At 30.0% G+C, this 118,302-nt stretch overlaps 2 protein-coding genes, 2 long non-coding RNA genes and 1 pseudogene across 6 annotated transcripts; 2 read left to right on the top strand and 3 right to left on the bottom strand.

The window, feature by feature from the left end:
- Positions 1 to 35,337: 35,337 nt before the first annotated feature.
- On the bottom strand, positions 35,338 to 38,928 carry LOC132936801 (uncharacterized). Its single transcript, XR_009663543.1, has 3 exons — positions 38,425 to 38,928; positions 37,000 to 37,253; positions 35,338 to 36,157 (listed from the first exon to the last, which is right to left on the bottom strand). It is a non-coding gene; the product is annotated as an uncharacterized LOC132936801 (long non-coding RNA).
- A 2,173-nt stretch (positions 38,929 to 41,101) lies between these two features.
- Positions 41,102 to 49,452, bottom strand: LOC132933447 (cytochrome c oxidase subunit 2-like; annotated as a pseudogene).
- A 2,814-nt stretch (positions 49,453 to 52,266) lies between these two features.
- LOC132936356 (uncharacterized) lies at positions 52,267 to 63,853 on the bottom strand. The gene is made up of 5 exons (XM_061003074.1): positions 63,776 to 63,853; positions 63,564 to 63,673; positions 62,921 to 63,031; positions 62,337 to 62,440; positions 52,267 to 54,084 (listed from the first exon to the last, which is right to left on the bottom strand). Exon 5 carries the CDS (start codon positions 54,037 to 54,039, stop codon positions 52,576 to 52,578), a length of 1,464 nt encoding a protein of 487 aa, XP_060859057.1. The 5' UTR covers positions 54,040 to 54,084; positions 62,337 to 62,440; positions 62,921 to 63,031; positions 63,564 to 63,673; positions 63,776 to 63,853; the 3' UTR covers positions 52,267 to 52,575.
- A 5,525-nt stretch (positions 63,854 to 69,378) lies between these two features.
- Positions 69,379 to 70,381, top strand: LOC132936695 (uncharacterized). Its single transcript, XR_009663515.1, has 4 exons — positions 69,379 to 69,576; positions 69,643 to 69,769; positions 69,944 to 70,094; positions 70,173 to 70,381. It is a non-coding gene; the product is annotated as an uncharacterized LOC132936695 (long non-coding RNA).
- An 11,239-nt stretch (positions 70,382 to 81,620) lies between these two features.
- Positions 81,621 to 93,505, top strand: LOC132934754 (PHD finger protein 14-like). 3 transcript variants are annotated; one of them, XM_061001094.1, is made up of 18 exons: positions 81,621 to 81,864; positions 83,481 to 83,642; positions 83,748 to 83,866; positions 83,932 to 84,049; positions 84,107 to 84,235; positions 84,303 to 84,540; positions 85,867 to 85,971; positions 86,177 to 86,355; positions 86,416 to 86,587; positions 86,655 to 86,787; positions 86,873 to 87,029; positions 87,507 to 87,669; positions 87,727 to 87,865; positions 87,930 to 87,972; positions 88,146 to 88,312; positions 88,367 to 88,575; positions 89,330 to 89,438; positions 93,200 to 93,505. In XM_061001094.1, coding segments are annotated over exons 1-18 (2,358 nt in total). In that variant the 5' UTR covers positions 81,621 to 81,863; the 3' UTR covers positions 93,215 to 93,505. The 3 variants fall into 3 exon arrangements, with proteins under 3 accessions (XP_060857077.1, XP_060857078.1, XP_060857076.1); XM_061001095.1 differs by lacking the exon at positions 93,200 to 93,505 and having other exon boundaries at positions 87,936 to 87,972; positions 89,330 to 89,459; XM_061001093.1 differs by lacking the exon at positions 93,200 to 93,505 and having other exon boundaries at positions 89,330 to 89,459.
- The last annotated feature ends 24,797 nt before the right edge of the window (positions 93,506 to 118,302 follow it).

Here is a 118,302-nt window from a genome sequence, read left to right as displayed (position 1 = left end):
CCTATATAATAATATTATATTTGGCATCAATGAACTTTAGCTACACAGCATGTTTTTTGAAATTTTTTTTTAAAACATACGTATTTCAACCTGTCGAAATCTTTATTTTGGGAGTTATATCCTTCCAAAGTTTACGATTTTATATGTTTACGAACAACACTGTACTTAACTGCGCAGTGCCTTTAACAAATTCAATTTTAGATTCTGATCTTATAGATTTCGATTTTCTCAATAATTATTTAATGCCACAGGAAAAACCACCGACCAATTACGAAAACCAACTAAAAATGGGATTTTAATTTCCAACTCTTTGTTTATCGTCAGAGCAAAGAATGAAAAATAATGATAATATCATAATATTAATTCAACTAACAGGCTATAATAATTAATAATAACAATATAAAAAATCCAGACTGACACACCGTCTCAGCTCAGAATCGTTTTTCTTACAGGGCCGGCGTTATACGATTGAGATGATGTGTGTGTGTGTGTGTGGGGGGGGGGGGGGGGGGGGGGGGTGTTCAAGTATTTGCCAACTGAAATATAATTTATGTAAAAATGTCGACCCGTTTATATAAAAAAAACATTATAAAAACTAAAACATTTTGAACAGTGGCGTCATTTTTTTTGGGGGGGGGGGAAGGTGGGCACTTGCCCCTGTCTGATTTTAAGATGACACGTCAAAATATCCCACGTAACTATTAATTAGAAATTTAAACCATTTTATACAAGTAGATTTTATACATAGATATTAATACATTTACTGAATACAAAAAATGAATTAAGACATTTTTAAAAATATATTAAAATGGTATGTTTGTTGTCAAAAATTATTACATTTATTATTATAATATAAGTTACATAAAGATATTAAATTATTTTTATAAAGCACAAGGTTGTCATATTCTCATAAAGAAGACAATAGCATAATAAAATGCATCATAAATAATAACTACGTATTCAATGTATCTTTTGTGTCAATGTGGAAGAAGATAGAACACGATAATGTAAGTTTAATGAAATGTAATTTAAGTTATAACAAAACATTGACCTCTCAAAAAATATTTACTCAGTTCCTTGAATGTTCTATTCTTATTTCAATTAAAAATCTAAATTCACTCTTTCTTTTTGAAAATTGTAACAAAAGTCATGTTGTTTTTGTCTTGTAGGTATGTAGTCATGCAGAATTTGTATGTCCCAATCCATGAAGGAGAGGTATATGAAACTTATCAAATATGATATCGTTGGAAACCAATGAGTCTGTACCTACTCTGTTTCATAAATAATATTATAATAAAAATTGTTTTTTATTAATTTCTTTTTAATTAAAGCCAAAGTGAATATAACAACTTGTACACAAGCAAGTTCATAGTGGACCACTGGATGCTCTTTTAAAAAAAATGTGTTTGTGTTAACATTATAATTTTATACCTACTTCATAATTTAAATCCATTATTCGTTTCGATACAAATCCTAGGCCATTCTCGTCTTACTTTTATAGATTTAATTTTTTTTTCTACAATGATTTAATTGCTTATTTAATTATATGATCAACAAAATTAACTTTTAAAAATTAACCATGTGATAATTCAAATTGTTGTTTGGAATTCATAACTCGTAACAACTATGTTAAAGGTTTAGGGGGCAATATAGAAGAGACATTGCTATGTGCCTTCATCACTTTAACTTTAAATTTTTTTAAAATTGAAAAAAAATTTTTCTTGCAACCAAATCCTTAAAACAGATATTAAAAATGTTCAATACAACATATTATGTATCTTATGTATTTTGTTAAATTTTTCTTATGTTCATTTACCTAGTTTAGTTTGTACTTAAATCTATGCTGTTATCCATCTAATTTAAATATGTATATACTGTATACCATTCTATAAAAGCCGTTTGGCGTTAATCTCATAATAATAATAATACTAATAGTAAAAATTAGTTACTCGGGCAGATCAGGTACATGCTTGCATCAAATGGTCGTGCTTATAGCTTTGAATAAAGAAACTGTATCTTAAAACTAAATGTACCTATGTGTGTAGTTTATACACTCAAAACTTGCTCAAGAGAAGCGATAAATGTATTGGTGTGTAAATACAGTAGGTAAGTTGAACTAATTTTTCCAAAAACAAATCACATAGGTATCTAACTTATATATAAATAATATTATAATATTATTTCATGTAATATTAGTTATTCATAGCATTATTAATTAATAAGTCAATACCAATGTAGTGTAGAATGGTGTAGATAGGTTCATACCATAAACTCTTTTGAAAAGTAGCTAGGTATAAATTAATAAATTCAAACAATATTATTATTGAGTAGGTACAATATGCATTTATTAATAAGCTGTTAAAATGTTCTGGATATTAAAGAAAATAACCATAAATAAATTTTACTTTACAAAAATAAATACATTTTTATATAATCTGTTAATCCTTTCATTTCAATTGATACATCATTACGTCCTCTCATTTAAAAAAAAAAAAACAGCAATTGTTTGGATTAATGTGACAACAAGACAAAATATGGTAAACGATTATGCAATTTCATTAGGCAAAAAATATCTAGCGAAAATAAGTGAATAAAAAACTATAAGTGTGCAATACAAAGTAAAAAAATTATTGAAAAAAAAATATTATCCCTACACAATACAGTATACTGGAAAAAATAATTCAGCAGTGAAAGAGTTATTAATTGTATCTATATAGCTGTCTTGCTCAATGTTTAAGACAACATTTAAACATTCATAATATCGAATTACTTAAATTTATCATTACAGCTAACAACGTTTTTATTCATTGGAATGTTTAGTAATTTGATAATTTTATCTCAATACGCATCTGTTTTCATGTACACACCGCAGATTATTTAATTGTTCTGAACCAACAACTCTGATGTAATTTTTTCACGAGGACAGACGTTTTTACATGCGTACATCAAGCAATCTAAGTGCCGCAGCGTTGGCACACAAACTTTTATCCCATAGCTATAGATTAACCATCGGATGAAAACAAATGTGCCAACGCTGTGGCAAATTGACACTTAGACTGCTTGGTTTACGCACATAAAAACGGTTGTCCTCGGTATAGAATTGCTACAGGAACAAGATAATCACATTTTCTGCAATATGCACAGAAAAATGCATGTATGGAGTATTAAATTACCGTAACCATAGTTAGAGGTAGATACTAAAGATTTTGAGAGTGATTTTTTCATTACAGCCTGCAGTTTGGCGCCATCTCTTGAATTCTATTCAGCCCATATTGATTGATACATGTGAACACTGCAAATAAATAAATAATAAATGCATTATAAGGGATACAATTTTCAATATTATATTAATAGGATGTAGGTATCGCCGATGTCAGCGCAGTATTTTTTTTTTCTATCTCGGACCCACGCGCAACATATAGATAAAACGCTTTCGCTTGAAATATTTATTTAAGATTTTTGAGTAAAATCAAGTATTACAAACATTATGGGGGATAATGTTTTGAGGGTATGACATCGATTTTATATTTTATTGTTTATTTGACTTTGTAATCGACTTTAAAAAAAAACAAAAAAAAGTTGTAGATATTAGTTGTAGGATATTGCTTTGAGACAATATTTAGACAATTCGATATGTCATACCTTCAAAAATATTATTCTCCATCATTTTGTAATGTGTGATTTTACTCTAATATTACTTAAAACATAAAAAAAAAATATGTTTCTGCGTGAATACGTTTTGACTATGTTGGCCCACACAGATAGAGAAAACAAATAGTGCGTTGACATCATCCTATGAAATGCGAGAAGGCATGATTACAGTATTGAAATAAACAACACGGAAATGCATGCTAACAAACGAGACTTACTTGGTTTTGACTTTTGACGTTCGATTTTGGCATTCCGCATATTATGAACTAATATGCGTCATTTGGAAACCCGACCAAGGTAGTCGTAGTACAATAATGGATTGTACAACGACTACCCTGGTCGGAACTGAATGGCAGACTTCAAATATAAAACAATAAATAAACAACAGGAGACAGTCGCAGATAGAACCATGAAATGAAGAAGACGTGTCGTCGTGTCGGTTGTGTACGGCAAAAGAGAGTCCTTCTCTTTTAGGTTAGGAGATTGTGTCTTTGTGTACTTTTCCCGGTAAAAAGATCGCTGAACCATCCTATACTACAAAATGAAGAATTCATGGAAAAAAAGCTGACAGGATTTCCGTGGAGCAGAAAACTAAACACCGCTCCGTTTCTACAGCCCGCCCGGACACTTAGATCCGTCAATCCGTCGATTCCTTAGAGCGTCCAATCGCGAAACTTCGTCGCGGCGGCAGTCGGTTGGTTTTCAAATTTTTCGTTCTGCTGATCGTAAAATTTGTCATGTTACGCACTTGTAAGACAGAGACAACACATGCGGGTATCTCGCCCTCTTAAGAGTCCAGCAATAATTCTAGATTTTAAAAATCAATTTTGGTTTTTGGTGTAACTCTAAAACAAATGACATTTTGACTGAATGTTTATATTAGCATTTTCTATACACCATATCATTTTCAATATATATTAAAATGGTATGTTTTCCGTCAAATTTATTATACTTATTACTTATTATAATACTAAGTTATGTGCTATTGATTTTAAATATTTATTGTTACTAGTTTCGTCATATCGTTTAGTAGTAGTTAGTTAAGTAATAGTATACAGTTGATTAAATATATTGGATACAAATTTAAACGTTTTTGGAGTCATTCAGTATACAGTAGAACCTCGATTATCCGTGACTCGATTATCCGTGTTTGCGATTAACCGTGCTCACTCTTCCAAAAATTTAAAAATAAGTATGGACTGTAGATATATATGTAGTTATAATCGAACATTTTATATTACATAATACACGATATCGACAATTATATTAATGACATTTTTGAGGATAATAATATGAAGATAAGCAATATTGTACATCGATTTTGACTTCCATGACATTATTGGCTTAAGAAAAATTAGAAGTGAAGTAAGGAAAATTATTTCAAACCAAAAAAAACAAAGACTGATAACTTCATATTTTAAGCCCTAATAACTTGTTGTAGAAAATTATTGTATGTATATTATGTATGTATACATATTTCTAATTATAATTGAATCAAATTTTTAAAATTTCATTATTATAAAATTGTACCTATGTATTTCTAATTAAAATTAAATAAAAATTTCATTATTATAAAAAGTCTCGATTAACCGTGATTTTCATTTATCCGTGTGACCCCCTCCCCATCATTACCCCGGATAATCGAGGTTCCACTGTATTTAAATTTTAATTTGTTGTGAATATTAATATTCTGTTATTAATATCCCAATTTTCATTGTCATATAGAAAAAAAGGTAAATTACTTAAGGTTAATGTGTATTCGCTAGGTATAACTAAATAATCAACAGTCACAGGGTTGGGTGGAGGTACATTATTTCGATTTCGAGAACGTTGAATTGTTCGACTAAGCGCAACAGTTGAAGGTTACCTAGCTGCGTCTATTGAAACTTGAAAAACAATATTTTTTACTTTAATATCTGCTAAAAAGTTAACTAGTAAGAGCATCGTAATTTATAGAATATTGTCATAATATTATATATTTAGGTATAGGTACTATTGCATATTATTATAAAAATGTATTGTTGTTTAGTTTAAGTCTAAAATAAGTTAAAATATTTAAAAAAAATGAAAGTACTAAACTGATTATTATAATCATAAATAGGATTTTTAAGATTTAGATAGTTATTTTGTCTTATAATAAATATAACTAAAAGGATAATATACATATAATATTATATTATAACAGTTTATTTAACAAACCCAATATTATTTTCTAAACATAATCAAATTTGTTTTTAAAAACGTTGAATATTCATGGGCCAACATTATATTTCTTTCAAAAAATAAAATTAATGTTCATGATTTATAATAATATGTCCGGTCACAAATTTAAAACTGGATAGGAAAAAAGTATTTTTTAATGAATAAAAAATACCAATAAACGTATTCGAATACTTTACAAGACTACCCCCCCCCCCCCCCACTAACTACACCTATAGCCCCCACAGGTTTTATTTTTTATTTTATACATTTTTAACTACAAAATAATTTATAAATTATAAATTTGATAAATAGTGTCAAAATTTGAACTTTAAATGCTTGTAAAAAAAAATTGTGCCTATGTATTTTTAATATTTTTCAACTGCTATTAGAACGATATATCAGGAGCCCTATATTAAATTTTCACGATTTTTTACTCAACAAATAAAATTTTATTGATATTTATAGAAAAAAAAACTAAAAAAATTGAAAACTGACAATTACCGTAAACAGCTCAAATAGAGTCAAAATATTTTCAAAATTTTATGGTGTATAGAAAATGCTATTATAAACATTCAGTGAAAATTTCAAGTATCTACAGTCATTCGTTTTTTAATTACAATAAAATAAGAAAATTGTTACATGAGAAATCGAGTGAATATCAAATGTTGTAAAAATATAAATTTCAGACGCTCATAAAAATTTAATTTAAGTTTCTTGTAGACATTTTTTTTTGATAAAGGTAGACAAACTTATGAGTAATCTTATATTACATTTTAAAATCTTAGATTTAAAAAAAAAAATTTTTATGGATTCTCAACTCAAAATAATTTGCTAAATTTCGTGATTTTTCCGTTATTTTGTCAAAATTTGAACTTTAAATGCTGATAAATGAAAACTGTGACTAAGGATTTTAAATTTTTTTCATCTGCCTTTGAAACAATAACCTAGGAACCTTCTATTAAATTTTCAAGCTCTTTTACTCAACAGATAAAATTTTATTAATATTTATAAAAAAAAAACTAAAAAAAAAATGGAAATTGACAATGTCCGTAAACAGCTCAAAATAAGTAAAAATATTTGGAAAATGTTATGGTGTATAGGAAATGCAATTATAAACATTCAGTCAAAATTTCATGTCCCTACGGTCATTTGTTTTAGAGTTACACCAAAAACCAAAATTGATTTTCTCAAAAACAGATTTTGCTTATAAATTCCCGTTTTTCCTTAATTTTTCTTTAGTTTTTTACTTTGCTTTTAAAAACTACTGGGAAATTTTTACTTTTGACCCCCCCAAAGTACCAACTATATTCACTTTCCTATCAAAAAAGATACTGTTGAAGAAAATCCAAGCACTTTTACTGCCCTAAAAGGTGATGCCAGACACAAAAAAAATAAAAATAAAACACACATCATTGTAAAATCAATACATTCATCGCTTCGCTCAGAATCTAAAATGTTCAACTTTTATACCTAAGGATTGAAAATTGAAAACAAGGCTCCACGTAAATAGGTTTTATATAAATTACTTTAATCACAATAATATCATCAAATATACTTGGTAATATCCTAGGCTGACTGACCGTTTTCGCTCAGAATCGTTTTTTCTTATACAATGATATTATATTATTGAATTCAAATTTAACACCATACATTACAGTGATCCACTTGTAACCTACTTTCCAGCAGAGCGACATCCACTTTTTTGTTTATTAATATAAATATTGCTATAATAGTTTGTAGCCTTTAACTGATATAGGTATACAATTGTTTTTATAAAATATCTGCTACCTTATATTTAAAAATTATGTTACCTAGTTAATAAAAAGGGTATCATAAAAAAATGTAAGTAGATAATATGTGTTTGCGAGCGAAACGAGCGGTTTTTTTTACCCATTCGGGCCGGTCAACTTTTGTCCCCCCTCTATTGAAAACTGAAATGACGCCACTGATTTTGAACAATTCTACGTATATATAGTCTATTATAATATTTGTTACTTGTATATCATACAGTCGCTATCCGTACAGGTACAGGATTGTCAAGACTATTTTAAGCTCTAAAAAATTAAGTCGTATTCGGTGTTCTAATCTATTAATCAGTGCAGTGGCGTAGGTAAGCCACCGTACGTAAACCACTGCCGTGTAAAAATTGATCAGGAACATAATATATTAATATGTGCGTGCCAGGAGTTGTTTTTTAAGCTACCCATTTGGGCTGGTCGCAACTTTTACCCTCCCCCCCCTCTATTAAAAACTGAAATCACACCACTGACTGTAATAATAACAATATAGGCATACCACCCACATTAGCGATAGCATACCGATAGACGACGGTACTAAAAAAGTTACTATATAGTTATTATATACGTATAGCAATCGACAGTATTTTGATTTCTAAATCAGTAATACTCTTAAATTGTCAAGTGCGTATAGTCAAAGCAGGTGGGAATAAGGATAACAAGGAGTTCTACTTCTCCTCACTTGTATACTAACACTATTGTGGAGTCAATAGTCATATGACTATTGATTAAATAATAAATATGCACTTATATGTTTTAAATTATTCATAACATAGTATACTATTAATATAGTGTCATCAACTGTAATAACCTATTAAGAAATTAAAATACTGCAGACTGCCGAGGACCCGTTCTCGCTTTTCTTATTAAAATTATAACAAGTCGTATAATTTCTGACAGCTCTCTGTTATTAAGAAAATGCCGACTGATAATTACGAAAAATTCATAGGGGGGGAGGGGGGTGTGACGACCCTTTTAGTATGATACCTTTTGTGTAGAGAGTTTAGAGAATAATATATAAATGAATTACTTTTGTTTTTCTGTCAGGCAAATTGTTTAAATATTATATTGACATTTATGCTGAACAGAATTGAAATATTAAAAAAATATTAAAAAATTATTATGTTTTTATATTTAATAATATGAATTAAATTAATTAATTGAAAAACTGAATTCTCGTTTTTCTTATTAAAATTATAACAAGTCGTATAATTTCTGACAGCTCTCTGTTATTAAGAAAATGCCGACTGATAATTACGAAAACTTCAAAGGGGGGAGGGGGGGTGTGACGACCCTTTTAGTATGATACCTTATGTGTAGACAGTTTAGAGAATAATATATAAATGTATTACTTTTGTTTTTCTGTCAGGCAAATTGTTTAAATATTATATTGACATTTATGCTGAACAGAATTGAAATATTAAAAAAATATTAAAAATTATTATGTTTTTATATTTAATAATATGAATTTAATTAATTAATTTATAAATTATTTTAAGGCTCAGGATAATTTTGGAATGGCGACGGTACTTACTTTAGTGTCAGCATTTAGCAGCATAAGAATAAATGGTTCAGACAGTGAAAAAACGAAGAAAAATAGACGATGATAATAATAGACATAAAAAAAATGGAGACCAACCTAGATAGTATTAATTGTATTATTTAATGATTTGTAACACTATAATCTACAGTTAGTTCAATCGACTCTATGTGTTTAATGCGTTCCTTTTTCAATAGAAACATTTTTAAGGCAGTAAAGGTACAACAGCTGTATCATATGTACAACGGAAGTTCAACTTTGAAGAAAATATAGCAGTTTTAAAGAAACAAAAAATGAAGAAGGAAAATATAAGAATTTTGCTCGATGTAAATTATTTATGGCTCATGAATCAAACATTAAATTCATGGAAAAATGTCGGTTTATATTTGAAAATTAAATGTAAACACATTATTCTGGTCGACACTAAAAATATTTTTGAATTATTAACAAAATAATTTTAAACAATTATGTTTTATCATTGAAAAAAGTATAATAAATATCTATAACCTGTAAATAACCCACTACACTTAGATACAATTATTTAAAGTTTTTTTTAAGTTATTTAAATTAAAAAGTAAAAAAACAGAATGTTTTAATGTCTTGTGGAGTTGAAGTGTTCTTAGCATCATAGGGTGCCTATAATGTACCATAATCATCAGATATCTATGGGTTACGACATATTATGTGAACTTTTTTTAGTCATTCTCTGTTGTATTTTTCATTTATAACAATCTATGACTGAGACTGATTTAAATTACTATAAACAAGTTACAGCAATGTTTATTTTTTATTCTTCTACTAAATTGGGAGTCTTTATTTTATTTCCTCAAAATAGTTCATAAAGTTTTTATGAAAATAGTGCAATATTGTTCACAAAATATTAAATACGACCTTAAAATTGTAAATATTATCTAAAAACTGTAAAATGTTAAAATATGGTGTAAAAAAATTGGTATTTTTAATTATAGTTTCATGAAACACATTTTGTACTTACTTGGCATATGTTATTTATTGCCATATAACAATTCTAATTTTATACTTAATATGGTAGGATTTGCCAATAATTATAGAACTTTAGAAATAAGAAATATTTAGCTAATAGTTCTAAGCATCGGTGTTCGCATTACATCTACAGTTTAAAGTTTTTATTATAAAATAATATATTTAGTTTTAGAAATAATGAGCATATTTTTTACTATTTTACATATTTAAAAAAAAAAAAAATGACTAGTGTGACTTGCAATTGTTGTGCGAAAGACAATATTGTGATTTAATACTTTTTAGATTTTAGGAGGGTTGCTGGAGTTTTTTAGAAGTTGTTATTATTATTAGCTACGAATGGTTTAATCATTACTCATTCGGTACTGGTTTATTGACTTTCAAAAAATGTAAAATATTATATTAACTCGGGTAATTAGCATTTAGCACAAAATTATAAATATTAAATTATAATGACAATAATAAATATAAGAAGTTATGATAGGTATAAAAAAAATGTTAAGTAGGTACCTATATAAAATGATATCACACACAAAATAACAATTACCAAACTAAAACATTTTGAACAGTGGCGTCATTTTGTTGGGGGGGGGGGAAGGTGGGCACTTGCCCCTGTCTGATTTTAAGATGACACGTCAAAATATCCCACGTAACTATTAATTAGAAATTTAAACCATTTTATACAAGTTACATAGATATTAATACATTTACTGAATACAAAAAATGAATTAAGACATTTTTAAAAATATATTAAAATGGTATGTTTGTTGTCAAAAATTATTACATTTATTATTATAATATAAGTTATATAAAGATATTAAATTATTTTTATAAAGCACAAGGTTGTCATATTCTCATAAAGAAGACAATAGTCTAATAAAATGCATCATAAATAATAACTACGTATTCAATGTATCTTTTGTGTCGATGTGGAAGAAGATAGAACACGATAATGTAAGTTTAATGAAATGTATTTTAAGTTATAACCAAACTTTGACCTCTCAAAAAATATTTACTCAGTTCCTTGAATGTTCTATTCTTATTTCCATTAAAAATCTAAATTCACTCTTTCTTTTTGAAAATTGTAACAAAAGTCATGTTGTTTTTGTCTTGTAGGTATGTAGTCATGCAGAATTTGTATGTCGCAATCCATGAAGGAGAGGTATATTACACTTATCAAAAATGATATCGTTGGAAATCAATGAGTCTGTACCTACTCTGTTTCACATATAATATTATAATAAAAATTGTTTTTATTAATTTCTTTTTAATTAAAGCCAAAGTGAATATAACAACTTGTACACAAGCAAGTTCATAGTGAATTATATGATCAACAAAATTAACTTTTAAAAATGAACCATGTGATAATTAAAATTGTTGTTTGGAATTCATTACTCGTAACAACTATGTTATAGGTTTAGGGAGCAATGTAGAAGAGACATTGCTATGTGTCTTTATCACTTTAACTTTTAGTTTTTTTTAAAATTGAAAAAAATTTTTCTTGCAACCAAATCCTTAAAACAGATATTAAAAATGTTCAATACAACATATTATGTATCTTATGTATTTTGTTAAATTTTTCTTATGTTCATTTACCTAGTTTAGTTTGTACTTAAATCTATGCTGTTATCCATCTAATTTAAATATGTATATACTGTATACCATTCTATAAAAGCCGTTTGGCGTTAATCTCATAATAATTATAATACTAATAGTAAAAATTAGTTACTCGGGCAGATCAGGTACATGCTTGCATCAAATGGTCGTGCTTATAGCTTTGAATAAAGAAACTGTATCTTAAAACTAAATGTACCTATGTGTGTAGTTTATACACTCAAAACTTGCTCAAGAGAAGCGATAAATGTATTGGTGTGTAAATACAGTAGGTAAGTTGAACTAATTTTTCCAAAAACAAATCACATAGGTATCTAACTTATATATAAATAATATTATAATATTATTTCATGTAATATTAGTTATTCATAGCATTATTAATTAATAAGTCAATACCAATGTAGTGTAGAATGGTGTAGATAGGTTCATACCATAAACTCTTTTGAAAAGTAGCTAGGTATAAATTAATAAATTCAAACAATATTATTATTGAGTAGGTACAATATGCATTTATTAATAAGCTGTTAAAATGTTCTGGATATTAAAGAAAATAACCATAAATAAATTTTACTTTACAAAAATAAATACATTTTTATATAATCTGTTAATCCTTTCATTTCAATTGATACATCATTACGTCCTCTCATTTAAAAAAAAAAAAACAGCAATTGTTTGGATTAATGTGACAACAAGACAAAATATGGTAAACGATTAGGCAATTTCATTAGGCAAAAAATATCTAGCGAAAATAAGTGAATAAAAAACTATAAGTGTGCAATACAAAGTAAAAAAATTATTGAAAAAAAAAATATTATCCCTACACAATACAGTATACTGGAAAAAATAATTCAGCAGTGAAAGAGTTATTAATTGTATCTATATAGCTGTCTTGCTCAATGTTTAAGACAACATTTAAACATTCATAATATCGAATTACTTAAATTTATCATTACAGCTAACAACGTTTTTATTCATTGGAATGTTTAGTAATTTGATAATTTTATCTCAATACGCATCTGTTTTCATGTACACACCGCAGATTATTTAATTGTTCTGAACCAACAACTCTGATGTAATTTTTTCACGAGGACAGACGTTTTTACATGCGTACATCAAGCAATCTAAGTGCCGCAGCGTTGGCACACAAACTTTTATCCCATAGCTATAGATTAACCATCGGATGAAAACAAATGTGCCAACGCTGTGGCAAATTGACACTTAGACTGCTTGGTTTACGCACATAAAAACGGTTGTCCTCGGTATAGAATTGCTACAGGAACAAGATAATCACATTTTCTGCAATATGCACACAAAAATGCATGTATGGAGTATTAAATTACCGTAACCATAGTTGGAGGTAGATACTAAAGATTTTGAGAGTGATTTTTTCATTACAGCCTGCAGTTTGGCGGCATCTCTTGAATTCTATTCAGCCCATATTGATTGATACATGTGAACACTGCAAATAAATAAATAATAAATGCATTATAAGGGATACAATTTTCAATATTTTATAATAGGATGTAGGTATTGCCGATGTCAGCGCAACATAAAGATAAAACGCTTTCACTTAAAATATTTTTTTAATATTTTTGAGTAAAATCAAGTATTACAAACATTATGGGGGATAATGTTTTGAGGGTATGACATCGATTTTATATTTTATTGTTTATTTGACTTTGTAATCGACTTTAAAAAAAAACAAAAAAAAGTTGTAGATATTAGTTGTAGGATATTGCTTTGAGACAATATTTAGACAATTCGATATGTCATACCTTCAAAAATATTATTCTCCATCATTTTGTAATGTGTGATTTTACTCTAATATTACTTAAAACATAAAAAAAAATATGTTTCTGCGTGAATACGTTTTGACTATGTTGGCCCACACAGATAGAGAAAACAAATAGTGCGTTGACATCATCCTATGAAATGCGAGAAGGCATGATTACAGTATTGAAATAAACAACACGGAAATGCATGCTAACAAACGAGACTTACTTGGTTTTGACTTTTGACGTTCGATTTTGGCATTCCGCATATTATGAACTAATATGCGTCATTTGGAAACCCGACCAAGGTAGTCGTAGTACAATAATGGATTGTACAACGACTACCCTGGTCGGAACTGAATGGCAGACTTCAAATATAAAACAATAAATAAACAACAGGAGACAGTCGCAGATAGAACCATGAAATGAAGAAGACGTGTCGTCGTGTCGGTTGTGTACGGCAAAAGAGAGTCCTTCTCTTTTAGGTTAGGAGATTGTGTCTTTGTGTACTTTTCCCGGTAAAAAGATCGCTGAACCATCCTATACTACAAAATGAAGAATTCATGGAAAAAAAGCTGACAGGAATTCCGTGGAGCAGAAAACTAAACTCTTTTGTTGAAAAAATTATTATGCTATTGTCTTCTTCATGAGAACATGACAACCTTGTGCTTTATAAAAATAATTTAAACATTAATCATAATTTATGTATTGTGTTAAATAAATGGAAAATATTTACTGTTATCTCGATGAAGAAACTGCTGTTGTTTTTATTTTCGATGATAACATTTCTTCATAATAATGGTTGTAACTAAAATTAAAATAAATTTTAATCAATAATGTGTGATAAAATTTAATACAAAATACAATTATTACATAGAAAATACATTTATTAGGGTTTTACTAATGTTTATCATAAAGCTATTTTCAATGTCCAAAAATTAATGAATCCTAGTCTGAACTAGGTATATTATGCATACATTACACACTTAAATAAGTACAAAGTACAACTGCAGTATATGAATAAGTATTTTGTTAAATTGTCCACTTATATTTTTATTTATCATTTATTATGGCAGATGACAAATATATAATATGTACAAACATATTATACATTTTATACATTACATGAAAACATTAAAATACAAAGCACACTGTAGAACTGTACAAGAATAAGATTGTCTGTACATTTTTTAATAAACTTTTTTTACGGGACTTTTTTTTCCGATTACCGTATTATGTTAGGGACTTGTATAGGCAACACCTCGTACACATTCTTATCATTGTCTGGCTAGGTCAATAATAATTATTACTGATTAGTGGTTAGTTTTAGACTTTTGGGTTTACAGACTTTTGTATTTTGTAATGTCTATACTCTATTGTCTAACTCGTGTCTCATAGTTGAATGTTTCAAACACGACACACGTAAGTAAGTAGTTGTCTGAGCTCTCTACAATTTTAAATATTTGCTGAAAGTAACTTAATGATTACTATTACTGTTTTTATTTCACACAAATACACATTGTATTATATCATGGTTTTCAAAACTGAAATATAATAATATGATGTAGGTACCTACGAGGAACTAGGAAGTCGAGCCAATGTATTGAACATTTTTGAGAAGTTGATTTTCTTTAAGACAATTCTACAGACCAAGTTATACATTATAAATATTGCAATTCAAGTGAGTTATAAAAACATTAATATTATAGTGAATACTAAAACTTAAAGGTAAGAATATTATCGTGGGCACATCATGGGATTTTATTGATTTATTAATTTATTAGTGAGTTATCTGTTTGACACTATTACTACATTATATTGTCTGTTACCATTATGTTATATTATACAACATAAATATAAAATTTAAATAAAAAAATATGTAAATAAATAAAGAAATCTATTTCTATTTTTATAAGTACCGACCCGTTTTTATGTGTTGATCTACCTGAGACTTCCTCTCACAAACAATAGATTTTCCACAAGGGTTGCAAAATACTATTTTCCTGTCAGTAGTGAAAACCTCGGTGTCTGTGTTTGCTGTGGCAATCCATTTGCGAATTTTGTTACAAATCAAACTCCTTTTTTTGGGCATATTTACAATTTACGGACTGCGACAAGCGACGAAACTCAGTTGTATACTGGTATGTCGATAACTGACTGATACAGGAAGAGCAATTAAGATTATAGGTAGACACACGTTTATTTTCGGCATATTCACGATTTACGGACAACGACAAACGATGTAATCGAATGCCGAGTGGTATGTCGATAACCGGCTGACACAGCAAGAGCGATTCAATTTATGTCGTAATCGATTATTTATCGTATAAAGTTATAAATAAATATATATATATAAATTATTATTTAGTTACTATGAAATTTAGTTTTAATTTTTTACTTGACAAAATATTATTTTATACATTTTTTTAAATTTTCGTTTCAATATGCAATAAATTTTGAATTTTGCCAAAATATAAAAAAAAATATGGAAAAAATATTTCACCATTAGCTTCAAATTATGATGATTTGTGGAGATAACTGACGAAAATCCAAAAATATTAAAAGGAGTTTACATGACCTCAAATTAACCTGATATTTTTCAGTGGCGGAGTTTACATAATCCCAATTAAACCTGTTTTTTTTTACTGGCGGAGTTAACAGTAAAAAAAAATACTTGTGGTAGAGTTTACATACGCTCTATAATATAATATCTAATTGTGTGTGTGTAGAATTATATTTGTGTCCAAAGGGCTCAGTCAGTTAAGTCATAATAAATAATAAATAACTATGTTAAATAGGTTTTTCTAATGTTTATCATAAAGCTATTTTCAATGTCCAAAAATTAATGTATCCTAGTCTGAACTAGGTATATTATGCATACCTTACACACTTAAATAAGTACAAAGTACAACAGTACAACTGCAGTATAAGAATAAGTATTTTGTTAAATTGTCCACTTATATTTTTTTTTATTTATCACTAAGTCTTATTATAGCAGATGACAAATATATAATATGTACAAACATATTATACATTTTATACATTACATTAAAACACTAAAATACAAAGCACACTGTAGAACTGTACAAGAATAAGATTGTCTGTACATTTTTTACTAAACTTTTTTTACGGGACTTTTTTTTCCGACTACCGTATTATGATAGGGACTTGTATAGGCAACACCTCTTACACATTCTTATCATTGTCTGGGCAGGTCAATAAGCGTTGAATGCGTTGTATAGTCAATTCATTTGGATTCTGATCAGAGTGACTAAATTATTTCAAATCTTAAGTAACTACCTATAATAATTTGTAAGTGATTAAATATTATTAATAATTAATATTTTTTTTGTATATTTTGTTGTTTTTATTGCATATTTAGTGATATTTAATGTAATATTATAGAGCATATTTATGCAATTTTAAGTGCTATAAAATCCCAACCCTGACTATGAAGCTCTTGAGTATATTAAAAAAATATAATTATATAAATGGTTCAGTCTTTTGTAGTTAGCCAATTTACACTTTCACAAATACACTGGGGGAAACGTTGAGGGAAGCGTCGAGTAAAAAATCGTGAAAATTTAATACAGGGCTCCTGATATATCGTTCTAATAGCAGATGAAAAATATTAAAAATACATGAGCACAATTTTTTTTTATAAGCATTTAAAGTTCAAATTTTGACAACATTTATCAAATTTATAATTTATTAATTATTTTGTAGTTAAAAATGTATAAAATTTTTAACTTTTATGGCTAAGGATTGAAAATTTAAAACAAGGCTCCACATAAATAGGTTATATATAAATTACTTTATTCACAATAATATCATCAAATATACTTGGTAATATCATAGGCTGACTGATCGTTTTCGCTCAGAATCGTTTTTTCTTATACAATGATATTATATCATTGAATTCAAATTTAACACCATCCATTACAGTGACCCACTTGTAACATACTGTACAGCAGAGCGACATCCACTTATCCCCTTTTTTTGTATATTTTGTTGTTTTTATTGCATATTTTTAGCGCATATTTAGTGATATTTAATGTAATATTATAGAGCATATTTATGCAATTTTAAATGCTACAAAATCCCAACCCTGACTATGAAGCTCTTGAGTACATTAAAAAAATATAATTATATAAATTGTTCAGTCTTTTGTAGTTGGCCAATTTACACTTTCACAAATACACTGGGGGAAACAAATTTCCCACCAAGAGAGTTTGAATTTGATATGGCTGTTTTAAAGACTTTATACCTACATACGTATATAGCGAGCTGAATTGAATCATAATTTTGGTTGTTACTCATTGCACATATATCTACGTATGATAATTTTTAGTTATTTCAAAAAAATGTTTTTTTTTAATAAAAGTCTTTTAGGCTGTCATAAAAAGGCTTTGAGGACGATAGTATAAATTAAACTTAGTGTCGAATGAGATTCACAAAAAATTTGATACTCTTGTTGTATGCGGCCACATGTTTTTATATTTAATTAAAATATCAAACCATACATAATTTATTATTATATAACATATACCATACGATTTGACGTATCATGGAAAACCTTCAAATGAGTCACCTTATTTTTATGAATTTCCAACACAAAATAATTTGCACATTTTTGTGAATTTTACGTATTTTATCAATATATGAACCTTAAATGCTTTAAAAAAATTGTGACTACGGATTTTAATATTTTTCATCTGTATTTGAAACAATATATTAGAAGCCTTTATTTAAATGTTTAAGCTTTTTTACCAAACAAATAAAATTTTATTGATATTTATAGAAAAAAAAAACAAAAAAAAATGGAAACTGAAAATGTCCGTAAACAGCACTAAATCCAAGCACTTTTACTGTCCTAAAAGGTGACGACAGACATAAAAAAAAAATGAAAAAAAAATGAAAAAAAAAAAAAAACACATCATTGTAAAATCAATACATTCATCGCTTCGCTCAGAATCTAAAATTGGAAACTGAATATGTCCGTAAACAACTCAAAATAAGTTTAAATATTTTGAAAATGTTATGGTGTATAGAAAATGTTAATATAAACATTCCGTCAAAATGTCATTTGTTTTAGAGTTACACCAAAAACCAAAATTGATTTTTAAAATCTAGAATTATTGCTGGACTCTTAAGAGGGCGAGATACCCGCATGTGTTGTCTCTGTCTTACAAGTGCGTAACATGACAAATTTTACGATCAGCAGAACGAAAAATTTGAAAACCAACCGACTGCCGCCGCGACGAAGTTTCGCGATTGGACGCTCTAAGGAATCGACGGATTGACGGATCTAAGTGTCCGGGCGGGCTGTAGAAACGGAGCGGTGTTTAGTTTTCTGCTCCACGGAAATCCTGTCAGCTTTTTTTCCATGAATTCTTCATTTTGTAGTATAGGATGGTTCAGCGATCTTTTTACCGGGAAAAGTACACAAAGACACAATCTCCTAACCTAAAAGAGAAGGACTCTCTTTTGCCGTACACAACCGACACGACGACACGTCTTCTTCATTTCATGGTTCTATCTGCGACTGTCTCCTGTTGTTTATTTATTGTTTTATATTTGAAGTCTGCCATTCAGTTCCGACCAGGGTAGTCGTTGTACAATCCATTATTGTACTACGACTACCTTGGTCGGGTTTCCAAATGACGCATATTAGTTCATAATATGCGGAATGCCAAAATCGAACGTCAAAAGTCAAAACCAAGTAAGTCTCGTTTGTTAGCATGCATTTCCGTGTTGTTTATTTCAATACTGTAATCATGCCTTCTCGCATTTCATAGGATGATGTCAACGCACTATTTGTTTTCTCTATCTGTGTGGGCCAACATAGTCAAAACGTATTCACGCAGAAACATATTTTTTTTTTATGTTTTAAGTAATATTAGAGTAAAATCACACATTACAAAATGATGGAGAATAATATTTTTGAAGGTATGACATATCGAATTGTCTAAATATTGTCTCAAAGCAATATCCTACAACTAATATCTACAACTTTTTTTTGTTTTTTTTTAAAGTCGATTACAAAGTCAAATAAACAATAAAATATAAAATCGATGTCATACCCTCAAAACATTATCCCCCATAATGTTTGTAATACTTGATTTTACTCAAAAATCTTAAATAAATATTTCAAGCGAAAGCGTTTTATCTATATGTTGCGCGTGGGTCCGAGATAGAAAAAAAAAATACTGCGCTGACATCGGCGATACCTACATCCTATTAATATAATATTGAAAATTGTATCCCTTATAATGCATTTATTATTTATTTATTTGCAGTGTTCACATGTATCAATCAATATGGGCTGAATAGAATTCAAGAGATGGCGCCAAACTGCAGGCTGTAATGAAAAAATCACTCTCAAAATCTTTAGTATCTACCTCTAACTATGGTTACGGTAATTTAATACTCCATACATGCATTTTTCTGTGCATATTGCAGAAAATGTGATTATCTTGTTCCTGTAGCAATTCTATACCGAGGACAACCGTTTTTATGTGCGTAAACCAAGCAGTCTAAGTGTCAATTTGCCACAGCGTTGGCACATTTGTTTTCATCCGATGGTTAATCTATAGCTATGGGATAAAAGTTTGTGTGCCAACGCTGCGGCACTTAGATTGCTTGATGTACGCATGTAAAAACGTCTGTCCTCGTGAAAAAATTACATCAGAGTTGTTGGTTCAGAACAATTAAATAATCTGCGGTGTGTACATGAAAACAGATGCGTATTGAGATAAAATTATCAAATTACTAAACATTCCAATGAATAAAAACGTTGTTAGCTGTAATGATAAATTTAAGTAATTCGATATTATGAATGTTTAAATGTTGTCTTAAACATTGAGCAAGACAGCTATATAGATACAATTAATAACTCTTTCACTGCTGAATTATTTTTTCCAGTATACTGTATTGTGTAGGGATAATATTTTTTTTTCAATAATTTTTTTACTTTGTATTGCACACTTATAGTTTTTTATTCACTTATTTTCGCTAGATATTTTTTGCCTAATGAAATTGCATAATCGTTTACCATATTTTGTCTTGTTGTCACATTAATCCAAACAATTGCTGTTTTTTTTTTTTTAAATGAGAGGACGTAATGATGTATCAATTGAAATGAAAGGATTAACAGATTATATAAAAATGTATTTATTTTTGTAAAGTAAAATTTATTTATGGTTATTTTCTTTAATATCCAGAACATTTTAACAGCTTATTAATAAATGCATATTGTACCTACTCAATAATAATATTGTTTGAATTTATTAATTTATACCTAGCTACTTTTCAAAAGAGTTTATGGTATGAACCTATCTACACCATTCTACACTACATTGGTATTGACTTATTAATTAATAATGCTATGAATAACTAATATTACATGAAATAATATTATAATATTATTTATATATAAGTTAGATACCTATGTGATTTGTTTTTGGAAAAATTAGTTCAACTTACCTACTGTATTTACACACCAATACATTTATCGCTTCTCTTGAGCAAGTTTTGAGTGTATAAACTACACACATAGGTACATTTAGTTTTAAGATACAGTTTCTTTATTCAAAGCTATAAGCACGACCATTTGATGCAAGCATGTACCTGATCTGCCCGAGTAACTAATTTTTACTATTAGTATTATAATTATTATGAGATTAACGCCAAACGGCTTTTATAGAATGGTATACAGTATATACATATTTAAATTAGATGGATAACAGCATAGATTTAAGTACAAACTAAACTAGGTAAATGAACATAAGAAAAATTTAACAAAATACATAAGATACATAATATGTTGTATTGAACATTTTTAATATCTGTTTTAAGGATTTGGTTGCAAGAAAAATTTTTTTCAATTTTAAAAAAAACTAAAAGTTAAAGTGATAAAGACACATAGCAATGTCTCTTCTACATTGCTCCCTAAACCTATAACATAGTTATTGTTGTCATAGTTGTTACGAGTAATGAATTCCAAACAACAATTTTAATTATCACATGGTTCATTTTTAAAAGTTAATTTTGTTGATCATATAATTCACTATGAACTTGCTTGTGTACAAGTTGTTATATTCACTTTGGCTTTAATTAAAAAGAAATTAATAAAAACAATTTTTATTATAATATTATATGTGAAACAGAGTAGGTACAGACTCATTGATTTCCAACGATATCATTTTTGATAAGTGTAATATACCTCTCCTTCATGGATTGCGACATACAAATTCTGCATGACTACATACCTACAAGACAAAAACAACATGACTTTTGTTACAATTTTCAAAAAGAAAGAGTGAATTTAGATTTTTAATGGAAATAAGAATAGAACATTCAAGGAACTGAGTAAATATTTTTGAGAGGTCAAAGTTTGGTTATAACTTAAAATACATTTCATTAAACTTACATTATCGTGTTCTATCTTCTTCCACATCGACACAAAAGATACATTGAATACGTAGTTATTATTTATGATGCATTTTATTAGACTATTGTCTTCTTTATGAGAATATGACAACCTTGTGCTTTATAAAAATAATTTAATATCTTTATATAACTTATATTATAATAATAAATGTAATAATTTTTGACAACAAACATACCATTTTAATATATTTTTAAAAATGTCTTAATTCATTTTTTGTATTCAGTAAATGTATTAATATCTATGTAACTTGTATAAAATGGTTTAAATTTCTAATTAATAGTTACGTGGGATATTTTGACGTGTCATCTTAAAATCAGACAGGGGCAAGTGCCCACCTTCCCCCCCCCCCCAACAAAATGACGCCACTGTTCAAAATGTTTTAGTTTGGTAATTGTTATTTTGTGTGTGATATCATTTTATATAGGTACCTACTTAACATTTTTTTTATACCTATCATAACTTCTTATATTTATTATTGTCATTATAATTTAATATTTATAATTTTGTGCTAAATGCTAATTACCCGAGTTAATATAATATTTTACATTTTTTGAAAGTCAATAAACCAGTACCGAATGAGTAATGATTAAACCATTCGTAGCTAATAATAATAACAACTTCTAAAAAACTCCAGCAACCCTCCTAAAATCTAAAAAGTATTAAATCACAATATTGTCTTTCGCACAACAATTGCAAGTCACACTAGTCATTTTTTTTTTTTTAAATATGTAAAATAGTAAAAAATATGCTCATTATTTCTAAAACTAAATATATTATTTTATAATAAAAACTTTAAACTGTAGATGTAATGCGAACACCGATGCTTAGAACTATTAGCTAAATATTTCTTATTTCTAAAGTTCTATAATTATTGGCAAATCCTACCATATTAAGTATAAAATTAGAATTGTTATATGGCAATAAATAACATATGCCAAGTAAGTACAAAATGTGTTTCATGAAACTATAATTAAAAATACCAATTTTTTTACACCATATTTTAACATTTTACAGTTTTTAGATAATATTTACAATTTTAAGGTCGTATTTAATATTTTGTGAACAATATTGCACTATTTTCATAAAAACTTTATGAACTATTTTGAGGAAATAAAATAAAGACTCCCAATTTAGTAGAAGAATAAAAAATAAACATTGCTGTAACTTGTTTATAGTAATTTAAATCAGTCTCAGTCATAGATTGTTATAAATGAAAAATACAACAGAGAATGACTAAAAAAAGTTCACATAATATGTCGTAACCCATAGATATCTGATGATTATGGTACATTATAGGCACCCTATGATGCTAAGAACACTTCAACTCCACAAGACATTAAAACATTCTGTTTTTTTACTTTTTAATTTAAATAACTTAAAAAAAACTTTAAATAATTGTATCTAAGTGTAGTGGGTTATTTACAGGTTATAGATATTTATTATACTTTTTCAATGATAAAACATAATTGTTTAAAATTATTTTGTTAATAATTCAAAAATATTTTTAGTGTCGACCAGAATAATGTGTTTACATTTAATTTTCAAATATAAACCGACATTTTTCCATGAATTTAATGTTTGATTCATGAGCCATAAATAATTTACATCGAGCAAAATTCTTATATTTTCCTTCTTCATTTTTTGTTTCTTTAAAACTGCTATATTTTCTTCAAAGTTGAACTTCCGTTGTACATATGATACAGCTGTTGTACCTTTACTGCCTTAAAAATGTTTCTATTGAAAAAGGAACGCATTAAACACATAGAGTCGATTGAACTAACTGTAGATTATAGTGTTACAAATCATTAAATAATACAATTAATACTATCTAGGTTGGTCTCCATTTTTTTTATGTCTATTATTATCATCGTCTATTTTTCTTCGTTTTTCACTGTCTGAACCATTTATTCTTATGCTGCTAAATGCTGACACTAAAGTAAGTACCGTCGCCATTCCAAAATTATCCTGAGCCTTAAAAATAATTTATAAATTAATTAATTAAATTCATATTATTAAATATAAAAACATAATAATTTTTAATATTTTTTTAATATTTCAATTCTGTTCAGCATAAATGTCAATATAATATTTAAACAATTTGCCTGACAGAAAAACAAAAGTAATACATTTATATATTATTCTCTAAACTGTCTACACATAAGGTATCATACTAAAAGGGTCGTCACACCCCCCCTCCCCCCTTTGAAGTTTTCGTAATTATCAGTCGGCATTTTCTTAATAACAGAGAGCTGTCAGAAATTATACGACTTGTTATAATTTTAATAAGAAAAACGAGAATTCAGTTTTTCAATTAATTAATTTAATTCATATTATTAAATATAAAAACATAATAATTTTTAATATTTTTTTAATATTTCAATTCTGTTCAGCATAAATGTCAATATAATATTTAAACAATTTGCCTGACAGAAAAACAAAAGTAATTCATTTATATATTATTCTCTAAACTCTCTACACAAAAGGTATCATACTAAAAGGGTCGTCACACCCCCCTCCCCCCTATGAATTTTTCGTAATTATCAGTCGGCATTTTCTTAATAACAGAGAGCTGTCAGAAATTATACGACTTGTTATAATTTTAATAAGAAAAGCGAGAACGGGTCCTCGGCAGTCTGCAGTATTTTAATTTCTTAATAGGTTATTACAGTTGATGACACTATATTAATAGTATACTATGTTATGAATAATTTAAAACATATAAGTGCATATTTATTATTTAATCAATAGTCATATGACTATTGACTCCACAATAGTGTTAGTATACAAGTGAGGAGAAGTAGAACTCCTTGTTATCCTTATTCCCACCTGCTTTGACTATACGCACTTGACAATTTAAGAGTATTACTGATTTAGAAATCAAAATACTGTCGATTGCTATACGTATATAATAACTATATAGTAACTTTTTTAGTACCGTCGTCTATCGGTATGCTATCGCTAATGTGGGTGGTATGCCTATATTGTTATTATTACAGTCAGTGGTGTGATTTCAGTTTTTAATAGAGGGGGGGAGGGTAAAAGTTGCGACCAGCCCAAATGGGTAGCTTAAAAAACAACTCCTGGCACGCACATATTAATATATTATGTTCCTGATCAATTTTTACACGGCAGTGGTTTACGTACGGTGGCTTACCTACGCCACTGCACTGATTAATAGATTAGAACACCGAATACGACTTAATTTTTTAGAGCTTAAAATAGTCTTGACAATCCTGTACCTGTACGGATAGCGACTGTATGATATACAAGTAACAAATATTATAATAGACTATATATACGTAGAATTGTTCAAAATCAGTGGCGTCATTTCAGTTTTCAATAGAGGGGGACAAAAGTTGACCGGCCCGAATGGGTAAAAAAAACCGCTCGTTTCGCTCGCAAACACATATTATCTACTTACATTTTTTTATGATACCCTTTTTATTAACTAGGTAACATAATTTTTAAATATAAGGTAGCAGATATTTTATAAAAACAATTGTATACCTATATCAGTTAAAGGCTACAAACTATTATAGCAATATTTATATTAATAAACAAAAAGTGGATGTCGCTCTGCTGGAAAGTAGGTTACAAGTGGATCACTGTAATGTATGGTGTTAAATTTGAATTCAATAATATAATATCATTGTATAAGAAAAACGATTCTGAGCGAAAACGGTCAGTCAGCCTAGGATATTACCAAGTATATTTGATGATATTATTGTGATTAAAGTAATTTATATAAAACCTATTTACGTGGAGCCTTGTTTTCAATTTTCAATCCTTAGGTATAAAAGTTGAACATTTTAGATTCTGAGCGAAGCGATGAATGTATTGATTTTACAATGATGTGTGTTTTATTTTTATTTTTTTTGTGTCTGGCATCACCTTTTAGGGCAGTAAAAGTGCTTGGATTTTCTTCAACAGTATCTTTTTTGATAGGAAAGTGAATATAGTTGGTACTTTGGGGGGGTCAAAAGTAAAAATTTCCCAGTAGTTTTTAAAAGCAAAGTAAAAAACTAAAGAAAAATTAAGGAAAAACGGGAATTTATAAGCAAAATCTGTTTTTGAGAAAATCAATTTTGGTTTTTGGTGTAACTCTAAAACAAATGACCGTAGGGACATGAAATTTTGACTGAATGTTTATAATTGCATTTCCTATACACCATAACATTTTCCAAATATTTTTACTTATTTTGAGCTGTTTACGGACATTGTCAATTTCCATTTTTTTTTTAGTTTTTTTTTTATAAATATTAATAAAATTTTATCTGTTGAGTAAAAGAGCTTGAAAATTTAATAGAAGGTTCCTAGGTTATTGTTTCAAAGGCAGATGAAAAAAATTTAAAATCCTTAGTCACAGTTTTCATTTATCAGCATTTAAAGTTCAAATTTTGACAAAATAACGGAAAAATCACGAAATTTAGCAAATTATTTTGAGTTGAGAATCCATAAAAATTTTTTTTTTTAAATCTAAGATTTTAAAATGTAATATAAGATTACTCATAAGTTTGTCTACCTTTATCAAAAAAAAATGTCTACAAGAAACTTAAATTAAATTTTTATGAGCGTCTGAAATTTATATTTTTACAACATTTGATATTCACTCGATTTCTCATGTAACAATTTTCTTATTTTATTGTAATTAAAAAACGAATGACTGTAGATACTTGAAATTTTCACTGAATGTTTATAATAGCATTTTCTATACACCATAAAATTTTGAAAATATTTTGACTCTATTTGAGCTGTTTACGGTAATTGTCAGTTTTCAATTTTTTTAGTTTTTTTTTCTATAAATATCAATAAAATTTTATTTGTTGAGTAAAAAATCGTGAAAATTTAATATAGGGCTCCTGATATATCGTTCTAATAGCAGTTGAAAAATATTAAAAATACATAGGCACAATTTTTTTTTACAAGCATTTAAAGTTCAAATTTTGACACTATTTATCAAATTTATAATTTATAAATTATTTTGTAGTTAAAAATGTATAAAATAAAAAATAAAACCTGTGGGGGCTATAGGTGTAGTTAGTGGGGGGGGGGGGGGGTAGTCTTGTAAAGTATTCGAATACGTTTATTGGTATTTTTTATTCATTAAAAAATACTTTTTTCCTATCCAGTTTTAAATTTGTGACCGGACATATTATTATAAATCATGAACATTAATTTTATTTTTTGAAAGAAATATAATGTTGGCCCATGAATATTCAACGTTTTTAAAAACAAATTTGATTATGTTTAGAAAATAATATTGGGTTTGTTAAATAAACTGTTATAATATAATATTATATGTATATTATCCTTTTAGTTATATTTATTATAAGACAAAATAACTATCTAAATCTTAAAAATCCTATTTATGATTATAATAATCAGTTTAGTACTTTCATTTTTTTTAAATATTTTAACTTATTTTAGACTTAAACTAAACAACAATACATTTTTATAATAATATGCAATAGTACCTATACCTAAATATATAATATTATGACAATATTCTATAAATTACGATGCTCTTACTAGTTAACTTTTTAGCAGATATTAAAGTAAAAAATATTGTTTTTCAAGTTTCAATAGACGCAGCTAGGTAACCTTCAACTGTTGCGCTTAGTCGAACAATTCAACGTTCTCGAAATCGAAATAATGTACCTCCACCCAACCCTGTGACTGTTGATTATTTAGTTATACCTAGCGAATACACATTAACCTTAAGTAATTTACCTTTTTTTCTATATGACAATGAAAATTGGGATATTAATAACAGAATATTAATATTCACAACAAATTAAAATTTAAATACAGTGGAACCTCGATTATCCGGGGTAATGATGGGGAGGGGGTCACACGGATAAATGAAAATCACGGTTAATCGAGACTTTTTATAATAATGAAATTTTTATTTAATTTTAATTAGAAATACATAGGTACAATTTTATAATAATGAAATTTTAAAAATTTGATTCAATTATAATTAGAAATATGTATACATACATAATATACATACAATAATTTTCTACAACAAGTTATTAGGGCTTAAAATATGAAGTTATCAGTCTTTGTTTTTTTTGGTTTGAAATAATTTTCCTTACTTCACTTCTAATTTTTCTTAAGCCAATAATGTCATGGAAGTCAAAATCGATGTACAATATTGCTTATCTTCATATTATTATCCTCAAAAATGTCATTAATATAATTGTCGATATCGTGTATTATGTAATATAAAATGTTCGATTATAACTACATATATATCTACAGTCCATACTTATTTTTAAATTTTTGGAAGAGTGAGCACGGTTAATCGCAAACACGGATAATCGAGTCACGGATAATCGAGGTTCTACTGTATACTGAATGACTCCAAAAACGTTTAAATTTGTATCCAATATATTTAATCAACTGTATACTATTACTTAACTAACTACTACTAAACGATATGACGAAACTAGTAACAATAAATATTTAAAATCAATAGCACATAACTTAGTATTATAATAAGTAATAAGTATAATAAATTTGACGGAAAACATACCATTTTAATATATATTGAAAATGATATGGTGTATAGAAAATGCTAATATAAACATTCAGTCAAAATGTCATTTGTTTTAGAGTTACACCAAAAACCAAAATTGATTTTTAAAATCTAGAATTTTTACTGGACTCTTAAGAGGACGTGATACTCGCATGTGTTGTCTCTGTCTTACAAGTGCGTAACATAACAAATTTTACGATCAGCAGAACGAAAAATTTGAAAACCAACCGACTGCCGCCGCGACGAAGTTTCGCGATTGGACGCTCTAAGGAATCGACGGATTGACGGATCTAAGTGTCCGGGCGGGCTGTAGAAACGGAGCGGTGTTTAGTTTTCTGCTCCACGGAAATCCTGTCAGCTTTTTTTCCATGAATTCTTCATTTTGTAGTATAGGATGGTTCAGCGATCTTTTTACCGGGAAAAGTACACAAAGACACAATCTCCTAACCTAAAAGAGAAGGACTCTCTTTTGCCGTACACAACCGACACGACGACACGTCTTCTTCATTTCATGGTTCTATCTGCGACTGTCTCCTGTTGTTTATTTATTGTTTTATATTTGAAGTCTGCCATTCAGTTCCGACCAGGGTAGTCGTTGTACAATCCATTATTGTACTACGACTACCTTGGTCGGGTTTCCAAATGACGCATATTAGTTCATAATATGCGGAATGCCAAAATCGAACGTCAAAAGTCAAAACCAAGTAAGTCTCGTTTGTTAGCATGCATTTCCGTGTTGTTTATTTCAATACTGTAATCATGCCTTCTCGCATTTCATAGGATGATGTCAACGCACTATTTGTTTTCTCTATCTGTGTGGGCCAACATAGTCAAAACGTATTCACGCAGAAACATATTTTTTTTTTATGTTTTAAGTAATATTAGAGTAAAATCACACATTACAAAATGATGGAGAATAATATTTTTGAAGGTATGACATATCGAATTGTCTAAATATTGTCTCAAAGCAATATCCTACAACTAATATCTACAACTTTTTTTTGTTTTTTTTTTAAAGTCGATTACAAAGTCAAATAAACAATAAAATATAAAATCGATGTCATACCCTCAAAACATTATCCCCCATAATGTTTGTAATACTTGATTTTACTCAAAAATCTTAAATAAATATTTCAAGCGAAAGCGTTTTATCTATATGTTGCGCGTGGGTCCGAGATAGAAAAAAAAAATACTGCGCTGACATCGGCGATACCTACATCCTATTAATATAATATTGAAAATTGTATCCCTTATAATGCATTTATTATTTATTTATTTGCAGTGTTCACATGTATCAATCAATATGGGCTGAATAGAATTCAAGAGATGGCGCCAAACTGCAGGCTGTAATGAAAAAATCACTCTCAAAATCTTTAGTATCTACCTCTAACTATGGTTACGGTAATTTAATACTCCATACATGCATTTTTCTGTGCATATTGCAGAAAATGTGATTATCTTGTTCCTGTAGCAATTCTATACCGAGGACAACCGTTTTTATGTGCGTAAACCAAGCAGTCTAAGTGTCAATTTGCCACAGCGTTGGCACATTTGTTTTCATCCGATGGTTAATCTATAGCTATGGGATAAAAGTTTGTGTGCCAACGCTGCGGCACTTAGATTGCTTGATGTACGCATGTAAAAACGTCTGTCCTCGTGAAAAAATTACATCAGAGTTGGTGGTTCAGAACAATTAAATAATCTGCGGTGTGTACATGAAAACAGATGCGTATTGAGATAAAATTATCAAATTACTAAACATTCCAATGAATAAAAACGTTGTTAGCTGTAATGATAAATTTAAGTAATTCGATATTATGAATGTTTAAATGTTGTCTTAAACATTGAGCAAGACAGCTATATAGATACAATTAATAACTCTTTCACTGCTGAATTATTTTTTCCAGTATACTGTATTGTGTAGGGATAATATTTTTTTTTTCAATAATTTTTTTTACTTTGTATTGCACACTTATAGTTTTTTATTCACTTATTTTCGCTAGATATTTTTTGCCTAATGAAATTGCATAATCATTTACAATATTATGTTATTGTTGTCACATTAATCCAAACAATTGCTGTTTTTTTTTTTAAATGAGAGGACGTAATGATGTATCAATTGCAATGAAAGGATTAACAGATTATATAAAAATGTATTTATTTTTGTAAAGTAAAATATATTTATGGTTATTTTCTTTAATATCCAGAACATTTTAACAGATTATTAATAAATGCATATTGTACCTACTCAATAATAATATTGTTTGAATTTATTAATTTATACCTAGCTACTTTTCAAAAGAGTTTATGGTATGAACCTATCTACACCATTCTACACTACATTGGTATTGACTTATTAATTAATAATGCTATGAATAACTAATATTACATGAAATAATATTATAATATTATTTATATATAAGTTAGATACCTATGTGATTTGTTTTTGGAAAAATTAGTTCAACTTACCTACTGTATTTACACACCAATACATTTATCGCTTCTCTTGAGCAAGTTTTGAGTGTATAAACTACACACATAGGTACATTTAGTTTTAAGATACAGTTTCTTTATTCAAAGCTATAAGCACGACCATTTGATGCAAACTTGTACCTGATCTGCCCGAGTAACTAATTTCAATTAAGTCATTGTAGAAAAAAAATTAAATCTATAAAAGTAAGACGAGAATGGCTTAGGATTTGTATCGAAACTAAGAATGGATTTAAATAATGAAGTAGATATAAAATTATAATGTTATCACAAACAAATTTTTTTTAAAAGAGCATCCAGTGGTCCACTATGAACTTGCTTGTGTACAAGTTGTTATATTCACTTTGGCTTTAAATTAAAAAGAAATCAATAAAAACAATTTTTATTACAATATTATATGTGAAACAGAGTAGGTACAGACTCATGGGTTTTCAACAATATCATATTTGATAAGTTTCATATACCTCTCCTTCATGGATTGCGACATACAAATTCTGCATGACTACATACCTACAAGACAAAAACCGTTTTCGCTCAGAATCGTTTTTCTTATACAATGATATTATATCATTGAATTCAAATTTCACACTATCCATTACAGTGACCCACTTGTAACCTACTGTACAGCAGAGCGTCATTCACTTACCCACCTTTTTATATTTTACACTTTTTAGTAAACATTTATTAATGAAAACGGAACATTGTATATTTGTATGTCAACTAAGGATTTTGAAAACACTGCAATTACTATAACACCTAGTCAAAACCCTGTAATACTCTCCAACATATAATATTATTATTATTTTTACAGCTATCGATCATACATTCATACATAACCACTGACGGTGTCCTGCCATATTATACACTTTTGCCAGAGGCGTGTTTAACGAGGGGCAAAGAGGGCATTTCCACCAACGTAAAAATTTAAAAATATTGCTTAGGCGCCATTCGTTTTTTTTTTCATACATTTATTCTTTTTTTCGTAATAAATGTATTTTTCCATCAATGGTTTAATATGTTATAAATTTAATATTAAAAGATTTAAGTATTATATGAAATATATTTTTAATAATAACAAATCTTATTTACTATTTTACACATAGATCTTATTCGAATGATTACAACATTAACACGCAATGCGTACGCGCAGTCAAGACTCGATGGACGAGTACCTATATGGCTGTACAGCCGTACAGTTATTGTAATAAATAGAAATAATATTATGTATCAACACTATTAACTATACATACTTGACAACATAACGGCTCAAAAAGGGTCATCATATTTTCAATATTGTATGGTGTCTAAAAAATGAAAATGTAAACATTCAGTAAAATTTTCATGTAGGTCTACAGTTATTCGTTTTTGAATAACAACAAAATAACAAAATCGCTACATAAGAAATCGTGGCAATATCCAATACTGTAAAAATATGAATTTCAAACGTTAAAATTTAATTTGATTTGCTTGTAGGCATTTTTTTTTGATAAAAGTAGACAAACTTATGAGGAATCTTGTATTAAATTTTCAAATCTAAGATTTTAAAAGGAAACTATTTTGGACATTATTTCTAACTCAAAATAATTTACAAATATTCGTGATTTTTACGTATTCTGTCAAGATTTGAACTTTAACTACTTAAACAAAAATGTGACTAAGGATTTTTAATATTTTTCACCTGTCTTTGAAACAATATATTAGGAGCATTCTATTACATTTTCAATCTGTCTTACACAAAAAATAAAGTTTTATTGACATTCATAGAAGAAAAAACTAATAAAATTGGAAACTGAAAAAGTTCTTAAAAAGTTCAAAACATATCAAAATTATATTGAAAATTGTATCGTGTAGAAAATAAGGTTATAAACAACTAGTGAAAATTTCATGTACGTTCCTTTGTTTTAGAATTACCTACACCAAAAACTGATTTTGAGTAAAAATTCCCGTTTATCCTTAATTTTTATGTTGTTTTTTTAAGTTTTTAAAATTTTAAAATTTGACCACCCGAATTCACTAACTAGATTCACTTTCCCATCGAACAATACTATTGAAGAAAATCGAAGCAGTTTTACTAGTAACTATAGTACTTACACTACTCCTAAAAAATAGTCATAATTATATATTATACAGAAATAAATTACTGTTATATATTATGCTCACCCCTTTACTATCCTTGAATAATGTATTTTTACATTTTTTAACTACACTCAAACGCCATAATATAATCATATACTTAGATTTAATTATCATTTATTTTGACATGTTGCCGAATTACAAAAAAATGGAAATCATTGAGGGACAGCTTCTGCAGAAAATATATAACCAAGTCTGGCCAGTCTGGCCAAACTGCAAACAGAGCAAACCCATATGTATATACTCAAATACTAGTTTTTAGACCTACCATGAAAAATCAATTGTGAATTGTATTTAATATTATTATTGTTCTGTGTCTAAGCCTAATGTACTCCCTAAAAGTGATTGGCTATTTATTTACTGCTAGTTAAAATGTTGTATATTATAGTTCTTCAATCTTTATTAAAAATACCTGACACAATACTAATTAACAAATATGGACAAGTTAATGAAAAAAAATTATCCAGAGTTAGTTAAATTAATTAGTTGAGCTGTTACGAACCTAAGCTATAATTTCATAATTAACAAACTATATAAGTTTATGGGGAGAAAAATATTAACATAAATCGGTTGAATAGAAGTTGTCTAATTTTTTTACACGTTTGTTTGAATTCAATACTAAATTAAGGAATATTTATTATGTTATAGTATTAGGTAAATATTTATTAAGTTTTAAAGTTAAACATATTATATAATTAATTAATATTTTATATAGAACTGAAAGTAACATTGACCATAGTGACAATAATGAAAGTGATCTAGATGTGGATATAGATTAAGATGTAAGAACAGACGACAAAGTACATAAACGTTAAACATATGATGATGAAAAAAATACTGTTCTACGTCAGATTCCTAATAAACAAAAAAGTGTAAAAACCAGCTTTTGAGGATAACCTATAACAAATTCTGAATAACCGTCAAAAGCTTGATGCTGATACATAATTTTCTCTATCAATAGTTTCACTCATAAAAAGTTTAAAATATAAAAAAATTCAGGTTAATATTGACATTTTAATTAAAAAAATTATTCAAAAAGCTAAAAACCCAAACAATTCTGAACTTCAAACTCAATCTCAACCTTCAATTAATACCATCCAATCTTATGCAAATATGTATCCACATACTTATGATCACCATGTGTCACTTAGGTTGCTAGCGATTGAAACCAATAATTATTTCAATAAGCTATAATTTTTGATGACATAATTTTTAAAATATGATAATTTAATAATTAACTTTTAAAAAATTAAAATTAATAAATTCTAAAAATGTGTGTAACCAATATATTATATTTTTATTGTCTTAATTGTAGTTTATTTTCTATAATTGTATTGTACATTGTATATCCTCCTCCTGTGTTCATATATCTCCACTTAATAATATGTATATATTTAAAATAATACTATAAGAAGTAAATACTTTATATAATATGTTCATATTTAATTAAATTATATTTATCCAATACATATTAAATATTTAATAAAATACCATTAAATATTAATTTCAAACATTTGTGAAAGTCTATTGAAATGGTTCAAAAAATATTTAATAGGCATTAATACATATTATTTAATAACTGATAAATCATTGATATTTCTTTTCAAATATTTTTTTAATGTTAATTAAATATATTTATGTTGTGTGGATTACTGTTCAACAGAGCAGTAACCACTTCTGCACCTTTCTAAAGTTAAGTATAATGATATGAAGATTTTGTACTCACAAGAAAAATTGTTACAACATAATATATAACAACTACAAAAAGTTAAGAATATAAAACATCAATGAAATATTATTCTCAATCTTTTTTGTAATGTGTGATTTTACTCTAAGATTACTTAAAAACATAGAAAAAATGATTCTGCGATTGTCTATGTTGCGCGTGGATCAGAGAGAGAAAACAAATAGTGCGCTGACATCCTCTTAATGAAAATTAACAAAATAAGCTATACTTATACCTATTGAAAATAAACATTGACCAAATTTAATTTACTTCTACATATTTTTATTATAATTTTCAAACATATTTTAACAGTATTAAGAAGTAATAACATTAATAACATTATAGTTTAATTACCTTATGCAAAAAAAAAATTAATTGAGTTTATTAAAGGTGTATTGGTCATTGAATTGATAATATAAACAAATATAAATACATATTAGTATATTATTTATTTGTTAATTTAAAATTTTAATTTATCAAAATATTTTATTTTGTTGATTTATTCCATGATTCATATTCTTTCATGAGGGGGATTATATTTATTCCGATAACCATTGTAGGAAATTTATTACAAGTTTAAAATAATGTAAAATAGAATATTAGTTAACAGCATATAAAACCCAATAATTAACAGATGCAAACCATCTGTTGATATATTAATTACATGAAAGTATTTAGGAGTTTAAACTAAGGTTGGCGGTATTGATGGTATTGAAAGTTTAAAAAGTGCAGAGGTTTTTGATCACAGTACTGAAGAATGGTGTATGGATACCAGACAGCATTCTTCAGTACTTACAAGCTGTGGTCAAAAACCCCTACACTATTTAACCATTTAATACCACCTACTTAATTTCATTATATAAATAATAATTTATCATACAAACTCCTAAATCTTTTCGATTAACTAACATGTCAATTGATGGTTTCCAATAAGGCGATATTGTAGATGAATCTAACACATCGACAGAAGACTTAAAAGGTGCTTTAAAAACACCACACAATTATAATTTAATACAGCTAGACTAGCTCTATTAGTGTGTTATAATTTCTGGTCCAAACTGCCATCTGTAAATTTTTAGACCATAGCAAGCATGGGCAAGAGGCATTTTCCAGTTCAGCCAGTTCACCGAAACTCCAGACAGCTATTAATCTCACCTCCAATAGTACTTTGTAGTTCATTATTCACTGATGCTTTAATAGATTTGACCTTACAGCTTGGCTTTGCACGTAGTTCAAATTCCCTAGAAAATTACGAAAACAACATTTATTAATGAGTAGGTAAGTACACTAAAAATGTCACAAAATATTTATTTTTATTTATTTAAAATGAAATATTCATAACTTGTATCAAATTGTCAGTAAACTTACGAGTTGGATATTTTATTCAAAACCTACCAGCAATGGCCACCATAGTCACCTGCCTTCGTGTTACAAAATTTATGAGTAGCCATGTCATACCCAACTATATTGATGATAAATTGATGGCCCGCCTCTCAATGTTTTTGCCTTTAAATAGAAGTTATTGTACATCAGTAGTGGTTTAAAGAAGATAGCTTCATATTATACTGCTGTACAATCTTCATAGACTACTTCATAGACTACTCAACTACTATTTTTTTACATTAGCTACAATTTTATCAACAGTACCAAATTGTATTCGTATTTCCTCCAAAACCCTATGGAGGCCACGAACTATTGGTAAAAATAAATCTTTTTTTATTGAAAAAATGTCAAATAAAAGACATTAAATCGTAACGAATTTACAATTAATACTCTGTATAGTATAAAAAAATGTGTTTATTGTTGATTTATAAATTATAACATAATTTGCATTAATATGCTTAAAATCCTTAAATATGCAAAATATGGAATATACATTTTTGTATTTCAATCTATGTATCATGAAACAAATTTGTATTAAATCAGATTTTGAATATGTGGCTTCCTAAGAAATATGCAAATGAATGTAGTTCTAAGCCCTGTAATTATATTGTATAAGCTAGTAAATTCTGCATATTGTTTGATATTTTAATTGTGTACACTAAAATGGATAATAATTGTTTAGTTAAAAATTTCACTATACCTAACAGTGTCAGTAATGGACGGCGAGGAAATAATTGCCACTTCTTTCAATTTTCCTCATTACTGAAGGCAAGTCCATGAGCTGCCACAAAGCACGATTCAATATTCAGGAAAAGTTTATTCCATTCATCCTTAAATATGATTATTTCTGCTGAATCGTGATTTGTTGCTGGTATGCAATTCAATATTCTTGTTTTTAAGGAGACATGTAGCTTATTGATCGCCGGGAAAACTACATTTTTAAAAAATGATAATCTGTAACAAAATAAAAATTACATTTTCATAATAATTGAATTCTACCACATTAGATCTCTACTACAACCAAATACTACCTAGCCACAGGTTTTGGTTCCTTATGTTTAACGATTACATTAACTAGGTAGTTATCTATGGGCTCAATATACCCAACTAGCAATAGTATAGTAAGAGAGTATACATAGAATATTCATAAGGAATATTCAGATATCATAATCATAGACTATAATATGCTACATATATGTTATCCAGTGAATGCGAAAATATCAAGGAATAGAGGTATTTAAATATGATATACTTACAGAATACTATGTAATATAAACTAATATATATGAATATGAAATAGGTACCTAATACTTACATACCTACAGAATACTTAATAATACCATATAATTCAAGTATATTATATACTAGCCGGTCACGTGCAATTAGTTGGCCGTAAAAAATGGCAACTACCTACGTCAGATCGTGGACAAAGGGCGACTTTAACTTTTGTAGGCAATGTTAAAAAATTTTATTTGATGCAAGGTTGTACCTGATCTACCCGTATAACTAATGGTAACCAATAATAAATAAATACTAATTTCTACCCTAATTCATGTCTACACATCAATAAGACACACACACAAAAGAAAAAAGGTCCGGGTGCAGGTAGCTTGAAATCCAGCACCCGCCGTGCACTGCTGTATATAAATATATAAACAATTTACACTTTTATTTTAATTATTTATTAACTTTATCTTTATTAAATTTATGCCTATGACAGTCACAAAGAAAGTAGCTTTCTATTGGAGAAAGAGTTTTTGAAATATGTCCAGTAGTTTTTGAGTTTATTTGTTACAAATAAACAAATCTTTCCTCTTTATAATATTATTACAAATATATATATACACAGGTATATATACGTCATTCTGAACTACTAATATAATACTATATATACTAGTAAAAGAATATTTAAGAAAAACATTTACATTTAAGACAATTATTAAGAAGACCCTACAAGTATAGCTCGTAAAAAGAAATCAAAACATGACCCGTGTCGGACTCAGATTTCAACACAAATCGGTACGTAACTATTCCTTATTGATAGCTGATAGGTATCAAATTTTTCTTCTTGAAAATTTAGCTTAATTCAACCCTGTAGTAAACAGTGTAAACATATTATACTAACGTCGTCGGTGTCTTCAGTTCAACGATCAACTTCTTCTTGAGTAGCCAAATTATGATATTCAACATCGTATTTGAGTGTTACCAATCTTGATTTGTTTTTGATACATTTTTGAAATTGTTGTATCCGCAACTTTATTTCCTGGACCGGTTAATTCATTATCGAACTTATAAACTTATAACTTAACAGCTTCATAATTCGTAATATATTATGTAATATCAGTAACTAAACAAAAAGAAAACAGTTTGCGTTCGTTTCCTACGTGAAAACCCGTATTATGCCAGATCCACACAGGATGTGAAAACAAACATTGACTTTACTTTTCCCAACATAGACGGGACAATCTAAATTGTTTTTAAACACAAATACGTGACTGTGTGAAGCATCATGACAAAATAAATAGTGATGACAGCAACTTTGTGATACGCATGAAATGGCTGCCGTCTTGCTACCTATCAGTACGTTTGTTATCATTCACAATTCACGTCTGTCTTTAGTACTTATAAAAAAAAATAGTCTTTACTAGTTAAGACAGTGTACTATAGTTACTCTTATAATATATACATATTCATGACAAAAAATTAGTATATTACTCTATTAAACAATAAAAAACATTTTATAGACTAACAAACATGGGTATGCACACCATATTATAAGACTAGATAGGACACGCCCTGGCTTCGAATGAGGTTTCGATCTTTTTTGGGAAAGAGAGAAAGTCTGATATCTACGAGAGAGATAAAAGCAATGGCATCCTTTGTGGTTGTTGGACAAGGGGGACATGTCCCCCCTAGATTTTCCGTGTCTATTACATTTGATATTTAAACATAATTATATTATAATTGATACATTGAATAAAGAAAATTAATTATCATTAAATTAATGAAGGATATAATATTTCATACTTTCTTAAAGACTGACTTTTTTCCGTCAATTAAAAAATGTATCATCATTTACATGACCATACCTACCACAACATGTACGATTGAAAGGTCATTTAGTACGCTACGCCGTGTAAAAACATGGTTAAGGTCTACATTGACAGAGCAGAGACTATCTGGACTATGTAAACTTAGTATACATCCCCCTGGATTTTCATTAAGATTTTCATAAGTTCCAATAATGAAGTGTAAACCATGGAATCCTGTTGCTATATAAAATGATGACCCAAAAATTGAGTCTGAAAATGTGAATGTTGCTTGTTTATATTCTAATATTTGAAGTATTAAAAAATAGATACTTAAAATAATTGTTATGCCTATTTATAAAAATAATTGTTTTTTTCTTTGAATTATTTAATAAGTAAAGATGAGTTAATGTTACAGTGAATCTTGATGTTAATAAAATAATTGTATTTAATAGTGGGATTAATAATGGATTGAAAAAATTAATGTTTTTAGGAGGTCAATTTAATCCTAATTTAATTGATGGTGCTAAAGAATTATGTAAGAAATTTCAGAAAAATGAAATAAATAGAAATATTTCAGAAATAATAAATAAGATTATTCTAAATTTAATTAGATTTATAATATAAAAATTATGATTACCTTGAAATGTTCTTTCTCGAATTACATCTCGTCATCATAAAATTGAAATAGTAATAATTAAAATTTAATTTATTAATGATATTAATTTAAATTTAAAATTTATAATTATAATATTTGAAATTATTAGATTAAAAGTATTTAAAGCTATTAAAATTGGTCATGGACTTAAATTTAAAATAAAATAAGGTTGATTAATTTTTATCATTATTCTCTAGAATATAAAGATGAAAGAATTGAGAATACATATCTTTGAATTAAGGCTACACATAATTCAAAAATTATTATAAATATTTGAATTAAAATAATAATGATTATTATTGAATTAAAATTTAATAATGTTATAAGTAAATGTCCTGCAATTAAATTTGCAGTTGGACGAATAGATAAAGAAAAGTGTCGAATAATAATTCTTATTGTTTCAATGATTGTTATTAATGGGGCTAAATAAAATGGTGTATTAAGTGGAATTAAATGTGCAATTATATTATTAGTAGTTTTACATGTTGAAAAAAATAATATAAAATAATCAGAATGATAAAGCTAAAGTAATTGAAAAAATTATATGACTTGATGATGAAAAAATATAAGCAAATAATCTAAAAAATTTATTAAGTAAAATAAATATAAATAATGCAATAAATATAAATGCAGGTGATTTAGTTTTTTTTATTTTATATAATATTAATATTTCATTATTTAATATATTAAATATTTTAAATATAAATCAATTTATTCGATTTGGTATAATTCATAAAAAATATGGTATTATTAAAATAATTAATAAAGTTCTAATTCAATTTAATTCTAAATTAAAAATTTTTGTTGAAGGATCAAAAATATTAAATAAATTTATTATAATTTTTTATGTTATTTTTAAATGAAATTTTAATTTTTATGTTTTTAATAAAATTAAAGTATAGTAAATTTGTAATTAAATAAAATATAGAAAAAAAAATATAAATAGAAATAATCAATTTATTGGTGCTATTTGAGGGATTAAGTGATATAAATGAATAATTTTAATTTGACAAATTAATGTTATAATTTTAACTAATCTCTTTCATTAGAAGTAATTGCTAATTTACTATATTTTGATTTAAGAGATCATTACTTTGCTTTTCAGTCATCTAATGAGTTAAAAGTTTTTAATTCAATAGATAAATTAATTTAAATTAATTGATTCAATCTGAATTGGTATATATCTATGATTAATTCCACAAATTTCTGAACATTGACCAAAGTATATTCCAGGACGATTTATAAAAAGATTAATTTGATTTATTCGTTCTGGGATTTTATCAATTTTAATTGCTAAACTTGGAATAGTTCAAGAGTGAATAACATCATCTGATGAGATTAATACTTATTAATAATTATATATATAGCTATATAATTCATAAGATCAAAATCATTGATGACCGAAAATTTTAATTGTTAAAATAGGACATTTAATTTCATCTATTAAATATAATAAGTGTAAAGAAGGTATAGCAATAAAAATTAGAATAATAGGTGGAGTTGTTGTTCAAATAAATTCAATTATTTGATTTTCTGAAATTTTAATATTAATAAATTTATTATTTATAATAAATAATATTATGTAAGTAATTGTTGATATAGTTATAATAATAATAAAAATTGTATGGTCATGAAAAAAGATTAATTGTTCTATTAATGGTGAATTTCTATTTTGAAATCTTAGTTTTAATCAAGTTATAATTTCTAAAAAAAGATTATTCTTTATAAATGAATTTTAAGTTCAGTGCATATAATTTCTGCCATATTAGAAATTAATAATTATAATTCTATATGTTGAAATTATTGATCCAATTGATGAAATTATATTTCATAATAAAAAATTATTAGGATAATCTATATAACGTCGAGGTATCCCATTTAAACCTAAAAAATGTTGAGGAAAAAAAGTTAAATTTACTCCAATAAATATTAAAATAAATTGAATTTTTAAAATAAAGTTATTTATAGAAAATCCTGTAAAAATAAGGAATCAATGAATTAATCTAGCAATAATTGCAAATACAATTTCTATAGATAATACATAATGAAAATGAGCTACTACATAATAAGTATCATGAAGAATAATATCTTTAGATGAATTAGCAAGAGTAACTCCTGTTAAACCACCAATTGTAAATAGAAAGATAAAACCTAATGATCAAATTGTTGAAGGTGAAAAGTTAATTTTAGATCCATAAATAGTAGCTAATCATCTAAAAATTTTAATTCCTGTAGGAATAGCAATAATTATAGTTGCTGATGTAAAATATGCTCGTGTATCAACGTCTATACCAATTGTAAATATATGATGAGCTCATACAATAAATCCTAATAATCCAATAGTTAATATTGCATAAATTATTCTGATATTACAGAATGTTTCATTTTTATTTATTTATTGACTAATAATATGTGAAATTAATCCAAATCTAGGTAAAATTAAAATATATACTTCAGGATGTCCAAAGAATCAAAATAAATGTTGATATAAGATAGGATCTCCTCCTCCTGCTGGATCAAAGAATAATGTATTTAAATTTCGATCAGTTAATAATATTGTAATAGCACCAGCTAAGACTGGTAAAGATGAAATTAATAAAATAGGTGTAATTAAAATTGATCAAGGAAAAAGAGGAATTTGATATAATTTTATATTATTTGGTATTATATTAAGAATTGTACAAATAAAGTTAATTGCTCCTAAAATTGAGGAAATTCTTGCTAAATGTAAGGAAAAAATAGTTAAATCAACTGAAATATTATTATGTGCAATGTTATTTGATAAAGGTGGATAAATAGTTCATCCTGTTCCTGTTCCATTATTAATTAAGAAACTACAAGTTATTATTATTAATGATGGAGGTAATAATCAAAATCTAATATTATTTAAACGTGGGAATGATATATCAGGGCATCCTATTATTATGGGGATTAATCAATTTCCAAATCCACCAATGACAATTGGTATTGTTAATTATAATAAAAGCATGAATTTTGCAAATTTAAAGGTATTAATTATTTAATTAAGGTTTAAAATATAATATTTTTAATTTTGAAGATTAATAGTTTATTTAGTTAACTTAAAACCTTAATAAATAAATAAAGAATAATCTAAAAAAAATTATTAATATAATGAAATCATAATTGTTTTTTTTATATATTAGATATCATTTATTAAAAATATTAAAATTAAATAATATAAAATAAGTTATTTTAATATAAAAAAGTAAGTTTAAAATAGTTAGTATAATTAATATGATTATAATAAAGTTTTAATTAGTATTCATTTTATTAAAAATTCTATTATAGGGGGTAAACCTATAATTGAAAAAATTAATATTAATATATTTAATTTGAAAAAAAAATTTTAATTAAATAGTTATATTTGATTAATATAATTAATATTATAATTATTAAGTTTTTTAATAATTAAAACATTTAATAAAGAATAAATTAAAAAGTAATTAATTCATAAATTTTAATTTATTAAGATTGCAAATAGTATTCAGGTAGTATTATTAATTGATGATATAGCTAAAATTTTACGTATTGAATTTTGATTTAAACCAAAAATTGAATTTATTGAGATTAATACAATTAAAAAAATTTTATTTTTATTAATATTTAAATAAGAAATTATAATTAAAGGTGTAATTTTTTGTCAAGTTATTATTAATAAGCATGATATTCATTTCAATCCTTCTATTATTGAAGGTAATCATAAATGAAAAGGTATTAATCTTAATTTTATTAATAGTGATATTATAATTAAAATATTATCATTATTTATAAATAATAAATTTTTATTAATTAAAAAAATTAATAATAAAATTGAAGCAAAAGCTTGAATTAAGAAATATTTTATTGTAGCTTCAATTGAATAAATTGATGATTTAAAGTTTAAAATTGGAATAATTGAAAATAGATTTAATTCTAATCCTATTCATATTGATAATCAATTTGATGCTGAAATTGATATTAGAGTTCTAAATATTAATAATGTAAAAAATATAATTTTTGTTAAATTTAAATTTATCAGAAAAAAGAATTTTATTCTATATTTGAAGTATGAATCCAAAAGCTTATTTTAGCTTATTTTTCTTTATGGTATATACTTAGGTGTTTATGCATATAAATTTTTGAAATTTATGGATTAGGTAGTTTTTTTAAAGTATAATAAAAGTATACATAATACATGATTTACTCTATCAAAGAAACCCTTTTTCAGGAATTTTATTTTAAAAAATATTGTTTAGTAAAAAAATGCTTCTTGGTTTAGATAGAGATTGGGAATAATCTCAATAAAATTTTTAAAAAAATATGTTTTAGTGAGGCATGACGTTTGTAGTTGTCTAAAAAGGGGGGGCGTAGCCCTCCTTTAAAAAAAAAAGAAAGAAAAAAGAGTATATAGAGGATTTATTAATATATATAGTAGTATACATATATAGACTTCATATATATATAGTATATATATATAATACATATATACATCCATATAGCTTATATATTATAAATATATATATACAAATCCTTATATAGTAATATTATCTATACATCTTATATATAAATAGGGGGTTTTTAGTTTGAAAATTTAATTATTTAAAAAATTAAAGTAGGAATAGTCGTATAAATTAAGTAAAACAAGTATACTTTTTTTTGCTATAAAATTTATTTTAATTTGTTAGAAATGTCCATTATTAAAAAAAAATATGTTGAAAATTACATTTTTGTTTTTTTTATTTAAAAAAGTTGAGTTAAATTATTAAAATTTGTATAATTTGATTTTTCAAAAATTGGAAAAATAAAATTTCTTTATTCAATTTTTTATCATTATTTGTTAACTAAAATATTTTTGTGAGAAATTTTTAAGTATAACTACATAGTTGTGTATGATTTTTGTCTTCAAATTTGGAAAATATATTTTTATTTATTCGAGTTTTATTGTTTAATTTAAAATTTTAGCTGATTAAATGTATAAACCTGATTACACTAAATATTTTTTTTTTATTAAAATTTTAATTCAGGAATTAATCAGTACAAAAATATTTAAATGTATATAAATAGTCTTATAAATTAACTAAAAAAAGTACTTTTTTTGCTATAAAATTATGTCTTCTGGGTATCTTTCAAAAAAAGCAAAAAAGGTATTTGAATTTCTTTTTTTTTCATAAATTATATATATTATAATAAAATTTATAGTTAACTTCAAGAGTGTTAAGTCACGAAAATCAATTTTCAGGAGAACAAACACAAACAACAATCATTACTAAAGAACAGCAATCAATTTTCCATGTGAATTTACAACTGACTACTTGAAAGTAAAATCAAAACTGCATAAACGCAAATTATTATATTTCTATATATATATTTTTATATTTAATAATATGAATTAAATTAATTAATTTATAAATTATTTTTAAGGCTCAGGATAATTTTGGAATGGCGACGGTATACTTACTTTAGTGTCAGCATTTAGCAGCATAAGAATGAATAGTTCAGACAGTGAAAAACGAAGAAAAATAGACAATGATAATAATAGACATAAAAAAAATGGAGACCAACCTAGATAGTATTAATTGTATTATTTAATGATTTGTAACACTATAATTTACAATTGTTCAATCGACTTGAAAATTATGTGTGTTTAATGCGTTCCTTTTTCAATAGAAACATTTTTAAGGCAGTAAAGGTACAACAGCTGTATCATATGTACAACGGAAGTTCAACTTTGAAGAAAATATAGCAGTTTTAAAGAAACAAAAAATGAAGAAGGAAAATATAAGAATTTTGCTCGATGTAAATTATTTATGGCTCATGAATCAAACATTAAATTCATGGAATTAAAACTAAAAATATTTTTGAATTATTAACAAAATAATTTTAAACAATTATGTTTTATCATTGAAAAAGTATAATAAATATCTATAACCTGTAAATAACCCACTACACTTAGATACAATTATTTAAAGTTTTTTTTAAGTTATTTAAATTAAAAAGTAAAAAAACAGAATGTTTTAATGTCTTGTGGAGTTGAAGTGTTCTTAGCATCATAGGGTGCCTATAATGTACCATAATCATCAGATATCTATGGGTTACGACATATTATGTGAACTTTTTTTAGTCATTCTCTGTTGTATTTTTCATTTATAACAATCTATGACTGAGACTGATTTAAATTACTATAAACAAGTTACAGCAATGTTTATTTTTTATTCTTCTACTAAATTGGGAGTCTTTATTTTATTTCCTCAAAATAGTTCATAAAGTTTTTATGAAAATAGTGCAATATTGTTCACAAAATATCAAATACGACCTTAAAATTGTAAATATTATCTAAAAACTGTAAAATGTTAAAATATGGTGTAAAAAAATTGGTATTTTTAATTATAGTTTCATGAAACACATTTTGTACTTACTTGGCATATGTTATTTATTGCCATATAACATTTCTAATTTTATAATTAATATGGTAGGATTTGCCAATAATTATAGAACTTTAGAAATAAGAAATATTTAGCTGATAGTTCTAAGCATCGGTGTTCGCATTACATCTACAGTTTAAAGTTTTTATTATAAAATAATATATTTAGTTTTAGAAATAATGAGCATATTTTTTACTATTTTACATATTTAAAAAAAAAAAAATGACTAGTGTGACTTGCAATTGTTGTGCGAAAGACAATATTGTGATTTAATACTTTTTAGATTTTAGGAGGGTTGCTGGAGTTTTTTAGAAGTTGTTATTATTATTAGCTACGAATGGTTTAATCATTACTCATTCAGTACTGGTTTATTGACTTTCAAAAAATGTAAAATATTATATTAACTCGGGTAATTAGCATTTAGCACAAAATTATAAATATTAAATTATAATGACAATAATAAATATAAGAAGTTATGATAGGTATAAAAAAAATGTTAAGTAGGTACCTATATAAAATGATATCACACACAAAATAACAATTACCAAACTAAAACATTTTGAACAGTGGCGTCATTTTGTTGGGGGGTGGGGGGGGGGGGCAAGGTGGGCACTTGCCCCTGTCTGATTTTAAGATGACACGTCAAAATATCCCACGTAACTATTAATTAGAAATTTAAACCATTTTATACAAGTTACATAGATATTAATACATTTACTGAATACAAAAAATGAATTAAGACATTTTTAAAAATATATTAAAATGCTATGTTTGTTGTTAAAAATTATTACATTTATTATTATAATATAAGTTATATAAAGATATTAAATTATTTTTATAAAGCACAAGGTTGTCATATTCTCATAAAGAAGACAATAGTCTAATAAAATGCATCATAAATAATAACTACGTATTCAATGTATCTTTTGTGTCGATGTGGAAGAAGATAGAACACGATAATGTAAGTTTAATGAAATGTAATTTAAGTTATAACAAAACATTGACCTCTCAAAAAATATTTACTCAGTTCCTTGAATGTTCTATTCTTATTTCCATTAAAAATCTAAATTCACTCTTTCTTTTTGAAAATTGTAACAAAAGTCATGTTGTTTTTGTCTTGTAGGTATGTAGTCATGCAGAATTTGTATGTCGCAATCCATGAAGGAGAGGTATATGACACTTATCAAAAATGATATCGTTGGAAATCCATGAGTCTGTACCTACTCTGTTTCACATATAATATTATAATAAAAATTGTTTTTATTAATTTCTTTTTAATTAAAGCCAAAGTGAATATAACAACTTGTACACAAGCAAGTTCATAGTGGACCACCTTAGTTATTCATAGCATTATTAATTAATAAGTCAATACCAATGTAGTGAAGAATGGTGTAGATAGGTTCATACCATAATTTCTTTTGAAAAGTAGCTAGGTATAAATTAATAAATTCAAACAATATTATTATTGAGTAGGTACAATATGCATTTATTAATAAGCTGTTAAAATGTTCTGGATATTAAAGAAAATAACCATAAATAAATTTTACTTTACAAAAATTAATACATTTTTATATAATCTGTTAATCCTTACATTGCAATTGATACATCATTACGTCCTCTCATTTAAAAAAAAAAACAGCAATTGTTTGGATTAATGTGACAACAAGAACATAATATTGTAAATTTGTAAATGATTATGCAATTTCATTAGGCAAAAAATATCTACCGAAAATAAGTGAATAAAAAACTATAAGTGTGCAATACAAAGTAAAAAAATTATTGAAAAAAAAATATTATCCCTACACAATACAGTATACTGGAAAAAATAATTCAGCAGTGAAAGAGTTATTAATTGTATCTATATAGCTGTCTTGCTCAATGTTTAAGACAACATTTATACATTCATAATATCGAATTACTTAAATTTATCATTACAGCTAACAACGTTTTTATTCATTGGAATGTTTAGTAATTTGATAATTTTATCTCAATACGCATCTGTTTTCATGTACACACCGCAGATTATTTAATTGTTCTGAACCACCAACTCTGATGTAATTTTTTCACGAGGACAGACGTTTTTACATGCGTACATCAAGCAATCTAAGTGCCGCAGCGTTGGCACACAAACTTTTATCCCATAGCTATAGATTAACCATCGGATGAAAACAAATGTGCCAACGCTGTGGCAAATTGACACTTAGACTGCTTGGTTTACGCACATAAAAACGGTTGTCCTCGGTATAGAATTGCTACAGGAACAAGATAATCACATTTTCTGCAATATGCACACAAAAATGCATGTATGGAGTATTAAATTACCGTAACCATAGTTAGAGGTAGATACTAAAGATTTTGAGAGTGATTTTTTCATTACAGCCTGCAGTTTGGCGCCATCTCTTGAATTCTATTCAGCCCATATTGATTGATACATGTGAACACTGCAAATAAATAAATAATAAATGCATTATAAGGGATACAATTTTCAATATTATATTAATAGGATGTAGGTATCGCCGATGTCAGCGCAGTATTTTTTTTTCTATCTCGTACCCACGCGCAACATATAGATAAAACGCTTTCGCTTAAAATATTTATTTAAGATTTTTGAGTAAAATCAACTATTACAACCATTATGGGGGATAATGTTTTGAGGGTATGACATCGATTTTATATTTTATTGTTTATTTGACTTTGTAATCGACTTTCAAAATAAACAAAAAAAAGTTGTTGATATTAGTTGTAGGATATTGCTTTGAGACAATATTTAGACAAATCGATATGTCATACCTTCAAAAATATTATTCTCCATCATTTTGTAATGTGTGATTTTATTCTAAGATTACTTAAAACATAATTCTGCGTGAATACGTTTTGACTATGTTGGCCCACACAGATAGAGAAAACAAATAGTGCGTTGACATCATCCTATGAAATGCGAGAAGGCATGATTACAGTATTGAAATAAACAACACGGAAATGCATGCTAACAAACGAGACTTACTTGGTTTTGACTTTTGACGTTCGATTTTGGCATTCCGCATATTATGAACTAATATGCGTCATTTGGAAACCCGACCAAGGTAGTCGTAGTACAATAATGGATTGTACAACGAATACCCTGGTCGGAACTGAATGGCAGACTTCAAATATAAAACAATAAATAAACAACAGGAGACAGTCGCAGATAGAACCATGAAATGAAGAAGACGTGTCGTCGTGTCGGTTGTGTACGGCAAAAGAGAGTCCTTCTCTTTTAGGTTAGGAGATTGTGTCTTTGTGTACTTTTCCCGGTAAAAAGATCGCTGAACCATCCTATACTACAAAATGAAGAATTCATGGAAAAAAAGCTGACAGGATTTCCGTGGAGCAGAAAACTAAACACCGCTCCGTTTTTACAGCCCGCCCGGACACTTGGTAGAAATTCGCTAGACTAAACCGGTGTGAAAAATAATGCACCGGGATGTTTGGACCATATCATTTACATGGTTCATTATCCCGATGCGGGATAATGTGGGATAATTTTAAACCGGTTTAGTCTAGCGAATTTCTATTTAGATCCGTCGATCCGTCGATTCCTTAGAGCGTCCAATCGCGAAACTTCGTCGCGGCGGCAGTCGGTTGGTTTTCAAATTTTTCGTTCTGCTGAGCGTAAAATTTGTTATGTTACGCACTTGTAAGACAGAGACAACACATGCGAGTATCACGTCCTCTTAAGAGTCCAGCAATAATTCTAAATATTATATTGACATTTATGCTGAACAGAATTGAAATATTAAAAAAATATTAAAAATTATTATATTTTTATATTTAATAATATGAATTAAATTAATGAATTGAAAAACTGAATTCTCGTTTTTCTTATTAAAATTATAACAAGTCGTATAATTTCTGACAGCTCTCTGTTATTAATAAAATGCCGACTGATAATTACGAAAAATTCAAAGGGGGGAGGGGGGTGTGACGACCCTTTTAGTATGATACCTTATGTGTAGAGACTTTAGAGAATAATATATAAATGTATTACTTTTGTTTTTCTGTCAGGCAAATTGTTTAAATATTATATTGACATTTATGCTGAACAGAATTGAAATATTAAAAAAATATTAAAAATTATTATATTTTTATATTTAATAACATGAATTAAATTAATTAATTTATAAATTATTTTTAAGGCTCCAATATCGTAAAATGTTTAAATTCAAACACTCATAAAAAAATAAAATGATTTTCCGGTAAACTTTTTTTTTGTAGCAAAATTTGTGGGGAATCTATCAAAATTTCTTATGTAAGCTATGAAAGGATTTTTTTTTATTTATATACTTTCATATTTATTTCCTTTTGGGGTTCTGCTTATTAAACCCATAGGTTCCAATAACTGGAGACCACTTTAAACTCTCTAATATTAAATATTTTTTTAACAAGCCAAGACTATTCGCTACAAATGCACTCTATGTTTACATAGAGAATTAAAAATTTAATTTAATTTAAGTATTTCTTCGCTTCATTTATTGTGTGTCGTACCTTATTATTTAAGCATGAATATACCATTATACTACCAAATCATTCTTATTGTGCTTGTTATAAGTTCAATACTAATTTAACTATTACTATATTAAGAACATGTTTGACACGATTCAGACCAGATTATTTATTTCTACAGTTTTGTGTTAAATTTAAAATTAACCCTCAAAACTTTTATTAGTTCCATATTTAAAAAATAAAACTATTATTGCCATTATTTTTAATATTTGTAGCTTATATTATGGCTTTTATGTAGTTATTTTACACATAAAGATAAATTTCTTTATAAAATTACATTTTTACAAGTATATATTTATTATTAATAAATAAATTAATAAGTATGTTATTCTACAACTAATAATAATACATTTATTTCACAAATAAAAAAAAAAAACGAAGAAGTACAGATGTTAACTATATTATATAAAATAAATAATACAAAGATTGATAACTTCCCAATAAGCATAGCTTGAGCTGGGAAGTTTATTTGAATTCAGTTAATGGCATACTAAATATTTATAATACTATAGATAGAAATTACATATTACATTTGTGATTAATCATAAATTAATTAGTGTAAGATCAATATTATTTAAGTAAGATTTCAAATCATTTATACATTATTAAAATTTTATATATTAATTCTAAGTAGTCTACGTCATAATTTAATTTCCATCGAAATAGAACTTTTCATGCCAAAATGTTTGCGGTAAAGAGGTACATTTAAATTAATATTTGTTATGTAACGTGTATAATAAGTAGGATTAACATAAACATTAAATATCCAAATTAAAAAATTAAAAAATTGGAATTTTGACTCACTCTGAGTTAGTTATTGACATTTGAAATTTGAAAGCATTTTAATTTGTTTTCTATAAATGTCAATAAAATTTTTTCCACTGCGTCGAAATGCTTGAAAATGTAATACAAGGCTCTTCATAAGTAGTTATAAGAGCAGTTGCAAAATATTAAAAATCCATATAGCCACGACTTTTTTTTTATAAGTACCTATTTAAGATGATGGTAACTATGTGTACTTTTAGATAAGAACATTATCTGTGCTGAAGCGTCGTCGATATGTTGATATTTTCATTTTCAAGCGAGATTTGAGTATTTTTAATTTTTGATATTTCACATAGCCATATCTTGCTTGAAAATGAAAAAACCCGACGCTTGAGCACAGATAATGTTCTTACCTAAATGTTTGATAATATGAAAATTCACTCTAATATCAAAACTAACATAATATATATATATATACACACGTAAAATAATTACAAACATATTTATACGGAGTGCATACACCGGGCAGGCAGTCCACATGGCCGAATTTGTCCGGTTAAATATCTGTTGTCAGCCGATTAAGCGCAATCGAAGTTTAACCGTACCAGACGGTGCAATTGGCCCTTAGTAAAGCCGGATTCACAGCTGCGTCATGTGTCGTGCGGTGTCGATAAAATCGTACTGTGATTGGATGTTACTTTTTTGGTATCATGTAATAACCAAGTTGCAACCGAGTAAACCAAGGATTGACTACTGTTCAACTTTTAAACCATATTGGTTACCAGCCGTAACCATATAATAACCAAGCCCTCGCACAACACGACACACGACGTAGCTGTAATTACGCCTTAACACGAATTTTATATTCGTCGCGCTAACCGCCGTTGTCTAGCACGTACGCGTTTATACCGAACTGGGAAATTTCTATCCCGCACCAACCGTGAAGATCGAAAGTAATCGCGAATGTAAAACCGGCAGTCCACGTGTCCGTTGGCTAATGCGAGGCGCATGCACGACGATCGGTCGATTGGACAGCCATGCCTGAGCGCGAATTTGAGACAGTCGACGTGCCCATTTCTCACGGCTTCTGTGCACGTGCGCGAGTCCCAGGGGACGCGGCGTAAGTACAGTTGCTCCAGGCACGCCAAACGGCCGAGACGCGCCGCTTCGGCGCACGATAGTGCGTCGCCCGGACACCAGTTACGGACTGCGTAATGGAAACAGTCCATGTCCCCAGATCTCACGGCTCCTGTGCACGTGCGCGAGTCCCAGGGAACGCCGAGCTTGCGCAGGTACGCCAGGCACGCCGCGTGGCCATAACTCGCCGCCTCGGCGCACGTTTCTTCGTTGGCCAGACACCCGTTGACGATCGTGTAACGGAGACAGTCTATGTTTCCACTCCTCGCGGCTCCTAAGCACGTATACCAGTCAATGGGAATATCGTTCGCGTGCAGGTAAACAAGGCAATCTGTTCGGCCATTCTTCGCTGCCTCGTAGCCCGCCGCTGCTGTGCACGGACACCCGTTGCTCAACGCGTAATGCAGACAGTCGATGTGCCCAGATTTCGCGGCCTCTAGGCACGTATCGGAGTCCCACGGAACACCGTTCCTGTGCAGGTATTTGAGACACTCGAGTTGGCCGGACATCGCTGCACTGCTGCACGCGGTCACGGAGCTTGGACAGCCATTCTCTAACGCGTACCGGAGTATCCGAAAATGTCCACCGGACGCGGCCGTCACGAGCGTTTCAGGACCCCAGGTTTCGCGCAAGTACCGCAATAACACGATGCGCCCTTTCACCAAGGCTTCGCGCCACGTGCACTCGAAGTCCCACGGGCAACCGTTGTCCAGTGCGTACTTCAGACACTCGATGTTCTCATATCTAGCTGCGGTGGTGCAGGTCTCAGCGTCCCAGGGACACCCGTTTTTATGGGCGTATATCACACAGTTCAGGTGTCCCTTCATGATCGCGTGACAGGGTACGTTCGTGTTCCACGGGCAGCCCAACTCGTGGGCCATCTTCAAGCAATCCACGTGCCCATTATACGCGGCCATGTTGCATAAATATGTGTATCTTTCGGTAATTTCTCGGAACAGAACGTTCGAGCATATCTTCGTACACATAGACCGTCTATCGCCGTTTGGACGGAACTCGCCACTGACAGTGTTAAAAATGATAATTTCAAATAATGCTTTGCAACACTGTTGTAAATCCAAGCGCGGTACTTCATAATCCCAATACTGGTTCCGCTGAATTTCATTGCACGTTCTGTAAGCAATCATCGCCAGACTGAACACTGCGGAAGTACTGTTGTCGTCGGCCATGATAACGTGATTGTCCAAAAAAGAAAATCACGGCCAGAGGACGCCCTGTAAATGAATAAAACACAAAACATGTAGAACAACAATCAATTATAGAACAGCCACGTGGCTGGTATGAAAATTCAAATTTTAAATTTATAGTCAATGCAATATATTATTTATATTTTAAAAAATGCGTAAAGAGGTATTAAGGATTATTATCTTTAGAACGTACATACGAGGTAAGTCCAGTAAGTAAGTGAACTCATGGCTGTAGGTTATATCAAAGCTAATTATCACTCAGAAATTCATTAACATTTAAAAGAAAGAAACACGGGCTTAATTAGCACCATATGTGAAAATAAATTTGAGGGATTGTTGTCCACCCACCATTTGCCACAAAAAAAGAGAAAATTTCTTAAATAGTAAACTAATAATGCAAACAATTTAATATACAAATATAATACGGTCTTCAAATATTCTAACAAAATCTATAGTTATATGAAAGTAAATGTATTCCACGAAATATCAAAAATGGTTCAGGACTACTCAAAATAATTAAGCACCCAGCCACGTTAAACGTCAGCCGTCACTGTATGTACCTTTGTTATATTTATGTAAAAATGTATAATACTGCATTATAAAAATTGCAATTTTACCATCAATGATTAGGTAGATACAACAATTAAAACTAAAGGCGGACATCATTGTAAACGAATAATGATTCTGAGCGAAAACAGGCTGTGGTTAAAATATATTACAAAATATTAGGTACTAATGACTAAGTATATTTTCCGATATTATTGTGAATTGCAATTAGAGTAATTTATTTTACTATTAGGCATTAGTACTATACAATAGGCTAAATTAATTTTTGTTGAAAAAATTGCATTTGAAAATGTCATTGTGTGTATAAAATATGATAATATTTTTTAAAAGTTTTAAGTACCCAGAATATTATTTTTAAATTACAAAAAAATCACTAAAATTATTATACTTCGTTTAAATATTAAATTTGAAATTTATATAAAAAAAACTGTATAATATACTTTTTTAATTGTTTGGTTATAGTATGAACCATTTATGACAATCCTTGTTTAAAATTTTCAATCCTTAGCTATAAAAATTTAACATTTTATACATTTATAACTACAAAATATTTTGCAAATTTTCGAGATTTTGACGAATTTTGTCAAAATGTTCATTTTCAATGTTTATAAATAAAATTGTGCCTGTGGATCTTTAATATTTTTTGGGTGAATATCCAATGTCTAACATCAAACGCTCATAAAAAATGAATGAGACTGTAGTGTGATTTTATCTTAATATCGTCTTACGATATACCTACATAGATCCAGGGTTCGTAAGTTCATGCACTAAAATATATATAAATTAGCATTGGAAAAAGATGCATTAAAATAAGCACTAAAAAATGTAGAAATATGCATTTATAAGCATAATATTTTTAATTTATGCACTCAAAATATGTATAATGTCAAAATTATTTACAGATTAACGCTTGGTTGTCGATTGAAAAAAATCTGCTCCAAATTCCGATACAAAATGTTTCAAACCGCCAGCAACTAATTGTTTTTCTTTCGGAAATGTTTAAGGTGAAATATGAATACCTAATTTTGTTTATCGTATATAATGGTACATATACTGAACCTTAAATATTTTTTGTTACAAAATAAAATTTCCGAAAAATATTTAAGCGTATATAAACTTTTTGATAGAACTTTTATTTAGACTTAACTTTAAACGGAAAAATAGTTCTTTCGAAAAAACTATTTCTTCGTCGGATTTAGGAATTACATTACGTTCAAAAACTGGGTGGGCTGAGCCTACCCAAGCCCTCTCCCCTAGTTGCGCATATTAATGTGACTTTCCGGTTACTTTTTTTTTGTTGAAAGTAGCAAAACTAATGATGAATCTTGTATTGAATTTTTTAATTTTATATATAAATAGAAAAATGTAACTCAAAATAATCTATAAATTTTTGTGATTTTGACAAATTTTGTCAAAATACTAACTTCAGACGCTCATAGTAAATGACCGTGGACTTATGCTATATATTTAATTTTATCCAACAACTTATGAGGAACCTTGTATTAAGCTTTCAAGTTTTGTGATCGAACGAAATATGTGTTAACGGCAATAATTTAAAAAAAAACTAATAATAATCGAAATTTTCTTATACCTATAAATAGCTCAAAAAGTGTCAAAATATTTTGATAAAATGCTTGTATTAACATTGTTGAAAATTGCATGTATTTAGTATTTACGGTTATTTTCTTTAAAATTGCACTAAAATACAAAACTGGAATTTTGTTAAAAATCTATGCTTTTCCTTATTTTTGAGAACTACTGAATAATAATTATTGTATTAAATTTATTAATATTTGTAATAATTTTAAAGTAATACCCATTTCGATGATATGAATATAATGCTATCTTTTAATTTGAGGTATGAGTTTATAAGGTATCGGCTTGATTGTTACTTATTATAATATATATATAAATGTATTAAGTAATAAGTATCTATAATATTATGCAATGTTAAATAAAAAAAAAAACATTTTAGAACTGGATAAGATTTGTTTGGGTTATAAAAAATTATTTTGGTTTGGTTAACTGTCAACTGGGTATCTAATGGCATTTGCATATGTAATGGTAAATTCATTTTAAGGGTTCCAAGTAATTTTAATGAAGTTCTATATAAAAGAAAATCTGAATTACAGAGGACACCACTCTGTTCATAGATGTGTTAAATTTAAATTTGATGATATGTAATTGATAAATCATTGCATACGAAAAACCATTATGAGCGATTTTGTGAAGAATGTAGATATCAGAAACAAATAATATTATTATAGCCAATTGGTTGAAATTATTGTTAATTTTTTCCAAAAACATCGCATAGATATATTATTTATTTGGGTAGGTATTTAAAATCTAATATTGTTGTGATTTGGCCCACTTTTAAGTTCTAACCCACATTAGTCGGCCTGAAAAGGGATATAAATTCTATACAGGGTGTGCGTATTAAAAAAAAATTAAATGACGTCACTGACGTCTGACGATGATAATATACCATCAAGCGACAAGTTACAGATTGTATCTAATAATTTGTAGGGAGGCTGGTCAGACGACAATAATATTACTCTTAATTCGGAGGTTCTGGGGCCCCTATAATGTTGGTATAATAAGTTGATAATGTTTTGATTTAAAGTTACGAAAAACAAAACGAGTTATGAGAGCTCCACTCTGAATTATCGGTTTCCAAACGCCTTTTAATACAACATAATAAACTGTAGTAATATCCCAAATACGATTTAAACAGAATTTGGACACCTTAATATTTTGGCATTATATTTATAGGCTAGTATGAATCTACTTGGGTATATTAAATACTTATACAAAGTGGTTCTATAATCATCAAACAGCTCAGAATCGTTTTTCTTATACAATGATACTATAACATTGAATTCAAATTTAACACCATCCATTACAGTGACCCACTTGTAAACTACTGTACAGCAGAGTGACATCCACTTACCCACCTTTTTTGTTATCAGTACATATAAAATGTATTATACTTAACTACAATATTGATATAGTTAAATAATGTCCTAGACATCTTAAGTTTGTATATAATATATTTTGATAATATTTATCTTTGACTTTTCCTAATTATAATATTTTACAAAAGATAATAGTTTTCTAGTAAGTAGCATCCAAAACATAACATAAAATAATATGAGTATTGTAAATAACAGGAATTATTTGATAAAGGTTTTAAAAAGCATGTGATCAATTGATGAAGGACACAAAATACTTAATTTATAATACACAATATTCACAATAAAAAAGTTTTAGTTGAAAAACATCAGATATATTATAACTTCAAATAAAAAAAAGGTTGGTAAGTGGATGTCGCTCTGCTGTACAGTAGGTTACAAGTGGGTCACTGTAATGGATGGAAAACGATTCTGAGCGAAAACGGTCAGTGAGCCTATGATATTATCAAGTATATTTGATGATATTATTGTGAATAAAGTAATTTATATATAACCTCCTATTTACGTAGAGCCTTGTTTTAAATTTTCAATCCTTAGCCATAAAAGTTAAACAATTTATACATTTTTAACTACAAAATAATTAATAAACTACAAATTTGATAAATGTTGTCAAAATTTGACTATAAATGCTTATAAAAAAAAATTGTGCCTATGTATTTTTAATATTTTTCAACTGCTATTAGAACGATATATCAGGAGCCTTCTATTAAATTTTCAAGCTTTTTTACTCAACAGATAAAATTTTATTGATACTTATAGAAAAAAAAACTAAAAAAAATGGAAATTGACAATGTCCGTAAACCGCTCAAAATAAGTCAAATGTTGGAAAATGTTATGGTGTTATGGTGTATAGGAAATGCAACTATAAACATTTAGTCAATATTGAATGTTTTCAAGTATCTACAGTCATTCGTTTTTTAATTACAATAAAATAAGAAAATTGTTACATGAGAAATCGAGTGAATATCAAATGTTGTAAAAACATAAATTTCAGACGCTCATAAAAATTTAATTTAAGTTTCTTGTAGACATTTTTTTTTTGATAAAGGTAGACAAACTTATGAGTAATCTTATATTACATTTTCAAATCTTAGATTTAAAAAGAAAAATTTTAATGAATTCTCAACTCAAAATAGTTTGCTAATTTTCGTGATTTTTCTGTATTTTGTCAAAATTTGAACTTTAAATGCTTATAAATAAAAACTGTGACTAAGGATTTTTAATTTTTTTCATCTGCCTTTGAAACAATAACCTAGGAGCCTTCTATTAAATTTTCAAGCTTTTTTACTCAACAGATAAAATTTTATTGATATTTATAGAAAAAAAAACTAAAAAAATTTAAAACTGACAATGTCCGTAAACAGCTCAAAAAGAGTCAAAATATTTGAAAAATGTTATGGTGTATAGGAAATGCAATTATAAACATTCAGTCAAAATTTCATGTCCCTACGGTCATTTGTTTCAGAGTTACACCAAAACCAAAATCGATTTTCTCGAAAACAGATTTTGCATTAAAATTCCCGTTTTTCCTTAATTTTTCTTTTGTTTTTCACGTCGCTTTTGAAAACTACTGGGAAATTTTTACTTTTGACCCCCCAAAGTACCAACTATATTCACTTTCCTATCAAAAAAGATACTGTTGAAGAAAATCCAAGCACTTTTACTGTCCTAAAAGGTGATGCCAGACACAAAAAAAAATAAAAATAAAACACACATCATTGTAAAATCAATACATTCATCGCTTCGCTCAGAATCTAATATTGCCAGGATGTCGAGGTTTAAAATAATTTGTTTGATAATATGAAAACAAATCTATTAATTACATACAATGTTGTTGAGAATTTACAATATATTGTATAAACAAGTGTTTGTGATGATATTATACAGAATCACAATTAAGCAATTAGGCTCAAAAGATTATTAATTTATTTTGTTCTTGTCATATAATCGTAATTTAGATTATAAATTATCTTTAGTATTCATAACTAGTAAATAAATATGGGGAATGACACGCTTAAGTATTTCTGAATACGGGCATATATGTACAAGCCATAGGCGTCATTACGGGATAGCGAGGGGTAGCCATTGCAAAGTAATAGCTATGATACCCCAGGAGAAATATAATATTTATATATATTTATGTATATGTTCTGTGATTTCAACGTACATATCAACCAAGGAAAAACGGGAATTTTTAAGCAAAATCTGTTTTTGAGAAAATCGATTTTGGTTTTTGGTGTAACTCTAAAACAAATGAACATGACATTTTCACTGGTTGTTTATACTTGCAATTTCTATAGACGATACAATTTTAAAAATATTTTGATTTGTTTTGAACTGTTTAGAAACATTTTCAGTTTTCAATTTTATTAGTATTTTTTTCTATGAATGTCAATAAAATTTTATTTGTTGGTTAAAATAGCTTGAAAATTTAATACAAGGCTTCTGCTATATTGTTCCAATAGCAGTTGAAAAATATTAAAAATACATAGGCACAACTTTTTTTTACAAGCATTTAAAGTTTAAATTTTGACAAAATTTAATAATTATTTTGTAGTTAAAAATTTATAAAATGTTCAACTTTTATAGCCAAGGATTGAAAATTTAAAACAAGGCTCCACGTAAATAGGTTATATATAAATTACTTTATTCACAATAATATCATCAAATATACTTGGTAATATCATAGGCTGACTGACCGTTTTCGCTCAGAATCGTTTTTCTTATACAATGATACTATAACATTGAATTCAAATTTAACACCATCCATTACAGTGACCCACTTGTAAACTACTGTACAGCAGAGTGACATCCACTTACCCACCTTTTTTGTTATCAGTACATATAAAATTAAGAGCACACAAATTGATATTTAGTTAAAGTAAATGTAATTACAAATTAAGAGTTTAATACCTACTTAAATATAATATATAAAAAAAACATAAAAATGATACTTATTAGAAATATGTAACACAAACTACAAGTGTAGGTACTTACACATAGTTTTATCCAGATAAAACAATTTACAAAATTACTATTACTTTTTCATGGGTTGTTATACATCATCACTAATTAGTTTAATTGTAGTAATGAGTAATCGGTTGTCCTTTTAGCCTTAGTCTTAGAATTAGTATAAAGCTATAATAGTGTTATACTATACACAATTACACACTAAAGAGAAGTCTGCCGCCACCCATATATCCTATTAACTCTAATAAAAGGCTATAATAAATAATAAACATTTAAAAAATCCAGACTGATAAACCGTCTCCGCTCAGAATCGTTTTTCTTATACAATGATATTATATCATTGAATTCAAGTTTAATACAACCCATTATACATTGTCCCACTTGTAACCTACTGTACAGCAGTGCGACATGCACTTACCCGCTTTTTATACTGAGTTTAATATTTTTTGTTTTTTACCTAAAAAAGATCAATGTTTTCAATGTGAATGTGAGTTATATTAAATGCTGATGATATTGGAAAAGTTATTTTAGTTGAAGAAAAAAATCTAAGTGGGATAGAAGAAGAAAATATATATATTGGTACAAAATATGCTATGTTAGTAAATTCATAATCAATTTTAATAATAAAATATAATTACTTATACTTATTATGACCTTCAAGCAATACTTCCAACCTTTAGGAGGTTGAAGTATCTGTATTCTATTATAAATAAAAATTATCCATTTATAATTTTATGTTATAAGAAAATAATCAGTTTGTTATATTTGAAACAAAGGTGAAGCAAATAGGAGTTAAGAAGACACCGAACCGAATGTGTTGTCATTGTCTTACAAATGTACAACATGGCAAGTTTTACGTTCACAATAATACATTTTACTATGTAATTTGTAAGATTACAGTGAAATGACCTCTTATGAAATTTAAATCTAAGATTTAAAACGTAATTAGGGCATCTCATAGGGTGTTTATTATATTTTAATTTTAAAGCGAGTTCTGATTATTTTAAGATGAACAAACAATTTACAATTTTAAAATACTCATAACACGCTTTAAAATTAAAATATAATAAAAAGCCTAGAAGTGTCCAAGATAATAATCTTACTTTTAAATTTTTATTAAATTGTATAGTGATTTATTCATCTTATAATAACTAACATCAATGAATAACTTAGTTTTACACAGGAATTATTATAAATAAAATCTATTGTTACTTATTTATTATTTGATTTAATACTCAAATTACACAAATAGACAAAAATGATTATTTAAAAACAAATAGTGACATAAGTCAATATGTTTTCAAACATTTGTTAATAATATTAATAATAACACATCTATTTTCAACATCTAGCAAGCATATTTAAAAACAATGCCAAGTAACATATTTTTTCTATTTAAACAACATAAAATGTCATTTGTAGTGTTTTGTATGTACATAAAATAACTAATTGACATGTTAAAATATAAAAATATTAAATGTCAACAAATTTGGTACATATTTTCATATTTTGTTTTTCTGTTTATATTGAACAATTAGAAATATACATTAAGATACAAGCAAGGGTCGATAAGATACTTGAGAGGATTAAAACACTTGCTTTCTCTGGTTCATTAGCAACACAGAGAAAATGCATTCACACAAAATCATAGTGCAGCACTACAGCTTGTAACTAAGTGATGTAATTTAAGTGATACCACTGAGTCAAAACATTCAAATTTTTTAATTCTAAGTCTACCTTACTAAGTAAATTTAAATACCCTTTACAAACCTTGATTCTGATACTTAGCACCACACGCTTCAGTAGCCGGACAATTTTGGTAACTATTATATTTTATCTTCTTGGATTCATTTGACAGTATTTTTCAGCGTCAGCTGAAATAGTGATAATACCAAATCAATCAATACCTAAAGTTATATTATAAACATACTGCAATAGTACAGTCGTAGAGACTATAATAATATAGAATCTAATTAATCACATATATTCTAAAGCCCGTCTAACAGCTTGGTAAATCAAAAAACGTACGTATGATACACAAGCATACCAGGCCCACCTATTAGGAATATTTAATATAATTTAATCAATAATGAAAATACTACTTATCGTGTATAAAGTACAATATTTCAGTAACTTACATTAAGAACTATTAGATTGCTGATTCAATTCAGTAACATGACCGGACAAGATTTTTAAGCAAATTTTTCTGTACATTTATAAAATTGAGTACAGCAGTAGGTACAGCTTGTGACAAAGTGATGTCATTTAAGTAATACCACTGATTCAACACATTCAATTTTGAAGTCAAATTCTAAGTTTGCCTAACTAAGAAAACTTTTCAAACATTTACATACCTTGATTCCGATACTCTTCGCCACGCACTTCAGTAGCTGGACGAATTTTGGTATCTATTATATTAATATTATCCTCTTGGATTCATCTGACAGTATTATTTTCAGAGCCGGCTGAAATAATGATAATATCAAATCAATCAATACAATAATATTGTAAACATAATGCAATAATACAGTGGAGGCTTTAAGTAATGTAGAACCGAATTAATCGCATACATCTTAAGGCCCGCTGGGGCGTATGAACTTGAAGAAAATCTATATCGAAAATCTCTCGTTAGATGCGCATGCGTGAAACGGGCCTATATAGCAGGTAGGTACTATCTAATGTTGATCTTTAATACAATTTAACCAATAGTAAATTGAAATGATAAATGACTATTGGATTGCGGACTGGTCGCGATTAACACTGGGTACGATGAAAAGGAACAGCTATTACAATGCGTCATTGTGGCTTTTATAGTAAACGCAACCTAACCTAACCGGTATGGATGTAAAAAAATAATCACTCGCCACACCTACTACGCCCAATTACTACGACCAACAAGTCGCAACTCACGACTACGGAAGCCGGTCAACTGTTCTTACTAACTGGTAATAATTTCAACGACGAACAACCGAACCACTTGCTAGTCGTATAACTTACTTATAAGTCGTATCGGCGGATCGACGTCTGAACGCACCAGAGACTATGACCATAGAAATGGGAATGGCCGTCAGCAGCTGTGATCGGTAAAATATTACGGCACAGTGTTACTATAATAATAATAATAATAATACTAATAATAATAATAATAATAACATTATCGACGCGCACAGTCACTGCGTAACACTGCTACTGCGGTACGCGATACAGACCATGATAACTAATCACTAATCAGGTATGTCGGCAGCTTATCACAAAAATACGAGTTTTGGTCCTATATGGTTCGCGCTGCTGGTCACAGCTGTTTTCGTTATTCGTGCAATTTGGTTGCAATTTTATCGTTTTTTTCCAATGACCACCAGCCATGGGCGTAGTTTGGTATAATTATCTGTGGCGGCTATATAGGACTACAGTATTAATAAATAAAAGTAAACACCATGAAAGTTGGGCTGCCATGAAAGTTTCTGCGGGGCTGTAGCCCCCATGCATGCTACGCCCATACTGCGCGGCGGATAGGCTGCCGACCACGGTTTAAGATAGAGAGGACTGGAAACGAGCACATTTTTAACGGGTCCGAAGACGTGCCTCTGCTGATTTCTGTTGTACACGGCTACTTAGTCTTAACGCTACCTAGTGGCTGGGTGGGTGGAAAATGTAATGATGGTAAGAATGAAAATATTATAGCATACAGATAGTTGATATTTTACCAAGCAGATAGCGTACATGTTGGCTGTGCACAAATTTGGGCGGGAAAGAGTAGAGGGACCGAGGCAATATTGCGGTCCGGCTCCCCGTCACCCGCCCATCGTATCGTTTCCAGTCCTATCTTAGCCCGTGCTGCTGTCATACCTTGTTTAGTAATATCACGGTACAGACGGTATGCCGACCATAGAACACGAGGCAAATTAACAAAACGCGCTCTGGTGGAAATAATTTGTACCTTCCGGATTCGGGACGTCAGCTGATACCAATATTCGTATAGATTGAATCTCGACAATACGATGGAAATAAAATATATTAATGACAAAACATTTTGGCTTGAGAACAACATTTTTCTATTTTATTTAAGAAATCGGTATAGAATAATATAACGGAGACGCGCTATAGTAAATTACTCATTGGTTTGGATTTTTACGATTAATATTGAAATTAAATTACCTACCCAGACAGCAATTTTTTGATTAATTATATTATTATAACATTGTATTAACGAGTAATATTAGTATAACGTTATTATAATACTATTATAATATTATCATTACAAAATGCTGTTTGGGTAGTATGTAGGTATTATACGGATATATCGGGATTTACTGTTGAATACGCTCATAATTCATAAAAATGTAATTTGATTTGCTTGTAGACATTTTAGATTCTGAGCGAAGCGATGAATGTATTGATTTTACAATGATGTGTGGTTTTTTTTTTATTTTTTTTATTTTTGTGTCTGTCATCACCTTTTAGGACAGTAAAAGTGCTTGGATTTTCTTCAATAGTAACTTTTCTGATAGGAAAGTAAATCGAGTTGGTACTTTGGGGGGGGGGGGGGGTCAAAAATAAAAATTTCCCAGTAGTTTTCACAAGCGACGTGAAAAACAAAAGAAAAATTAAGGAAAAACGGGAATTTTTACGCAAAATCTGTTTTCGAGAAAATAGATTTTGGTTTTTGGTGTAACTCTAAAACAAATGACCGTAGGGACATGAAATTTTGACTGAATGTTTATATTAGCATTTTCTATACACCATAAAATTTACAAAATATTTTGAAAAGGCTCCTTGGTTATTGTTTCAAAGGCAGATGAAAAAAATTAAAAATCCTTAGTCACAGTTTTTATTTATAAGCATTTATAGTTCAAATTTTGACAAAATACAGAAAAATCACGAAAATTAGCAAACTATTTTGAGTTGAGAATTCATAAAAATTTTTTTTTTTAAATCTAAGATTTGAAAATGTAATATAAGATTACTCATAAGTTTGTCTACCTTTATCAAAAAAAAAAATGTCTACAAGAAACTTAAATTAAATTTTTATGAGCGTCTGAAATTTATATTTTTACAACATTTGATATTCACTCGATTTCTCATGTAACAATTTTCTTATTTTATTGTAATTAAAAAACGAATGACTGTAGATACTTGAAAATTTCACTGAATGTTTATATTAGCATTTTCTATACACGATAAAATTTTGAATATATTTTGACTCTTTTTGAGCTGTTTACGGACGTTGTCAGTTTTCAATTTTTTTAGTTTTTTTTTCTATAAATATCAATAAAATTTTATTTGCTGGGTAAAAAAGCGTGAAAATTTAATATAAGGCTCCTGATATATCATTCTAATAGTAGTTAAAAAATATTAAAAATACATAAAGCACAATTTTTTTTTATAAGCATTTAAAGTTCAAATTTTGACAATCAAATTTATAATTTATTAATTATTTTGTGGTGAAAAATGTATAAAATGTTTAACTTTTATGGCTAAGGATTGAAAATTTAAAACAAGGCTCCACGTAAATAGGTTATATATAAATTATTTTATTCACAATAATATCATCAAATATACTTGGTAATATCATAGGCTGACTGATTAATTCAACTAACAGGCTATAATTAATAATGACAATATAAAAAATCCAGACTGACACACCGTCTTCGTTCAGAATCTTTTTTCTTATACAATGATTTTATATCATTGAATTCAAATTTAACACCATCCATTACAGTGACCCACTTGTAACCTTCTGTACAGCAGGGCGACATCCACTTATCCAGCTTTTTTTTTTTTGAAAATGGTAGACAAACTTATGAGAAATCTTGTATTACTTTTTCAAATCATAGATTCAACTTTTTCTTTTGTTTTATACGGCGCTTTTGAAAACTACTGGGAAATTTTTACTTTTGACCCCCCAAAGTACTAAACTAGATTCACTTTCCTAACAAAAAAAAACCGTTGAAGAAAATCTAAGCACTTTTACTGCCCTAGAAGGTAAAAAAAAATGTATTTATGAGATGAGTAGGTAGGCTATATAGATCCACTTTGTTACCACAGAATAAATCTGATTATTACCTAAAATAATTAATAGTAAATCATAAATAATTATATATTTGGATAGGTACATTATTTTGAAATCGATATTATTTATAAATTATTATAATAGGTATTTGTTTGCGCAGATCCTATAATAGTAGTAGTTACGTGTGTACATTTTAGGTTCATACACGTTAAACAATTCGAATATTCAGTCCATACCTGCAATTGTCTAAAAAGAGGACCCGCGTTATTAGTTTTAACTAGAGGTGGGTCGAACTGTTCGAAGTTTGAAAAGCCGAACCGAACCAAACTCGAACGAAAGAGTTCGAAAATCAAAATAGTTCGAACATTTATATAGTTCGATCTCAAAAATGTACGAACAACAAAAAATTCTAACATGTTGAACGTTTCGAACTAAAAATGTTCCCGGTGTTTATTGTTATGTTTATTTTATTTTTATTTTGTCTATTGTCTATTTAGTTATATACTGTATTTTATATTATACTATGCATATAAATTTAAAATATTACAAAAGTAAAATTAAAACCACGGTATTGTCCGGGCATTGATTATTTCTTGTTCTATTGAATTATTTATAGACTTGGATATTTATTTTGGTCCTGTTATTTTATACTATTTATAATTTATATAATCGAAGTTCGTATCACGCTGAATCATATTAAAAGCTACCTAATATTAATATTGTTTAATGTTTATTAGATGGGTACACATAGATAACTATAGAATTTGATCAAGATGTTAGATGAAAATAAATATAATCGAGCTTAAAATTATTTATATATAAATAATTATTATCTACTTATCTAGATATTTCCCAACACTGAATGTATACGTGATACGTCTATAAAGTATAAAGCTTTCATTTGCCATTTAATTCAAAAGTTTATTTTGGGTTCAGTTTGGTAATGAAATATATGGTACCGTGTGGTCCGATGTTGAATAAAATGCTCGGTTCGAGTTCGACATCACACTAAAAAGTTCAGTTCGACATACTAAGGTTTGGTTCGACATACCAAGGTTCGGTTCGAGACCATATTTTTGAGTTTTACCCACTCTAGTTTAAACGACATTCAAAAACTACACTAACGCAATATTATTAAATTAAAATAATAATAAGCTGGCTGTAAAGTACAGTAAAATAATTGTAATTTAAAATAAATGCGGCATTTCTTATATCTGGCCAAATCAGAACGTTTATCCGTGTCATATAAGTACATGGATACTAATATCACGTCAGGAGACATTCATCACATGACTAAATAAACAGGCATGATCGCAAAAAAACCATTTTTTCCTATCACTGCGCATTTTCCCCAGACTTGGCAGAAACAGTAAAATACCTAAGAAGAAAAAATATTTTATTGTTCATATCATAACCATTCGGCATTCATTACTAAATAAATGTAGTTTAGTTTTTAATTTGGTTTAGTTCATTTGGTCATGACACCATTATGCATTAAACAATAATAATTAAAATATTAAATGAAGTAGACAATTAGTGTGACACATCATTGGGGATTCAATGCAGGAGCAGGACTAAATAATAGGTATAGTTCAGTGGTTTTTTATTTATTTTATGAATTTTTTTAAGTTTTTCCGTTGTGTATTCTTCTGTGTTAAATATTTCAATTTTGACTTCTGTTTTTCTGCCCTATTCATTTCTCGTATACGTATATACATTCTTGTACGGACCAGGCATTCTATGACTTCATTTGGTATCATTATGCATTTTTCATTTACATGCTGATTAACTATAGTGGTTAATTATTTTACGATACCCCTTTCATTATCAAATGCTTGCATAAAAATGGTTTCAAGGACTTTTGACACATTCCAAAGATCTTTTGATGGACACGTAAGATACCCTAAAAATAATAAACAACAAATTTGATTTTTTAACAACATTTTTTCAGATTACTAGAATGCAGAATACAAACTACAAAATATAACCTTTTGATATATAAGACATCCATGATCCACTTTCAATATTTGGTTCATTGTTATTATCCTCTAGGAATGGATATTTATTTTTAAATTTTTTTGCTACAGAACCAGATATGTACATCAAATTATTTTCCTCGCATGGATCTTTTGCAGTGTATAATTCTTCAACAGTTGTCTAAAACCACAATGGTATATATTAACATTCTATTTATTTAATTTATTTATTAAATTCCTTGAATATTTTTGATACCTACCTCTAGTTCAAAAGAATTTAATAGTTTTAAACATTCATTTTCTATTGTTTCAGTTTCCGTTACAGTAGATTCTTCTAATATTTCAGAAGTCTGAAATATCTGAGCTGTAAGTGGTGTGTCCTTTTCATTCAATTTATCATTTGATTCCAGTAAACAATTTTCATTTATAGAATCTTCAGTGTTACTATTTTTTATGAAAAATGCTGAAGAATGCTTTCCTAATATGTACCATCTTAGGCTTAAAAATATAGATGATTAATTTTAATAAAGGTTAAATATTTTAGTGAGTTATGTAAATTCAATATTACCGATACTTGAAATCTATAGGGGTTGGATGGTCATTTGATCCTCCCATGCCTCTCATAAAACTGAAAAAGTTTTCTAATACCTAAATAAATGTAGGTACATATAATTAATTATTTTTATAAATAAGTAGATAGAATAACTTATAATTACATCCTGGTCAAGTCGTCTTGTAATAATATATTCTATACCAATATAATCTTTAAGATCTTTGTACAGGTTTCTTAAAGATAAATTTGAAATCAGAATTCCCTTTTGGAATGTCATAAGTTTTTTTTTTTCCGTGTACTCTCATTGTACTTATAAAATTATCCATCAAACTTAAAATATGGTTCTGTTCATCCAAATTTATTCCATATGCACTGGAATTGTCCCCTAACATTTGCTGAGAGTTATGAAGATCAAACCAGTTATTTATCAACAAAATTGTTTCTGAACACTAAATATAAACAATTATTATAGTAAGTAATTATACAATGTGATAATATCCAAACTCGAGAAATTTGAGTGTACTTCTTTCCAATTAGATGTTAGTGCACCCGTGTCTCCATAGTATTGCATTGCTTTAGCAACGGTCCTGGAAAGAAGTTGGGCCGCGGTTTTAACTTTTTGACGTTGAACTCCACTGACATTTAAATGAAACTCTGTCACTTTGTAAGTAAAAGTCAAGTCATTTGTACCTTGTACTTTCAACAAGGATTCAAACAAACTTTTACCTATGTATTTATTACCTTAACATAAAGAAATTTTAATACATTGTTATGAATATAATATGAAGTAAACAAAATTGTCACAATTTATATGAACTTAAAGTATTACCATTTTCAGTAACCATGTTAAATCCATGATCAATGATGTTGTTTCTTATCAATTTCAATAAATGTGGTACATCAGCAAAGACATGGACGTTTTTTCCAGTGTTTGGATGTAAAAAACTACTATTTGTATGGGTAACTTTCAATGAATTCCACAAAGAAATGTTAGTAGGACCCATATCACTTGTAACTGCTGCCACATTATATCCACAGTTATATAATTTATTAATTATGTTGTTTAGTATTGAAGCAGTCATTGGTGTGTCATAAGAATAAAAGACTGGCTGCTTCCAAGATTTGAAGAGTCCTCTAACCATGACCACTTGCACAGTTTGATGTGGTCCTAAAACTTGATCAATTGCTTTATCATAGCATACATCATGTGCTATGTAAACTTCATCAAAAGAGAGAACAACAATTTTATCTCTATCAGATATGGATGTACCTTAAATAATAGGTTATTATTAGTAATATTATAATTTATAATACTACCAAATGTTAATTAGTTAATTAATTATTAATGTTAATAACCTTTTTGTTTCATGATACTTAAAACATTATCTAATACACCTGGCTCTATGGAAAATGTTTTGGCATATCTTCTTAATGTAGAAATACCTAAAATACGACTACATGTTCAGTCGAAATAGTCCACATCAGTTTTGAAATAATTGAATACTTGGCAATGGAATAGTTTGAAGCAGATATGAATAAGCGGCTGTAGAAATACTTCTGAGTGTTATCGCTGATACAATATCCTCATTCTCCCACTTTTTAATTTTTTTTTTTGTCATTTAAAAAGTAATTAATTTGTGTTTTAGTGAACACTGACGAAAACAACTCATGCACATTTAAATTAAAATCCTCTTTATTTTTTATATGAAGCTGTTCATTTTCTTTTTGAACATCCAAAAGTTTTTGATTTAAATTATCAAGTTGTTTTCGGAGATAATCGCTATAAATTATAAATTCAAAATGAAAAATATTAACAGAAATTATGAATTTAATTTTTTTTTTAGTCAACTACAAGACAAACAAGAAAAAAATTGTACAAACATTTCAGAGTTGTCAATGGGTAAAAAAGACACATCATGTTCAAATTCATTAACAAGAAACCTCGGGATGAATGGTTTTTTACAGTCATCGAGAACTTCAACCTTTGTAGTACCTGCATCATATATCAAGTTGTATTACAAATTATGTTATGCTCATATATATGCTATCATAGGTAGTTAAGAAAATAGTGATAAAGAAATAAACTATTTTTAACAATGTTTTATGTATTACCAAGGGACATTCATTGAAAGAATCCGCGTTCGGTAAAATTTCTGGATTTGAGAATGTTGAGACTTCAGCAGTTTGTTGGATAGAATTTAATTTAACACTAGAGCTTTTTATCTGTAAAATATATATTAAAGTGTAGAGACTGTATTTATAATTAAAACTATGTACCTATATCATACCTACCATGCTATGTATAAAGTATCCACTATTTTTGTTATGTTGTATTGAAATAAAACTTATTTAGTTCACACAATATTTTTTAGTAAAATAAAATTAAATACTTACTTTCCGTGGAGTTAGATATTTTGTAGGGACTGCATCAGCTTTAAGCTTTTTACTTTTGCAAGGAGAATATCCTGCCTTAATTTGGATCAACGGTTTCTCCTTCATTGCATTTGGCGAGAAATGTTTTGAACAAATTCGTGCTATTGCACAAATTATTGCAATGTTTAATTGTCCCTTCATTAAATAAAAATACCTAACAGTATACTACATGATGACTTACCATCTTTCACTGTATTGTCAACTACACCACATGCGTTAAACCACTTTGCACGATAAGTGGGTGACTTTGGAACTCTGTAATAACTTACAGCCTTACCAAACCCTATGGCAGAGCTATTTGCACAGCTAGGTACCATGCAGTTGGGCATTTTTATTTATAAAAATAAAATGAATTTATAACAACAATTTGCTTAAAAGGCCAGGAGAAAACAATACACTTTTTTGCAGGCAAAACTAATAAACCAGTAAACCAATATTAAATAAATTGTTTCTTACAATGATGATGATGGCTGTATGGAGAAGGAAAAGTATAAATAACTAAAGAAAAACAAACGTTGTAATATATAATGTTATTATGCATATATTTATTTATACAATGTTTATATTTACACAATATTGAACAATACAAAAACAATAATGACATGGGAACTCATCATTTTGATTATTTATTATATTATTACTACTAGATTAAATGTATTACTAATAACTAATAAGTAATATTATAATAATAATAACTAATATAATATAATTAAATTATAGTGGGAATAACTGTTTTCTCCATGATATATAGTTTTTCATCCAAGTCTGGGGAAGAATGAATGCGTGAAATAATCTAGTGATCATGCCTGTTTATTTAGTCATGATTCATCAGTCTACTTCGAAACTTACCCGAGTAAATGTCACCCGAGAAAACAGTTAACTAAAGAAAATGTTCAATTTTTTCTAGTGTTAATAATAATTACCTACCGGTTGAAATTATTTTCAATTGTTTACAACTTGAGTTATTTTTTTCTCTTGCCGTCTAAACGCAAACATGATGACACTTCGCCATAGTAATAATGATCGCCACGATGGGTTTGTGCGGATTTTTCATTCAGAGTGAGTATAACACTTTCTAACTATTTTATCGTATACCTACTTAAATGGGTTGGTATAAATATACGTAAACGTGCTTATTAATATTATACCCAAATATAATATATTCTACCTGCATCGATAATTAGTGTGCATTGTAGTATTGTTTTTTTATGGTTTGTATGATATGACGGATTCATTATAATATATTATGTAATATGTATGTATTTAGGTATTATAGCTAATAATCCTCCTGAAACATCCCCCTCGGGCGGAGCCGGAACCGGATCGTCTGCGGGCGTCACCGGCCAAACCACGGTGTCTTTAACCACGGAAAATAGGAAGTGATTTCATTTTTGCGTCTGTCAATTAGAGTGTGTACAGAAAAAAATCAATTATGGCCGCGTTATTTTATTTTAATATTAACTTATTTAGTATGTGGACCTTGTAATACATTTAGATTGAGTTGTACAATTCGCAACATCCCAATCCTTCTGCATAAGAAGTGTTACGAATGCATAGAATCTAAAGTAGCCAACCCTCATAGGTGCATATAGGGAGGAGCTCTAGGGGCTAAGCCCCCCAAAAATGTCAATAGCTTCTCCAAACATTCCCTACATTTTGTCTTAAGTTTATAGTTTTAATCTTTGTTTTAAACAATATTAATATTATATTAATATTAATATCAATATTATCAAAGTAAGGCTTTAACCCCCCCCCCCCCTCAAATCCCAAACGCTGTTTGCGCATATACCCTTCTGAATTTTTCCACAATTAGCTACATTAGATTCCTTGCATTCGTAACACTTCCTATGCAAGAGCGTTGGGATGTAGCGAATTGTACAACTCAATCAAAATTTAAAATGTTACGAAGTCAATATAATAAGTAAGTGAATATTAAAATAAAATTACTCGGGCATAATTGATTTTTTTTCTGTAACTCTAATCGATGGACGCAAAAAATGAGACTGTCGGCACGTTACGCGCGGCTGAACGAGTGGTGATAAATGTGCTAAGGCAATACTAGCTGATGACAAATCAGTATATAAATTGATCGACGAGAGGTGCAAGACTTGCGTCAATGACTCTTGTAACGATAAGCTTTCAGGCAACGGTAAATGGTCATCCATCGTTCACTGGGTCTGCGGTGCAGAGCGTCCTCATATCATATTGCCGGATGTTTTTTCAGACAATGCGATTGGAACTCAATCATAAGAAAAATAAAATGTACTTTTAACGTTGTATGGCCAATAAAAAAAAAAATTTTTACGGTAAAATTTGTTGGTGTGTAAAAATCGCCTGTACGGTAGGCGGCTTGACCGGTCACAAAACCTAACCGTATAGTGTTCAGAGACGTTAATATTTTCGTACTTAATATTTTTTTATCGTTTTTAATATTTTATTAATGCTATGGTATTTGAAGCATGAAATATTTCACAAAACGTGGAACATTGAAATTTTTTTTAATACAAATATTAATAATGGTTATTTTAATATTTATATCAATTATAAACTATATTCTCCAAGACTGATTATTATTATTATTATTATTGTATACTTATAACATTCAAACATTTTTGTGTGTTTTTCTACCAATATAAAAATGTTGAATACCATTTTAAGTGCCAATTTTTACACGGCCGTCTCCGTAGTCAACAATTTATATAGGCATATTTACTAGGTTATCAAAGCAATGCTTCTGTTTTTATTCGTGGTTATTCAGTGATATGGTTATTTGTCAACGGTGTATTCGGATTTTTTTTTCGTTTATTTTTAGCAAAGTAATGGAAGTATTTCCCAAATCCCAGGAAATAGTCGATGGCGACGATTATTTATAGTTTATAGTTTTTAGTTATAGTTATTATATCTAAATACATTATTCTTATAATATACAGTTATATATAGTTATTTATGTTATTATTTATAATATTTTCTCAATAAATTAATTTACTTATATATAACCGAAATTAATAATACAAGGAACATACACCATAATATTATTTCGTATTAGTTTGTATATAATAATAATATTATATTATTAAATTATATTATTCATTGCTACAGGTATAAGATATTTGTACATTTTATTATGCTCCTTTATTATTTTATGGCTCCTGTCTAGCCGGGGGACACCCCCGGCCGCATGGGCGTAACTAGGATTGAATAGTTACAGGGGCTAGAGTCCAAGAAAACCAAAATGTAAAATACACCGTGCGGGGCAAAGCCCCCCCCCCCCCACCCCCTTAATCAGCGTCACTGAAATTTAATAGTCACAAAAACTTTGCTAAAATCAAGTATCTATACTTCAAACACTCACATAAATTTAATTTGACTTTCTTGTAGACATTTTTTTTGATAAAGGAAGACAAACTTATGAGCAATTTTGAATCAAATTTTCAAATCTTAGATTTAAAAAGAACAATTTTTTTGTGTAAGAAAAATGTTAATACTATAAATACTATACTATGCTAAGGTATAAAATCAGTGAAAATTGCATGTACTTCATTCTACAGCCATTATCGATTTTGCGTAAAAATTACAGTTTTTCCTTAATTTATTTTAGTTTTTCCCGGTGCTTTTGAAAACTACTGAGAATTTTTACTTTTGATCACACAGTACGATGCAACTCATATAACTATATTATAAGAATAGGTAGGTACGCCAATAAGGGTACCTATTTAAATATAATAAAATAATTATATAATATTATGATGGGCCATAGCCCATAGGAGCGTTATATAAGCTTGAAGCTAATATGCAATAAATAGATAAGCTATACACAACACGCACATTTCTTCCGCAAAAACTATGACCAATATTACGATAAATTCGTACTTGGTACATCCACGTATATTATATTATATTTTATATTATTATAATATAATAATCATTACCTGTTAATTATTTTAAACATTTTTTTTTCTTCGTAATGATTTGGGTTTTAACTATGAGCCTATAAGGAGGGGCTGAAAAGTAAAACCTTTTAGGGGGGCTAAATACTAATATGGGAGGGCTAAGCCTTCCCCCCTAGCCCCCCTCTGGCCGCTAGTTACGCCGATGCCCCCGGACCATGGTCGAAACTAGAGTTAAATGTATGCGAGTGCTAAAACTTAAGGTACAACATGAGAACCCTCCTCCCTTTCTTATGATAAGCAAAATTACTGTGGTGCACACAAATTGCGTACCAAGCCAGGTAAACGAACCATTTGAACGAATTGCGTTCCGGACGCATTTCGTGTTACATTTTCATTTAAACTTGACATGACGAACACAAAACTACAGAGTTTGCTAATTATTTAGTAGATACATACATACATGAAAATTCAATATTTTCCCCGTAGTTATGTGCAAGAAAAAGTTCAAGTTCATAAAGAACCATCAACGCTTACGAATATTTTCTTTTGAAATTTAACAAACTTTTTAATTCTCCTCATCCAAACATATACACATTTTTAGAAGTTTTAAAAAATATGCAAACTGATACTAGGTACAATATTGATAAGAAGTAGTCTAGGAAAACCAATAAGGGAAAGAATATTATTTATAGAAATAAAATAAACCATTTTGTTGTTGAATCCTTTATCTCAAATAAAAAAAATAAAAAAAATAAACCAATTAAATAATAATGAAATCATGATTAAAGATTATGTTAACATATTAGCCAATAAATAGTAATACAGAAAAAATTATTTTATTTAATAATATTATATTTTAATGACTTATGATTTATACTATTTATGATATTATGTTTTCACGGTTTTAATTTTTTATATAACTTGACATCTTTATTATTTCAATACCACTTTAGGAACCACTCAACTATAGATAAAAAAGGTAACATGAATTGCGTCCCGGATGCAATTCGTTCAAAAAGGTTCGTTTACCTGTTTTGGTATGCAATTCGTGTGCGCCCAAATTACTGTACACTAAAATGTAATGTTTTTATTTAAGATGATGTTTATATGATATAATTTTTTATATGTTTTAAAGTAATCTTAGAGTAAAATCACCCATTACAAAAAATATAGAAAATAATAATATTTTTGAGGAAATGTATAACATGTATAAATGTTTATTTTGAAATTCGTATACTTTGTCGTATACGCCGATCACAGACGTACACAAATAAACGTACCTTATAATTCTAAAAAGCACTTTTATTAAACTTTGACGTCCAGTGGTAATCGAGTCACACGATCACCACTCACTGACCCCTTTTCTGTTCTGACATGTTCCTTATATCTTAAACTTAAAATCGAATAACTATCGAATAATATCCATTGTCCATGATTAAATTATACTTAATTGTTATTATATTACATTACTGTTGTCTTTACCTAGTTACATGTAATATGTTTAATGTTTATATTATTTAGATTGTTGTGGTATTCTACCTGTTACATATAATTGTTTTCTTAACCTAGTTTTTACATACTAACATTTCTTCTTACTACATCCTTTCAACTTCTACTTGTATTAACACTTAATACAACAATACAAGGTCAAATAACTATAAAATATAAAATTGATATGTCATTCCCTCAAAAATATTATTCTTTATCTTTTTTTGTAATGGGTGATTTTACTTGGGTGATTATTTAAAAACATAGAAAAATGACTCTGCGTTTATGCGTTTTGTCTATGCTGCACGTGGGCAAGAGGGAGAAAACAAATAGTGCGCTGACATCCTCTTGATCATTAAATAATCTAACATAAAATATAAATTCAACATTTCATAATTAATTTAATTGAGTTAATAAAAGTCAGTGGTGGATTTATGAGGGGGTGCTGGACACTCCCCCAGACATTATACATATTTATGTTAAATTGTATACAATAGTTTAATATATTAATATAAGGTTATTAATATAATTATATACCTAACTATTTCAAATATACTAAAATAATATATTGTTAAATATTTATTTTTAATTTTTCAACAATTATATACGTTTATAAAAATATCTAAGTACATTTTGGATAAGTAGGTACGCTAGTAATTATGCTATAAACACTAAACACATGCCTAATCTATTTTACGAGAATGTTATTCACATATCAATATTAAATTATACGTATAAATATTAAATATAATAATATATAGATATAATATATAACTCGTAGATATTCCATGTATAATGAAAAATAGTTCAAATATTGTACTCCAATAAGATCAACATATAAATAATTTTTATATAATAAAAATAGAGCGAGGCTCTTATATAGTAAGTCATTAAAATAAATATACATTATCAAATTTAATTTCTTGTCAGGTGGCACTGCAGCTGGGATCCTTCCTACTATACAATTAATGTTATTTATGTCAAATGTTATTTTATGTCACCACACTTACTTATTATACCTTGTCGTATAGATGGTAAATATATATTTTTAATGAAAAAAAAAAAATTTCAAATATTACTTAAGTAAAGTATTGAAATTTGGGCCCATCTTAGAATTGCGCTCCTGGACCATGCCCTCTTGTCCTGCTCTGAATACGGCCTTGAGTGTATAATATATTATTTATATGAAAAATAACGTGAAAAAAATCGAAAAAAAATGCAAAAAATTCGGGAGATGGGCGGCCGCGTATCGCCATACTGCACAGAAATTCATATTATTTTCATATGAACATGTTCATGTTTACGTTCTTTGAAAAATATGAATCCGTTAATTTCGTCGTTCATTTTTTTTTTTTTTGGTTTTAATGTTTTTTTATTCAATCAGTTAAAAAAAGAGAGAACAATAAGAACAGTTGATGGTTTATAGGTTAAAATAAATAAAAATAAAAAGGCAGATTAGACAGACTGTAGAGGCCTCCCAGCGGAGGTACTATGACGTGAGTAGGACTTTATAGTTAGGCTAGCAGGTCACGACACCGCTGTCTTTTAAGTAATTTAATTGGGTTACCTGGGATAGAAACAGATGATAGATCGGAGATAAAGGGATTCGTATGGTAGGCTAGCGTCATTCATTTAATTTATTTTATTTTATTTTGTTTATGTATCGTTTAAACACGAATACAAAATTGTGGATGTATCATAATATTATTGTTGTTTTATGTCCAGTCGTGCCACTGGAATTTCATGTATTTTATTTTTATAATTCGTAATATAGTATACATTTATATACATTTATATACATATATATATCATAATAGTATTATCAATTAATATTTGTTAAATAAAAAAGACGACGGGTTGCACTCCGGGAGTGCCGGCAAAAGTAAAAACTTGAATATTAACGTCGTGCATTTTTGATATTTTGGAATGGTAATAATTTTGCACAAATTGCTTTAATTATCATTATAAAAGTACTATCATTTATGTGGTAAACCTTTAAAATATAATATTCATTTATTGCGCTATAATTAATTATTTTACATCTCCAAAACTGATACGATAGGTTTATGGTAGTTGAAGTCAGAAACGAACAATTTTGATTCGAACCTATTTAAAAGTTGTTAAGTTATTAAAAAGTTATTAAAAGTTATAAAGACCGCATCAATAGTACTTTTGTATTTCGTTGTGCTAAGATTGCGATCATTTGACATCGTTAAACCAAATTCATTATTTAAAAATTCAATTAATAGTTGATTTTTATCGTCTGCAAAGTTTATGTTGAAATCTCCACTCCAACGCCAATCATTCATTTTAGCTGGAAAAATTGAAAGTAATTGAACAACACGAACACTAGACACTAACAATAACAAGTCACTACTAGATAAAACATCTACTATGTTAATAAATACCAACAAGTGCAACTTATGAAAATAAAATTAAACCCGTCGTTTTTTTATTTATTTATTTCTACTTACATGAGAGCGAATAATGCCAAAAGCGAAAGAAAAATTCACATACTTCTAGAAGTCCGATTTCAATTTTGAAAACTAATTTGAATTCAATAACTTCTTTTCTGTGTTTCGTAGGAAATAGATTTTCGATATTTTGTAAAGTTTTTGTAGTACAGCTGCAAATTAATTTACTTAATTTCTCAAAATGAACTTGTACTATAAAGGTTTAACGAGTTAAAAAAAATGAAAAAGTTTTTCCTACAAGACATAGAAGAGAAGTTATTGAATTCAAATTAGTTTTCAAAATTTAAATCGGACTTCTAGAAATATATGTTTATTTTTCTTTCGCATAATGGTCTAAATGCACGCATTCGTCTGACGCAAGTTTAACATTTTTTACCCATCACAAAAAAACTGATTAATTGCACAACGCCGCTAAAGATGTTTTCACTTCAATAAACACATTTGAATGTCTTGAAAATCGTTCAAATTCATTAAATGTATAAACGTCGTTCGCGTTCTATTTGATAAAAAAACAAGTATCGTTCACTAAATATAAACGTGAACGCGTGAACGAGCTTTCACGAACGACGTTCTTCCCAAACACTGGTAATCGTATATGATTCGATGTATCTACCTACTCATTGTTTAACATTTCAATGTAATTTATTCAATGATCTGACCATTATTATTATTACATCATTATAATGTAGGTATGTCTGAATAAATTCATTTAAATCAAACCACAAAATTGTGTTTACGTTAAGCAATATACGTAATTAAGGACAAAACATTACGTGTACAATAATATAAAGCAATATTAATTATTGAATCAAAAACAAAACAAAAAAAAAACAGTATATTATCAGTATTGAATCTAGTGCCGTACGCAGGTTTTTCAATGGGGGTGGGGAGGGGGGCTTGAAAATTAGTTACAATTTTATTTTTATTTCGTCCAGTCTAATAATTTTAGACGTTTATTTGAGGTATTTTAAAATGTTTGTAACTTCTCAACTTATTTCTGGTAGAAAAAATGTTCTAATCATAAACTTCGATGCCCGATGTATGTTTTTGGAAGCAAATTGGAACTAGTCGGTACTTTTAGGAGGTCAAAATTGAAAATGCTCGGTTCTTTTTAAAATAAATGGAGAAAAAAAAATGAAAATTTATTAAAATTGTTTGGTAACCAGCTTGGTTATACCATCCTCACTTGGATCAGTTAAAACTTTTTTTTTCTATAAATGTAAATAAAAAATTATTTATCCGGTTAAAAAGCTTAAAAATGTAATACGTGAGTTTTTATTATGGCTAAAAGCCTAAAATATTAACGATACATAGACATCGTGGTTATTTTTTAAAAGCATTAACGCCACTGATTGAACCCATGTTGTGTGTCGGAAGTCGGTATGAAGACCGTTCGTGAACATTTCGTAGTTACGAACCGAATTTGCGTACAAACCGCGTATCCGCGGGCTTCAAAAGAAATAAACTCAAACCTTGCGAATAAAGCACAAACGGCGAAACGAAAAAATCAATGATGACGGCCGACGGCGATTGCGATTACGAGAAGGCGTACAAACCGCAAGTGGGCGGATTCGAAAACAAACGCGAATTGAGGGACGGATGACGGGGACGAGAAAAGGTCGAAAAACGGCGTAAAAAGCGTAACATTTTTTTTGGAAAACGAAACGCCGGCAAAATACGTCGTACAATCTGATAACAGTTTCTCGACTCAACGTACGGGGGAGGGGGGGGGGGGAGACCAGGTATTTAATTAATTTATATTAATTGTTTCGCCGATAGAAGCGACGCTCGGTCGGCAGCCGCAGCAGCAGCTATCGGGTCATTGAACCCATGACGAAATAGATAGGGCGCGGAGTGGTCGGTGAACACGATGCGTATCAAAAAGTTGCCGACACACCGGCTATCAGCAGCTGTTTCGTCGAACGTCCCATAGACGTATAAACTAATGGACGGCGCATTGCACTCCGCCCCGCGATCAATGCGCGGCAATCATAATATAAGAGAAAGAGAGAAGAGAGAAAAGTGAGAAAGAACGTAAAGGGGGTTAGGGTAATCATTGACGTATGAAACTAATACTATATTTCCCCCACGTTCACTTTTCCCCCTTACTCCACACATCGTACCCCAGACCTCTCACTCGAACTCTCTCTCTCTCTCTCTCTAAGCGTTGTCCATTAGTCTATGGTTCGTGCGTCTACAGCATCGTCGATACCGCGAACGCGGTATAGACGCGACCGAGGCCAGCCTGCCGGCTACCGGCCGCTGATTCGTTACGACGAACGTCATGTTTTCTTCCATCGGCTTATCACGGGAAGAACAGCCGGCGACGCGCAAGGCCCGCGCCCGCGATAGCAGCCGCCGGTGATAGAAGCCGGCCGTTGCCATTTTGTGTTTCGGCGACGCTCTGCCGTTCGCAGACGACGGACGGCTGTTTCACTGTTTGGCGACTTCGCACGTGCACTCCGTTTTCACCAGTAAGTATCGTATTGCTTTGTTTACGAATTCGTTGCGTCCAATCGCATTGTTGTTCGTCATACGGCCGTGTCTCAATGCCGGCTTGACGCGAACCGTGCGAATGCAAAGACCGAAAAGTAAGTTTATCGATTTTTCGATAACATGTCGCTGCACATGCTGCACCGGCTACGGGTTTTAGGGCCAGTTTCACCATCTGCTTTAGACTTCGGTTAAAGTTAACCGGGGTTTAATCGGCCGAATTTTCCCGGTTAATTAATATCTGTTATCAGTCGATTAACCGGAATCGAAGTTTAAAGTAGTTGCCGAGAGCGGCCCTTAATCCAGTAAAAAGAAATATTATTTACCTCCACACACAGAGCACATTATTAGTTATTAAGTCGTTATTATTAGGTGTAAAACGAATTATATACCTATGACGCCGCGGAATCATTATACTTGATTTTAGTTTTTTTATGTTTTGTCTTATTAAGAAAACATTGCTAAACGTCTCCCGTAATCATCATTACAGTCTGTAGAGGCTTTGTATGTGACCGAGTTGAATACCTTCTCTAAACGTACACTTAATTCAAGACTAACTCTATAATTTGTTTTTACTAATATTATGTAAAAACTGTTAAGCAAAAAATAAAAGGATGATTCCCTCCTCCGCGGTCCTGTGGTTAATCTTAAGTAAAAACCTAACAGCTCTAAAACCCTGCGTTTGTTATTCATCGCATACCTACTTAGTATTCCTATTTGTATGGTCGTTATTATTTGCATCTTTCATGGATTTCTTGTTTTACAATAAAATTATTAGTTGTATTCATTTTTGGTTTTGATGTCATTACTTTTTCCTCGACTTTTTCTTTGGCTTTTCTTTAGCTACATTATTTGTTATTCTGTAAATATGTTATATTTAATTTCTGTTATATCTGTCTTTGGCCACAGTTCTAGTTTTTCTTAATTATTATTATATTTTAGTAAATAGACGTGTCTCACTCTAGATAACATACACTCTGGAATAAACTGCAATTACTTAAGTAGTGTAAATAAAGCCTAACGAGGATTCTACATGATTAAACATGTGTTGTCTCAGTCTCACAAACATTGCATAATATTAGCGTTTGAAAGAATTCAAGAGTATGGCAGTGCACTATTTGTTTTCTCTCTCTGGCCCAGGTATATCATCACTCATCATCGTATCTTGTACTATAATATTTTTAAAATTCTAAAATCACATGGATTGGATAGGGTTTGTCGTACACTTGTCTTTAATTAAAGTTGCATACTAATATGCCAGGTTGATAACTGTTTACTATTAACTTTTATATTATGTTTTAATTACATTATTCAATATACTGATAAATTAAAAAAAAATTATATATATTAAATATGGATGGTTATATAATATTATGTACTAGGATTGATTTGGTTAAGTTTATATTGCCTATGAATACTTTTTATAGCTCTCAAAAAATCAAATGCACCTGTCTTATAAATATTATAATAATATTATATAATCTTGATTTTTTAATTCTGTGTGTAATTTAGTATATAACTAATAGATCTTAGAAACTGTAAGTTGAGGTAGTACATTAAACATTTAAAATTTTAAATTAATTTATATTTGTTATAGTGGATCGTGGACCCAATAAAAGAAGAATCAAACCTCCCGATAATCCGGAATTATTGATAGATTTTTTTAGTGAAAGTTCATCCGATAGTGATTTCCATATTGAAGATCACTATGTTAATAGTGAATCAGATTCGGGAGATTCAAGTTTCATTATTGCAGATGGTATGTTGTCTGCTTGAAAAAAAATTGATTTTACAATGTAATATACTGTTTTTTAAATTGCATGTACATTTTTAAACATTTAAATATACACATATACTTCAAAAGATTGTGGTAATCAAGAAGAAACTAAAAAAGATGATGAAAACAATATTAGATGTAATAATGGTAATATGACTACTGATTGTACAGATGTCTTCATACCCATTGAAGATAATTCTATTAAGGTAATACTTGTAACTGAGTTTTACATTATCAATTTACTATTTAAAATTAACTTATAATTTTTCAGGTGAATTTAAGTGAAATAGTAGATAGCATTCGTATTTGCAGTATTTGCTTAGGTGATGCCAGCGATGATGCGAATGAATTAATAGATTGTGATGAATGTGCTATATCAGTTCATGAAAGTAAATATCTAATAATAATATAACTATAGTAAATAACATAACATATTAAACTTTTAGGTTGTTATGGTGTTCATGATTCTGGAAGTGTAAATTCATCTATTTCATCATGTTCTACGGAACCATGGTTTTGTGAAGCTTGTAAAGCAGGAATTGAAAATCCTACTTGTGAATTATGTCCTAATTTCGGTTTGTAAAATAAATATTGTATAAACTATGTGTCTACAACTTTTAAATGAATACATTGTTTTTATAGGTGGGATATTTAAGGAGACAGATTGTGGTAAATGGGTTCATTTAGTATGTGCTCTCTATATACCTGGTATATGTTTTGGTGAAGTTACAAGTCTCAGTAAACTTGAGTTGTTTAAAAATACTACACCTCGATGGGGAAATAAAAGTTGTACATTGTGTAAGGATTTCAGATTTAGTAGCACTGGAGTGACTATTTCATGTGATGCTGGGATGTGCCGAACTAGTTTTCATGTTACATGGTATGATCAATACATATAAACGCAAATCAGACTCTTTAATTCATCATATTTTCACTATAGCTTTACACATTCAAACAAACATACACCACAAACACTATAACACATTTAACAAACTGTTACTATGTGGTATATTGTCGTAGTTATTATTTATTAGATTCCGAAATAAAAAAAAATAAATTATTTTACAATCTTGACCAGGTGTGCCCTTTTTCAACTTGAGTGCTGCATTCAAAATTTATATGTGTATTATACGGGTTCATTATGATAAAATATAAAATATACAATAGATATATTATATCATATCAAGTTGAACTTATTTATTTATAAACAACTAATTATTTGAATGATTTATATAAAGAAATCACAGATTAAAATACAAATTGAATACATTTTTGTTAGCCCCTTCCTGATGATTTACCAAAAATAAAAGAATTATCAATTTACGTTATCATTTATATTATTTGGTTCTACTTATATTTGTGAACAAACGTTTTCCCGCATGGATTTCGCAAAATGCTCAGAAAAATGTCGTTTGACTGTTGGAACACTTACACTCCTTATTAAGAATTGGCGTTACACATTTTACTCCAAATATTGAAACACTGGTTAAAGAAAAACAAGCCAAAATTTCACACTAATTTATTTCTATTAAATATTCTAATATCTAATATATTTTAGATTCTGAGCGATGAAGCTAGTGGTTTTACAATGGTGTTTTTTTCTTTTTTTTTTTATATATCCTGTATACAACATTTCTACCTGAATGAGTGCTTCGATCTCAACTTTTAGTACCTTATTTTTTAGCAAATTAGATCAAGAAGATAATTTTTTGATTTTCTCAATTACGAAAACCGTCTAAAAATGAGATTTTCTAATGTTTTTTTTTATTGCCAGAGGAACGAATAAAAAATAATAATATAATATTAATTCAACTAACAGGCTATAATTAATAATGACAATATAAAAAATCCAGACTGACACACCGTCTTCGTTCAGAATCTTTTTTCTTATACAATGATATTATAACATTGTATTCAAGGTTAATACAATCCATTATACATTGACCCACTCTTAACTTCTGTACAGCAGAGGTACATCCACTTACCTGCTTTTTTATCATTAAAATTAAAAATGTTAAGATATTTTGTAATTCTTATAAAGCTTATCATAACAACATTTTTTTTTAAAATTATAATTATAATTTTTATTTATACCTATAAAAATTTCTAATTTTATAAAATGATCCCGGGCCACTTGGAATACTTCTATAAAATAATCTATTTATGTGAAATATAGTATTTATAAGTATTTCATAATATTAATTAGTGCTCAGCGAGAAGGTGGATTATCAGATTCAACAGATCCGGAAACTGACCAAACAGATCCATTTTATGCTCATTGCAAGTTGCATGTAGACAAAATAATAGTAAAGTTAGTGTAATTATCTTTTAAAATTTTTAGTATTTTAGTTCTATTTTAAAATTATGTTTCCTAATTATAAAATAAAAAAATTAATAATTTTTAAAAATTTCTTAAGTCTTTTTGTAATTATTAATTAATCTTAATATGAATAAAATATATTGTTTTATTTAATATGTTCTTTTTTTGAATTTATATTATATTTTTTATTTTCTAGGAAAAGAAAAAGAAATTGGGAAATCCTTCAATTAAGAACAAAGCAAATGAAATTAAAGCGTGAACAACAGTCTTCAGAAAAACCATTGTCTTGGCAACGTAATCAACGATGGCTTAAAAAATTACAATCTAAGTATGAACAGATGAAAAAAATCAGCAAACCACTAATACCAGAATCAAGTAAGTAACTTAATATTATTAATTTTAATCAAGTTATGTTGAATTTTATTTTTTTCTTAGCATTAAAATCAAAAGTTCCTCGGTCCATTGCAACATCAGCTTCATCATGTCGAGCACTTTGGTTAAAAGCAGACTTAATGGGTATAAATATGACGGCTCAAGAGACTATTGAAGGACAAATAAAGGAACTGCGTAATGTATCAAAAAAATGGAATATACCGCCCGCGTTTAGGTTTGATATTATTACTGATTTATATTTTTTCTTTGTTGATATAAATATTTCTTCTTATAATTTTTAGTTTGGAATTTGTAAGTTATTTTACGGATAGAAATTTAAGGTTGGCAGATTTGAAAAAGCAGCTAAAACATTTTACTGAACAAAACAACATACTCCGTGATAAACAAAAAATTGTGCAAGAAAAATACAATCAAGTAATACAATACTATTTAATAACATACCTACTTCAAGTAATACAATATATATTTCCTATATTTTAATTCACATGTTATTTTGTAGGATTCCAAAAATAATGAAATTCTAAAAAAAAAACATTTGGAACTTGAGAATATTATTAAAGTATACCATAATGTAATTCATTCATGCAATCCCAATGCTAATATCTTAGATGTAGATATACTTACTAGAGAAGTTCAAAACGATCATAATTCTTTTAGTGAGTTTTATTTATATTACTTTAAAACATACTAACCAATTATTTGTAAGCAAATTCTGGATATTTGTTATATTTTATTTTTATAAATGTAATTAAATTTTTTATTTTATTTTACATTTTATTTTACATTACAACCCGAGTTATAGTTTTGAAAAGATATTAGAACAATATAACAGGCATACATTAAATATAACATTAAAGTATTATTACACATATTATTATAAAGGTTAATTGAAATTTTTATCATTTGTATTTACTAACACTAACAGTTCAACTCCTACTCTTGCTGTTTTAAAGCAGGTATTGGATTCTAATAATTATAATAATAATAATAATAATAATAATAATAATTATAATAATAATAATAATAATTTAAATATTACAGGTATTAAATTTATTATGATGTTTAAAGTCCATTATGTCGTAATATGTGTTAAATTATGGTATATAATTAAACTTAAATATTCGGTTTTTCAGATAGTGTGGCTGCATTGGGTTTGTATAATAAATGTGGTATTTGTAGTCAAACAAATGACCAACATTTGCTGGCAAAATGTGATACATGCTGCTTATACTATCATTTGTGTTGTTTAACTCCACCACTGAGTAGAATGCCCATGAAAACAAAATTATATGGATGGTAAAATAAACTATTAAATATTTCAGGAAAAATTTATTAAAAGATATTATTTTACAGGCAATGCAGTGAGTGTGAAAATCCCAATCCCAATTCTAAACAACAAAAAGAAGATCTAAATGCTCCTAGAAGATCAAGGTATAGCGGAAAAGGGCAATCTATATCAGGTAGCCATAGATCTTCATATATTGCTAATGATGTAAGTATTAAGTTTTTAATGAAAAAAAAACTTGTCTAAATTAAATTAAAAAAAAACATAATAGTTACAGGAGTTCAATTGTTCACCAAAACAGAATGATGCATCAAGTAAGTGCTCAAAATATTTAAGAGTTAAGATAAATTATGATGGTTTATCCAAATGTGTTACAAAATTGATGTGAAACATTTTAATATAAACTTATTGCAACGCTTTAATAATTGCTTAACACGTTAAATTTATAATCATGTAAATGTTATTGTTTCCCTTAAACATTTTTCAGAGAAAAAAAAACATGTACAGCAGAAGGACAAATGTTCTTCAGAAATAAAAACAAAACGAGTTAAGTTTCACAAACGCAAACTTAAACGTCCTAGAGATTATTCAGAATTGGTGCCAACTAATAATCATTTAGCTAATGAACCACCACAACATGCAATTAAGCTTTTTGTAAGTTTTGATAACTTAAAGAATTCCAGAATAATTTAAAAATGTTGTATTTAGATTAAATCCATACCAAGTGCTAGTGGGGTAAAGACAACATCGTCACAATTAGTCATTGGGCCACAAGTAGATAATACACATCAAACATCTCCAACTAAACCAGAAAAGAGTGTTGCACCAATCAGAATCAAAAAGACATTGACAGATATTAAATTAACTCCTTTGTGCTATACTTGTAAAAAAACTGGGACAACAGACGTAATGGTTCAGTAAGTTTAATTGTTGTAGTTAATTTGTGGCTATAATATGATGAAAAGAAATAATTATATTATTTATAATTTTCAATTTAGTTGTTATGTTGAAAAACATACAAGTAAAGTATATTGTTGTATTAAGAGGATGTGGTATTCGCTGTGATGTCTCCGTTTAAATGAATTATGAGCATTTTAAAATATTAATATTTTACAAACTCATAACTCCTTTAAAAACTAAAATATCGTAAAAAACCAACCAGAGAACACTGATAATGTTCTTACCTAAAAGTTTGACAATAGGAAATTCACTCTTATAAATTATTAAAACTAAAAAGCCCACTATTGAAATGGCAAATGAAAATTTGATATGTCGTACGTGTGTAAGACGGAAATTACACATCCTCTTAACTGTTCATATTTTTAAAAAGACTACCAATTGTATTCGTCTTTTAGTTTCTACACAATATAACGAATCACAATCATTCTGCCAAGCTAAAATGTCTGAAAACTAATATTAGTATATGATAGGGTAATTTTATTGTAATTGCGTTATACAGAAACTTTTATTTTATGTTTTCTTTATTTAGTTGTTTGTTGATATCATTTTTCTTTCAAAGGGAAAACATAATATTAATTTATGATAAAATAATCTTTAAAATGATTAGTGTGTTTTTGTTGAGACAAATTTATCTTATTATAAAATCTGAATAAAAAAAGTTAAATTATAAATAATCAAATCTTAAATTTATATAATATTAAATTTTTACAGATGTGAGGATTGCAGTGACTATTTTCATTTTAGCTGTCTTGATCCCCCAGTGAAAAAAACACCCAAAGTCTGTGGTTACTCGTGGCACTGTCAAGAATGTGATCCAACGGTACATACATTATTTCTTTAAGCATAGCATTAGTCATTACATAGGTATACATTCTATTTTAAATAAGAATAAACCAGTTGGTAAATACAAACTGATCTTAGTTTCAATTTGCATAAAATAAATGTGATAGTAAAAGTTGCAGTGTATGTAAAGATATTGTGCTAATTATGATGACAAAATATGTCAAACTAAGTATATCTGATAATAATTGCTCTGATCATACTATGTCAATTGATTTATTCTTATTAAAAACTATATATTATAGTAGGTCTTGGGCTCGGAACTTCATGTATCTGCATATTTATTATAAAAAAATTGCATAAGAATTACCTATATAAAAGATAGTATAAGATATTTGTATTAACATACTTTATTGTTTCTTAATGCATAATATTTTGAATAAAGTCAAATGGTGGTTATTCAGTTAGTTATTATTAAAAGATAAGCTTTGGGTATAACTTCTCGAAATGTAGAAATTAAAATTTTTAAGTTAGTGTTATTGTTGATCTATTTTATTCAGCGGTGGCGTCTAGTAATTTGACATGATAGTGTAATACAATTTAAGTATCTCGCTCCATCTTTGCAACAAAAGAGTAAATAATGTAAAATTGCTATTTATAAAATATTTTGATTATTTACTATTTTTGTTCTTTATTTAACAGTTTAGTGTTTAAGAGGATGTCAGCACATATTTGTTCTCTAGCCCACGCCCAACATATCAAATTTATGTTAAGCAGAACCAACCCTATTTTGATATTTTTAATATTAAGAGTGAATTCACCTATAATTAAACTTTAAGTTAAATAACCTACCTATGACGCTACGTTGGTTATTTTCTGATATTTGAATTTTTATGTAAGTTAAGAAAATGTAAAATATTACAATTTAAAAAGGCTTATAAACTGCATAAAAATTAAATTATCGGGAATAGCCAACGTAGCGACACAGGTAATGTTCTTAACTTAAAGATTAATTACTAAAATAAACAATAAATCTAAAATTATTTAACTAACTTTTTTTAGTTTCCATTAAGTACGGAACAATGTTTTACTAAATTATGAGAAAAAATATTTTAATTATTATTGAGCCATAAGTAGGGTTTGTTGTTAGGCAGAGTATATGAGGATAACATACACAATAGATAAACAATCCTTAAATTAAGTAATCGGTGTGTCGGTCGGTGACCATGGTCGTTGGGACTTCCCTTTCACATTATTTTTATTATTGAAAGTAATTTATTAAGTTACTTATTATTTTAGTAATTGAATTATATGATAGTAATCAGTACTCAGTCTTCCGTGAACCAGTGTTTTAACAGTGTGTGTCACGTACTGTGCCAATTGTCCATTTTGTTGAAGCTAAGTCATAAGTTATATTGTAATTGTGTTTTATGAATAGCAAGTGTCTACATGGTTCCTACATAATTTCATTACTTTTGTACTACTAGTTGAACGCAATATTATTGTATTTTCACTTATATTTCGATCAAGTTCATTTGTCTTCAATATCTTTCAATAACTACATCTTTAATAACCTAATCTACCCCACCTCCTACAAATTCAACTTAAAAAAAAAAAGTTAAATTAAGTATAATTAAAACAAAATTATAATATTTAAAAAAAAAATAAAACGCTTTTCAGTTGTCAGTTCTAAAATTATCGGATTTTTACCAGATACTTGTTAAATGCCAGTAATCAATTTTAAGCCTTGCTGATTTTTATAATTTTTAAAATAATACAATTAACATTTTTATTAATATATAATCTATATCTAAACTAATATTATAAAGAGGAAAGATTTGATTGCTTGTATTGAATAGGCTCCGAAACTACAGAACCGATTTAAATGAAATTTGGTACATAGTTTAGACACTGAGAAAAAACATAGGCTACTTTTTATTACTAAAAAAGGGCTGAAATGGGCTTAAAGGGGCTGTAAGGGGGCTATACTGGTTCGAATTGAAAAATTATTTTTTTGTTGGATAGTCCATTCATTGAGGAAGGTCATAGGCTATATAACATCACGCTACATTCAATTAATAGAAGTGCTCAAACAGAGATTTTGAGATTTATTATAGAAATATTTGTTTATAAATGATTGCTATTGGTTATAGGAGAAATGATTAATAGAAATAGTATTTATTTATTATTGGTTGCTATTGGTTAATCGGGCAGATCAGGTACAAGCATGCATCAAATCGAATTTTCACACATTGCCTACCAGGGTGGCTGAGTTGCACTTACTGCAGTGAGTTACACCAAAAAGGAGTTGAACAATCACAATTTGTTTAAGAGTTGTCATTTTTTACGGGCCATAAAGTGTGCAGGATCAGCTATAGCCTATATTAAAATATATACGTTTGTATGTAGATCTCTGTGAAGAAGATAGGCTAATTTAAAAAGAGTTAAATTTGGTTTTTATTCGTCGGAATTTAGTACGTTTAGGTTAGGTTAGGACTATGTATTAATTGATTACATTAATTCGCCGTATTTATATCAAAATAAACTTAGTATAACTTTGATACTTTAGAGTTAAATCATACACTTACGTACGAACCGCAGGTAGATTGCCTACCTGATAATATACGGCTGTGAATCAGAATTTTTATTCCAGGCATCAGAAAAGTTAAGATAAATTTTGAACACCGTACACCGAATATTAAATAATGAATTGAACAAAGTTTGAGTCATATAGAGTTGGTACATTTAACGGTCAACGAAGTGCACAGGATCAGCTAGTTAATATATAATTTTATTTATTGATTTTTCATAAGTAAGGATATGCATACTATCACTCATAAACACAAGATGCAACTGATTTAATTACTTACATAATTAATAAGAATACATTTTTTAAGTCAATAATATAAGTTAAATATTAGGCATAAATAAAGCAGAAATAATTTGCATGTTTGTTATTCTTATATATATAGTGTGTAGTACTATATTAGTGGTGGGTGTATACAATATTAACTATTATATTAAATTTAAAAGTGTACATTTCACATTTTGCTAATTTTTTTAATTTTAATTTTAGTTTTATAGAAAAAATGTTGTACAATTCTATTTTTAATCATAACTTGGGTTTAAATTTATGGTCCATGGACCACCCCTAGGGGTTATATAGATGATTACTAGAGGTAATTATTATTAGAGGTCTAGAGAGTGGCTGAGAGTTTTTTTTTAAATAACCCAAAAGATTAACAAATTTTGAAACTGAATATTTATATAGTAATTTTTGATATTGTGAACTTTATTAAATGTATATATTTTACTTTTTTCGTAAATTCGAGTGGTCATTCATATTTCGGTGTGAAGTTTCTGATAGTAAACACCTGCATTTATCTACTCGAAATAACAACAGGATAAACAGTAGGTGTGACTGCAAATATCAACTGAAACTCGTATGTATCCTAAACTTGATTGTTCCCAACAATGTATTAACTAAGTCTTAGTAATTAGTATTAAAATATTTAAAAACAAAAATTGTACTGTTTTTTTCTTAGGGGGAAGGGGAGGGGGTGTCCGTGGTTGTACTATAATATACTTGAAAGTAGTCCATGACCCAGAAAAGATTAAAAACCTATGGTTTAGAATACTAAAAATTCAAAATATTAAAATTAATTCTAAGCTATGATACTTTGTATAATCTATAATTTAATACAACAATTGTGTATTGAATACTTGGAAGATATCAGTAATATAAATTAGGATATAAACTTCAATTTAACTAATTTGTTTGATCATTCTTTATTTTTATAGGACAGTGACTACTAATTACAAAAATATTTGGAAGCAAAATTCTACCACATCAATGAACTTAAATTATTATTTATACTCAAAATGGTTTAATAATTTTTACTTATATTTTATTTTTATATTTTTTTTTATCCCATAGGATTAATATTATATTGTATTTTTTTTTATTTAAAATTAATTAAGTTTATATAATCTCTGTGTTACTAATGTAACTACTACATTGTATTATGTCATTAAATTTTAGATTTTTCAAATAAAATAAATTAATAAAGTGTGAACTATGAATTGTGATGTACTATGTCTAGTTGATTCCAAAAATAATATAGATATTTATACTAACTATTTTAAATCTTTGAAGTGGGAGACTATTAATTTCCTTTTTAAACTGTCGTTACACGTATACAAGCCATGTACATATTCCTATCTAATATTTTTAGTATGGTGATTTAGGGGAGCACATAAAAGATTTTACTTTCCTTATGTATTAATTATAAAATGTAAAATTATAATAGTTTATTTCATTGGCTTACAGTGAATGAAAGATTGATTTATGTATGCTTTAGTGCAATATACGTTTATAATGAATTTTTTTTTTTAATAATTATTTGCAATTTACCTAACACATTAACAATTAGATTTTTGCATATTATTTGCAATAATATAAACTTCTGTACAAAAAAATTATGTCCAAACATATATAGGAATATAATCTGACTGGAATGATATGTATAGGCAGTGATGTATTGCTAAAACGATAGCGGTACGATTTTTTTTCAGCTTATGATGCAACATGACCAAATTATTACGTTTAAGTTTGGTCCAGTGACTACTCTTCCCAGTCAGCTGGCCCCCACAACTGGTCAGCCCATCTCTTATTATGCAAATTAATAGGATTGCAATAAACGGACAGTATAAACTTCACAGAAATCATCTACATATCAATCTTAATATGTCCTGAAATTTTTATCGAAATCGGTTGGTGGATCTTGAGTTATAAAATTTATTCAAAATGTACACTTATTTTTATATATGTATATAGATATAACTATTATAATCATAAGAAATATGGCATACACATAAATATAAATACAAATCGTTGTCCCTATGCAACGCCGGACAGTCTATGGCCGTTATATAATTATTTAAATATTATGTTTTGTTAAAATATTAAAATATTATATCATTTATATCAGTAAAAAATTAAAAAATGTGATTATACTAATATATTCTAATATGCGTGGTTGGCGACCGTGAAAATGTTCGAGGCGGCCACATGACTTTCGATACATGAGTAATATGTTCGAGCAGTCACAATATGTATTATAATAAAATCTTATTTGAGAATAGGAAAACAAACGGTTGTATTAAATAGTGTTTATCGACTAGGTGGAAAAATGAAACGCAACAATAGGACAGTATTATAGGACTATATCAACAATGCCTAGCAACAAGAAAAAATATGAACATTTTCCGTCCACAGAGAATTTCGAATAAAATTTAATTTGTCATCATTATGATTAGAAATATGTACTTGGCCGACAGATCACACGAACTGGTTTAAAAAAAAAAAATTTACAGTTTTAAATTTCTCATAGACGTTCGCTCGTCAATGAAGATGTCTTAACTTACTGTTGTTGTTTATATTGTAAATATATATGAACTGTTCTGTTATAATTTTACTTTATCACATATTTAACATATTTTGGATTATAATAAAATGTACAATTTGTATTTTCGTCGAACAATGGAAAATGTTAATTAATACATTATACTAATTAGGTATTACATTTAATTTTTAAATTCTGAGCGGAATGTATTGATTTTAAATTTATGTGTGTTTTAATTTTTTTTTTAAATTTTTATGTGTCTGTCGTCACCCGAGGGCAGTAAAAATGCTTCGATTTTCTATGTCAGCATATTTTCAGGCGGGAAAGTGAATCTAATTGGTGTTTTTGGAGGTAAAAGTTAGTGCTTGAAAACAGTTTAACTTTTAACTTAACTGAAGGCAATTTAATTGAATTAACTTAACTAGCCACATTTAATTATTTTCATTAACTTGCCCACCTTTGCTGATCACCTATATTTATAAATACTGAGTATCGACCACCGTTACTTATGATTTATGAACTATAATAGTTATATTAATAGCGCATAGAGCCAAAACAGTGAAACCCTCAAAAATTGAAATCTTGTTTTATTGTATTAAACGTTTCGTGTTTTCAAAATTATAATGGTCTGACTCTCAAAAAAATATATCCGCTAGATGGCAGAACATATTTCGTATTGACTTTGAAATTGTAATAATTATCACTTTTCGGTTAATATGGCCTAACCCATTATCATTGGGTTAGACCGGTTTTGCTTTCAAATTTTGTTTGGCAATGTGGTACAACGTATAAAACCACGGTAGTGTTCATACCACGGCATTGGTGATTTTATTATTATATGGCGTGAAATTGTCGTATTATTCAAGTATCGATAAGAAGATGGCTATCATTTATACGTAATATAATATCGAAATGCATTGCTATTTGTATCAAATTGAGTTCTCTAAACAATACAGAATAAACTTATATATTGGAAAAAGCAATTCACATAATATTGGAAAAAGCAATTCACATATCGAAGACTACACTAAAGTTTGGTCCAGAAACTGGAACCTTTTGAATTTATCGGTATCGGCTCCGGTACCAGTTCTCCAAAAATAAAATAACGGTTCCGGTTCGCTTCTGGTTCTTACACGAAAAAAAATAAAGGTACCGGTTCCAAATAATTTCGGTTCCAGTTCCAGATAATTTCGTACCGGTTTCAGCTAATTTTTAGTGGGAACATTAAATAAATATTATTATTATTATTAATTTTTATTTATAGGTTAATAGGTAGGTATGTATGTAATTTTCTAACAAAAATATGGAAAAATTAATATTGACCTAAATTTTTTTGTGATAAGTGGACATCTGAGTACTCTACAAAATGTTGTGCATGTTGCTTAATAAAAATAACTGACGAAGTTCTTAACATGTTTTATAGATGCAAACTAGCTCTTCGAGCGTCGCTGGGGGAGACCCCCAAACCCCCCGGGGTTGGCGAGAAGTGTTGTCGATGTCGGAAGCCGCATTGGTCTCGCGGAGGTCTGGTGATAAGGATTGTGGGTTTATGATAAGATTGGTGGATTAGTGATAAGAATGGTCAAATAGTGATGAATAAGTAAAGTGGATTAGTGATAAGGGTTTTGCGATGACTGATAAGGATGTTGGATTTATGATAATAATGGTGGATTTGTGATAAGGATGGTGGATTTGTTAACCGGATAGCTGTAAGTTTTTATACATCGATTTATTTGGGGTCTAGCCGGTCAGTAACCTACCTGGGCGTTGTACTTATATGTCTCGGCAACAGGTATGCACTATGCAACGTTCATTAGTGCTGCAGAAACTTCAAATTAAGTAATAAATTACGTGAAAAAAAAATGTAAAACATTTCGGGCGTCCATGAAAATCATATAGCAGCCGTTTTTTTTTTTAATGTATAGCAGATCAGTACACCTCGAATGACGTTCGCCGTAGTAATAAGGGTAGGCTATCCGACTTCGTCGGATAGCGGACAATGTGCGACGGCCGGGTCACGTCGTCAGGTAAGCAATCCGACTGCGTCGAATCGCGGACAGCGTTTATTACTGTCGCCGAAAACGCAAAATTAAGTAATAAATTACGTGAAAAAAATTCAAAACATTTCGGGCTTTTATGCAAATCATATAGCCGCCGTCTTTTTAGGGTGTCTAGCAGGTCAGTCACCTCGGTGGTGCGGGGTAGGCAATCCGACTTCGTCGGATAGCGGACAATGTGCGACGGCCGGGTCACGTCATCAGGTATGCAATCCGACTGCGTCGAATCGCGGACAGCGTTCATTACTGTCGCCGAAAACGCAAAATTAAGTAATAAATTACGTGAAAAAAAATTCAAAACATTTCGGGCTTTTATGCAAATCATATAGCCGCCGTCTTTTTAGGGTGTCTAGCAGGTCAGTCACCTCGGTGGTGCGGGTAGGCAATCCGACTTCGTCGGATAGCGGACAATGTGCGACGGCCCGGGGTCACGTCGTCAGGTATGCAATCCGACTGCGTCGAATCGCGGACAGCGTTCATTACTGTCGCCGAAAACGCAAAATTAAGTAATAAATTCAAAACATTTCGGGCGCATATATTCAAGCCTGAATAAGATAGTAATAGCGACACGACGGCGGAGCTCTGCGCGATGTCAATCGGCCTCCGGACTCGTCGCGAACTCGTTAATATTACGAATAATATAGGCGGAAGTGATAGCAAAAGGTAAATAACGAAAAAAAAATACGGATTATCACACGCTTGCCTCAAATTAACGACAATTCCCGGCGGCCGGCATCGAAACCACGACCCGCAAGTCATCCGCACATACGCCTAAACCTACTTACCTACCTACCTACCTATCGAGTTGAAAAACTGACGTCAAATCTATAACTAGGGCTCGGAAGTTGAGGCATTTTGCATTTTTTTTTGGAACTTTTTAGACGATGCTCTCCTGGCCACAAATGTGTTTCATTAGCATGTGAGTCTAAAAAACTAAATTGTATTTTGCAATTTTATGCATTTTTTGGCTTTTTTTCCTTTTAAGTCATTTTTTGACATTTTTAGGTCATTTTTTCGACATTTTTAGGTCATTTTTTTTGACATTTTAAGTCATTTTTATTAATTTCACACTAGTTCACTTCTTATTGTTTCTTGTCTATGCCGATAACTTAAAATTTGGAAATTACCACGGACTAAGATTAGTACTTATCCGATTTTATCTCGCCGATTACATTTTGTCGATTGCGGTTTGATAAAATTTATAGAACAAATATTTTTTATTTCATTTTTAAAGACATTATTTGTCATCTTTATGTCATATTTTAAGCAATTTGTAAGCTTGATAAATGTATATAGAATTTTATAGTAAAATAGAGTAAAATATTAAAAAAAATGTACCTATCTATAAATTTAAAATAAATATTTGTAATACTTTTTAGGTCATTTTTTAAAGACATTTTTCGTCATTTTTATGTCATATTTGCATTTTTTTTAGGTCATTTTTTGATGTTTTTAAGGTCATCAACTTCCGAGCCCTATCTATAACTCTTAAACCGTATTGCGCAAAAAAAATCTATCCCTCCGACGCATATATTCAAGCCTGTATATAGTAATAACGACGTGACTCCGCAAAATTAATTATTGTTGTTTATATACATAAGCAATATCAAACAGTATAGGCATATCATTATACAATTTAACTACCAGACTTTACTGAAATATATGAAGATATATTTGTTTATAGTTTATTAATATTGTATTATATAGTATCTGCAGCATTATAATTTTTAATTTCTTCAACCAATCAAGTCACCTAAAAACCGTAATGAATAGTACTATATAGTTATATTGTACTATTGTCTATTCAAGTAAAGGACCTTATAATCCAACCCTTGTTAAATAATATAGGTGGGTTGCTCAATAAATGTGTAGATAATAAAATAGTATTAATTAAATATTAATTATATTAAATAGTTTAATAGTATAGTCATATCATAATACAATTTAACTGCCAGAATTAAATTAAATACATAATAAGTTATATTTTGTCTATTAATATACATAATTTGACTCGCCTAAAAACTGTAATATTTTATTATATATTTAATATTTAACCACATAATTGTTTGACATGGGCTCAAAACCTACCCATATAGTATAGTCATATCATAATACATTACCTCAACCAATTAACTCACTTGAACTGTAATATATTAAGCACAACATACTATACGTTAGTTATGTTACTAATTACTATTGTCTATTCAAGTAATTAATTTATTATGCATTAAATAGTTTATTTCATATAATACTCATAATTAAACCTACCTATATAAGTTGTTTCAAATAGTATATAGTCATATAATCATACAATTTAATTTACAGACCTTAATTAAATACATACATTTTTTCTATGTTTATTTATATTGTATTATTTAAAATTTGTAGCATCGTTAGTATTTTACACCAAATGTGACTCACCTAAAAACTGTAGACCCACTACATAGTATATTATACTTTTAATATCTTACCACATATTCGAGCCCATGTCAAACGATTTAGAAGCGTTGCTTTATAAACGTAGATAATAAAAGCAAAAGCTGTGTATATTTGTTTTTTATTAATTTGATTTTATGCTAATGATTGAACCTATCAAACGATGCTTAATAAATGTAGCTAACTATTTATCACATAGTTTAATTGATCACTTAATACTCATAACTAAACCTACCTACATTATAAGTAATATCAAATAGTATAGCTATATCATTATAAGTCCAATTTAACTGCCAGAATTTAATTAAATACATGTAGATCTATATTAGTTTATAATAATTATTGTATTATATAGTATCTGCAGCAGCTTTGTATCATACATAAAATTTATAATTAGCAAATTATATTACCTCAAACAATCAACTGCCCTAAAAACTGTAATATATTTAGTACAACCTACATAGTATACATGTAGGTAAATTATATTACTATTGTCTAATTCAAGTATAAAAGAACCGTCCCATATATTCCATAAGTTCTATTTTGTTATTGTATTATTTAGAATCTGTTGCAGTATATTTTGTATGCTACACTAAATTTATGATTACCAAATTTCACTCACCTAAAAACTGTAATATTAAGTATATTTTTCGTCCCGGCGAATTACGAACGCGGTTTGGACGTCCTACAGAGGGCGTCGTAAAGGGTGACGCGATCGCGTCGGGAAGCGGACGACCGGCTCCGCCACCCACGGACGTCGAAAACGCGAGATTCGCGAAAAAAATCGAACCCTCCGACGCACGTATTTATGCCTGTATATAGTAATACCCAAAGAAGGCGGCGGCGATATCGACACTCGGCTCTCGGCGTCGTCCCGCGGCCTCGGAACTCGTACCGGAGAAAGTACGGCCGCGCGCGGCCTATAGATTTAGCGGGGAACGCGAATAAGGGGCGAACGGGGCCCGGAGACGTGTCGAAAAGGGCTTAAACTCAAATTTTCGAAAAAAACGGCAAAAAACGCGGGAGATGGCGGCGGTCGTGAAGGGGGGGGGGGGGTAAAAGTCGAAAATCTGAAAAAAATTTGAAAAAAATCTCGAAGAGTGATAAGAAGAATATGCATTTTTCTCCTTTAGTGATTTTTCAACAGCCCGAAACGAGTTTGATGTAGAAAAATTCAATTTTACTGGATTCGGAGTACACTTTTACGATAAGACATCTCGATTTCCGGAGTAATTTTATTTTAATTTCTTTCACAAAAACTAAACATTTTCGATTTGATAAAATAAGATGACGGATTAATTTTCATTGATATCGGTAATTGTTTCATTCATGTTTCTTGTACACATTATGTACAAAAACACAACACAAATCGGGAAGCTATAAAAACGGTGCGAAAAAAAATGAAAATATATATATAGAGTGACAGAGTAACAAGAAGACTTCAAAAAAAAATAAATATGATGCTATTTAAACGTTTGACAAAATTTGTTTATTAAAATTAGTAAATAATTTAAGAAATTGATATACTCATGTTAGCAAATTCCCAAAAATAATATTTAAAAAAAAGTTATTACGTCACAAAATAATTTTATCAAAAAAAGTGTATTAACAATACATAACATAAAATAATATGAGTATTGTAAATAACAGGAATTATTTGATAAAGGTTTTAAAAAGCATGTGATCAATTGATGAAGGACACAAAATACTTAATTTATAATACACAATATTCACAATAAAAAAGTTTTAGTTGAAAAACATCAGATATATTATAACTTCAAATAAAAAAAAAGGTTGGTAAGTGGATGTCACTCTGCTGTACAGTAGGTTACAAGTGGGTCACTGTAATGGATGGTGTTAAATTTGAATTCAATGATATAATATCATTGTATAAGAAAAACAATTCTGAGCGAAAACAGTCAGTCAGCCTATGAAATTACTAAGTATATTTGATGATATCATTGGGAATAAAGTAATTCATATATTTATTTATTTACGTGGAGCCTTGTTTTAAATTTTCAATCCTTAGCTACAAAAGTTGAACATTTTATAAATTTTTAACTACAAAATAATTATTAAATTTTAAATTTGATAAATTTTGTCAAAATTTGAACTTTAAATGCGTATACAAAAAAAATTGTGCCTATGTATTTTTAATATTTTTCAACTGCTATTTTAACAATATATCAGGAGTCTTGCATTAAATTTTCACTCTTTTTTAGCCAACAAATAAAATTTTATTGATATTTATAGAAAAAAACTAAAAAAATTGAAAACTGACAATGTCCGTAAACATTTCAAAACAAGTCAAAATATTTTCAAAACTGATGGTGTATATAGATAATGAAAATATAAAAATTCAGTAAAATGTTCATGTATTTACATTTATTCGTTTTTGAATAACAATAAAATAACAAAACATTATATTGTAAAAATATGAATTTTAAACACTCGTAAGAATTTAATTTGATTTGCTTGTAGACATTTTTTTTTGATAAAGGTAACCAAACTTATCAGAAATCTTGTATTATATTCTCAAATCTTAGATTTTAAAAAAAAAATTTTATGAAATTCTAACTCAAAATAACTTGCAAATTTTCGTCATTTTTACGTATTTTGTCAATTATTGAAATTTAGATGCTTAAAAAAATAAATTGTGACTATTGATTTTTAATTTTTTATATCTGACTTTTAAACAATATACTAGGAGCCTTATATTAAATTTTCAAGCTTTTTAACCAACAAATAAAATGTTATTGATATATATATAAAAAAAAAATGAAAATGTCAGTAAACAGCTCAAAAAAAGTCAAAATATTTGGGAAACGTTATGGTGTATAGAAAATGCTAATATAAACATTCAATCAAAATTTCATGTACCTACGGTAAATGGTTTTAGAATTGCACCAAAAACCAAATCGATTTTCTCGAAAACAGATTTTGTGCAAAAATTCCCGTTTTTCCTTAATTTTTTTTTTTGTTTTCACAGTGCTTTTGAAAACTACTACTTACTAGCACATTTTTACTTTTGACCCCCCCACCCTCCCCCCAAAGTACCAACTAGATTCTCTATCCTATCAGAAAAGTTACTGTTGAAGAAAACCCAAGCATTTTTACTGACCTAAAAGGTGATGACAGACACAAAAGTAAAAAATAAAAAAAAAACACACATCATTGTAAAATCAATAGGTACATTCATCGTTCCGTTCAGAATCTAAAGTATTGATATTTAAAAAATTTTAAAAATAAACTACTTGTCTCAAATGTTTTTCCCATGAAAATATTGATTAGAACAAAAGTTATTTCGTCTGTCTGGTCTTTCTGTTACAGCCTGTATATTGAAAATGTAAATGGTAATCACTGGCAAGTAGTGATACATGTTTAATATTAAATATTACCTAATTATAAATACGTGAACTATAATGAACTAACCTGACTCGGTTACACAAACTAATTAATTATTTAATTTTATGTCCTGAACTATACTTAGCCAAATACCTTTAAACGTCCCTCAAACTCGTGTGTCAAAAAAAAAAACCGTTCTATACATCTATACTTATAGTCAAAATTATATTAAAGTCTATTGGCACCGATCAACAGAATTTTAATTCCAGGTAACTCAATAAATTAAGTTAAAGTTATACATTGTTAAGGTTAAAATAACTGATTTAGTTGTAACTTTACTGTACCTTTAATAGGTTAAGATTTCGTGAGCGTATGTTGTTACGTATTTTATTATTGTATGTACAATTTTAAAAATAACTGTTCTGAGCCCAAATTATTGGTCGTATACTTAATATATTATGGTAGTGTAACAAATTACCAACTCGTCATAATATTTAGGTCACAATTGGTGAATTTCCTACAAAATACGGGAACGTTGAGTAGGAGCGTTTGAATTGTACCTACCTTTGTAGGCACAATGAAATTCTATGTTCACAAAATAATAACAATTATTATTATTTAATTCAACAAATTCAAATAAGTCAATAACTTTCATTGAGTCGAAATTCAAAATTACCAACATAACTATGTCGTCTTGCCCCACAAATGTATTTAAATGTTTTAATTATTCATTCAGCGCATAATATGTATAGTTCATAAAATATTTATCGTAAAAATGTTAAAAATATAGCTTATGACGACATGTTCTTTCTAAAATATATAAAATCGATTTAGTTATTATATTTATGGCTGTTCGGCTATCCTTACAGTATAAATGTACAGTAAATATTTTCAAAACGTGGTTTGGACAAGAAACATTGATCAAATATTTAATTCATATATCAAAATAACTTCATCGGTATTGGGATGTCATTCGTCTATAACATAATATTGTGTGAAATCAGTTATTAATATCGATAGATATCATGATTTGTTAAGAAATATAATCAATTCGTCATCTTACCCGACTCGTCAACTTACCACACTCTCCTCTACTCCGCTCCTCTGGTGATCTTCAATGTACTACCCTCGAGAACATGGTCACTCAGGACGTGATAGTGTACTACTGTACTGTATATAACATAATCACTAGGGCCCCCCAGATGTTGATGGCTTAAAAAAACCTATAAAAATACCCTAAAAAATGCATTTATGACATCATAAAGACACGAAAAAATGCTCATAAAACTGTTTAAGTTAATTTCCACGTGAACTGAGTTAATTACGCGAAACCAGAGATACACCTAGTAAACACCTAATAAATACCAAATACCTATTACGTGAGCAGGTTTGTAGCTATACTTATTTAAGGGCCACGATTAAATCATAATATTATACGTGAAAGTATATCGGAGATTTTTAATATTAACTATTACTTGGACGAGGAGTTTAATGCCCACAAATCATAAAAAAAAAAATCCTAAAAGTAACGAAAAATGCCCTGTATAAATTAATTTAACCGCAATAATGTCTTTGAGAAATTACCCAAATAATGTTTTAACACTTCTTGAATCTCGAGCAAACAAAAATACGAACATTACGAAATAAACGCGATTACGGTGTAAAGTACCTACTGATCAATATTAGTTGTTACTGGTTTGAGTCCCAGATACGCAACAGCTGTTAATCGCACTGTTGATTAATAAAGACTAATGACACCCTCTAAAATAAATTATATAAATAAATTTGGCACTGTTCACTCGTGAGGTAATGCGCTTGCCGATTCTAGGTCCGTTCCTTCTAAGTTGGGATGACTCTGTTCCTATAAAAGGTAAGAACGTAGAAACGACTGAAATAATAATATTCAACTCGGGTTTTCAGGTCGGAAACACGTTTATTAAAATGTAAAACAAACGTAAATTAAACACTAATTTGGAATATGGTGCGTATTACGATTGTCACTTAAGGGTCCCGGTGCCAGTTTTTCAAATTTTCCACAATTCTATACAATTTGAAAATTAAATTTTAAATTTAACTTTCCACCTCAATTATAAGACTTTTTCACTAATCTACTACCCGATACCTATTTATGGGGTGGGGGGTTTATAGTGTGTATTATTTAAAAAAAAAAATGACTTTACAGAAATAACTCTCAAGCTTTGTAGAACTGTCGGTTTTTGATGACTATTTTTTTATCTGAAAGAAGAAGACTTCCTACAGCCCGCATCGATCTCTAATTTTGTATTTTATTTCAAATAATTGTGTTAAAAAATTTGTAAAAAATATTTTTTATCTTGTACTTTTTTAGGCATAATATTATCAAGTTTGAGAATAAAATATTGAAAAATAGAGAACGATGCAGGCTGTAGAATATTTCCCTCTAGCAATTAAAAAAAAATTATGAAATTTGGTTGATTCTACAAGGCGGTATCGTTACTTCCACATAGTGTATTTTCGAGGACAAAATGGCATCGGCACCGGGCGCCTTTATTCGGAAAGCTTATAATTAATTTGTTATGAGATATACGTTACGATAATAACGACGAGGACAATATTATTTACAATAATTTTATTTTATTATTTTGTTATTTATAAATACTGTTGCATGCGGGATGCCAATTTCCCAGAACGCTGTGGGCCGTGACCGAATCGCGCTCATTAAAATTGATACGACCGTGATCGATAACGAGTGTACCGAATTCCTACACCACTACACTATATTATTATACATTGTAATGATTACAACTAAAATAATTTTATATTAAGTAATATAACAATTAATATTTTTTCTTTAACATTTTTATGAATTATGATAAGAATTAAACAAAGTGGCATGCGAATACACCGGTAACCGACTGTTTCTTTTTATAATAAAGTAATTTATAAATTTTAGATTCTGAGCGAAGCGATGAATGTATATTGATTCTACAATGATGTGTGTTTTTTTTTATTTTTTATTTTTTTATTTTTTTATTTATTTTTTTATTTATTTTTTATTTTTGTGTCTGTCATCACCTTTTAGGACAGTAAAAGTGCTTGGATTTTCTTCAATAGTAACTTTTCTGATAGGAGAGTGAATCTAGTTGGTACTTTGGGGGGAGGGGGGGGGGTCAAAAGTAAAAATGTGCTAGTAAGTAGTAGTTTTCAAAAGCACTGTGAAAACAAAAAAAAAAATTAAGGAAAAACGGGAATTTTTACGCAAAATCTGTTTTCGAGAAAATCGATTTTGGTTTTTGGTGTAACTCTAAAACAAAAGACCGTAGGGACATGACATTTTGACTGAATGTTTTGATGAGAATTCATAAAAATTTTTCTTTTTAAATCTAAGATTTGAAAATGTAATATAAGATTATTCATAAGTTTGTCTACCTTTATCAAAAAAAAAATGTCTAGAAGAAACTTAAATTACATTTTTATGAGCGTCTGAAATTTATATTTTTACAACATTTGATATTTACTCGATTTCTCATGTAACAATTTTCTTATTTTATTGTAATTAAAAAACGAATGACTGTAGATACTTGAAAATTTCACTGAATGTTTATATTAGCATTTTCTATACACCATAAAATGTTGAAAATATTTTGACTCTTTTTCAGCTGTTTACGGACATTGTCAGTTTTCAATTTTTTTAGTTTTTTTTCTATAAATATCAATAAATTTTTATTTGTTGGGTAAAAAGCGTGAAAATTTAATATAAGGCTCCTGATATATCGTTCTAATAGCAGTTGAAAAATATTAAAAATACATAGGCACAATTTTTTTTTATAAGCATTTAAAGTTCAAATTTTGACAACATTTTTCAAATTTATAATTTATTAATTATTTTGACAACATTTATCAAATTTATAATTTATTAATTATGTTGTAGTTAAAAATTTATAAATTTTTAACTTTTATGGCTAAGGATTGAAAATTTAAAACAAGGCTCCACGTAAATAGGTTGTATATAAATTACTTTATTCGCAATAATATCATCAAATATACTTGGTACAATCATAGGCTGACTGACCGTTTTCGCTCAGAATCGTTTTTCTATGATATTATATCATTGAATTCAAATTTAACACCATCCATTACAGTGACCCACTTGTAACCTACCGTACAGCAGAGCGACATCCACTTATCCACCTTTTTTAATAATATACTTAAAAGGTTTTATATACCCACGAATAATATTGACTGTTTTGACATTTTAAATAAATATGATAAGCTCATTATATGAGTCAACGGTAGCTAAAAATCTTAACGTAACTGCGAGCATTCCTTGCATTGGTATAGTGACGCGGCTACGACGGTTGTGGTAGGTGGTCCGCGGAGAGCCGGTCGTTGGTGTGGTATGTTGGGTGGCACACTCGAGCGTAAAAAAACAAACACAATTTCGGGTGTCGATGGTTGGGTTTATTTTTCCCGTACCGGGTGTACGTAGATATATATATATAAATATATGTAGCAAAGAAAGATATAAAAAAAAAGAACACAAAATGACGGCGGGCTATATGAAAATATAGATCTCTCTCTTTGTGGTCGTGTGGCTGTGCTCACGACGTGGGTTACGTTGCTAGTGGTAGGTCTACGACGGCCGGTACTCGTTCTACGCGACTCGCCTTCCCGTCCCACCTTGTGCCTTTGTGGCGTGGTGGGGGAGTTGGCGTTGTCGCGCTGTAGCCCGTAGTGGCGGTTGACGAAAAGTGTAGACTGGTCGCTGCGGTACCTGTACTTTGTACTGGTGGCCGCTGCGTACCGCGTCATACTCCCCCGCCAAACCGTCACACGGGGTACACTTGTACCGGTGTCTGTGTGCTATTAGGGGAGGGGGTGGCTTGTACTACCTCTGGCTTTCGCTTGAGGTAGACTTGCCCGCGCCCGTGTGTGTTACTGGGGGTGTTTTGGGGACCCTACCGGAGTGTAGAACGAGTGTGTGTCGTCTAACTCCGGCATCCCCTCGAACGCCACCAGCCAATCTGCCTCGGTTATGTCCACCGTGGCCTCTGATTGGTCTGGTGACTCCTGGCTGGTGGGCTGTCCCGGCTCCTCGGACTTGCCGTCCTTGGATGCCGGTTTGTCCACCTCCATCGGTGTTGGGTTGGCCGGAGGCGTGCCGGCTGCTTCCGGGTCTGAGGTTGGCGCGGGTTGCTTGGCAAGCCGACGTTGTTGGCTTGCCTCGCTTTCCCTGGCTTTCCTCTTTTCCTTTAGCTGCTGGAATTTCCCGGCGGTTCCGTGCCTGCTGCGCCTCCGTCCTCACCTTTCCCGTTGGGCCGGGGAGTACCCCCGTTTGCCTGGGTACCGGTGCCGGCTCCGCAGGTGTTACGGGGGCAGGTGTCGTTGCTGGGGGTGGTGGCCTTGTCAGGGACGGTGTGCGGCTGCCGGGTGTTGATGTTGATGGTGGTCGGTGTGGCCGCAACCTCCGCTGGATGTCCATCGTACGGTCCGCCCAGCCCCGGTTGTAGATGGCCGCCCGCACTGGATCCTGCAGGAGTTGGCGGGTAGTCATCCTCGCGACCTGGGCGGCTGTTCGCGGCTCATCCTGGCCACCGGATACCAGCCCCAGCCGTTGGATTAACTCGGCCACCTGCTGCCACTTCTCCTGCTGTTGGCCGGTCATGTTGTCTGTAAATGATTATTATTACAGACAATTGTTTATTTAATGTTGGCCTATCGGTGCCCGTTTTAAGCATGACACATGTATTTTCCGCGGTGGTTGTTGGTCGGTTTGGAAGACTCCTTTCCCGACCTGTTTCGCCAGTCTTACCGGTCCCCACCACTTTGGTGCGAAACCGGCGTGAAAATCTTTGTGTGCCTTAGATAAGTGGTGTGCTTTGTAGTAGACTACGTCGCCCTTGCCGAACTTCACCGGTGTGCCGGTGTTCGTGCTTGGTTTTACCACTACCTTTTTGCCTAAAATACGTTTCTCCCGCTCTACCCTCTCTTCCTGTATTTTTTTGATGTGTACCGGCGCCGCTTTAGACAGCGCCCAGTCTCCGGGTCTCTTGCACTCTCTGCCGAGGACAAGGACCGCGGGTGGGTAGCATGTCTGTTCGTTACACCTGTTCCGTATCGAAAATAGGATTGAGGGTAGTTTCGTGTCCCAAGATTTATGTTTGCCCGTTACTAGTTGTGCGCGTAACCCTTTTTTTAAATCTTGATTACGGCGTTCGACTGGGTTGGCCCTCGGGTGGTAGATTGGGGTCGTCCAACCCTGTGCCCCCCAGCGTTCTAGCGCGTTCATCATTTCGTTTGACACAAACTGTGGGCCGTTATCACTGAGACACACGCGGGGGTAACCGAAACGCGAAAAGAACTCGCGTTCTAACGTTTCGATTATTGTTTTAGAGGTTGCTGTTCCTAAGGGGTAAGCCTCGGTCCACCTACTAAAACAGTCGGTTGCTACCAGTATGTACGATTTTCCCTTACCAGAACGTGGGTATGGGCCCATGAGATCGACACTGATAACTTCCCATGGTTCACGGGGGGTTCTTGGTTGCATTGGGTCGTTTGGACGTGAGTTTAGTGGTTTCGTGCACGCACATACGTGGCACGCACCGACATATAACCTGACGTCGTTTTTTTGACCTTTCCAATAGTACCGTTGTCGAACCGCCCGGTACGTCTCTTTCCAGCCCGGGTGGTTGGATAAGACGTGATCGTGACACCTCCAAATTGCATGTTGTGCTTTGGTTTTTGGTATCACGACGGGTGTGTGGGTGCCTACGTTTACGCGTAAGAGACCTTCGGAAAAAACGTATGCGTTTGTTCCCGATTTTGTGCTCCTAGTGTTCCGCGCTGGCCCGTCCCACCTGTGACCGGCGACTACTTCGCGGATTGTGGCGTCTTCGGACTGCCATTTTTCGAGAGTCGTCGCGGTGAGTGGTGTGTCGTCACTAACGTGGTTATCGAACATTGAAAATATTCGGTCAGATTCGAGGTCAACACTGGTTGTCGGCGCTGTGGGCGCCCCTACCAATTTTTCCTCAAGTCGATCTTCGTCTACAGGTGTGCCCGGTGCCGGGTCACGAGATAACAAATCTGGTGCTTCGTTTTGTATTCCCGGGACGTGTACCGTACTAAAATCTAAATTAGCTAGTTGTAGTGACCAACGTGTTAATTTTGAATTTTTGTCTTTAGCCCTGTGTAACCATGTTAGTGCCGAGTTGTCGGTTAGGAGTTCGAAACGTCGGGTTTCTAGGTATGGACGGAATTTGTCTGTCGCCCAGATTATCGCTAGGCACTCGCGTTCGACCGCGGCGTACCTTGTTTGCGTTTCGCTAAACTTTTTGCTTGCGTAGGACACTATGCGTCTTTCCTCCGGTCTGTCACCCCGTTGGAAAAGTACCGCACCGGCTCCTATTTCACTTGCATCTGTTTGCAGACAAAACGGTTTGCTATAATCGGGTGGCGACAATTTTGGTGATGTGACTAGCGCGTTTTTTATTGTTTCGAACGCGCGTTGTTCTACCTCTGTCCATTTCCACCGTACTCCCTGTTTTAATAAATTAGTGAGTGGTGCTATGGTATCCGCGTAATTATCTACGAACTGGTTGTACCAGTTGCACACGCCCAAAAATTTACGTACGTCCCTAACCTTTTTGGGAACCGGAAAATTGTCAATGCATACCAATTTTTCCGGTTGTTTTTGTATGCCCTCCGAGTCTACGATGTGCCCTAAAAATGAAATTTCGCGTAGACCGATTTTACATTTTTTTGTGTTGCACGTTAGTCCAAACCTCTTGAGCCGCTCGAGAACCTTGTCTAAGTGGGCCTGGTGTTCGTACTCGTCCCTTGAAAATACTACAATATCATCCAGGTAAACTTGTACGAAATCATCCTGGTACCCCCTCATGACCTCGTTCATGAGTCTCACGAAAGTCATTGGACTATTCTTTAGACCGAAGGGGAGGACTCTGAACTGATATAGACCTCTACGTGTTCGGAATGCCGTATATTTTCGTGCATTTTCGTGTAGCGGCACTTGCCAGTACCCCGACTTCAGGTCAAAAATGCTGAATATTTTCACGCCCCGCATTTGCCTAATCATTTTGTTGAGATCTGGCATAGGGTACGCGTCGGATTCCGTAACGTCGTTAAGCCTCCTGTAGTCGACACAGAGACGAAAAGTTCCGTCTTTTTTCTTTGCCATTACTACTGGTGCGGCCCATGGTGAGGTGCTTGGTTCTACGAGCCCCTGGAGTTCCATATCGCGTACCATATCGTCGATAGCAGTTTGTTTCTGCTGCGGATATGGGTATGGTTTGAGCGCGATTGGGGACGGGTCTTTTAGCAGAATTTCGTGTTCAATTAATTTGGTACGTCCTACTTTTTCGCTGAATACTACCGCGTATTTATTTAAAATCTTGGTTAGTTTCGCGCGTGTTTCGGGGTCGTTTCCGAATTCTAATTGTGACAGGTCGGGACGAGTGGCGGGTGGTTGAGATTTCCCTTTCCAACATGTCGACGTACGAATTTGCTTACCCATGTGAATTGTGCACGCGGCGTAATCCCAAGAGACTTCGTTGTTAACAAGAAAGTCGTGTCCTAGTAACGCGTCGCAATACAAATTGTCTAGGATGGTCGCTTCGAATTTTATATCGAGTGTACCTATCCTAGCTTCGAATGTGGAGGTGCCACTGGTTGTTGCAGTGCGACCGTCCGCCATCCGGACTGTGTTTGTTGGTCCGTGGGTGGGTGTTTTGCCGTATTTACGGGCTACTGTCGGGTTTACGTATGATTTTTGTGCCTGCGAATCTAATAGGGCTGTTACGAAGCCTGACGGAAATTCGAGTTCGACCGCGGGGGTCGGAATTTTGTCTTGGCATGTTCGCGTACCGTTATTAGTCGTATTGCAATTGGTCGAGCGGGACAACTGGTTCTGAACCGCGACGGAGACTGTCTGGTCGGTGGTGTTAACCGCCATGACCATACTGTCAACATCGGTTGCCTCGTTGCTCGCCTGTTGCCTTACGTGCGCAGACTGACCTAATGCGGGGATAAGCGCGGTGTGTGTGCTTGTGTCCCCGTCACCCGTGCGGGTGAACACCCGTGTCTCTGTTGCCTTTGTCCCTACACCTGTGGCTGCCCCATGAGCCGGTTGTTGTTGAACACACGTGTCGCCGGTGAGGTGAGTGTGTTCACTGGTGGGGTGGTGTAGGTTGGGGGTCTGTGAACGGGTGCCGAGTGGTGATTGGACGGAAAAAATGTTCGTAGTTGGTTGTTCTGTGTGTTGAATTACCGAACTACGCGCTTTTCGATTACGCTTATTTTTTCCGTGTGTACTACCGTGAGTGGGTGGTGATGAGTGGGGGGGTGGTGATGAGTCGATGAGGGGGACTAGTCCTCGTCGACTCCCCCGCCGTTTCCCGACGTGGTCGGTCTGTTTGGACACTTACTGTTCCAATGGAGTTCCCCACAATATCTGCACGGCCCCGGTGGTGTATTATCAGTTGCTTTCGCAAAAAATTTTTTTTTGACTGGGGGGGCTGTTTGTGGGGTTTCCACCCCTTTTTTAGTTTTAGGGGCCCATTGTTGTGGGGGCGGGTTGGTGTTGTCCGTTACCGGGTCCAAAACGCCTGCGATGCGTCGCAGCTCGCTGAACGTCAATGGCCGGTGTAGACGTATGTGTGTACGGAAAGTGTCACGCGTTAGTCCGGCGATAATACCTACCAACTCCGATTCGGATAGGCCGGTATTTACGCGGCGCGCGAGCTGGTTTTTAATCAGCACAAATTCCGTTAACGACTGTCTGGGTGTTTGACGTGTTGACACGATGTCGGCGCGCAATCGAGACTGAATTTCGGCGTTATTGAAATTTTCATAAAATTCCTCCCTAAATTCTGTCCAGGATAGGTCGAGTGCCCTGATAGAATTGTACCATGTACTCGCCGTTCCTTTTAATTGCGGCTCGACCGCCCTGCACCAACCCGATGGGTGTATACGCGCTTGCGTCAAAATCGACTCGGTATTGTCTATAAACCGTACGGGGTCCTCGGCCCTAGTTCCTGTGAACTCGGGTAACGAGGCTCTTGCTGTACGCAAGTCCTCGTACGGTATTAGTACCGAACGTTCCTGTACGCGTGCTTCATATGACGCGTGTTGTGACGCGTGTGTGGTGTGACCCGTATAGTCGTGTTGACCGTCGCGCGTGAAGAACGGTCGGTTGTTCGTGGCGGCAGTGTGGCTGGCGCTCGGCTGAGCGCCGCCTTCGTTGCGCTCATACGACCTACCCGACTGGTAACTATCGTGTGTGCGAGTTGTTATGTGTACGGGTGACGGGTGGTTGGTGTACCTCGGGACTGCTAAGTCGTGTGGCTGCTGCGTGGCGGTCGTGCGCGATTCCGTAAAGAACCGCGTCATGCTTGCCTCGAGCGCCATTAGGCGTGCCTCGAACGACGTTGTGTCGTTCGTTTGTGGCAACGCCAGTTTTAACTTTTGCAGTTGTTCCGCTGCGGTTTTGAAAATGTCGGTATCTAATGGGTGTGCGGACTGGCCCTGTTGCATGGTCAGCTGGTTGTCGCAGTCCTCTGGCCGATCGTCCGTTGGTCCTTGACTTGCCGTATGGCTTGTCGAGATACCCCTAGCCGATGGTCCGAAAATCTGACTGACGTCCGTGCTTAGCAGCGTTGATCGAACGTGTGGTTGTTGTCCAGTACCGTCCCCTAATCCTGTGATTGGGGCCTGCACTGGTTCAAACCTCACGTTCTCGGGAACTAGTCCGATTTCCCTAAGGTGCTCCTCTAGCCTGACATACACATCCGACTTCGACCCGGACACACTGAGTCCGCGGGCCGAGCACTCGCTACGCAGCTCCACCGACGATAACTGTTGTAACGTTTTACCAGTCATTATGTATGATTTAATTACAAATGCTGTCGTTAAGCAGTTGGTCGGTGAGGTAGCTTGTGTTTGGTGTGTGTACGTGGTTTAGAGACTTTTTTTTTTTTTTGACGTAAATTTTGTGCGCTGTTTACGGAAGTTTATCAGCGATTACGTTAGTAGGTCAGCTGTTGACGGTGCCGCCGTTGCGTTCCCAGAATAGCAGAACTGGGTCGACGTACTCGGCGGCGGCAGTTGACGGCTGCAGCGGCTGAAACCGGTTTTGGCCTGCGCGCTGTGCTGTTATCGACGGTAATGTCGCGGGACGAAAGGTAGGCGTTGCGGAGGGGTGGCGGTTGTTATATAACTACTTCCCAATCCGTATCACGGTTATGCACGGCTGCGCGGGATTCCCTGTTACGTGCTAGAAATAATTCTTACGTAATGTTCACTGGGAATCCTAGCTAACCGGCAAACACACTCCTGGCTAAACGTCTTAATATTAACTTAATATAAGCAATCTACCGAGGTATGTGTCAGCGTGAAAAAACTCTTACCTTTACGCTGTCTTGAGGCGATGATTCCTCTGCGGGGAGCCAATTTGACGCGGCTACGACGGTTGTGGTAGGTGGTCCGCGGAGAGCCGGTCGTTGGTGTGGTATGTTGGGTGGCACACTCGAGCGTAAAAAAACAAACACAATTTCGGGTGTCGATGGTTGGGTTTATTTTTCCCGTACCGGGTGTACGTAGATATATATATATAAATATATGTAGCAAAGAAAGATATAAAAAAAAAGAACACAAAATGACGGCGGGCTATATGAAAATATAGATCTCTCTCTTTGTGGTCGTGTGGCTGTGCTCACGACGTGGGTTACGTTGCTAGTGGTAGGTCTACGACGGCCGGTACTCGTTCTACGCGACTCGCCTTCCCGTCCCACCTTGTGCCTTTGTGGCGTGGTGGGGGAGTTGGCGTTGTCGCGCTGTAGCCCGTAGTGGCGGTTGACGAAAAGTGTAGACTGGTCGCTGCGGTACCTGTACTTTGTACTGGTGGCCGCTGCGTACCGCGTCAATAGCTTGCCTCATTAAAGTATCAGGTTTTTTATGATTGGCTCTATTTTGCACAGTACCTATGTATTCGAAATCTGAAATTGCCAAATTCTTAAAAATGTATGAAATGAGCCTCGTAATTCAAAATTTAATTAACCACCTTCTCTTAATTCATTTAATAATCTTGATCCATTTGCAACTTTTCTGCTCTGCAAACTTGGGCGAACCCGCCATTTTATTCCGCGCTTTTGTATGATTTTTGTACGCATACAACAACGCAAGCGTACAAACTACATCCTCCTCCGATGAAATTTTGGCACTAACTGATTTAGTCCAAATTATTGTCTACTGCAAGACAATCGGGAAATAAATGCCGCACTGTGTGGACGCGTATTTGCCGCGCGGAAAAAGCTACTCCATCCGGACGCGCCTTTATGATTGTTATTATGATTACATATTTAGAAATAAAGTGATATTCATAATATTCGTGTAAATCGTGATATATGGTATGCGAGGTCACACCGCTGCCCGGGCGCTAACTTGGTCCATTTTCCCTACCGGGAAACTTAAATATTATAATTAGTGCCCACAGCCCACTTACAACTTACTTACTAATAGAAATGGGTCCCATGTATACATTATAACATCGACCAAGTTATTCATCCATTCCTTACACTAAAACGAAATTATAAAACTGCTTTTTAAAATTTTTTTTCTTCAAAAAACACTATTTATCTGTAAAAACAGTAAACTGTAATCATATTTTTGTATACTTGTCGTGACGCTAAAAAAAAATTTCCTACAAATTGAAAAATTAAAATATCAGTGTACGGTTTGCACTTAATCATGAAACAATGCTTATAGAAGACGCTGACAAAAAACCAAATGTTTAATCGTAACGCTGACCAAATTATAATCCATTAAATAACAAGAATACAAGATACATGACGCCAATTGGCGTCATTCAGCATATGCGAATTATGTATAATGACGCCTTTTTGCGTCATCCGCAGGGAACGTGTTGATTACATTCTAATTTAAGTTCGATAAAAAAAAAATTATGTATATAATATAATAGAATATATTAATTTTGTAAAACAACATTTTGGCTTACTTTTAAAGATATGATGTTTCGATCTGATTGAAAGAAATGTTTCAAATGAAAGAAAATGTATCATTATTAAAATATTAATTTTATACTTAATATAAATATTAAATACAACGGCACAACGCCAAATATATTGTGCATGTAGGTATATTGTTTAGCCGACGACGAATCTTATATTATTATTAATGAATTTATGATCAATGTTAAATAAATAGATAACAGACTAAATTATTATATATTATACCTACATTTATACATAAAAACAAAATTCATAAGAGGCTACCCTATGATGTTTAGGCTACGAAACACGACCAAGATAACGAAGGTAATAACTAATAAGTAATAACTAATATTAATAATTATTGAACAATTTAAAATAGTAGTTAGTAGTATAAATATGTATGTTCAGCAGCACCTCCCCCTTAAATTTTACATGTAAAAGCATAGGCACCTCTGTATAGGCAATTCGAAGTACACGCACCTCCGAAACTTGTATTAATTACTCGATATAGGCAACCCGCAACACACATACACTCGTCACATACCACCCGATCCGACACGTGACCGACATATATTTTACCCCTTCCCCTTCAAATACATTACCTCCCCTTAAAAAAAATATGTATAATATTCAGATGTACATTTGTATCGACTATATCGAACACGTCTTATCCGACGTATATTTTACCCCTTCCCCTTCAAATACATTACCTCCCCTTAAAAAAAATATGTATAATATTCAGATGTACATTTGTATCGACTATATCGAACACTTATCCGACATATATTTTACCCCTTCCCCTTCAAATACATTACCTCCCCTTAAAAAAAATATGTATAAAATATTCTGATGTACCTACATTTGTATCATACATACACATACATACACACAACACACATACATACCTATACATACACACACATACATACATACACACACATACACATATATTCATTTACATACGTACATACATACATATTTAAAAATATTATACAATTTTCAGATTATAATCCCATTCGAATAAACACCCCGCTAAAGCACACGTTATACATCGGAATGTATCACACACACATTCAAATATATTATAATATAGTTTACATATATACATATACTTACATATTATATCCAAACAATTATACACACATCATTATCACAAACCCCTGAACACATTATACAATTTACATAACATAAACTTACATATCAATAAAACACATCATTAGCATACGATACATAGGTATATTAATACATATAAATATGATATAGCCATACACATACAAACTATAATATACTATTAAACACCATACAGTACTCATCAGTTTTCATTCTGAACTTATATAATAATATACACAAACACACATACACATACATACATACATACATACATACATACATACATACATACATACATACGAACATACATTATGCTCATAATATAATATAAGGTACCTACAACATCACACATACCTATATACAAATATTAACCATAATATTATATACATATTACTTATACATATCAATAAAACGCATAGGTATATTTATACATATAAATATGATATAACCATACACATACAGTAATACATAAACATCATACAGTACTTATCAGTTTTCATTCTGAACTTATATAATAATATTTACAACACACACACAAGCTCAACATATATATTATATACCTTATCATACATACACGCATGCATGCATAGATACATACTTTCATATCACATCACACACACACACACACGATCCCAGTATACCATATAGTATACAAACAAGCCGCCCAGTCCTTCGTTATACATGGGAATAAATCTCAAACACACACACACACACACACACACACACAAACACACAGACATAAACTTGTAAAAATATTTATTTTCAAAATATACACGTCGGAATATAGGTACATTCGCTTGCATTCACACATTCCTCTCCCCGACAACATACAGAAATATTAATTATAATATATATATATATGTATATATGGTCAATCGTTTAATCGTTTACAGATTATGATGAGTTTCATTCACACATTTCTCTAGCACAACACACATACACTCATATACCCATAGGATAGTTCATACATATTTAGATACTTACATAGTCACATATTATATACATACATACACACATTCATCAGGTATCACAAACACCCAAACATATTATAAAATTAAAGTATATGCAGTATTCATATATATTTAATTTATGTACATATATTCACACATACAACATCACAAACACACACACAACCAAACATATTATACAGCTTAGGTACATATCAATATATTAAGACACAAAAGTCATACTTACAAAAAACATAGTCGCAATTACGTAGATGCATTTAAACATTCCAATCCATCCACCCTAGAAAGTATTTTCACCCCCGCCATCCCTCGTCAATTACTACTACAAAATTGTAATTCCTATTAAAATACATAGATCTAACTATTTTATACAGCTCAAAGGATTACTCGACAACATACACAAAATTATATATTTATGACACACAATATTATGAATTTGTGTAACTAGTAGGTATACTGACTAAGGAGAATAGAGGATATCGACTCTGAGGGTCTTAGACGTCGTCTTTGACTATATATAGTTTGGTCACTAAATGCAAAAATTATACTATCCTATTTCGACTTCACCGTTTATATACC

The sequence above is a fragment of the Metopolophium dirhodum genome, chromosome 1 (genome assembly GCF_019925205.1).
Source record: "Metopolophium dirhodum isolate CAU chromosome 1, ASM1992520v1, whole genome shotgun sequence".
Taxonomy (NCBI): domain Eukaryota; kingdom Metazoa; phylum Arthropoda; class Insecta; order Hemiptera; family Aphididae; genus Metopolophium; species Metopolophium dirhodum.
This window is presented reverse-complemented; position numbering and strand designations above follow the sequence as displayed.

Bases quoted from the DNA above. Each gene is read 5' to 3' on its own strand.
- LOC132934754 (XM_061001093.1), top strand. The intron at 83,643-83,747 runs GTATGTTGTCTG...ATACTTCAAAAG, and splicing joins AAGTTTCATTATTGCAGATG to ATTGTGGTAATCAAGAAGAA. The intron at 87,030-87,506 runs GTGAGTTTTATT...TCGGTTTTTCAG, and splicing joins AAACGATCATAATTCTTTTA to ATAGTGTGGCTGCATTGGGT.
- LOC132936356 (XM_061003074.1), bottom strand. From the start codon at position 54,039: ATGGCCGACGACAACAGTACTTCCGCAGTGTTCAGTCTGGCGATGATT.